The 116,955-nt window shown below is 40.6% G+C and overlaps 1 protein-coding gene across 2 annotated transcripts; it reads left to right on the plus strand.

Moving 5' to 3' along the window:
- Nucleotides 1-19,005: 19,005 nt before the first annotated feature.
- COL2A1 (collagen type II alpha 1 chain) lies at nt 19,006-82,562 on the plus strand. Of its 2 annotated transcripts, XM_077297882.1 has the most exons (54): nt 19,006-19,354; nt 22,124-22,333; nt 23,549-23,565; nt 23,875-23,907; nt 24,849-24,881; nt 24,980-25,033; nt 25,479-25,580; nt 28,630-28,707; nt 29,907-29,951; nt 30,033-30,086; nt 30,911-30,964; nt 31,222-31,275; nt 32,194-32,247; nt 32,404-32,457; nt 32,854-32,898; nt 33,408-33,461; nt 37,772-37,816; nt 38,174-38,227; nt 46,099-46,197; nt 47,815-47,859; nt 48,073-48,171; nt 49,395-49,448; nt 50,012-50,119; nt 52,176-52,229; nt 52,589-52,687; nt 56,114-56,167; nt 56,372-56,470; nt 58,011-58,064; nt 61,080-61,133; nt 62,767-62,820; nt 62,935-62,988; nt 63,792-63,836; nt 64,107-64,205; nt 64,312-64,419; nt 64,714-64,767; nt 65,336-65,389; nt 67,049-67,102; nt 67,313-67,366; nt 68,907-69,014; nt 69,394-69,447; nt 70,959-71,012; nt 71,160-71,321; nt 73,392-73,499; nt 74,990-75,097; nt 75,527-75,580; nt 75,934-76,041; nt 77,228-77,281; nt 77,941-78,048; nt 78,623-78,676; nt 78,770-78,877; nt 78,974-79,262; nt 80,108-80,295; nt 80,469-80,711; nt 81,982-82,562. In XM_077297882.1, the coding sequence occupies exons 1-54, from the start codon at nt 19,261-19,263 to the stop codon at nt 82,126-82,128; spliced, it is 4,476 nt and encodes a 1,491-aa protein (XP_077153997.1). In that variant the 5' UTR covers nt 19,006-19,260; the 3' UTR covers nt 82,129-82,562. The 2 variants fall into 2 exon arrangements, with proteins under 2 accessions (XP_077153997.1, XP_077153998.1); XM_077297883.1 differs by lacking the exon at nt 22,124-22,333 and having other exon boundaries at nt 19,109-19,354.
- Nucleotides 82,563-116,955: the final 34,393 nt, after the last annotated feature.

Consider the following 116,955-nt stretch of genomic DNA (forward strand, 5'->3'; position numbering starts at 1 on the left):
CCCAGAGGGATACATTAGAGAGCTGCAGGTGCCTAGACAGCTACTGTGCTAGATCTGTCATTGGGTAACAGGAAAAATAAAAAAATATATATTAGGACACCGCGCTAACTAGATATGAACACAATCAGAGGAGTGGGTGAACATAAGACTGGAATAGAAGATAACCAACAGTGGACACAGCCTAAAAAGGGATGGCCGTGACCACCAGCAGAAAAATCAACAGTAAAGGGGCACATTCTGCCTACTTTTTGCACAGTGTACTATTTTCTATACATTGAGCCACCCATGTATTCTCCCTATTCACATTTATGCATTCTGTAATCAGCATTGCAGTTCTCCAAATGGAGGTGTGGTTTGTGCGTTTTTTCTGGAGCATCAGTGGCTATATAAGGAGCATGAGACTGCCGGGACCTTCAGCCCTGACGAAGAAGGTCCGGAGACCTTTGAAACGCGTAGGCAATTCGGTCCTGTGCGGCATCTGTCCTTTGCTCCTTACCTCTCTATCTAGGTGACATCACCCAGAATAGGCCGCTCCCCTTTTCCTTCACCGCTCTTTTCTGGCCCACGTGCGCCGGTCAGCGGCGCTTCAGGCGCGCGGCGGTTGAGCACCTACCAGGGAGGACGCTCCCTACATCATCAGGTGTCTCTGCCGCCCTACGCTGCCTTTTTCGGACTGCATACCCTTGGATACCCGGACCGCTGGTGATCCCGCTCTGATCTAGCTCAGCACAGCGCCAGTACCTCCACTGCAATCACACCATTACCAGTAAGTGTGCGGTCTGCTAATTATATTTATTTATACACCTGCCACACATTCATATATCCCCTTTGAGACTTCTGTCTTATTTGTAATATTGCGGCAATAGGAGGTATTGTGCTGGCTTTGTGAACACCTATTTATGAGCATTTATTAGCATTTATTAACATTTGTGACACCCTCATTGTGCTACGCCCTTTTACTGTTGATTTTTCTGCTGGTGGTCACGGCCATCCCTTTTTAGGCTGTGTCCGCTGTTGGTTATCTTCTATTCCAGTCTTATGTTCACCCACTCCTCTGATTGTGTTCATATCTAGTTAGCGCGGTGTCCTAATATATATTTTTTTAATCTATTAAGCAGCCTGTTACAGATTGCTTCATCCCTGTCAAGACAAGAACAGGAAGTTATAAGTATGCATTTTCTTTCTTGAGAAACTAATGTACCACAGCATACTACACCTACATTTTCGATTGGCATAATTGCTGGATGCTAGTGTGGCCCAGACAAGACAAGTTTCAGTTTAGGGTTATAGTTTGGATATTGAATGCTAAAAATGGTGCACTCATCCACTGATTCACTATTGGCACTATTGGAGGGGAAGAGGGTGCTGTCGCCCCAAGCAACATGCTCAGAGGGGCCAACCCGGAGCTACGCTACTATTAACTGTATAGGCTTGACCGCAGGTCGCTTTATGCCTATGTAGGGGGTTGCAGTGTCAGATGCACCGGCACTTTGAAAACGGCTTTTCAGGATTGTGGATTAGGTGAGTAAATGATGTTTTTTATTTAAATTAAAATGTTTGGTGTGACTGTGGGGGCATCGTTAAGTATGGGGACCCTCATACATTGCAAGAGCTAGTGTGGGGGGTCCTAATACAGTGTGGAGACTGCTGTTTGAGGGCTCACAAAGTGTGGGGGACATTATACTTCCTGAGTGCAAATCTGGAGGCCATTACACAGCATGGATGCCGATGTGGGGGCCATTATACAGCATGGGTGTGTAGCGCCCCCACTGCCGCAGGGCCGAGGGGTACCCGGTACCGGGCCTCTGAGTCTCTGCTCTGGGGTTGTCACGGTGGCTAGACCCGGTCCGTGACCCTGCTGAGGGGCGTACAGTAATAGATGTGGATAGTGGTGGTGGTGCGGTGCAGTAAATAACGAGGACACTAGGTTGCAGTCTCTTTACCTCTTTACTGAAGGTCTCTGAGTCCTCAGTCCGGAATACGGTTCACCAGGCTGCGCAAGTCTGGCCGGTCCAATGGCACCTCCAGAGTTCTCTTTGCAGGTGGAAATCTGTGCCTTCCTGCTAGCGCTATGTGTTGTGGTCCTCCCCTGCTGTGCTTACGGGAAAGTACCCCACAACTGTTGTGTCTGTTTCTCGTGTTCCCTCACAACTCGATTAGATGATCTTCTGCTAATCTTCCGTCCCTCCCAGGTGTTATGGTTGGGACGCACCCGTCTGACAGGTAGGCTCGGAGCTCTTCTAGAGTCGCCCCTCTCCAAAGGTTGCCCCCTATGTCTGCGTAGGTGATTTAGGTGAGACAGCCCACCTGTGACTGACTGTCCTGCCGTTGGTTTGAAGTATGGCTTAGAGCTCTGTACCTCCTCGGCGTTCCGGCCGCCGGTTGTTTACGCCTCAGTAAGATGTTGCCTCGATCTTACAGCACGACTCCTACTGGTATTCTCCTTCTTGCTTTGATCTCGTTTCTCACTCAGCACAATAAATCTCGCTTCTTGTCCTTTCTTAGGGCACCGCCGCTATGAAGTGCAGGCGCGGTCCCGTAGCTTTCTCTCTGTTTGCCAGGCCTCTGTCAGGATCCCACCCCTGACAGGGACCCTACCGAATCTTTCCCTACAACACCCTCTGCCACAAGGTGTTGCCTGGTTCCAACCCAGTCAGCGTTCTTTTTAACTTCCTGCCTGACCCCCAGTTTTACCAGTATGTGAGGAGTGGCCTAGTGAATAGTACCCTTAGCTCCCCCTGGAGGCCCGACTGTGAAATGTATTGGTGTATGTGATACCTGGTCAGATGAAATCCTTCAGTGCCATCGAACGTACCATAGCCCCCCTTAGCGGCGGAGCCACAGTACTGCAACGACCAGGACTCTGGGGCGCTGCAGGTGCAAATGTGGGGTCATTATACAGTGTGGGTGCAAGTTTGGGGGCCATTATACAGCATGGGTACAAATGTGGGGAGCATTAGACAGTGCAGGGACAATTATACAGCATGGGTGTAAATGTGAAGGCTATTATACAGTGTGGGTGCGTCATACAGCATGTGTGCAAATGTCGGGACCATCATATGGTTTTGGGACCATTATCTAGTGTGTGAGCTAATATGAGGGCCATCATACAGTGTGGGAGCTACTGTGGGGTTCATCATACAGTGTGAGGGGCCATTATAGAATATTGTACTTAATGTGCAGGCCATTATATATTTTGGGGGCTTCTCTAAAGGCCATCTTAAAGTGTAGGGACCCTCATAAAATTTAAGGACTAATGAGAGGTTCCTCATAGTGTGGAGCCTACTGTAGGGGACATTATACAGTGTGGAGACTACTGTGGGGGTCATTATACTGAGTTTTGGGGGGAGCAATGAGGACATCTTACTGTGTATAGGGGAGCTATGGACCCGTCATGTTTTGCCTTATTTTGAAACATACTATTAACCAGAACTATGCTATTTATATAAAGCAAATTTATTTAGACATCTGAGGTGTCTCTTATTAGGAGTGATGGTTGCTCTGTGTTCTTTAATGACTTAATTCACTGAGTTGCTGGTAAGACGGCTCTTTTATAGAGCCCCCCCATAATCAGTATGATAACCCCCATTGTCTCCATATTGTATAATTGCCCCATACTCAGTATAGAAAGTGCACTTACCCAAAAAACAGTAAGGGACCCCCCAGGGGCAAAGGGGGAAGATCCAGCTTTTATTGCTATTTGTTTAGTTGGTGAGGTAGACCAGCCACCTCTAATACAGACAATACAATGGATACAAAGAATCCAAACACACCACTGAAAAAATATATAAGTTAAAATATAATTTTCATTGTAAATATTTAAAATTCAAAATATCAAAAGACATAAAGACATGCAATATCTGAGGATATGATCAAAAAAGGATAGTACCCAAGTACAGACAATGGCAAGACACTCCCCTTGATAAAGCAAAACTGTGAAACGAGCGTCGGGGCGTGTGTGGCATTTTGGACTGGCACTTTTGCACCATACTATGGGTAAGCTATAAATTTTACTTCCATTTAATTGTTGTTACTGTGACCATTAGAGTCGGCACTATATGCACATTACTATCAGCCTGAGAATCTAGAGTCTATGTTTTGGGCCTATTGCTGGTCTTTCTAACTAGCTACCATATAGCCTGTTATTATTTCATCATGTCATTGTCTGTACTTGGGTACTATCCTTTTTTGATCATATCCTCAGATATTCCATGTCTTTATGCCTTGATATATTGAATTTTAAATATTTACAATGAAAATTATATTTTAATTTATATATTTTTTCAGTGGTGTGTTTGGATACTTTGTATCCGTTTTATTGAATGTATAGCTATAACACACCCATCTCTTCCAATATGATGGGATTAGTGTCTTTCCTTATTTAAGGTCCCTTATATACTTTTTGATATGTTTATGGACATTGTGTTTGTCACCTGTAATACAGAGTATCACCATTGTTAAAATAGTATGGCTTGCCACCACAGAGGGAAACATAGAGACTTTTTTTCTGTGATTGAACCATGCATGCACCACAGAGGTTTGCCACCATAGAGATTGCTAGGAGATTGGTGTCTGTAGGTGCCATTGCTGGAAAGGATGCCAGAACGCTGTGTAATGTGATCAAGGTTAATGTTTATGGCACTCACCTAAATCAGTTCCAACTTCTGATTCTGGAACGCCCGCCAGGGCCGTGGGGTACTCGGACCAGGTCCGGTCTTAAAGGGGATGTCACTGTGGCTGCGACCCGATCCGTGACCCTGGGCGCCCAATTAAAGGAAAAGTCTTTTAAGGGGTATTGTGAATAAAGTCTATTGTTCGTGACGCCACCTGTGGTTTTCGGTCAGTAGGGACCGACGCTGCTTAAAGGGGTCCTCTGGGGTGATGTTATGCAGCAAGATGGTGACCCTTCCCACAGGTGAAGCGGGGTCCCCAGGGCTTCCCAACTGTAAGGCACCGATGGTGTGGTGGATGGTGTGGCAAAGAACGAGGACACAGGTTTGCAGTCTTTACCTGGTTTACTGATGGTAGCAGTCCTCAGTCCAGGGTACAAGTGCAGGGTAGCTGTGGTCCGGCCAGCTTGGAGGCAATAGGAGATCCTTTAGTTGGCGAGGTATCTGCCGCATGAAGCTTAGTTGCAAAGTCCCCTCTCTCCTGTCCTAAGACAGATGTCTGTACGATAGGCAGTGCCAGCCTGTTTATAGGAAGGAAAACGGATTAGCTGTCTCTGGGGAGTGCTGAAAAAGAGGCCAGAGGGGTCAAATGGATTTAGATAAGCGATAAGTCCGTAGCAGCTCCTGCTGTGAGCCCTCTGAGAGGGAAGAATAATGACAAGTACTGAAGATCGCGGTCAAAGGAGCGCTGAGAATTATCGCAGGGGGTTAATCCTTTATTCCACTATGCGTTTCGACGGTTACAACCGTCTTCATCAGGTAGCAATTGCCTGTTTATAGGGTCTCTTTCATGACCCGGGCTCTCAAGTTACTGCTTCACCTCAGACTTGGTGCAGGCAATTGACATACAGTCCTATGCCCTCCGGTTCCATCGCGTGTCCCGGAGAACAACACGACCTCGGGCTCCCGGTACTCGGCTTCTGCGCTCCGGCTCCTAGGGTGTCCTTCCGCTGTTCCCTTCCTGAGCCTCTTCTCCTCTGTGCTCCTTTCCTCTAAGCTCCTCCACTATTCAACTCCTCACGATATCATTCTTTCCAGGGGTTGCAGCTCCTTCGTGGCTGCTCGGCCCCTACATCTGCTCCAGACGTCCTACTCCTCTCCTCTCTCAGACTGGCTGACTCCTCCTCCAGACCAGGATACATAAAGTCTAAGGAAGCTCCCCCAAATCGGGTTCCTGAGCTCCCCCTCCTGGCCTAGATTCAGATGGGTTGAATGTGAGTTCCTTACCTGATAGAATGAATCTCCCTTGCCTCCAAGCGTAACATCACTCTCCCCGAAAGGAAGGCAACATCATTGCAACAACCGGTTACCTGGGGTGTTGCAATTATATTTTGCAACCACCAAGAACTTTGTAACCAAGACTGAAACCATCAAGCTCATTCCCTCTGCATGAGTAAAGGTGTCCAGAACTGTCTACTGTACATACCTGCATTCCTTTAATCATTTCTGGGTACACAAACCCCCTTAATAATAATAATAATAATATTTATTTCTATAACGCCAACATATTCCCCAGCGCTTTACAATTATAGAGGGGATTTGTACAGACTATAGGCATTACAACATAACAATAAACACAGATCAAAACAGATACCAAGAGGAGTGAGGGCCCTGTTCACAAGCTTACTATCTACGAATAAAAAGGGGAGACATGAGAGGTGGATGGTAACAATTACTTTCGTTGTTCGGACCAGCCATAGTGTAAGGATCGGGTGTTCATGTAAAGCTGCATGAACCAGTTAACAGCTTAAATATGTAAAAATACAGACACAGAGGGCTATTAAAGAACATGATGTTAGGAACCTGATTATGTTTGAAGTTTTTAGAATAGGCCACACAGGGATAGTTAGGTTAATGCGTTGAGGTGGTAGGCCAGTCTGAACAAATGCGTTTTAGGCCATGCTTAAAACTGTGGGGATTGGGGATTAATCGTATTAACCTGGGAAGTGCATTCCAAAGAATTGGCGCAGCACGTGAAAAGTCTTGGAGACGGGAGTGGGAGGTTCTGATTAATGAGAATACACTAAGTACAATATTTTGCAAGGGTCACACCAACACACAATCACCTTATACATGCCTGCAACATTTCATACATTAGATACATTTTATGCAATTTGTATCTTCAAAAAAGGAAATATGTAGTGTTGAGCGATACCGTCCGATACTTGAAAGTATCGGTATTGGATAGCATCGGCCGATACCCGAAAAGTATCGGATATCGCCGATACCGATACCCGATACCAATACAAGTCAATGGGACACCAAGTATCGGAAGGTATCCTGTATGGTTCCCAGGGTCTGAAGGAGAGGAAACTCTCCTTCAGGCCCTGGGATCCATATTAATGTGTAAAATAAAGAATAAAAATAAAAAATATTGATATACTCACCTCTCCGACGCAGCCTGGACCTTACCGATGTAACCGGCAGCTTCCGTTCCTAAGAATGAGCGCTTGAAAGACCTTAGATGACGTCGCGGCCTGTGATTGGTCGTGTGAGCGGTCACGTGACCGCCACGCGACCAATCACAAGCCGCGACGTCATCTAAGGTCTTTCAAGCGCTTGAAAGACCTTAGATGACGTCGCGGCTTGTGATTGGTCGCGTGGCGGTCACGTGACCGCTCACACGACCAATCACAGGCCGCGACGTCATCTAAGGTCTTTCAAGCGCTCATTCTTAGGAACGGAAGCTGCCGGTTACATCGGTAAGGTCCAGGCTGCGTCGGAGAGGTGAGTATATCAATATTTTTTATTTTTATTCTTTATTTTACACATTTATATCGATCCCGATACCGATTCCCGATATCACAAAAGTATCGGATCTCGGTATCGGAATTCCGATACAGCAAATATCAGCCGATACCCGATACTTGCGGTATCGGAATGCTCAACACTAGAAATATGTAATTATGATATGCTTTAATGTATGAATAGAGGATGTAATGAGAAGAATAAGACCTGGAACTGTGTCAAGAGTTTCTAGTTACAGGCTGATGCTAAGTGGTTGAAAGCTTTGCACCTGTCAGCCATAAATGTTTTCACTTGATAAACTCTTTTGCCCCAGGAATTGTTTAGTACTTTGACTGTTTTTCCCTGCAAGACACAAGTACATGGAAAGGTGTTTGTCAAACTGTACTTATGTATCATAACAGAATCAATGTTATTTCTTGTAATATGTAAATGTCCAGTTATGTTTTCAGCTCTCTGTTTTGCTGTGAGTACAGTGTGTTAATGCTAGGATATTAAAACTGAAGGCAGAAATAGGGAGATAAGATTTAAAGGGAACCATCCACACGAAGCAAGCAGGGGATGGCAATCGTAAGAAGATGGGAGGCACCGGACCAAGAAGAGCGACACCGCTCAGGTCGGACCGTCCAACAGGTGAGTATAAGAAAAGTTATTTTTCTTCTCTTTCAGGTCGGGTTGGGGGCGGATATACAGGATTATAGAATGCTTTATACAACCCCTGGCAAAAATTATGGAATCACAGGTCTTGGAGGATGTTCATTCAGTTGTTTAATTTTGTAGAATAAAAGCAGATCACAGACATGGCACAAAACTAAAGTCATTTCAAATGGCAAATTTCTGGCTTTAAGAAACACTAAAAGAAATCAAGAGCAAAAAATGTGGAAGTTAGTAATGGTTACTTTTTTTAACCAAGCATAGGGGAAAAATTATGGAGTCACACATTTATTTTTTAGGGAACTATCAATGTTTCAAGTGACATTAGGGGTCTCATATATTGGGAAACCCTCAAACGTGATGCCATTTTAAAAACAGCACCCCCTGACATATTGAAAACTGCTTTCAGGTAGTTTATTAACCCTTCAGGTGCTTTACAGGATTTAATGCAATGTGGTATCACTTAAATGAAAATGTGTATTTTTACCACCTAAATAGCAAATAGATCAATGGCTGCACTCAACTGTACTAAAGCAAGGAAATGTGCGATACATGAAATGTGAATAGCATAATGGCTTGTGAAATCACAGCATGGTGAAGGGCGGAGCGTTCAAGTCAGAAAAAATAATACATAGTAAATATAGGTAAACTGACTGAACAGCAATCTAGTCTGAACAGGTGCATAACCAAAAAAGACTTACATAGCAAATAGATCAATGGCTGCACTCAACTGTACTAAAGCAAGGAAATGTGCGATACATGAAATGTGAATAGCATAATGGCTTGTGAAATCTATGAAAAAACCCATGAGATGCTTAGCACAAGATTTGGCCAAAAGGTGTGAGCCCATCCACCAAACGTCAAGGTAATCTCAGATCGGATGGGTCCCTGACCTGACTGCCTAGTGTGAACACTTACCTATGACTAATAACATGGTAAAGCCTGCATTTATAGGAAGGTAGGAACCAACTGTGTTTGGATGTAATTAAAATCACAGCATGGTGAAGGGCAGGGCATTCAAGTCAGAAAAAAATAGTACATAGTAAATATAGGTAAACTGACTGAACAGCAATCTAGTCTGAACAGGTGCATAACCAAAAAAGACTTACATAGCAAATAGATCAATGGCTGCACTCAACTGTACTAAAGCAAGAAAATGTGCGATACATGAAATGTGAATAGCATAATGGCTTGTGAAATCTATGAAAAAACACATGAGATGCTTAGCACAAGATTTGGCCAAAAAATGTGAGCCCATCCACCAAACGTCAAGGTAATCTCAGATCGGATGGGTCCCTGACCTGACTGCCTAGTGTCAGTTGTTCAGTCAGTTTACCTATATTTAATATATTTACTATGTACTATTTTTTCTGACTTGAACGCCTTGCCCTTCACCATGCTGTGATTTTAATTACATCCAAACACAGTTGGTTCCGACCTTTCTATAAATGCAGGCTTTACCATGTTATTAGCCATAGATAAGTGTTCACACTAGGCAGTCAGGTCAGGGACCCATCTGATCTGAGATTACCTTGACGTTTGGTGGATGGGCTCACACCTTTTGGCCAAATCTTGTGCTAAGCATCTCATGTGTTTTTTCATAGATTTCACAAGCCATTATGCTATTCACATTTCATGTATCGCACATTTCCTTGCTTTAGTACAGTTGAGTGCAGCCATTGATTTATTTGCTATGTAAGTCTTTTTTGGTTATGCACCTGTTCAGACTAGATTGCTGTTCAGTCAGTTTACCTATATTTACTATTTACCACCTAAATGTCGGTAACTTCTGAACAGGTTTGTTATGACCCCAATGGCGAGGGTCTCAGAGGAACAAGTAAGTCTGCGAAGTACAAAAATCCAGCTCATAGGGCAGTGGTAACTGGGTTGACCATATATCTACTCCTAACGCCAGCACTAGAAGTAGCCGGGGAACATGCCTACGTTGGTCGCTAGATGTCTCGCGCCAGCCGGAGGACTAACTACCCCTAGAAGAGGAAAACAAAGACCTCTCTTGCCTCCAGAGAATAGACCCCAAAAGTTGGATACAAGCCCCCCACAAATAATAACGGTGAGGTAAGAGGAAATGACAAACAAAGAGATGAACTAGGTTTAGCAAAGAGAGGCCCACTTACTAATAGCAGAATGTAGTAAGATAACTTATATGGTCAACAAAAACCCTATCAAAAATCCACACTGGAAATTCAAGAACCCCCGAACCGTCTAACGGCCCGGGGGGAGAACTCCAGCCTCCCTAGAGCTTCCAGCAAGGTAAGGATACAGGTTATGTACAAGCTGGACAAAAATGCAAACAAAAACAAATAGCAAAAAGCAAGAAAGCAGACTTAGCTTAATCTAGCAGGAACCAGGATCAGTAGACAAGAGCACAACAGATTAGCTCTGATTACAACGTTGTCAGGCATTGAACTGAAGGTCCAGGGAGCTTATATAGCAACACCCCTGACCTAACGACCCAGGTGAGCATACAAGGGATGGCAGACATTCCCAGAGTCAAATCACTAGTAACCACTAGAGGGAGCCAAAAAGGTAAATTCACAACACAGGTTACAACAGCCGACAGACTCTAAGGCCGCTATTTGGTTGTGAATTGCCATCGCAAACATCAGGACCACAAAATCATGATCTGAGGGCACCAATTGGGATAAAGAGGGAGCCCCCACACTCTGTTAACCATTTATTATGCTGTAGTCACTATTGACAGCAGCATCTAAGGGGTTAAACAGATATGTACGGTGCCAACACTGATCATGGCTGATACAGCAAGTTGTCAGCTATAATGTCCAGCTGACAGATGCTGGATTGTCACCTGTATGGGGATACTATTCTCTTATATCTCAGGTCAGTTAAAAGACGTATTGGCTGTCATTAAGGGGTTAAATCATTACAGTATATGAGCCAATCATAATATAGTGTAACAAAAAGTGCAGATCACTGACATCAAATGTATCATACAGAATGCACTATATTTGCTGCTTTTTGAAAGGATACATTTTATGACAATATTGATAAAACTCCTCCCTCTTTACAGTTGTGCTCAAAAGTTTACATACCCTGGCCGAATTGTTGCTTTTTTTGCCTTTTTTTCAGAGAATATGAATGATAACACCAAAACTTTTTCTCCACTCATGGTTAGTGATTGGGTGAAGCCATTTATTGTGAAAGTACCGTGTTTTCTCTTTTTAAATCATAGTGACAACCCAAAACATCCAAATGACCCTGATCAAAAGTTCACATACCCTGGTGATTTTGGCCTGACAACATGCACAGAAGTTGACACAATTGGGTTTGAATGGCTACTAAAGGTAACATACTCACCTGTGACTTGTTTGCTTGTAATCAGTGTGTGCATAAAAGCTGAGTGAGTTTCTGGGATCCAGACAGACGCTTGCATCTATCATCCAGCCACTGACATTTCTGGATTGTGAGTCATGGGAAAAGCAAAAGAATTGTCAACGAATCTACGGGAAAAGGTAGTTGAACTGTATAAAACAGGAAAGGGATACAAAAAGATATCCAAGGAATTGATAATGCCAGTTAGCAGTGTTCAAACTGTGATTAACAAATGGTAAATCAGGGACTCAGGGGAGACCAACAAAAATGTCATCCACAACTGCCAGGAAAATTGTTCGAGATGCAAAGAAAAACCCACAAATAACATCAGCTGAAATACAGAGCTCTCTGAAATCTAGCGGTGTGGATATTTCAAGATGCACCATAAGGAGGCACTTGAAGAAAAATAGGCTGCATGGTTGAGTCGCCAGAAGAAAGCCATTACTGCGCAAATGCCACAAAGTATCTGGCCTACAATACACAAAACAGCACAGAGACAAGCCTCAAAATTTCTGGAATAAGGTAACTTGGAGTGATGAGACCAAAATTGAACTTTTTGGCCACAACCATAAACGTTACATTTGGAAAGAGTTCAACAGGGCCTATGATGAAAGGAACAACATTCCTACTGTAAAGCACGGAGGTGGATCGCTGATGTCATATTCTCTGAAAAAACTGTATTTTGTTTTCATCCTTATCCATTGGAACTTTTTTGCAATTTTATGCTGTAACATAAGGTTTTTGATTTATCATTTGTATATTTAAAAAAATATATAATGAGTTCCAAGACCTTGCGGTTGCTGTAAGATTCTCCTAGATTTTCTGTACTGGTCAGTAAAACATTTTGCATTCTTTCTTTGTCAAACATGTAGCATTTTAAAGGCTCACTCACACAAGTGTAAATTTTTCATGTGAAAGAATCAGATCGACTATGTTAATGACATTCTGGTCAAACACTGATCTCCCTTTGATCAGATTGTCAGCTTAGCCTGATCAGATTCTCTTGGATGAGAGAATCGTACTACAGGCGAGGAGAAGTTGGAGAACAAAATTTCTCCATCTTCTCAATTTTGTGAATATGTGGAAATCAGACAGCACTTGTTTGTCATCCGAGTGCAGTGCAATGATTCCACACACCCATAGACTTGAATGGGTGAGCCTCATCTGATTTGCTCTTTAAATCGCAGGATGTTGCAATTTTTTTTCTCATGCTGAATCAGTCTGAGACAAAAATGCTGATCAGCACTGCTCCATAGAATAACATTGGTCCTAGTGCTATGCAATAATACATCGGATGGCACGTGTTGGATGTATAACCTGGTGTGAGTAGGCCCTTAATGGCATTTTCTTTATGCAATTTACTTTTTTTAGTAATGTGAAAAAAAAAGAATTACAGACTGTGAGACTTGGTGGCATGTTTTAGGTAAGTTGCAGTTTTCTTACAAGGGGTTATCCAGGAGTTTTAATGTTTTTTGGATATGGGGCAAAGAACTAACAGGAAGGTAGTTAACTATCTGCCTGTTCCGCATGGGGACAATCTCTGCTTGCTCAGCCCGTGATTTGCCTGTTTCATTCACCCCTCATCAACCGTCAGCAGAGCTGAACCTTCTCTCCTGCTCTGCTCTGTTGATGGGGCATCACTGCAGACATCTTGCTGATTGACAGCCAACTCGTCTCAGTTAGGCAGCAGGAAGTCAGTTATCAATCAGCATGACATCAGCAGAGACGCCCCGTCAACAGAGCAGAGCAGAAGAGAAGGCACTGCCCTGACGATGTGACGCCAGCAGAAATCTTAGAATTGACAGCAGGAGTGGTCCAAGTTAGCAATTACCTGCCTGTTAGTTCTTGGCCCCATACGCAAAAATATTACAAGTCCTGATTAACCTCTTTAAATGCTTTGGTTATGGTGTTTATATACGTGTTGTTCCTGTAAATTCCTGTAATTATTTTAACTGTTTGTTAAAAAATCTTTCATTTTTTTTACAAGAGTTTAAAAACACTGAAAACAAAATGAAGGAACGCTAAAAGTAAAAGCAGAGTCACATACAAGATATCCAAATATACAACAGACGCCACACATTGCTGTTCATATGCTATTTTTTCTGATTCCATTGAAAATTTGAAACATAAAAACAAGCTGAAAACATACAAATTGATACCTCACCCTTTTAGAATGTTACATTTGCTCGTTTAGTTCTGTAACCGCGATCAATACAAATATCTACCTAAAAGGTTACTCTGCTGTGCTTGGTAGAGGTAGATCCTGAAATGTCAAGGCAATTATCGTGCTGTTAATTGATCACAACATCACAAAACATGTCAGTTCTCTAACAAAGACGTATTGTGCTATACAGAGCGCCTATGGAAAGAGATAACTTGACATTTCTTCTTTTTATATAAAATACATCGCAGTGGAAATCAAAATGTGTTATAGGTCATTTGTTGTACATGGAAAATGACATAGCCACAATGACATAACCATTGTTCTAGCACAAGGCCCCCACTATGTGTGCTGCTTCTGTCCTCTGGTGACCATTGGTGGAGGTACACAATACAGCGAATTGTTTCCAAAGCACTGACCTGGTGAAGGAAAAATGGAGTGGGCACTGGGCATTATTCAACTGACCCTGGCTTTGACCAATCTGAATACTTTTATTTTGTCTAGTATCCTATAATAATAATACAAGCATAAAAAATGCAACAAATGTCTTCAAAGTGAAAATAGGACATCTTCTTTAAAAAAATCTATATTTGATCATGTTCATATGCCAGTTTATAAACCATTTGGGTTTATTTGTGATAATTACTACATAGGGTAAGACCAGTATAAGGCCCATCTGTATCACACATCCTAAACATGGCCTCTACAATATGGCCCCTATAGACGTGGAGGCCCAGTACTGTACCTTCATGTGCGCACATTCATTTTTACATAGGGAATTTAGTGTGCCACATCAAGGAGTGCCTGATACAAAAATGCAACTTTTGTCCTAGTCATTACCCATACACCCGTATGTTGTCAGAGAGGTTTTATACTATTTGTAATGTCCATAGATGGGATAGATATATGTAACATATATATGGAAAACAAGACAAATATTATAAATATGCAAATATATCAAATCTAAACTTTTAACTCTAATATAAACTACTCAGTGGCACAAAGACTAAACTGACGAGTCCAACCTGATGTGCAGGACTAATAAACAATTACCAGAAATGTTTAGGTGCAGTTATTGCTACACAAAGGGGTCACAGGTAAATTTATACAGAAATATGGAACATCAGAAAGGTTCACAAACTTTCAAACATCCCTGTATGCTAAAAGACAATATAGTAGGTTTTATATGTATGGTTACACATGGCCAAATAGGGTTTTTTGACAATACTAAAAACACTTTTCAAAATTTTCTTTGAACACAGCATGTCGAGGGTTTTTTGATATCTCCATGAAGTTTAGAACCGAACAGTATTTACACACACTCCCCTGATGAATCTTGTATGAAGAAACATGTCGAGAGTCTCCTCTATACCCAGGGATACCGAGAGATGGTGGATCTGTGACCCCTCTTGTACCACCATATGAAGGTCATTTAGGGAAAAACTACTGATGTCCGCACAGATCCGGTGAGCCTGTTCTTTTTAATGAATCTCCATGTTTTCTATGTTATCCTTACTATTGCCTGAACACCATTTGAGATACCAGCCAGGTTGCATGGTGTTGGGGTGCGGCATTGTTCGGGGGGCATTTTGATATTTTATAGCACTTTTTTTATATTGATACTGTGTACAGTTTTGTCACTTTTTGTCATAGTTTTATTGTCTGGTTGTTGGCAATGGATCCGTGAAGACCAGGTTTTTTATTTTATCTGTACCATATAAAGGTAGTGTTTTATAAATTCCCACTAATTGTTATATACCACGTCGAGGGTGTTGCTGCTTTCTATATAGCTGTACAACATTTTTTCTCAATTGTTAAATTCGGTATTTTTATTATGGACCCTATGATTGACAGGACAGATACCGTATAGAATGTGCACATTTAGGTGTTTCCCAATCTGTTTTTAAACTACAACTCCCAGCATGTCATGACAACTTGTGACTATGAGGGCATGCTCATAGTTGTAGTTTTACAACATCTGGAAGACCATAGGAACAGAAACCATGGAATTATATTACACAAAACATTTATTATAAGCCCTGTGTCACTGTAATTAATATGGTGCACATGTTAGTCCAAATTATGATAATTAGTATAACATAAAACATTGATGTTGAAAGTTGCCCCAGTGTGTATTTTTTAGATAGTAGATCAGATGAGAACAGTTTTTCATACTTTTAGTAAAAACACTTAGTCCATTGATGTCACTGCTGAATGCTGCTGCTAGTGCGAAGCCTGCTGGAGGTTGGCTCCTGGGATCAGATGAGCACAGTGCTGCATTGTTGGGCACATTCCTGGAAGAGTGCGCCAGACTGTAGCTTGTAGGAAGTGGTATGTGACATCATGCCATCATATTGCATCAATAGCCAATTGGATTCCACCTATTTAATGTAGCCATGACTAGACTGAAAGGTTGATCATACATTCTTAGGTGTAGCCACAGCCTACTGATGGATCAATGCAGAAACCTTTGGTGTTCTCATTCATTCATTCATCAAACTCCATGTCTATATCTATAGAGCTGGATAATCTTCCCAGGCTCCTGGATGGAAAATGATCCCATTATTGGCTTCACCATCTTGTTGTTAGGCATATTTGCTCTTTAGGAGTGAGGGGAAATTGGATTAGTCCATGGCTTGTTCTCTTTCAAAGTTAAAGAGAACCTGACACCATGAAAGGCAGTCCAATCTGCTGGCACCACGTTATAGAGCAGGGAGAGCTGAGAAGATGAATTTATAGTTCTGTGAGAAAAGATTTGGAATAACCTGTGTTTTTATCATTTAATCCTTTGCTCTTTTTGGGGCTTTCAGTCCATTGGGCGGTCCTAGCAGTGATTGACAGCTTTCTTTGTATAAGTAGGCATAAGAGTGAGCTGTCAATCACTGATAGGACCGCCCACCGGACTGAAGACCCCAGAAAAAGCAGAGGATTAAATGACGAAAACACAGGTTATACTGAATCTTTTCTCACAGAACGATTTATAAATCTACTCAGCTGCCCGTACTGTATAACATGGTGCCTGCAGAGGGGATTGTATTTTCATGGTGACAGACAGGATCCCTTTAAAACCACTAATGGTCAATAATACAGCTCATATATGAATTGTAACCCGGCCAGCTTGGCAATGCTGTCTTGATATTCAAACGTCTGTGACAACTCTCCAACTGTAACACAAATCATAATAGTTGTTGTAACCCAGCATTCCCTGATTAAGATATGACTGCTATAAATCTGAAAAAATATATACTTACTAGTGGTTTTTTTTAATTATAGCTGGAATCACTTTAACCAGGATTTGGAAAATATCCAATTCATGTAAACACAAAAAATCTATATTTACACATATTACGATTACCATGTGGGAGTAAAACAGGTCTAATAAAAAAACATCTTTTGATAATTTTTTTGTTTTTCAATAAACAAGAGCAAAATCATCAAGTACTTTCCAAATTACTTAAGATTTGAATTTTTAAAAGTCTCATGACTTGAAAGTGCCATTATCTACGTAATGACAGATGCCATAAATTGGGTGGACAGATCCTATTGTAATTGGTTCCTCTTGGGCAACACCCTTGAGACCTGCTTCATCCAATGAAATGTGTCAAGGAAATAAATTACTATTGGTCACATATACCACCCGGATGGTATCCGATATGCTAATGTCCTTCTTAACTAAAACTCCTCCTTCACATCTAAATGATTACTTTTTTTTGGGGGGGAAAGGATATCTAAACTAGAGATTGTTGGTGATTAGCCAATGCTTACATTTAGCACATACATATCCTTATTAATAATATTTAATGAGATCAGACATATATAATAGATGGATACATACATAGATAGATAAATAGATAGATATTGATATGTAAGTATATATGTTTAAATGACTATTAATGTAATTATAAGGAAAATAATTGAAAGAAACAACAAATTCAGTAAATGGTTTATGAGCAGATAGGAATTTAATGAGAAGTGAAGTCTGATTTGCTCTGGCAAACATTCAGTATGTACAGTACACAGAGCTCACAGTTGAAATCTGTAGGATCTATTGGTTGATGAAATAATAATATCGATTAGTTGCCTAATTCAGGACAGTAACCAATAAATAAGCTCCGGTATTCTCTGCTGAAACATCTGACCTTAAACTGGAACATAAAGTTCAATTACTGACCCTCCCTTATAACACTTAGAGCCCAAAAGGGACAAGCAGACAAACATAGCTCCCATTCAGCAGGACCACCTGGCCAGCACCAGCATCCCACTGAAAACCAGTTCCCTGCCTTAGAATGTGTAGGATGTAATAGAAAGATCATTCATGATTCAGTTCCACTCCTGTGATCCCACTAAAAGCATTCTGTGCAGCAGTGATACAATGTCATATCCATAGGGAGAAGACAAGATGATACAATGAAGCATCTATGTGAAGAGGTGAGTATCAAATGAGGATGACAGGAGTATCGCAGCCAGGGATACAATGTCATATTCATGTCAAGAGTCAAATGAGGGTGAGACAAGCTAAGCGTACAATGTACCAATGGGGAGAAATACATCCAGTGTAGCATAAATCTAAGGAGCCCGATGACCTGTGCAGCACTGATACAATGTAACATTTATGTAAACACATAAAAGTCAAATAAACATGAAAAGAAGTGAAAGAGGAGAATCAAACAACATGCAGACAATACAAAAAAGTGAAATTAAACTTTACAGCAGTGCATGCAAAATCAAGTATTGTAGGAACTCTAGACAGACAGATCTACAGAAATCTAGATACACTGCCTGATAGATAATTACAAAATTTGTGTTAAAACAATTAATCCTAATTTTTTTTTTTTTAGAATTATACAACAGACAATACCTGTGAATATAAATTGTTGGAAGAGCATTGATAGATACATCTCAAAGATTCTAGCAAGCATCTCAGGAAAAAAAATAAGTGCAGTGAAGAAGCAGAGAGAATCCTAAATGTCCCATGCATTGCCCTAAACCTGCCAGACGTGCTGCACCCCAGTGCCACCTGACCGAGCAGGAACCATCCTCAGCCTCACAATCTCAAGAACCGTAAGAACCTGGCAGACCTCCCCAGATCACCTCTCACACAACTAAAGCTTCTCCTGCACCAGGACTCCCCAGCAAACTTTTCAGCAAACTCAGGACAGGAGACCTGTTTTAGTAAACTGAGATTTTTTTTTCCTCCACTTCTTTCTAAATAGTGGTACTTTTTTTTTTCCTTGACAGAGGAATGAAAGAGTGTAGGTGATGGGGGGGAGGCAGGACACAGGGAAGGGGAGGCTGAGACACTGAGAGGGGAGGGAGATAGGGGGACAGAGTGTGGCAAGTCTAGCAAAGGGACCCTGCAGGAGAAGGAGGGGTCTGGTGGGATAGGGAGAGGGCAGAGAGGAGTGGAGGGGCTCAGATTTCAGCACTGCTGGGGGCAGGGGAGGACTAAGATGTGGGCATATACGTTGTCTTCAAGGCAGTCAGGACTATAATTTCAGTACCTTGGCCCAGAGCAGATAGTACTAAGTTTCTGCTGGGGCCTGGTACTGGATTCTCCTTCTTTTCCCAAGAAATCGGCTGCATGAAGACAAGATAACTTTTGGGGACAGTCAGCCTCCTCTCCTCCCCTTCTCTTCTTCATTTCTTCCCACAAAGCTTTTGCATGTCTAACATTTAGACATGTTTAACTTTGTGGATTCAAGGACACTAGTGCTGTTCGCAGCCATACAAGTGATATTATTAGCAGTTGTAAGATGCCAAGATCAAGACATCCGTAAGTGACCAACTGTTTTATTTTTTTTAATCGTTCTTTTTTTTTTCCTTAGAATATATAATGCTGTATTTAGACTTAAAATTGCCCTTACGAGGCGACCTGAAAGTAGCTTTGACGTTGACTGCCACTTCTCATTCCAGCAGGTTGAGCGTTAATCTAATCTCACCTGTAAATCTGTCAGGGTTTCATGGTAGCTCAACCAAGTGCAGGGTGTAAATGTAATCTCAAGGTGATTGCATCCTTCCTAGACACAACATCCAGACTTCTGTCCCTACCTGGCAATGGCAGAACAGATCATTACTGGCGCATTGTATAAATATGCAATGAATTCCCAATATATGGGGCTAAGTAGCAGTTTTGGATTATTGTGGTGTAAAGTTGCTAGTTATAAAATTGTTTAATTCTTGCAAAGTATTATTATTATTATGCGTTACTTATATAGCGCCATCATATTCCGCTTTACAGACATTATCATTAAATATTCCTATCCTGTATCCCCAAATATTAAGATTATACTGAGAAGATCTGAAGTAGCCATAGATGACAAATTGCTGGACAGTGACATTCCTGTGCTTCCATCCAGGGCTGCAAATATTAACCTTGATTTGATGGTAAAATCCTAAAAAATGAAGTGACACAACTTTAAAGAATATGAGAGGGAATTGCTTAACTAGCAATTCCCAATAGAAAATGTTAATAAGTGATATAGATCATCAATCTGACTTCTAGTTTCTAAGCAAGGTGTTAGTCCTGAGCGCAGAAGGCACAAAAGCTGCATTCTTTCCACCAACTGATCTCTCCCAGTATTTAAGGATCACAAAAAAAAGGGAACGTTCCCTTAAGAGGCCGTGTGAACGCTGAAAGGCATTCCTGCCAGACACATCTCATTCCAAAAGAACCTTAAAATAGTTTTACTAAGCCATTGTGTGATGCCAGACCAACGTCCCACAAACTATTGTGACGGTACCTAATATTCCATTATCTAAACATAACATCCAATCGCATTAATAAAACGCAGAATTATAGTTTGCAGCCAAAAAATAACCGAGCGATAGATTTTACTCAGATATTGTTAAAACTGGCCAAAAAAAAATGAAGGAATATATGAGAAAACACCTGGCTAATACGCAGACTGGGCAATTCTTCTAGAAAAAGCTTGAAGCTTTATTTCTTAGGAGAAATTTTTTAACTTGCTTGGGCAGGTCCCCAATGGTACAAAAAAAAAAAAATCCTTTACGAGTCTTTGCATACTACAGATTGTAAATCCATTGCACTGCTAGTATGGAAAAGGCACGCTCCCTTGACTTTTTGCCATTTTATTCCGTTGGAATCATTCTTCCATTCCTTAAAGAAAGTTTCTTTTTTTTCTGTATCTGACATCTGCAAAAGGGGAAATATGTGCATGAAATATTGAAGTAGCCAGACAGAAATATTCTATAATTTCCAGTAAAAAAAAAGTACATAGATAAATCATTTAAGACTGGGTCAACTATTTAGACTTGCCTAGGATTTGGTATATTGGCCTTCTAGATAGTTGTTTCATTTTTTTTAACCCTTTGGATATGTGAAGGCCCAAACGTGGCTGGTTTCGGAGGTAAAAATCAAATATTTAAATGGAAAGGGTCATGCTAATACCTGTTACGGGAATCTAAAAAACGGGATGCTATCTTTTATATGTATGTGGATGAGCTTTTAAGATATGACCTGATTTGAAGACCCCAATAGACTATTGTGATAGTTTGTTTGCACTAGGAGGACTGGCAGCAATGGTTTCCAGATGGAGTTGAAATGCTGCCCATATTTATTTAAACTGGTCCCTGACAGTGAAATGTGAATTGAAACCTCTGTGTATTTTACAGAAAGGCCCATTCATACAAGGTCCTGTGGGCTACCCAAGCCCAGGCATGGCACCCAAAGGGAGGTCGCCTGAGCATAATGGCGCACAGATCAGAAGCACCAGTGGGCTCATGCTATATCCCCCTGTCATTTTATATTGTTTATAGCTATTTTATTTGCTTTTATTATCAGTTATATAAATACGCTTCTATTTCCTTAGGACTTCAGATTATATTACATTTTATTGACCCGATCATCACATATATGTCTATGTTCTATACTGTATACATAATGTATGCCACTGAATAATGCACTTTACTTGCAGCTTAAATCCAAAGATAATGACATTTTGTAAAATATTATTAACAAAAAACTCTATGGAAACAACTTTCCACTAAATGACCTCAAAGAAACCTGCAGTTAACAACAAGCCGCCATAGTTCGTGTTGTAACATTATATTACAACTTCCTATATCAGAAGCCAGAAAACTTTGCATTAGGGCAATCTCCTCCCTCTTACCCCAAGCAGCCCCATTATTTTCTGAACTTAGATCACCTCCATCTGTCTGGCTCAACACTGCCCCCATCTGGTAATATTTAACATTACATCTCTGATTACTAATATACTGAATATTTATCATTATACCATGAAAAGTAGAAAAATATTTTATACTAATTTTACAGCAAGTTTATGAAGCAAAGTGAATAATTTAGCAAATATCAAAATCGGGCTCTCCCAATATGTCATATATCTATATATACATAAACGCCCCATGTATATATAAATGTTTGTGCATCTGAACTCATTGCAATATATGACATTTGTATATATGAATATTGTGTGATGTTTTGCTTTTTTTTTTTCTTTAAATTTCTGCTTCCTCTCTTTTTGCTGCCTCTTCCTTGGCTTATGCTTACTCCCCTCTGGCACAGTGGATGCAGGGAGCTGCGTACAGGATGGGCAGACATATAGTGACAAAGATGTGTGGAAACCAGAACCCTGCCAAATCTGTGTCTGTGACACCGGGACTATTCTGTGCGACGAGATAATCTGCGAGGAAAATAAAGACTGCCCCAATGCTGAGATCCCCTTTGGAGAGTGTTGTCCCATTTGCCCAACTGAGCAGTCCTCCACCACCAGTGGTCGTAATTTATTTATTTGTGTTTTATAAATAAATTACTTGTGCAAACCTATGGCTAACACCCCATTCCCTAACAGAATGGGCAACCATAGGTCCCTGCTGTAGTTAAAAAGGGCCCCTCCTGTTCAGACTTCTGCCTTTAAAATATATGTATGTGCAAAATATATATATATATATATATACCCCAAGGGAAAATAGTATATAAGATGTCTAACAGTGCAGTAATGCCCATGAGATCAAAGCCTGGATACAACTAAATTACAGAGATCACAAGGAGGAGCGGCTCTGTGGCCTTTTTTCTGCCTTGAGTTGAAGCCACAGGTCTACACTCCTGCGGTTTCGTTTGGCAGGCAATGTGGAAGCTCCCGCTGAACCGACCACGTGCATCCCTAAGCATAAGGCACTTATTAACCTGTTCATGCTCCTCGTAAAAGATGGAACCCAAACAATCATTTTACGTTCAGAGGCAGAGGTTAAAACATGACGGAGGTCCCCTTTTTAACGACCGGTCCTGCATTATTAGCAATGCGATTGTTAGCAGTATCTCTGCTTGATTACAAGCTCTTGTGGCCAGTGAGGTCCGTCCTCAGTGGTATCAGGCAGGCTGGGAGATTTGCAGTGCTATGTGCAGTCATCATTAATGTGTGCTAATCCTTGTCCGTAATTAGGTTTTCCCGTAACTAATCATTTATTTTAGCTCCCTCTATTTTTACTACTCAAGTAGAACCTCTTTCCACATTTGCTAACCAGCTTCCCGAATAAGGCTTTATTCACACATTACTATTTTTGATCAGTATTTCTATGCCAAAACCAGAAGTGTCAGTCTTTCAATTATAGTTTTTCTCTGTAAGTTCGACTCCTGATGCAAAATGCTGACCAAATCCTGAGTGTGAATAAGCCCTTAGAGCTCTCCCCATAGACGTGTAACCATCTTTCACCGAGGATAGCGGCAGTAGGATCGTGCAGTCTTCTAATAGATCCACCGGAGACAAGTGAGGGAATCAGAATTAGAGGAAGCTCGATGTCGGGATTTAACACATAACTTCTTCCTGGGAAGAAGGCCTTAACGTGTCTTATGTTAGCCTGTTCTATGGTCTGTGCACATTTATAGTCCGTTTTATGTACTTTATGTTTTTCTTATGTCCCGAAATCATCCAATGAATTTCTACCAGCTGACTTTTATCCCCTTTTTCTTTATCTTTCCTCCAATAAATAGGGCAAAGAGGAATTAAGGTAATACTATTTCTTACGAGAATAACCACAAACATCATAGAATACGACTACAGAGTACACTAATGTACAGCACTTAACATTAATGACAGCTGCCACCAGCGACATAGAAGATCTATTGCCGAATTGTTCCACATCCACTCTAAGTATTATACATGGCTAGTACAATAGTGTAATTATAGCAAGTAATCATATATATATACAGATATAGCATAGGCATATAGAAACTCAATATATCAATATATAACTCACATAACATATAAAGCGGGCATCTAGTAGCTTTACAGTATTTTCTCTGTTTTCTTTCTCTAGGGTCAAAAAGGCGAACCTGGTGATATTAAAGATGTAAGTGCATCATTTTATTTTTATCTATCATCTATCTATCTATCTATCATCTATCTATCTGTCTATCTATCTGTCTATCTGTCTATCTGTCTGTCTGTCTGTCTATTTATATCTGTGTAGCGCTGACAGAAGGGAGCCCATAAACAAGAACAGTATAAGGCCCCCTTACAGTCCAATAGTTCATCATAATGCACCACTTTATTTGCCTATGAGGTGGGAGTGGGCCTCAAATTATCTTGGGTCCCAATGTGGCTGCACAGGATGGACAATGATACAATAATCTATCTATCTATCTATCTATCTATCTATCTATCTATCTATCTATCTATCTATCTATCTCATATCTAGCTATCTATTATCTATCTATCTATCTATTATCTATCTATCTATCTATCTATCTATCTCATATCTATCTATCTAATAGATACCTATCTATTCCATTTATCTATCTATATCTGTCTAGGGGAGGACGCAGACATAAGGGGGCCCATGAACAAGAACAGTACATGGGTCCTTTGCAGTCCAATAGTTTGTCATAATGCACCAGTTTATGTGCCTGTGACAGAAGCTTCTTGCTGCTTTGTAGGTGGTAATGGGCCCCATTTTATTTTGGGTATCGATGTGGTAGAACAGAATATATCGATGACCAATGATATGTCCGCCCCAATATCTATCTATCTATCTATCTATCTATCTATCTATCTATCTATCTATCTATCTATCTATCTATTATCTATCTATCTATCTATCTATCTATCTATCAATCACATATCTATCTATCTATCTATCTATAGATCTATCTGTCTGTCTAGCTATTTCTTTTGGGTATTTTTATCTCAGAGTTTAGTTACCAGCTTAGATTTACTATATTTGTATATTTATAACATTTGCTGATTTTACATGACATAATATTGGATTCTCTACATATTTTTATACAATAGGTATTAGGACCAAGAGGACCTCCAGGACCACAGGTATAGAAAATCTATTCAAAATAATTGATTGATCCTTTGAATCTAATATCAAATACTTGAATCAGATTGATATTAACATATTTTCTGACCTTTTTCAGGGACCTTCTGGTGAACAAGGGCTAAGAGGTGACCGTGGTGATAAAGGTGAACAAGTAAGTGAGAAACACTTTAAAAATTGTTTTGTAGGGAACTATGAGGGTTTAATATAAGTTGTAAATGGCATAAATAGTTGAAATAAGCAATGGAATGAATAAAAAGTAATGCAGGTAACTGCAACTAGATTCAGGTGGAAATAAGCCAAACGCAGAAAGTGCGATACCAGCCAAAACCCTACGTATGGTCAATCCAATAAGAATCTAGTTCATGAATAAGTCTAATATGTTGTTACTAGCCCATCCTCATGAATGCCCCCTACTGTATCCACCATATGGCTGGGAAACTTTCCACCTTATGTACCTAGAAAGTTTCCATTGTCTGAATCTGGCAGATAATGTGCCCACCTTGTCTATCTAGAGACTATCTTGTATCATTCGAAATCAATGTCCCCATTTTATAAACCTGAGTGAGTAATGTGCCCATCATGTGTCTCTATTTTAGGGTGCCCCCGGCCCCCGTGGAAGAGATGGCGAACCCGGTACTCCTGGAAACCCAGGACCCCCTGGCCCAGCTGGATCTCCCGGACCCCCTGGCCTTGGCGGAGTAAGTAGGCTTGACACTGACGCCCAATCTTTGTCACAGGTCTGTAAAGTTCACATCCACTCAGCACATTTGCTCTACATCTCTAAATGAAGCTGACAGCATTGAAAGGCTCCACTGTTACCACGTACCTCATACACAGCCACTCTTTGTAATCCCTCAGTTTGTTTGCATTCCTCTGACACAAAATATCTTCTCTGCCCAGAACGTTTTTTTTCCCCCTATTTTGCTGGACACTGTACAAGTAGATGATTGTCCGACATCAGAGACATGCAAACGAGATGCCCTCATACTATCCCGCGGGTACAACCTGAACACATCCAGCTATGCTGCAAATTAAAATTGCATCCATATTTAAAGAAACAGATTTGGACTTTTTTTTTTTTTTTTTTTTTTACTTCTGCACTATTTTTAACATGGTTGTCTGCAATGGCATTTTTTATCCTAATCTAGAAGACGTAACAGAAAACAGAAATCTATCTCCAATCTACAAGGAAGAGATAATTACACAGATTTTTAAATCATTGCTAAGATGTAATCTCACGCAGAAATACAGAAGCAAATAAAAAGTGACCTCAAAGACTGATCCTATTTAACCTTTTACAATCCATAAAGAAAGCAATTCCTATAGATCATATTGTAGAAGAATACATTATAAAACATCCAATCTCCAATAGATTGAGATCCCGTCCGCTAGTTTCTCTGGATGTGCTTTATCCCGGTCAATGGATCAGCGCCTTATCTAGGTTATAAATTCAGTTTCTTCTGGATGTCACATATAGGAAACATTCTGATGGAAGACACCAGTAAAAATAGTTTTTATAGCTGCTAAAAAACCATATAGAGACCTGTTTAATAACCATTATATACAGTATGATGTTCTGTGTTTTCTCATTATACCTAGCACCACATGGAAATTCATCAATCTCTTGTGGTTTTGATACCCCATTGTCCTTATTATGAATATGCAGTGATGTTACCTCTTCAGTATTTTCCATTTTGAATACACTGTCATTGTATAGGGAAAGTTTTATCGGTTTTCACTTGGATAGATTGGACCTTATATTTTGTATATTATTATTTACGAACAATGCGATATATTCTGCTTACTACTAGAACTGAAAAACAAAACATAATATAAAATACTTAATAAATACAGATAAATGAGAACCTTATATGAGGGGTTGCCGGGTTCATGCGCAGTTTTGATTGTACTGAGCAATCATTATAAAAATGTAATAAGAAATATGTTCATTACGCTGAGTAATTATGAAGCTTCCTCTATGGACAAGTTAGGCTGCCGTCACACTAGCAGTATTTGGTCAGTATTTTACATCAGTATTTGTAAGCCAAAACCAGGAGTGGAACAATCAGAGGAAAAGTATAATAAAACAAACATATGCACCACTTCTGCATTTATCACTCACTCCTGGTTTTGGCTTACAAATACTGAGGTAAAATACTGACCAAATACTGCTAGTGCGACGGCAGCCTAAGGGTATGTGCACATCCCTGCTTTAGGATGACACCAAGATTTTCCTAGGCAAAGCCACTTTAGGAAGAAGCCGGCGGTCTATTTCTTGAAGCAGATACCCTGGCGACTTTGCCATTGTTTTCGCTGTGCCTTTTTTCAGTAAATTAAACTATAACTTCCTGATGAAAGTCACCCGTAAGATGATCATGCGACTTCTTTTTATCACTTCAGGGTTTCTGGGCCCTGATGTGGTTCAAAGAAGTAACAAAAGTCTGAACTCGTGCACAGCAATGTCATTTTTGCATTGCTGTGCCTTATGTTCACTTTTTGTGGTGCTTTTTCAGGAGGGCGTTCCAGGCAGAATCCACCTGAAAAAGCTGCAGTGTGCACAAACCCTTAGTTTCATTGAACTCTATGCCATTTTTTTCTTTGTGTTGCCTTTTAAGCATGCGACGAGTACATGGTGTATAGTGTTTTTAGATTGTCCCAAGAGTAAGTTACATGAGTAAGCATGTGTGTGGCAAAATTGGGATTAATACCAAATTGGAGAGCAGATTTTTTGCTTTAGTAATTGGTAAAATGATTTAAGGAGTTACCGCTGTCTTAATGTATACTTCATCAATCAATGGTTCATATGAAAATAAGCAAATGTGTAATATATCGCATCAGAGAAATCTGCTTTCTATTCTCAATTCTGAGGTAAAATCTGTATTCAGTGAAGAAAGACTGTCCCATTACTGATAGAGGAGATGGCGGCTGCTGCTGCTGAGATTATACGTAGACGGCAGGAAGAGGAGGAGCTTTGCCTCTAGCTCCTCCCTCCTCCCATCTACATAAAATCTTATCAAAACCAACCGCCATCTCCTCTCTCAGTAATGGGACAGTTTGTCTTCACTGAATACAGATTTTACCTCAGAATTGAGAATTTTGGTAATCACTGATCAATTCTGGCACAGAAAGAAGCAGATTTCTCTGATGCGATATATTACACAGTTGCTTAGTTTCATGTGAACCATTGATTGATGAGGTATAAAATTAAGACGACGATTACTGTTTAATATTTAGTTATTTTTATTGTAGACAACCCTTTAACTAGGTGTTAACTGACAATATTAAGTCTCCATTATAAGGAACATCATGAACAAGAAGACAAACTTGTACTGCGGCTTGTCTCAAAAATATCATTTGCTATAACTACACTCAACTATACTCGCACAAGACGCACGGATTTTAGTTTTGTAAGAAAACCTTTCCCTACAATTTGTGGTTTCTTTTCAGTATCTCAATATAGAAATTTTGGTTAAATATCAAAATAAATTCTGGAAACGAGTTTACAATCTTTCGAAAAATAAAAATATAATTAAAAAAAACATTGTAGTTTGCCATAGTAAAGTGAACTACAAAAAATATACGCGACCAAATGGAAGACAGTATTATTTTATATATTAGACCTGACCATAACATTATTTTAGGGAAAGTAAAGGTCCGAGAAAGACGTTATGTTATTCTGTGGCCTTTTTATTGCTCTTCATATCGCAGTTTGCAATGAAATACTAATAACATGCTCTGATTCCACAGAACTTTGCTGCTCAGATGACAGGAGGTTTTGATGAGAAAGCTGGAGGCGCACAGATGGGTGTTATGCAAGGACCAATGGTAAGAAAGACTCCTCCGCTCTAGTACTTGTAGTAATTTGCATCACCACCTAGAGGGCAGTATAAGCAAGATGCACAAACCTTACTGCAACCAAAGAGAGATTGGATCAGGGCTGAATGGACAACGTATGTCATCTGCTACACAGTGTGATAATAGAAGAATTGTTACACAGCACATAGTATTAAATATCTATATCATACTATTATTATATATATATACATATTTATGTGATGTATTATATATATATATATATATATATATATATATGTATATATATATATATATATATATATATATATATATATATATATATATATATATAAAAGTGCCTCTGGTAAAGAACAATACATGGGCCCCTAGCAGTATGATAGTGCTGTCTATAAGAGAAGCTGCTTGCTGATTTGGAGGTGGTAGTGGTCCCCCTTACCTCTTGGACCCCCATCCACCCCTGATATTATCTTATATATTAAATAAAAGATAAATACAAATATATTAAGTATTTGACATCTTAAATAGGACTTATTAAACATATTATATATTAAATATATTATATATATATTATTGTATAAGGTGTTGGGGCAACTGAATTGGAAACTATGCTTCAAAAACTGTATGTGCCTTCAGGCTCTAGCCTGGAATCAATGCCTACAGGTATAACGCCACCTAGTGGACAGATTTAGAGGAATAAAAAAATCTTCTTCTGAATTCAATCCCGCTTGAATCTGTTAGCACCTCAGGCCGCACTGTATAGTACCGATACAGCTGTAGCAGGAGATATTACATAGAATTTCTGGGACATATTTCCATTCCTAACTTCAGCTTGCAAGAAAATATATATAATGAATCCCGTACACATAGCACCATGATTGTTTCGACTTTGCTCAGTGGTGGACTGGAAGTCTTAACCATGCAGACAACAGCTACTGCTTTATAAAATCCCCAATGAATTCCTTCAGGAAACGTCTGCTCTCCAGCCCCTCTTGGCAGGCAATAAATGAATTCTGGAGCTGGTAAACATGGCTGCCTTCCAGCTCGAAGCCTCTGAGAAGCCGCTTTAAATAAATATCGATGTGTTACTTAGTACACACAAGAAGCATACAGTTCCATACTATTCTGCTTTACAGAAGGCCATTGATTGCCTCTACAGGGGTTTTTCACTATCTAATTTAGATTTTACTCATGTTTTTTTCATATCACAGGGCCCTATGGGACCTAGAGGACCTCCCGGACCAACTGGCTCTCCTGTAAGTGTCTGTTATTATGTGTCTCATTGATCAGAATCTCATTAACTTCTTTTAATTAACTTTAATTGGTTTTAAATTTAGGGACCTCAAGGTTTCCAAGGAAATCCCGGTGAACCTGGTGAACCCGGTGCTGCTGTAAGTAAAGTGCCTTTATTTGTATGTTGTTACTAGTCAGTAGCCATCCTCAGCAGGAGATCCTCCTTCATTGTATGTGACGTAATGTTATGTCTATGGCAGGGAAATGGGGCATACACAGAACACTGGAGGAGTTATGTCTTCTCGATCTGTGATTATAGTAGATGTCCCCTTTCCATTCATGGTACATTTAAATTACCAATAGCGAATGGTTCTGCCCATAAACAGACATCTTAGTTAGATAAAAGAATGTCTGTGTCTATAAAATACGGGTGTGGGCGTACAGACTAAACGATAAAGCGAGACAGTGTCAATGACTGCTTTGGTCTTTATGTGAATCCCTCAGAGAAACAGGGATAGCTCAGGCTTAGTTATTAGTCCTTTAAGTGATTTCCATTATTATTAGCAACATTAGGCAAAGGTTAAAAGTGATACCTTGGGTTTCAAGAAGACCTCTTTGTGCTTTACATTTACAATTATATGTTGGGTTTGATGGGCCAATGTCTTTTTCTAACCTTATCAACTACCGTGATAGTACCGTGGTTAGTACTGTTCCTTTGCAGTGTTGAGGTCTTGAGTTCAAATCCCACCAAGGACAACATCTGCAAGGAGTTTCAATGTTCTCCCCGTGTTTGTGTGGGTTTCCTTCCGGTACTCAACTTTCCTCCCACACTCCAAAGACTAAATAAATTATAATAATAATACACTCTTTTGAATATAAAACCATTATTTGAGGGAGGAAGTTTACCCTCAAAAAAAGTTTTCTTCTTGTGTTCAAGTTTGTTTCAGACCATCATTAATTCCGATTTTGCTTTGTTTTTTAGGGCCCTATGGGTCCCCGTGGCCCTCCTGGCCCATCTGGAAAGCCTGGTGATGATGTAAGAATCAGATTTTTAAATATATATAACATGTAGCAGTGGAAAGAAAATATTATCTTCTCAAATTTTAGAAATATCATGTGAGATTATGCTAAATAACTCGTGTAGCAAAATATGCATAATAAAAGTGTAGTAATACAAGTATATAAGCATAGAAAACATATTTTTAACAAGTGTGGGATTATATACATTCACTAATTGTTAGGCACAAAATTGAGTAGACTCTTCAGTATTTAACTAAGGTTTTCTCTCGTTAGGGTGAAGCTGGAAAACCTGGTAAATCTGGTGAGCGTGGACCCCCAGGACCACAGGTAAGAGCTTTTTGACAATTATCACATTAAATTACACAGTACCATGTAGAGTGTCATCACAACTTAACAAATAAATGGTATACAGATAATATATATAGTAAGACAATAACATATCGCTCCTAGAGGGCGATACAAGGGTCTACATCTTAATGTGCTACACTTCTCCTTCACATGGCCCACACGCTGAGGACATTGGCTGTACAGGTGGAACACTGGCTTCATCATCCATTATACTGGTAGTAGAAGATTGCTAATCTCACACCGAATTCTAGTTATGGAATATGTCAAGATGCAATGCTTGGATTGTGGATACTACTATTGTAAACCTTCTCGGTATAATAATGGAAGTTTTGGTGGAGTGTTGATATGGTTAATGGAAAACCCACAATCCTGCTGCATGAACAATGGCAATTTTTATGAAAAGCAACACCTACAACTAGTGGAATATTCCTACAAATATTGGAAACCATCATACACCACTGTTGGAACATTGACACCAATACTGGAGAACACCACGTGTGAAATTACTATTTGGAGCCAAGCCATTTTATTGGAAGATTCATACAATGATTGTTGGGCGTCACATCCGGCTGGTGGCACAGTAACGGTGTTTATGGGACACATCGTGATGACCTTCTTGTGAGATACAAAATAAAGGACACCATATCTTGCTGCTGGATTGAAAGTGTTCTATCCCTGGAACACAGACAGACGTTACTGTTGGAGGATATCACGCTGTATGTGGATGGAGATATTATTATAAGACCTTACTTACAATCTTTATACACAATAGGGACCATGACTTAGTCCTAATTACATTTGCCCTATCCAATTATAGCAAACAAAACTACGACACGTCACTTATTGTCTCACTCTAGACTTTTGGAAATTGTGCTAATCCCAATATTATTTTTATAGGGTGCTCGCGGATTTCCCGGAACACCAGGACTTCCTGGAGTAAAAGGACACAGAGTATGTACTGAACTATGTACCATAGTCAACACTTAACTTTATAAAATGTAGAATACACCATAAAACATGGAGTGCCGCTACCTATAAGACTGCAGTAGTTACTCACTGTCTAATTTGTGCATATTACACATTGATATAATTTATTTCTCCTTATAGGGTTACCCTGGTCTGGATGGCACAAAGGGAGAGTCTGGTGCTGCTGGTGCCAAGGTAATGTCCTGATTGAAAAAGAATGCTGAGGGTCCACCTTATCCAGAAGGGATAGTTTCTACTCTTATATGGGCTCTGTTGCAACACCATAAGACTACAACCCATATAGTAGATTGTTAGTGGCTTTTTATAGAACATATAGAATTTGTGAATTCCCATTATAGGCATTTATGGCATATCTGGAGTATATGCCACAAACGTCTGATAGATGCAAGTATTCCTTATGGAACTGGCACCTATCTAAAAAATGGTCGCTGCAGAAAGATGGCGGCGTGTGCATCGTGCTCTCCACGCACTTCTATAAAAATTATACCATGACTACTGTGATACTTGAGATACTTATAAAGTCACTGGCATTTACTGACTCACCTTGACATTTGCTTTGTACTCCTGTAGGGTGAAGGTGGTGCTCCTGGTGAGGCTGGTGCTCCTGGCCCAATGGTAAGTAGCCTTTTTTTTAGCAGAGAATGTTGTAGATTGTTCCTTTTCCAGCAGAAAGATTCACTGCAGGATAAAATTTAAAGCCAGTGTATATTTTCATTACTAAGACAGGCCATATATTTCCTTTTTAAGGACCCTTCATTAATTATCACTCGGAGGGTTCTAATACTGTCAGCGTGTAAATCTTGAGCATATGTAGAAATCCTCCATGGGAGCAGTAGGATTAGTCCAAACTATGCTTCCTCTGGCAGCGAGAAAATTGTCAGAAAATTCCATGAAATAGCCTAAGTCATCTGCACCTATATAGTCTATAACCCCATGGCATATATGATTAGGATATAAGTATATAATAATATAGAGGTCTCCTGCCATAGTAGATCATGTCAATTTTGATAGAAGTTGTTTTTTTCTTTTGCTTTCAAAAAAGGACATAGGATCAGGTAGTGTAACCAAAGAGTTCTTCATGTTCTTCATATTGTCAGATGGTTGACTTCCATCTTCATTTATAGGGTCCACGTGGTCTCCCTGGTGAGAGAGGACGTCCTGGAGCTTCTGGTGCTGCTGTAAGTATTAAACACCGTTAAATCTAAAAATAATACATTCATTTTTGAGGATATTCATGTATTTTAATGATTTTGAAGATTGAGAACCAATTAGCAGGAGTCACTTCTTGTAGCCATCACCATGGGCTCTTCACACATCAACGACCAGAGTTATAGAGATTCACATAAGATTAGATTGAAGTGATTGTCTAAGATTTTAGGTAACAGAAAGAAATAAAAAATATCAAATACTCACCAATAACCTCTAGTTCATACCCCCTGATATTTTGGTGATTTCACCCCCTCTCTTTTTTTAATGCAATGATGTGTCCTACATAACCATTACCGCTGCAGCCAGTGACTGGCCTCGGTAAGATGCAAGCACGTGTTGCAACAGATTGAGGCAAGTGATTGGCTGCAGTGGTCATGTGACTACACGTGACATCATCGCTGAGGGGAAGTAAATAAAGCCTGTGGGGGATTCAATTTTGATTAATGGTTTTTTTTGTGTTAGCAACTTTCTTGCTCTATTTGACAATTTTTAGGCTTTTTTTACATCCCCTTTATGAGCGTCTGGAACCTACACGGAGTTGACTTCCTATTTGGCCCCTTACCCAGGTTTTCTCCAGACCATATACCCCGCAGTGTAGCGGCTATAATTGCAGTCAGGATGTCTCCGATAACTCTGGCATCTCTCCTTAGATTACAAGTTCTTGTATCTTTGAAGTGACGTCGGTCAGAGAAACCTGACATGACTTGCATAGTGAAAACAATTAGGAGTGCGAATAAGGATTACGTTGTCATCCAGTCCACCGCTTACATGTACAGACTGGCAGCTCGTCATTCACACCAGAGCATGAATTTATAACAAAAAATCAATGTAAACTTCCGAACTAAATGCAGGATTGATACAACTCGTGCGGGCTTAAGGATATTCACAGCAAAACCGCATTTGTGTGATGAGGATTACTACATGAAGGCACTAGATAAAGGAAACTGGTGTGATCAGTGTCTGTCCTTAATCCCCTGCAGTGAGAGCACACCATGCCGGTGTATCTGTGGATGGCCTCTGTTTAGGCTTGTTTCCAACATTCCTCCTCCATAGCTTCCCATGGCTCACAGCTGCCCGGTCACAGCCCTGGGAGTTCTCGCTGGATTTTATAGTCACCTAAAGCTTCTTTTTCTCTACCTGCCTACAGTCCAATCACACAATTTGGGATGAAGCTACGAGGCTGAATCATGTCTGATTAGTCCCGATCATCATAATCTGATCAAATAAACAAGTGCAGGGCTTTAAAAGATTGTCCTATTAGGTTGCGTTCACACGCACAGGGCATGATCACTACTGAAAATTTAGGCCCAATTTTTAAACCCAAAATTGAGGTCGTCAAACTCTTCCTCCTAAAATCCCTTAATGCAAGAAAACCACTATTTTAACCTCAAAATCGGTACAGTCGGCCGCACAGTTTATTGGATAAATAAACAAATTAATTGATTCTAAATCAAGCAATTGAAACACCACAGAGGTGAGGCCCACTGCAGTTTTCATCTGCGACCACTAGAGAAACTTTTCTGATGTTTCCCCCCAGAAATAGCACCAGACATGTACATAGGCTGGTATTTTAGCTCAACTCTATGAATATTAATGGAGATGATCCGCAATACCCCACACGAACTGTGTATGGGGTCGCATTATGGCTGACACCCTCTAGATATGCAGACAAACCCTTTAAGGCCCCTATACACATTACAATATAGTCAGCCCGACCTGCTGGTTGATGATCTAAAGCAGGGGTGGGGAATCTTTTTTTCTGCGAAGAGCCATTTGGATATTTCTACCATCCTTCAGGGGCCGTACAAACTTCGCCCACAAAGTACATCCTGACTCTGGCACTGGTATCAGGACGTAATCTTTCATTGCATGCCCTTCAATGTTCAGTAGTGAACACTGCATGTGTGTGCTAACAGAGCAAGAAGAAATTAATGAGCTTGTGGCAATCAAAATAAACCTCCCTGCCCAAGAATGCGGTCCCTGAGAATCTGGTCGGGGGCCTGATAAAAGGTCATAAATGACCCTGGGGCCTGAGGTTCCCCACCCCTGATCTAAAGTGTATGGGGGATTGCCAACTCTAATTGATGGTCAGGCAAAAGAATAAGGCCCCATTCACATAGCGCTCTTCCCCATGTTCAGTGGTCCCGACAGGAATTACGTCCGAACAAAAAGGGATTTGGGCATACGTGCTGACGGGGCCATTGACTATAATGGTGTAGACAGTCACTGTGTGCTAAGATGTGCATCATTTTCGGGTTTATACACACATTGGCGCAGTCTACTATGTCTGAGTGTCTGCCTCCATTAGGCATATACTCCCATATCCCGTTCTGCATGGGGTTTGGACATAAGCCTTGATGAATCCCCCGAACGTAGGAGAAAGTGCAGTGTGAAAGGACCCTAATTACGGCATGTTGATTTTTGTCCTGGAGGTTTGTGCCCATGGCCCACTCTTGTCTTATTAGTGAAAACACACGTACATGCAACCAAGCCAAGCCTGCATGTATATAGTGGGTCCAGGAGGAATATCCGCTCACCAATCAATTTTAGGCACCTTTTATTTAGGTGACATTTTGATTCTTGCCAAGCATTTGGAGATACTCCCTATTACAAACAGATGAATAATTTGCTATGTAATGGCCCAATCTCTAAGGTTGCATTCACACATTGCAGGCACAATGCGTGTTTTTTTTTAAATGCTATGGTTTGGCTCAATTTTCCAAAGCATTGGGAAAATGCTATCGGAGCCTAAAACTGCAATGCAGCCTAAGGAAAAGCAACCATTGTAACGTTGCATATACGTGTATTATATAGTAACAAATGACACAGATGGGTCTGAACAATGATATATAATACAGTGATAGGGGCAATTGTGAACTTAGCTGCCATCATTTACTGTCCATCTAGTACATAAAAGGCACCAGGCTGCCAGGAATTTATGTCCTTATTTTACTTGGTTAGTTCTGCTGATAAAAACACAAATGTTGCAAAGAATGATGAATTAATTAAAATTAAATCAAGAGCGGGGCCGGTAATGGGAGAATTACAAAAATAAGAAGGTTTATCAATATTATAATTGGATTTGAAATTGGCCTGGCATCCCTATGGCAGCAATGTCCAACGTAAATCTATAATGATCTATATGACCTCCACATTCTTTCCACTCCCCTGAATGCCTGTATATAAATGCAGGTGTTCGGAAACATGCGCAATGTCACATTTCATCCACCTGGTGGCAGTATAGAGGCATTAGCTCTCATCAAATACTACTACCGAGACAAGACAAATGGATGCATTGTAAGACTATTGCCGCTAAGTGGCGCCATTGAGTCAGTTTAAACTTGTAGCTATTCATGATGTTATTGATTCAATTATTGACCAATTATTTATCTTAATAATTCCCAACCTTTCATCATAAAAAAAAAACTGATTTGTAAAGTATTTTTAATGCTCAGGGTAAATCCATCAATCAATGTATATTGCGGAACACTTAAACGTTTTATTACCCGTGCTATGGAAAAAAAATAATAATTTCTCAACTGCAACATTGTCAATGTCAGCAAAAAAATGCAAAATATGCAGTGCAACATATTATCCAGCAGGTATCAATGTAGATGGACTATCAATAGCTACAATTACAATCTAGGAGTTCAAAGCTTAAACTTACATTATGTCATCTGATAATGCATGATTTATTGAGGTTGAGGTATGTTTTTTCTAAGACTCTGTAGACCACAGGATTGAGTGACCTCCTTCAGAGACGGGGGCTCATAAAAGAGACATCATGCAAACATTGCTACAGAATATGTTGGAGCGATAACCATTAATGCTCTATATTCAGAAGTCCCGCGCTCCCGGCGGGCGGTTTCCTTCTCTGCCAGGGCCGGTACTGTTCTGAAGATTGACTTTTTGGACCAGCAGCATGGTCATGTCGCTTCTCCAAATTGTGCTGTCCCCCAGACTCCTAGAGTAGACAGCATTGCCTCTGCAACGTGGGGGAAGTGGTCAGACCCAGCCGGCTTCCCAGCATAGCGAGTAGCCACTAAGGCATAGAGTCTGCAAGCAGCAAACTGACTTCTCTAACACTGCGGGGTGCAATGAGCTGCAAACTATAACATTAACAATCCCTCCTTTCTGAAGGACTTTTAAGAGGGCATAAATTGTAAACTTACTAGAAATGTTGAGTTTTACCTATTTAAGAACATGAGACAACCTCTTTAACACCTATGAAATACAATCTATGATTATCACTTACTATGTAATGATATTTCTCTTTCAGGGTGCTCGTGGTAATGACGGTCTGCCCGGTCCCGCTGGCCCACCTGTAAGTTATCTAATCAAGTTTTCGATACGTTTGATTTTTATTAAATGATACAATTTAACCTCCTGAGACATAATTCTGAAGCAGCTGGAATCAGGACTGTTTTCCGTTTTATGATTCTGTAAATCCCTTCAGTAATGTGATATTATACTTTAGGATATTCAGCAATTACAATTTAATCAGTTGCTGATGGGAACCCTATGGACTGATAGTGAAGTTGCCCCTTGTAATTGTCTGTTTAGATAGAATGTATACTGTGCTAGTCCGGCTCTCATTTCCTCCGCAGCTGTCAAAATACTTAGGGCTAAACTGAGACATTTCACTGCCTTTAAATCACTCACGGTCTCATTATGTTTACAGGGACCTGTTGGCCCAGCTGGAGCTCCTGGTTTCCCCGGTGCCCCTGGCTCTAAGGTATGTGTCAACTTACAGCAATTTGTCAAGAGGTCGAGTCAATCAGGCTTGTTAGAAAGCAGACACGTTCACAGGCCTGACAGGATCAGTGGACTCCGGCTACATAAGCAGCAACCATTGACATTAACAACACATGGTGACACATAAGGCAGAGAAAAATGACGCCAATGATTATTACATCACTGTAATTTATTGGCTAGAAAAATGTTAGAGATTTGGAAACCCTCAGCTAAATTTGGGGTATTTAAAGACTTCAAACCAAACATTAGATACAAAACATTAAAAAAACACACTACGGCATTAAAGAACTTGTGTATCAGACTGTCTATGTCAGAAAATAAACAGCAAGGGCATGTGTCCACGTTCAGGATTGCTTCAGGATTTGGTCAGGATTTTATGCAGGTAAAATCCTGACCAAATCTGCACCTGAGGTCACTGGCAGGTCACCTGCGTTGTCCTTGAGTTTTTTCTGCAATGTAAGGACATGCTGCGTTCTTAAAAGACGCGCCGCATGTGAGTTTTCTCGGGTGTGCCGCATGCGTCTTTTACTGCATAGTGGAGACAGGATTTCATGAGATCCCCTCCACTATGCTGTAACATCTGGACACTGCGTTTTTTATGCATGCTGCTCAACGCTGCGTCAAAAACTCAGCGTTTCCTGAACGTGGACACATACCCCAAGAGACTTTGTTTCTGCAGTGTAAAGTTCATATACGGGACACATGCAGCAACATATACCGTGGAGCGCTCATCTACAGGGCATCTAGTGCACAGGTGGCGGTGCTCAGCACAAAAATAGATGAATACCCATAAACCTAGAGAAGGAAGTAGCGGCATTCACTCCTTTTTTTTAATTTTATACCAATAACATATAGACTGCGCCGTTTCGTCTGAACACATGCTCCCTCAAGGGGTCGGAAGAAAAAAAAAACATGTTTCAAAGAGCAACTGCGGCCACATTCATCTCTAGGTCTATTAGGGTATGTGTCCACGTTCAGGAAACGCAGAGCCGCAGCGTCAAACACGCAGCGTCCAGATGTTACAGCATAGTGGAGGGGATTTTATGAAATCCCGTCTCCACTATGCGTGGTAACACGCATCCGTCGTCCCTGCGACTCCGGACATGCTGCGCGTCTTTTAAGATCGCAGCATGTCCGTTTACCTTGCGGCGCCGCTGCGTCGTCGCAAGGTAAATCACAGGACCCTATGTGTGGGGTGTGATGATGCCGGATGTGTGCAATGAACACATTCGGCATCATCGCGTCACAGAAGGGGGTGGGGCTTAGGGCGGAGCGGGTTTGCCACTCCGTCCAAACCGCCGGCCATCCTGAAATTGGACACGTACCCTTACAGAACATGCCACCAAATTAATAGAAATGTTAGGGTATGTTTCCACGTTCAGGAAACGCTGCGTTTTTGACGCAGCGTAGAGCCGCAGCGTCAAACATGCAGCGTCCAGATGTTACAGCACAGTGGAGGGGATTTCATGAAATCCCGTCTCCACTATGCAGTAAAAGACGCATGCGGCACACCCGCGGAAACGGACATGGGGCGCGTCTTTTAAGAACGCAGCATGTCCTTACATTGCAGAAAAAACTCAAGGACAACGCAGGTGACCTGCCAGTGACCTCAGGTGCAGATTTGGTCAGGATTTTACCTGCATAAAATCCTGACCAAATCCTGATGCAATCCTGAACGTGGACACATACACTTAGAAGTCGAAACAGTCAGACATCCGTTTTTACTTTTTATTTGTGAAAAATTAACCAATTTCCATTAATGTGATCAAATTTAGGGCTATTCAGATATCAGTGATTTTTCTCATGGACAAAAATTAAACTGATTTCCATCAGTGTTTGGTCAATGTATCAGTTTTTACCATCAAAATTTTATCAGGTTTTTTTTTGAGTGCAAGAAGTTTTTTAAAACTTCTATCAAACAAACATGAAAATGGGATAGCATACGGATGGCACAGGGATGGCATCTGAGTGCTGTGCTACTGGAGTGCCCCACGCAAGGGCAATGGGGTACTCGGTACCGGGTCTTTCGGTTCGGGGGATGTCACGGTGGCCTGACCCGGTCCGTGGACCTATGAGTGGCGTCCAATTAAAGGTCTTGGTGAGAGTTTGTCAAGTGTTCGTGACGCCACCTGTGGTATTCGGTCAGGGTGACCGACGCTGCTAGGGGTCCGCTGGGGTGATGGAATGGCAGCTAGATGGTGTAACTTCCCACAGGTGAAGTATGTCCCCAGGGCTTCCCTTGATGAGTAGATGGTAATGGTGTAGGTCGCAGTAAATAACGAGGACACAGGGTTGCAGTCTCTTTACTTCTTTACTGAAGGCTTCGGCATCCACAATCCAGAGCACTGCTAACAGGGCTGGCTGAGACCGGCCGGTCCGAAGGCACATCCAGAGTTCCCTTTGCAGGTGGAAATCAGTAGCCTTCCTACTAGCGCCTGTGTGTTGTAGTACTTCCCTGCTGAGCATCACGGGATAGTCCTCACAACTGTCGGGTATGTTTCTGTTCTTTCTCTCCGTCCCCCAGATGATATGGATAGGACGCACCCGTATGATGGAGTAGGCCTGGAGTTATTTTATAGGGACCCTAGAGATGCCCCTCTCCCACAATTGCCTCCGTTGTCTTCATTAGGTGTAAAGGTGAGGCAGCCAACCTAAACTTAACTGCCCTGCCGTTGGTTCAAAGTAATGCATAGAGCCTATTACTTCCTCGGCGTTCCGGCCACCGGCTACGCGCCTCAGTAGGATGTTGCCGATCTCGGGGCACGACTCCTACTGGTTCTATCGCATTTGTGCTGCGATCTCGTTTCTCACTTCTCCACAATATACTTTGCTTCGTGTCCTTTCTTAGGATGCCACCGCAATGAGGTGCAGGCACGGCTCCGTAACGATCTGTCTTGTGCTAGGCCTCTGCCAGGATCCCACCCCTGACAGGGATCCCCCTGAATCTTCCTAAGCAACGCTCTCACTAGATGTTACCTGGGCAAAACCCAGTCAGCTTCTCTCTAACTTCCTATCCAGCCCCCAGTTTTACCAGAGTGTGAGGAGTGGCCTAATACATAGAACCCTTTGCTCCCCCTGGTGGCCGGAGTGTGAAGTGTAGTGTGTGACTGTGATACCTGGTCAGGTGAACTCCTTTAGTGCCATCAGACGTAACATCACTCCCCTTAGTGGCAGAGCGACATTACTGCAACGACCAGGACTCTGGGGCGCTGCACTACGTTTTTACAGATCTGTAGGCTTGAATGGGATTGGATTGATCTGTGATTTTGATCAAAATTGGATCTCCGTATATTGGTGCAGACCAGTCACACTTGGTCCACAAAAAAGCACAACCATGTGAACAGCCGCATAGACTATTCACGAATGCTGCCTGTGAAAAGCACTGATGGAACTTGTACATGAAAATCTACGTGAGCCCTTATATCAGTGTTTCATCAGTGTATTAGTTTTTGCTATCAGAGTTTCATCAGGTTTTTTTTTTGTACAGAAAAACTAAAATTCTGCAGGTTACTGAAACTTCTATTAAACAGTTGGTGAGAAGCAGACAACACTAAGATGCAACTAAGACACCATCAGTGAGCTGTCCGAACCTTTTCACATACCCATAGACTTTCATAGAGGAGGTTGATCCAGGACTCATATTAAAAATTAACATTTTTGTATGGACATACAGTCTTCAAAAAAACATTTAGGTGTGAACAGTGATATAGATTAAAATGGGTACTTGAAAAGCACAGAACACGTGCGTGAAAAATGGACGTCTGGATATTGCCTTATATTAATTTTTGTCATTTTCTTTTTTCTCCCAAAATAAAAATAGAGGAGCGCAGCTTATGCTACATTTTTTTGTGGAACATAATGGCATACACATACAATAAGATAGACCAGATACATTGGTCTCAATGGTGTTGTGCTTTAAGGGTATGTGTCCACGTTCAGGTTTGCTTCAGGCTTTGGTCAGGATTTTATGCAGGTAAAATCCTGACCAAAAATGCACCTGAGGTCACTGGCAGGTCACCTGCGGTGTTCCTGCGTGTTTTGCTCATTGTAGCAACATGCTGCATTCTGAAAAAACGTAACGCATGTGCGTTTTTGCAGGAAAAACGCATGCGTTTTTTAATGCACAGTGGAGACGGGAATTTCATTAAATCCCCTCCACTATGCTGTAATATCTGGACGCTGCGTTTCTGACGCTGCGGCTCAGCGCTGCATCAAAAACGCAGCGTTTCCTGAACGTGGACACATACCCTAAGTGCTTTGTGTCACTCCATCCACATATTATGACTAATAAAAGCTAAAAGAAGTGAAACGTGTTATCATAAAACATTCACTTTTACACTATTGGTTTTTTATATAATAGAAACTAATATACAGATAAAAAGTAAAAATAAAAAATGTGCACCTTAGACACTGAAAGCAATAGCTCGTAATACAAGATTTCACCACCAGGGTTTAAACATTTCTATTACAATATCACAGGTTGTGGACTATAGTCTTTTACCAGTATCTTTTTTTTGTAGTTTCCAGTATTTTATACTATTACTTATTGATAAACTATAGAATAATACTTGGAAAAAAGTATAATAAAAAAATGTGTACCTTAAACACTGAACACATGAGCACGTACTGCAAGTTTTTGCCACTGGGGTCCTAAAGATTTGTATTACAATATCAACAGGTTTTGGACTATATTCTTTAATCAATATTTTTTTTGTAGTTTCTTCTATTTTATACTATTATTTTTTGATAAAATAAAGAAATAACTGTAATACACCGAAAAAAAGTAAAATAAAAAAATTTGCACCTTAGACACTGAATACATTAGCATGTAACGCTAGTATTCACCACTAGGGGTTCTAATGATTTATATTACAATATCAACAGGTTTTGGACCATAGACTTTTAAGAGTATCTTTTTTTTATAGTTTCTAGCATTTTATACTATTAATTATTGATAAGACAGAGACTAATAAATGGAAAAAAGTTAAATAAAACAATGTGCACCATAAACACTGAATACATTAGCATGTAACGCTAGTATTCACCACCGGGGGTTCTAATGATTTATATTACAATAGCAACAGGTGTTGGACTATAGACTTTTAACTATACTTTTGTTGTAGTTTCTAGTAATTTCTGCTATTAGTTATTGATATAATAGAGGCTAACCCACAGAAAAAAAGTGAAAAAAGTATGTGCGCCTTAAAAACTGAACACATTAGCAGGTGACATAAGTTTTCACCACCAGGGGTCCTAATGATTTACATTACAATATCAGCAGGTGTTGGATTAGAGACTTTTATCAGTATGTAGTTTCTCGTATTTTATACTATAAGATTAGAGAATTTTATCAGTATCTTTTTCTGTAGTTTCTCGTATTTTATACTATAAGATTAGAGACTTTTATCAGTATCTTTTTTGTAGTTTCTAGTATTTTATACTATAAGATTAGACTTTTATCAGTATCTTTTTCTGTAGTTTCTCATATTTTATACTATAAGATTAGAGAATTTTATCAGTATCTTTTTCTGTAGTTTCTCGTATTTTATACTATAAGATTAGAGACTTTCATCAGTATCTTTTTTTGTAGTTTCTCGTATTTTATACTATAAGATTAGAGACTTTCATCAGTATCTTTTTTTGTAGTTTCTCGTATTTTATACTATAAGATTAGAGGCTTTCATCAGTATCTTTTTTTGTAGTTTCTCGTATTTTATACTATAAGATTAGAGGCTTTCATCAGTATCTTTTTTTGTAGTTTCTAGTATTTTATGCTACAAGTTATTGATAAAATTGAGAATAACAAACCGAAAAAGTAAAATAAAAAAATGTGCTCCTTGAGCACTGAATCCATTAGAGTGTAATTTTGGTTTTCACCACTGGGGGTGGATATATGCCTGATTATACAGGTTCATTAATAAGTGTGCCTTCACCCTACTTTTTGCTGGTTTTGTGTCTCGTTTCTAAGCATTTAAAGGGACTAGAGCAGAGAAGTTCAATCTAAGAACAAGATGAGAGAACTATGAGGAGGCTGAGTGCACTTTTATATGAGCCCCCTCCAGGTTTGGAGGAAAACTCAGTAAGAAGCTTCGGTATTTCTATTCCCAGGAGTTCTAATTGCAGCAGTTGCCTTGGTAACTGGAATGCACAGGGGTCCAGCCCGGAATTTGGATATACAAGGCCCTTTTGTGAAAAAGAGACAGAAAAGAATGCATTAGAGCATGAATAACACAATGACCTGACATGCCGGATACCGAAATATGCAGATAGGCACAATGCTATGGCTCGGATACGCTCTGCTTCATACTGACTATCCACATTAAGTTTAGATGTTGTTCCCATAAGCTAATGACCTTCATCTGAAAAACTGCAATTTGTCCCACAGGCCTAAAAAAGACTAAATAGATTTGTTGGAAAAGTTATTTTTTAAAGAAAAGTGGCCACAAGAACCCCTTACCATTAAGAAAAACTGCTTAACTGCCATCTAGATCCCGCAGATCTAGGTTATTATAATGGCTGCGACATCTCTTAGCCATATTAGTCATAACAAAAAAATCAATATGTAATGCAACCCTCCCCCCACAACATCACAAATCCCCCACAATAAAGAGAATCGCCCATATGGGACATGGTATCTGAGGGTATATTGCAGGAGGAGTGGAGCACCTTGATAAGTTTTATGGGAAAATATTCAATATAACTTGTATAAGAGTCCAGTAGGCGGTGCTAATCACTGACTGACAGTCACCCCTGTGTGACACTGCATGCAGAAATAGTTACCGAGTAGAACCGCCCACCGGACTCATTTAAATGATAAAATACAGGTTATACGGAATCTCTTCCTACAATACTACACGTCAATAGGCTCAGCTCCTCCTGACTATGACATGACGCGGCTGCCCACAGATAGGTCTGTGTGTATAATGTGACCATACATTTTTTTTAGTGTAAAACATTCATCCAGCCACTAGGTGGCGTAGTGAAATAATGCTCAGACATTCCGTCATTTTGTCCTAGATTCCTGCCATCCAGCGTTATGGCTCAGCCACACCCAAGAGGACCAGATGTGTTATAATGGAAGAGAACAAAATACCAATATTAATAGAAACATTATATTTTACATTATTGTAAAACATGGCATTATATTCTCTTTAGAACTACATGTAAGAAGCATCACACACTTTTTTTCAGTTCATAATATGTTATTATATTTCCAAAATATCAAAAGCAGTAAAGCTTCAATAAATATTATCGTAGTATACTTCATATATTATAAAAATAAAGTGAAGAACTGTAATAGGAATACATTAATTAGCAAAATAAATACTCTCAAAACAAATAAAAAGCAAATACTATCTGCCTTTAGGGCCTGTGCACACGTTGCAGATTTGTCTAGTTTTTTTTCACGTTTATTTCTGCTCAGATTTGTCCTAAAACCTGAAGGGTTTCCTGATGCCAGCAAAGTGAATGAGAATCCTGAAGTCTCATGCACACGTTGCTTATTTGTGACTGGCAGATTTAAATCCGCGACATGTCAATTCTTTCAGCGTTTTTGCTGCAGATTTCATCCTGTGGGGAAAAATCAAGCACCAAAAACACAAGTAAAAAATGCATAAAAAATGTGTCTATTTTACATTGTGTTTTCCTGCCAAGAGATGCCGAAATGTCTGCACCAAATACCTAACGTGTACACATACCCACACTTTTGGTGAAGCTTAAGAGGGTCTTCTTATTGGGTGGTTCACATTACGACAATAATAACATGATGATTGTCATCATCTTCATCATCACCACCATCATCGTCGCCATATAATGAGGATATCTATTTAACCACTTATCTCATTTTGTCAGGGTGAAGCTGGTCCCACTGGTGCCCGTGGTCCTGAGGGTGCCCAAGGTCCCCGGGGAGAGTCTGGAACACCTGGATCACCTGGACCCTCTGGCTCTCCTGTAAGTTTCTTAAAGGATCTATTTTTAATTGCGAAATTGACAACTCAAGTATCAAGATTGGCCAATTCAGAAAGATTCAGATAGTTTCCGTGTAGGTCACCAACGATTGGCCAACCTTTTATATGGTACAAGCAGTGCAGAGGGAGTGAATATGGAAGAAAAGTGCTCAGTCTTAAGAAATATTATCTTGCAAATGTATAAAAGTAAATACTTCAGTGGGAATCTGTCGTCAGCTGCAGTGTAAATCCCTCGAATCTTAGGCTAGGTTCACAATTTATACAGTGGATTCCACGGGACGTATAAAACTTGTACTTAGATGTATCTGGAAGCATTAACTAAACTAAAATGGGCTAGAGGGAGTAGAAAAAAATTATTTTGACTACGTTTTGTCAGGTTTACGCTATATTGTGGGTTTTTTATCAGGCTTTTGTTCCCAAATATTCTAGCCTTAACTTTTCTCTAAAGGTACCGTCACATTAAGCGACGCTGCAGCGATAGCGACAACGATGCCGATCGCTGCAGCGTCGCTGTTTGATCGCTGGAGAGCTGTCACACAGACCGCTCTCCAGCGACCAACTATGCCGAGGTCCCCGGGTAACCAGGGTAAACATCGGGTTGCTAAGCGCAGGGCCGCGCTTAGTAACCCGATGTTTACCCTGGTTACCAGCGTAAAAGTAAAAAAAACAAACAGTACATGCTCACCTGCACGTCCCCCAGCGTCTGCTTCCTGACACTGACTGAGCTCCGGCCCTAACAGCAGAGCGGTGACGTCACCGCTGTGCTTTCACTTTCACTTTTTAGGGCCGGCGCTCAGTCAGTGTCAGGAAGCAGACGCTGGGGGAGGTATGACGCTGGGGGAGGTATGACGCTGGGTGAGTATGTACCGTTTGTTTTTTTTACTTTTACGCTGGTAACCAGGGTAAACATCGGGTTACTAAGCGCGGCCCTGCGCTTGGTAACCCGATGTTTACCCTGGTTACCAGTGTAAAACATCGCTGGTATCGTTGCTTTTGGTGTCAAACACAACGATACACAGCGATCGGACGACCAAATAAAGTTCTGGACTTTATTCAGCGACCAGCGACATCACAGCAGGATCCTGATCGCTGCTGTGTGTCAAACTAAACGATATCGCTAGCCAGGACGCTGCAACGTCACGGATCGCTAGCGATATCGTTTAGTGTGACGGTACCTTAAGTCATTAGTCAAAGCTCTACCAATTACTAAAAGGGTTTATTCGACCTACTGGACATGAGTGGTACTGCAGCTACATGTACTACATGACCCACAAGTAATATAGATATTTACTAGAGATTACATAATGTGATATTATCAGAAGGTAAAATAACGTATCCCGTTCCCTGTATAATAATCTACATTTACTCCATTCTATTCTCTATTCATTCACTAACGTTTTATTCTGTTTCTCTTAATGATTTTTCACAATCATTAGAATTTAAATATTTAGCTTATGTCACCCCCAAATCATAAACTTGCTACCATCATCTCACCTAAGTAACACATGAAGCTGTGTCCATCTGGAATTGCAGAATTATAGCCATACCTACCACTATATAATGTATTGTATTAACTCTTTGTTTTCTTCCATTATTCTAGGGTAACCCTGGTACTGATGGTATTCCCGGAGCTAAAGGTTCAACTGTAAGTAACTAGTCTACAATTATTCTAGAACTTTCTTATAATAACATATCAGATCCTTCTCCCCTAATACAGTATATGCTTCTTGTTAGAAAGACCCATTAATACAATAATTAATAAACATTTCTGAAAGTTACACAATATATTTTAGATGTTATCAATTATGTATCAATTGTATTCAGATAATACAATTTCTTCGTTTGCGTCATTCTGCAGGGTGGTCCTGGTATTGCTGGTGCTCCTGGTTTCCCTGGCCCACGTGGTCCACCCGGGCCACAGGGTGCCACTGGCCCTCTTGGTCCAAAAGGTCAACAGGTGAGTGATCTCTACTTGCTTTGTTCTCTTTGGATGCTGTTAGTGACTAATAATATGAATATGGAAGATCTTTAGACCATCTTTAGACCATACCAATAACTTTGCAGTAGACTTTTGATGAATAACTCATGAAAATTAAATGGACAGAAAGAATATCTGTTAGTATGAGTGGAGGTGATGATGAATAATTGGCATAGCAAATGAGCTTGTTGGACTAGTAAATATTGAGAATCCATGCTCTATATGGCTTTGGGTTCCTTCCATTAATTGTACGCTACATATTATATGCGGGTGAGTAAGTTGAAGGTCACTGCTATCTATTATTGAAGAGACTTTGGGGCCAAGTCATCAAAACGTTTACTCCAGAAAAGTGTTGCAAAAGCTTTTAAATAGTCACAAAATTTCTGTGTTGGTCAAAAACTATATGGGTTTTGGAGTTTTCAGTTTGAATTAACTCTTCCTAAATGGGCACTCCTGGGCGGGCCGGGGGTCGGTCATTCAATTCATTAAAAGTGCCAGCACTTTGTATGGCAGAAATGCTACTCCAGTCACTAACTGGAATAACATTTCTGTTGAGGTGCAGGTCACTCAGATTTCATTATGTGCCTAAATGACTTCTGCACCTTGTACTCAAACAACACTGGTGTAGCAGGAGCGTGCACTAGGCCAGTCTTGATGATTTGGCCTCTATGGCTTTGACTCATCAAGCAGTCTTTGCCAGTTTTCAAGTGTAAAATGGCTTGAAATGTCCCCAAATTTTTGCTCAATTCGTAAGTCAGTTCGGGCCAACAACTTATAGAAAAGCGTGGCATTTAGTATACTGTGATAAATTTATCCCAACTTACACCCAAAAAGTGAACTAAATTACAACAAAAGTGAAAATTGTACTCCAATCAAAAAATGGAGTACAACTCTTCTGGTGGCTCACGGTGACTGAAAGTTGCAACAAATTAATTTCAATGAATCTTCCTTCAAAGCACTTTTCACCAGACAGTGCTCCATGGGGAAAATATGCAAATTAATTCATATTAGCCATATCTGGAGAGAGCACTGTTTCAGGGTTCTTGCCCATCATCAGTACAGAGTAGGATAATGTTTGGCTAAACATAAAAATAAGAAGAGGTTAAGTGTTAGTAAGGCTATGCAGCAGGAATTGAGCACCTGCACCACTTGTAGTACAATAAGACAATTAATGACTAATATGTTACCTCTTTTTATTGTAGGGTGACCCTGGTATTGCAGGATTTAAGGGTGAACAAGGTCCAAAGGGTGAACTGGTAAGTATTGAAATGCCTTCCTTGTACACCTATAGCCCCTTACAGTGAACACAATAATGGCCAAAATACATGTAAGATGTCATTTCCTCAATAATACTATCTATAATCCAGTAATGGGGCTCCACAAAGAAGTGACATTAAATGATGCTATTTTTGATTCACGATAGTTGCCATTATATACAGTATTTGCACTTACCTGTCTAAGAGATAAGTTGAAAATTGAGCCTCTTTTGGTAGCTGAAGTGGAAATACATGGAAACATGATTCATTGACTGATATTAGTAGATCACTAGCAACCCTCATATATAGAGCCAGTCCAGATAATTGTGTTACTCATAGATCAGACATTTCCACAGACTTGTTATCAGTTGGGTAGTGGGCAAAGACATTCATCCTAAAATGGTAGAAACGAAAGCATATTACTCATATAATCATGTATCCATTTTTCTTTTAGCTGGTAAGTTGCATAGCTCTGGAAAAACAAACACAGCTAAGAAATAAGATTTATCTTGTGACTAAGCTTCCATGCTCAATACTGATGTAGATTTCATCATGTTTTATAGGGACCATCAGGTCCTCAGGGTGCTCCTGGTCCAGCTGGTGAAGAAGGCAAAAGAGGCGCCCGGGGTGAGCCTGGCGCTGCTGGCCCACTGGGTCCACCTGGTGAAAGAGTAAGTGTCAAACTTCAAATTGTGGAATTACCAACACATCTAACATGTCTATCAGCATCAAAAGAGCAGATAGAGTACTGTACTTACAATCTAAAAAAACCTATAAGGTAGGATTAGACTACACTACTGCGTATGCAGGGTGGGTAACACTTTCGTATAATTCGCCTTCTAAGGGTAACGTTCAAGAAACGCTGCGTGTTTGACGCTGCGTAGAGCTGCAGCGTCAAACACTCAGCGTCCAGATGTTACAGCATAGTGGAGGGGATCTCATGAAATCCCGTCTCCACTATGCAGTAAAAGACGCATGCGGCACACCCGCGGAAACGGACATGCGGCGCGTCTTTTAAGAACGCAGCATGTCCTTACATTGAGCAAAACACGCAAGAACAACGCAGGTGACCTGCCAGTGACCTCAGGTGCAGATTTGGTCAGGATTTTACCTGCATAAAATCCTGACCAAATCCTGATGCAATCCTGAACGTGGACACATACCCTAATACAAATCATAAGTTTAGTATTCTTCTACCAATAGCAAGTGAGGCACCCAGCATACTGTATGGTGTCGCCTTTCTACTCCTAAAATATGACTCCAAAAGGAGTCTCATATATTATAAAGTCTCATTATTATAGAGTCTCATTATATTATGAATGACTATATACATTCACTCATCTCACTTGTTACTTACTTTAACCTTACTGACTCAAGTTATTGGAAGAATATCACCCCTAATACAGCACATAAATTACATAATGTATAGATAATAATTATCTACCACCCCCTTCCTATACTAATGAGACATATTCAGATATCACAAATTCATACCAGAGCAAAAATAGTAACTAGTAATATAATAACTAGTCAGTGTGGATAAATACGAGAATACAAATGTGAAATATTGGGGTAGTATTTTTTTTAGATATGGCACTGACATATTGGCACCTATGATGCTTTACATTATGTTCTCTTGCAAATAAACATTATACTTATGTGTATATTACTCCACTATGCATATGATGATACATATAGGGGCAATTCTGTGGGTTTGCACCTAAACTTAATGTACACAGGCTTCTTATTAAGTTATCGCCCTAGAAACAATACTCAGTTATACTGGCACACGTCCTCATTTGCAGACTCAAGGTCTTTTAATTACCCTAGTGACATTTCTGCAGCATGTCTTGACATTTAACATGAAATTGTGTTTCCTCCCTCTACTAACCTCCCTATATCTGTATTGCAATTGCCTTGTGTGGTTCAACCGTAGCTTCCAAGCAGTCTGCTCGCTTTCTTGGGGTCATATTTGATTCAGAACATTCCTTTACTCCCTATATCCAATTCCTTGCTTGTTCATGTTGTCTGCATCTTAAAGACACCTCCAGAATCCGACATTTTCTCACCTTTGAAAATGCAAAAACTCTTTCTGTTGCTTTGATTCATTTTTGTCTGGATGACTGCAACTATCATCTAGTTGGTCTCCCTCTTACTAAACTTTCTCATCTTCAATCCATCCTGAATGCAACACCCAGGGTCATATTTCTGTCCAGCCGCTACACCGATGCCTCCACCTTGTGCCAGTCATTGCACTGGTTACCCATCTGCTACAGAGTTCAATATAAGCTTATTTCCCTCACTCACAAAGCTCTCCACAGTTCTGCACCACCCTTCATCTCTCTCATCTCTGTCTATCACCCTACCTGTGCTCTTCATTCTGCAACTGATTAAAGATTAACAATCTCAATAAGCCAAACTTCCAACTTCCATCTGCAAGACTTCTCTCATGCTATTTATTACAATGATGGCTGGACCGTGCATGACAGAGCACGTTTTATCTTTGTGTCCAGCCCCCCATCTCCTTATAGATTGTAAGCTTGCAAGCAGGACCCTCACTCTTCCTGTAATGGTGGAACTATGTGTTACTTGGTAATGTCTTTATTGTGTATACATGTCTCTGCTCATTTGTAAAGTATTGTGGAATATGTTGGCGCTATAGAAATAAAATGACCATTATTAGATATAAAGTAAAAACAATCCGTGTGTGTTTCTGTCTCTTATCAGGGTGCTCCTGGCAATCGTGGTTTCCCTGGTCAAGATGGTCTTGCTGGTCCAAAGGTTTGTGGAAATAGATATAATATTAAATATATTATAATTAATATTATTATAATAATATTAGATATTATTAATACGTAATATCTCACCACCTTATGTGTAAATTATGGTTCTGTTATTATTATTATTTAGTATGTCATTACCCAATATGTAAATTATAAACTAGATATTATCTAAAGAAAATCCAAATCATTTTGTCTATTGAAATAAAAACTCTCTCATTGGAAGTGGTGTATTATATTAACTGGTAATGCTATCAAGAGAATCTAAATATATAAATGACCGCACAATAGTTATTATATAAAAAATACTATAATGGTTTTTTAAACCAATATCTTAACATCATTACCTTTTCCTTTTAGGGTGCTCCTGGTGATCGTGGTGTCCCTGGTCTTGGTGGTCCAAAAGGAGGTAATGGAGACCCTGGCCGTCCTGGTGAACCTGGTCTCCCTGGTGCTAGAGTAAGTGACATAAAATAGAACATTTGGTCTCTGTGGTCTCTGTTTGTTCTCTGTAAAATAGAGCTTGGTCTTTACATACAGTAAACATAGGTCAAAATACTACATACACTATAATACTACACACCCTATACATTCTTCATACCCTATAAATACTACATATCCTATAAATACTGCATATCCTATAAATATTACGTAACCTATAAACTCTACATACTCCATTACATTCCCCATAAATACTATATTAGCTATTATTACTACATGCACTATAAATACTACATACCCTATAGATACTACATAATCTATAAATATTACATACCCTATAGATACTACATGATCTATAAATACTAAATAATCTATAGATACTACATGATCTATAAATACTACATACCCCATAGATACTACACGATCTATAAATACTACATACCCTATAGATGCTACATGATCTATAAATACTACATACCCTATAGATGCTACATGATCTATAAATACTACATACTCTATAGATGCTACACAATCTATAAATATTACATACCCTATAGATACTACATGATCTATAAATACTACATACTCTATAGATACCACATGATCTATAAATACTACATACCCTATAGATGCTACATGATCTATAAATACTACATGCTTTATAGATACTACATGATCTATAAATACGATACTACATGATCTATAAATACTACATACTCTATAGATACTACATGATCTATAAATACTACATACTCTATAGATACTTCATGATCTATAAATACTACATACTCTATAGATACTACATGATCTATAAATACTACATACTCTATAGATACTACATGATCTATCAATACTACATACCCTATAGATACTACATGATCTATAAATACTACATACTCTATGGATACTACATGATCTATAAATGCTACATACTCTATAGATGCTACATGATCTATAAATACTACATACTCTATAGATACTACATGATCTATAAATACTACATACTCTATAAATACTACATGATCTATAAATACTAAATAATCTATAGATACTACATGATCTATAAATACTACATACCCTATAGATGCTACATGATCTATAAATACTACATACTCTATAGATACCACATGATCTATAAATACTACATACCCTATAGATACTACATGATCTATAAATACTACATACCCTATTAATGCAACATGATCTATAAATACTACTTACTCTATAGATACTACATGATCTATAAATACTACATACTCTATAGATACCACATGATCTATAAATACTACATACCCTATAGATACTACATGATCTATAAATACTACATACCCTATTAATGCAACATGATCTATAAATACTACTTACTCTATAGATACTACATGATCTATAAATACTACATACTCTATAGATACTACATGATCTATAAATACTACATACCCTATAGATACTACATGATCTATAAATACTACATACCCTATAGATACTACATGATCTATAAATACTACTTACTCTATAGATACTACATGATCTATAAATACTACATACCCTATAGATACTACATGATCTATAAATACTACATACTCTATAGATACTACATGATCTATAAATACTACATACCCTATTAATGCAACATGATCTATAAATACTACTTACTCTATAGATACTACATGATCTATAAATACTACATACTCTATAGATACTACATGATCTATAAATACTACATACCCTATTAATGCAACATGATCTATAAATACTACATACCCTATAAATACTACATGATCTATAAATACTAAATAATCTATAGATACTACATGATCTATAAATACTACATACTCTATAGATACTACATGATCTATAAATACTACATACTCTATAGATACTACATGATCTATAAATACTACGTACCCTATAGATACTACATGATCTATAAATACTACATACCCTATAGATACTACATGATCTATAAATACTACATACTCTATAGATACTACATGATCTATAAATACTACATACCCTATAGATACTACATGATCTATAAATACTACATACCCTATAGGCTACATGATCTATAAATACTACATACCCTATAGGCTACATGATCTATAAATACTACATACCCTATAGATGCTACATGATCTATAAATACTGCATAACATATAAATACTACATTCCCTACACATACTACATAACTTATATACTACATACCCTATAAATACTACATACCCTACAAGTATTACATACTGTTTTAATACTACATACCCTATAGCTACTACATAATCTATAAATACTACATACCCTACAGATGCTACAAACCATGAAAATTTTGCATACCCTATAAATACTACGTACTCTATAAAAACGAAATATCTAAAAGTACTACATACCCTATAAATACCATATAACTTATAACTACTACATTCCCTATAACTACTTCATAACCTATAAGTCCTAGATACCCTATTAGTACTATATAACCCATCAATACTATATAACCTATAAAAACAACATAACCTAAAGGTAATATATACCCTATAATATTGGATACGGTAACTAATAAATACTATATATGCTGCACATACTATATATCCTATACAAACGGCACAATCTGTCAATACTACATACCCTATGAATACTACATAGCCCATAAATATTACATACACTATAAGTATTACATACCCTATAAATACTACATACTGTATTCAGAAGAGGTTTTTGAAGCCATTTATAGAACTGAATAAGGAAATTTATTTTACATACTATTGTCCATTTTTATATATATAGAACCTAATCGTCACCTTGTCCTATTATTTATATGAAGAATATTTTTACTCTTCTTGTCACAGCTGTGGTATATTTTATATCTAGCCATGATCAGTTGACGTGGAGGGCGATGTCATTTCATGTTTTGCTTTGGGATAGACTTCACCACTGACCTGTATACATATGTGTAGGTTACATTCTGGAGACATAAAACCTAAATCATAAAAAGCAAAACAAGGTCCTGAACCGTCATTGTGCCTAATAAACATTGGCCCACATTTACAAAAGTGGTCTAATGCAGTAATTAGTCATCAGTCAAGCCAGAAAAATGTACCAAATGAATCGCGGTGGCGTACACTGTGACAAATTTGGTTCATTTTGCCCGTAGCTAGACAATTTATCTTCCTTTACACCATTAATTTAAAACGAAAAATTGTCACATGCCAATAATAAATCTGGCACATTTTTGGACTCACCAAATCACTTCTCTTTTTCTCTGCACCAGTATGGTGAGGCAGCACATGTCTGTTCTTTTTGGTGAAAATCAATATTATAATTGCCAAAAAGAAGGCGCAGTTTATGCCTTCCCAAATAGTAAATGTCAGCCATTGTCGTCATGAATTTTATACCAGTCGAATGTGAAAATGATTCAAGTTCACCAACAAATATCTTTTTTCCCCACAGGGTCTCACTGGTCGCCCCGGAGATGCCGGTCCTCAAGGAAAAGTTGGTGCAACGGTCAGTTTATTTAATATTATATTTGCTGTTATGATTTATTTACATCTGTTTTATCCATTGTGGATGTATTACAAATCACATACAATGTTGGGATCATCGATACGATCCTAAACGTTGCGGATAAAGACGAAGCTTAAAGTAGTAATTAACTAAACGTTATTTATATTATGGTACAAAAATAAAGACTTGTTTCTATCCCTTCAGGGTGCCTCTGGTGAAGATGGTCGTCCTGGACCTCCTGGCCCTCAGGGTGCCCGTGGTCAGCCTGGTGTTATGGGTTTCCCAGGACCCAAGGGTGCCAATGTAAGACTCTATTTACCTGCTATATCTACCAATTTTCCATCCTGTAATATTCATAAAATGTATATCTCGTTCGTCCCTAAAAAGTTGTGATACAAACAATATCTCGAAGAATTGCTAGAGATGAATCTTCTCATAGCGGATTGATATTCAGATTTTGTATAGTCTTATAGGGAAAGATATGGAGAAAATATATAATACGGGTCATGAGAAGATTCAAGCCCTAAAATCTGTACGTTATGTGAAATTCCCAAGCAGTTCCCCTCTCCACAATTACAGCATGTGAAGGGAAATTGCCGGATCGTAATGGTGGCTCAAATGGCATGAGCCAATACTGACAATAACGTTCATTAAGGTTTTTACCTACGTCATCTTCTCAGCTCCATCATGGATAAAGATCCAGAATAATATCATAGAACATAGTTACATATATGTTAGATACCCCCCAATACTATGTACTCTTCAAAATTATACAAATTCTTTTATATATGTGTGTATATATATATATATATACACTCACTGGCCACTTTATTAGGTACACCTGTCCAACTTCTTGTTAACACTTAATTTCTAATCAGCCAATCATATGGCGGCAACTCAGTGCATTTAGGCATGTAGACATGGTCAAGACAATCTCCTGCAGTTCAAACCGAGCATCAGTATGGGGAAGAAAGGTGATTTGAGTGCCTTTGAACGTGGCATGGTTGTTGGTGCCAGAAGGGCTGGTCTGAGTATTTCAGAAACTGCTGATCTACTGGGATTTTCGCGCACAACCATCTCTAGGGTTTACAGAGAATGGTCCGAAAAAGAAAAAAAATCCAGTGAGCGGCAGTTCTGTGGGCGGAAATGCCTTGTTGATGCCAGAGGTCAGAGGAGAATGGGCAGACTGGTTCGAGCTGATAGAAAGGCAACAGTGACTCAAATCGCCACCCGTTACAACCAAGGTAGGCCTAAGAGCATCTCTGAATGCACAGTGCGTCGAACTTTGAGGCAGATGGGCTACAGCAGCAGAAGACCACACCGGGTACCACTCCTTTCAGCTAAGAACAGGAAACTGAGGCTACAATTTGTACAAGCTCATCGAAATTGGACAGTAGAAGATTGGAAAAACGTTGCTTGGTCTGATGAGTCTCGATTTCTGCTGCGACATTCGGATGGTAGGGTCAGAATTTGGCGTAAACAACATGAAAGCATGGATCCATCCTGCCTTGTATGGAGCATCTTTGGGATGTGCAGCCGACAAATCTGCGGCAACTGTGTGATGCCATCATGTCAATATGGACCAAAATCTCTGAGGAATGCTTCCAGCACCTTGTTGAATCTATGCCACGAAGAATTGAGGCAGTTCTGAAGGCAAAAGGGGGTCCAACCCGTTACTAGCATGGTGTACCTAATAAAGTGGCCGGTGAGTGTATATGTATAAGTTCCATATAATTTTTAGAACAAATGTCTTTGGCGACCCATTTCATGATTATATTATACTGACTTGCTTTCACAATATACCGCTATCCATTAACTATAACACATTTTTCCTTCATTTTAGGGTGAAGCTGGCAAGCCTGGTGAGAAAGGATTGGGCGGTGCTCCTGGTCTAAGAGTAAGCATTTTACTTTGCTTGTAATACACTTTAAAACACAATGTTTCTTTAATAATTCCTAGAATTCTATTCATTTATATTCACTTTAGAAGACCTGGTATAGAACCATAGACTATTTTCACTTACTTGATAAGGTGTATATCACGCTATCTGTAACTTGAAATGGAGCCGACCGTTAAGAAAAAAAAATACAGATAAAAATAAATAAAAAAATTAAAGGCAGTCTGTCAGCTCTAAAATCCTTATCAAAGTTACTCTTGTGGGAATCTTGCTCTAGGAGGAGGCATACATTTTATTTCAAGATCCGCTGGATAGTTTTTTAGAAAATATTCTTTATGTTTATTTGCAAATTAGATGTTCAGCTCCTTGTGGGCAGGGCCACATAGCGCAGAGCACTCCCATCGCCACTCTATGTTGGTGTACGGGTGCCCTGGATCTTCTGAACCTACATATGATGCACTGAGCATCTCATTTGTAGTTTTCTCTAAAAAATACTTTCCAGTGGATATTGATACTTAAAGGCATGACTCTTTCCAGCACGAGAGCCTCTACAAGGACCTGTGATTACTCTCATACGGAATTTGGAGCTGGTAGACTGCTTTTAAATTAACCATTCCTATTGAGCCTGTGTGTAAATAGATATTAGCCATGATAGAGCAGAGCAATCGGCATATTTTCTCCAAACAGCCACAAATAGAGGTGGAATACTATCCTATGAAGTGAGAGACATAATAAATAGACCAAACAATTTAAGAAAGAATCATATAAATGAAGCACACACCTGTATACATGCTAAGGGTAAGTTCTAATTTTCAGCTGCTTTTTACAGTACCAGCAAAGCCTATGAAATTTCAGATATCTCATGCACACACATTGTTTTTTTGTGTGATCAGTATTTTGTGCTTTGCTGCGTATTTTGGACATAGGGCATGTCACTTCTTTCAGCGTTTTTGCTGTTTTTTCAGCGTTTTTCACCCATTGACTTGAGTGGGTGTTGAAAAAACGTAGCAAAAACACAGGTATCATTATTTGCTGCGTTTTGCGGCTGAAAATTCAAGGACATTAGCATAGACAAATAGAGAAAAAAACGCACCAAATATGCAACAAAAAACTCAACAAAAACGCAACAAAACCTGTGTTTTTGACGCAGCTTCTTTCCTGCCAAGAATATCAGGCTTTGCTGCAGAAAAAAAAGCAGCAAAAACGCCCTGTGTGAACTTACCCAAATACAAACTGTATACATAATAATTTACTTATCCAAACTATCCAAACTGTTTCCTCCTGTTTGTACAAAATGTTTGTACACTAGCCAATGGCGATAGATAAACTTTTGAGGTAATTTAATTGTCTGTTTAGACAAGCAAACCGCACTTGCCATAAGCACAGAAAGATCAGTAAAAGATCATTCTTTGTGCATAAAACATCATGTTATCGGCAGCTCATTACTTGTTAGACAGAGCAATGTGCTGCCGAGAACAATATTTTTTAAACAAGCTACCAAAACGTTCTTCCTGATTTTTCATATTTAACTGACACTTGAATTGCCTGCAGATCAGATGCATTTCATGTCCTGAGACCCCCAGCAATCAAGTAATAGACTTTTGGTCAGACATGATATATGCATTCCTATCTGCTAAGCTGTGCACTTCTCGGGAGTCTATTGTGAGATTCATAGGGGTCTCATGACCTGGACCCCCACTGATCAGCAAGAAATTCAAGAGGCTGCTAAATAAGGAAACTAAGGAAGAAAGTTTAGTTACTCTTTAAAGGGAATCTGTCAGCAGGATTTTGCTATGTAATCTGAGGACAACATGAAATGGGGGTTAAAACGCAAATTTCAGCAATGCCTATCCATGCTTGTTTTTTTCTTACAATGACTGTTTTAGCACCAGTAGCTTATCATTGCTGGGACACAGCAGCACTTGTATTCTAGTCTGACATTCCCCCTCCTGTGATAAGCACCTCACTGTCTATGGACTTTGTACATGGAGATCATGGTGTGGGGGAGGGGTTAGCTTCCTCAGCTCTGCTTGATGCTAAATCTAAGAACTCTGTGTCAGAATGGCTGCACCCAGTAAACATCATTGCATTCAGCTTCTCTTTGTCTGCATTGGGCGGTTCTCAGATGAGGTAGCAAAAACCTGCAGACAGATACCCTTTTAAATAACTTAAAATATCTGACAAATGAGTGTGATAACTGGTGGTTATTTTTGTGGCTGACATTAATATGTAGTTAGTATTAGGCAAATCTATGGTACTATGAAACTAAAACTAAACACAGGGTAGTTCCTGCCACAAAAGTATTTCCCTACCTATTAAATAGTATCAGCTCATACAGTAGTGTAATTCTTTTGATCCTTCACTTCCGTCACCTCCTTCTGTTCCCTTTTCCTGATTCTTTTCTCCCCATCCTTCTTTAAGTCTCTCTATCCATCTGCCTGTTTCCTTCACTCGCTGCTCATTTTCTCTTTGGTTCTCTCTGGATCCGCCACTTTATCTATTCTCTATTTTTCTCCTTCCCTCCTCTGGCTTCTGGGAGGAGATTCAAAGCAGAGAGTGGTGTGATGGGAAGAGCCCGAGGGGGCATGGTTAACACACATTGGAGGGGAGCGGAGCCCGGCAGGTCTCCTCCCCTCACTCACTCACTAGCCCAAGCACTGGTGGAACAGTGGATCCTCCCTTGTGATGTGGAGGCAGGCGGAGCCCATGTTTAAGCTCCCTTTCACTTGTTAGACTGGACATGCCGCCCTCTCAGATGCAGCCCTTGGTGGACAGCTTTTTGTGAATTTACACAGCTATGACTTTCATAGTGCATAAAACTCTACAATGCCTGATTTACTGTTATAATCTTGCTATTATGTATCGTGAAACCCCCTCACATTTCTATATAACCCAGTACATCTAAAGTGAATAATTGTAAAAATACAAACAGAATTTTTTTTAATACTTCCCCTGTTATATTTAAATGCAGATACAAAAATTTAAAACTGATAAAACAATATCTCTCTGTTTTAGGGTCTGCCCGGAAAAGATGGTGAAACTGGTTCTCAAGGTCCAAATGGTCCAGCTGTAAGTAAAGATTTACGTCTGCCTTGTTTTCAAACACATAATTTGCTGTGGATTCTGGGTTCTCAACCTGTGGTACATGTACGGCACCCGGCATGTCTCCAGGGTGTGCATACTGCACTCACGCTGTGCTTTTAATACGGAGGACAGTGTGAATTATAGCTTTGAGGGAACATTGGTGTAATATTTTGGAAAAGAGGAGACTTGGCTTAGAAACACTGGGGAGGATTTCATAACTTTGCCCTATAGTTAGACAGTGGCACCTTAGCGTAGACAGTCTGGAAATGTGCTTGATAAATCACAGTGGATGATAAATATAGCGCATCTTAAGACACTCCTCGATTACCTTACTTTGTGTCTCCACTTTGAACCTACATTTTATTGAAATTTGTCTCTCACCTTTACGATAAATCCACGCCTCTTCTTCATGAAACCAGACCCCATTTCAATGTTTATATATATACTTATTATTTAAAACACATAATAAATAGTCCTAAAACTTGAAGCATTTCATTCCTAGACACAATCACATTAGTAAGTTTGCTATTCTAAACCATGGGACATGCTGTATTAAGAAGTCTGCTCAAGTGATTGATCATGTGTTACATTTGCACATGCTCATTGCTAAGTATCAGTCACTTCATCCATTGGTCAAATTAGCTGTGAACATTGGAATAACATTTGTGCCCATCATTCTTATAACTTCACAACTATATGCTAAAATCATAAGACATGAATTTGGAGTCCTCATGCTTGATACTCGTATATAGGGAGCAATATGTCTTTATATCAAAATGCAAGTTCTGGTGAATAGATACTATAATATTAAGTCATATAACCAAATAACAAATGGATAATGGAGCAGTATTAAAAATGAAATATTCAAATTTATTACATAAATAAATAATACATAGAATACAAAATATAAAAAGGCAAAAAGTACCATTAAAATTTAAATTTCAAATGGCGGTTGGTTGGTACACAAGTCTATAACTGTCTATTCAGAGTCAATATATGAAAAAGGAGCATAGAGATAAGAAAATTGTGTATCAAATTGTATAAAGTGCTTAGTGCATTCATTTTTACATGGTCAGCAGACCTACAAAGCATATGTGAAATTATACAAATATCAGTTAATCAGTGCTCCCATACTTAGAATATAACTACTAAGCCAGATATCAATCCATAGTGGATAGCAAAAGACCCTAACCTGTAAAAGCCAAAGTGGCTAATTAAACATATGGAGACACAATGAGACCAACCTGTACTGGGACGAGGGAGAGTGGACCCCAACGCGCGTTTCACGATGTGCTTCTTCGGGGGGCGTCCTCATGCTTGATACTCGTATATAGGGAGCAATATGTCTTTATATCAAAATGCAAGTTTTCGTGAATAGATACTATAATATTAAGTCAGTCTATAGAAATATACCTGTGACTTGTTGTACCTAAAAATGCCTTCCGAGTTCTATGACCAGATTATTGGTAGTGTTGCTAGTAGTACATTATATTCTATTATAAACTATGTTCCACAACTTTTGACAGGTAAAGTCAATTACTGCCTATATTGCCTGCATATTGCTGACTTACTGTATGCCTTCAATTTATTTCTTTTTATTTATTTGTTTCTTTTACAGGGGCCTGCTGGTGAGAGAGGCGAACAAGGTCCTCCTGGCCCATCTGGCTTCCAGGTATGGTAGTCCAATATGGCATTGTCCGTGCTGTAATATTAATGTGTGTTCCTCAGTAGACTTTTCCTTGTGTAATGCAATGCTAAAATATCATTTATTTCTCTTATTTACCAGGGTCTTCCAGGTCCCCCAGGTCCTCCTGGTGAGGGTGGCAAACCAGGTGATCAGGTGAGCAAAATGTGTATTTCTGAAGCCAAATGTCTATTGCTTCACAGAAGTGTATTATAGTTGTAAACTGTTAAAGTCGTAGTCGAAACAAAACAGCAAAGTAAAGATGATGACGTAAAAAAAACTGTTATGACCACAGCTAATAATCTCTTGGTATTTTAAGAATCAAGTCAAGGTGAAAACAATTATCATGTAGTCGAGAATATCATTAGCGGGCCCTTTCCTTATGTATCATTATTTTTGCACTGTGTTTGGCTTAGAATAAAAGTCCACATATACAGTGTGGTGCTTAGAATCTACCGTAATTCATATGAGATCAAAGTAAGACAGTGGCAGATGCAATATTATCATAACAATATTCATCAATACAGGTGAACTTTTTCATATATATTGGTTATGGCAAGTATAACTGAGGCAGATATAGTCACATTATTTAATATTTTGGTAAAAATAGTCCAATAAACTATGTAGTTTTTCCCAGCTAAATAAAGGGATTTGTTCAATTTCTAGCTATTTATGCAGCTTCCTTTTATGCTCAGGCGCTGTTTTCACTGTGCTGAATTATTACATAATTTAATTAAGCAAATAGTCTTTTAATAGAGGAAAATAATGGGATTCTAGCGCCACCTATTGGATATAGCAATCCTAAAAGTCAATGTTGACTTGGTTGGTAAAATTAATAATTTGTCTTTGCGGAGAGCGCCAAGTTGGATAAAGGGGACTTATAGCATATGTAGTGTTCTCCAAGGAAATTATATCTCAACATTAAAAAACTTATTATCACTTTCTTTCTCCTTTTTTAGGGTGTTCCAGGAGAAGGTGGTGCCCCAGGTCTTGTTGGTCCCAGAGTAAGTATTGATGCCATCTCTCTACTTCATTTTACTTCAGAATATTATGTAATTTAGAAATAAACATATGCATACATTTACGTTAAATCTATAGGTAAAAATACATGGATACTTTTAAAACGCATATATCTATAACTAATTGCAAAAACTTACAATAATAAAAAATAAATGCAAAATAAACCGTAAAGATCATCCACTAGTAGTTTTTGCACTTGTGCGTAATTTAAAATTATTGTCAATCAGTTGATCATTTTTACCACTTTACTTTAGGGTGAACGTGGTTTCCCAGGAGAACGTGGCTCCTCAGGTCCTCAAGGTCTTCAAGGTCCTCGTGGTATTCCTGGTACTCCTGGTACTGATGGTCCTAAGGTAGGATGAATTTAAAATATACATCCACATTTCTAGAGATGGCAGTATACATGGCCTAACAACATGTTTGAACTTTTTGGTTATGTGTCATGTATATGCCTTGTAGGGTGCTGGTGGCCCAACTGGTCCAAATGGCGCTCAAGGTCCACCTGGTCTTCAAGGTATGCCTGGAGAAAGAGGAACATCTGGTATTTCAGGAGCTAAAGGTGACAGAGTAAGTGAAGTTATTTAATTTTCCACTCCACTTGTAGCTTTTAAGATTATATCTAACATAATTTACCAATAGCCAAATTTATGATGTTGCAATTGGCTGAAAAGTTTTCTGAACCGATCATAAACCAATAGTCTTTTCATATATGAACATACACTTGGATAACATTATCAGGCCACCATTCCAAGCTCTTTGTGAAATGCGTAATTTCTAGATCTAACATTGATTATCTTATCTGATAAGATCAAAGAGCCAATATTCTTAAGATATTCATAATTATGCTTTCTTTTCAAATAGGGTGACACTGGTGAAAAGGGTCCAGAAGGCGCTCCCGGAAAAGATGGTTCTAGAGTATGTATAAAATATCACTACAATCTGTTTATGATAAAAATCCTCTCAAAGCCAACATTGTCTTATGTATAAAAATTGTAAAGGGCATGGGACTATATCAGGCTCATGTGTTGTGGTTGGGTTCTGTTTAGTTAGAGAACGATCTACATTTCTAAACTGTAGAAGGCCGCATAATTAAGACTTACTTGTCCAATGGTAAGGTCATTTTTAGTAAGTGTAGGGTTCAGTGGTTAGATAACTGAGTGGAGAGGGTTAGTTGTCTACAGCCATGTATAGCAGAGCTTAACTGAACGTTTAGCACTCATTTCATGATACATGTAGACTCTTATGTCTATATTAAGTGTAAAATAATGATAACAATTACCACAAAAGCAGTAGTAAAGGGTATTGGATATCATTATATCTCATTGTGCTGGGATGTCCTTGTATATATACAGTTATATACTGACTCTCTTATGATTATAATCAGCCATCTTATACAACATTAGGAGGTTCATAATTCGAGTTGGTATAGGAAGAAGGTCTAGAACTTTCCAATTCAACCATTCTAATTTTGATTTCTTTGCAGGGTTTGACTGGTCCAATTGGTCCACCTGGTCCTTCTGGTCCTAATGGTGAGAAGGTATGTACCATTTTATCTGTACAATAGCTATATTTATTTTTTCCAGACTGTTCGACCAACAACTCAACAATATTGAATATCCCACACTAATAGAAAACATTGGAGAAATACTTATGAAGTCTTATTGGTAATGCATGAGAGCTTTCTTATAGATAATAAATGGCCAAAGTATCCTAAATGATAAAATAACCAAAGGGTGTCCCATTGCTGGAAACGCTACCAATTAGATGGAAGCTGTGGAGGAAGTCATAGCAAATTCAATTCCCCTGTAACACCATCTCAGGGCAAATTAGACATTATAGTTCTCATTGAAATGAATGTGATGTTCAGGGGTGTAACTATATTAGGTGCAGGGGTTGCAAATGCAACAGGGCCTTTGAGTCTAGGGGGCCCAAAAGGTCCCTTTGGCCCAAATGAAAAGATCATTGCTGTTGAAGATTTGCAATAGGTGAGGGCCCTGTTAGAGCTTTTGCATTGAGGCCCATAAACTTCAAGTTACGCCACTCTGGATGTTCATATAGTACATTAGTGTGTTTGGTCGCCTATTGCATGAGATGAGAGTCTTACATAGAGGACAGGTATTTTGTTTCAGAATTCGCTAATCAAAAATTATTATTTTTGTATTCTGTATTCTGAAAAACAATATTTTCTGTAAATCGTTAACTTGTCTTGTAAGTAAAATAGTAAAGCTGGTATTACCAGGTCCTGTTGGCTCTATAACTAGCCAGGCCTATTCACAAAGAAGCAAATCTTTCTTTATAATCAGAAAGAATATATAAAAATATATAGAGTAGAAAAAGCATGGTATTTAGTTGCCTTAAAAGAATATATCCTCAGATATATATATATATATATATATATATATATATATATATATATATATATATATATATATATATATGTAAGAACTATATATAGACAACCTAAGATCTTCCATTCAAAATAGGTGAGATGTTCAGAGCTCACCTCTCTGTATAATGATCTCTGCGCAGATCACTGAGCATGCCTAGAAAGCTTTCCCCAAAAAATCAAGAAATGCCCCAGAATATTGCTGGTTATGGTTCACGTAGTTGATATAAAGCATCTGTAAATGCTGGTAACAGAAGCAAAGCACAAGCAATAATAATAATAATAATAATAATAATTTTATTTATATAGCGCCAACATATTCCGCAGCGCTTTACAACTTATAGAGGGGACTTGTACAGACAATAGACATTACAGCATAACAGAAATCACAGTTCAAAACAGATACCAGTAGGAATGAGGGCCCTGCTCGCAAGCTTACAATCTATGAAGATGATGACCCCCAAAATCACATAGAGAGAATATATACAAAAACTGTACAATCACAAAATAAAAAAATATTAGAAAAAAGGGATTTGTGTTCATTTCTGATGTACACTCCTTTTAAGCACAGTCATTTGTCACTTATATTATAACCAATGCATTATAAAGTATGTGAACCTTATCACCGAGTCCATATACAGTCCATCAGACTCTTCTATGAAACAGAAATGATGGAACATAAATATTAGAAAACCAAAGCAAACTAAAACAAAAGCAAAACATAGTATACATAATACTGAACGTATTATTACTTTTTTTGTAGATTTTGAGGACTGAAGAAATCAATTGTTGTTTCTTTATCTGTTACAGGGAGAATCTGGTCCTCCAGGCGCAGTTGGTATCGTTGGCGCCCGTGGTGCTCCTGTAAGTACATTTTGCTTTTAGAATATTTTATTATTAGTATTCTGGTGCTTTCTTTATAGAAAGGATAGTATCACAATTACAAGTCAGCCAATTGTTCTGTTATTATTTGGTATTAGAAAACAGGTTAACAATAAAGTTGATTCTTTTTGGATTGTTTATATGTCAACCTTACTCTTTGAATAGCAGCTAACATGATTTTCTCTTCTCTAGGGTGATCGTGGAGAGACTGGTCCACCTGGCCCTGCTGGTTTTGCTGGTCCACCTGTAAGTAAAATGACATTTAGTACATTAATCCCTTGAGGACCAGGGATATTTCCATTTTTGCGTTTCCATATTTTGCTCCCCTTTTTGCCAGAGCCATAACTTTTTTATTTTTCCATCAGTATGGCCATGTAAGGGCTTGTTTTTGCAGGACAAGTTTTACTTTTGAGCAACACCATTTTCTCATATCATGTGCTGGGAACTGGGAAGAAAATTCTAAGTGCGTTGAAATTGCAAAAAAGTGCAATTCCACAATTTTTTTTTTTACCATGTTAGCTAAATGCTAAAACTGACCTGCCATTATGATTCTCCAGGTCATTATGAGTTTGTAGACACCAAACATGTATAGGTTCTGTTTTATTTAAGTGGTAAAAAAAAATCAAAAGTTTGTACAAAAATAAATGGCGCCATTTACCGATATCCGTAGCGTCTCCATTTTTCATTACCTTGGGCTGGGTGAGGGCTTATTTTTTGCACGTTGAGCTGGCGTTTTTATTGATACCATTTTGGGATAGATATACAATGTTTTGATCGCCTGTTATTGCATTTTATTGCAATGTTGCAGCGACCAAGGAAACATAATTTTGACAATTTAATTATTTTCTCATTATGCCGTTTACCAATCGGATTTTTTTTATATATATTGATAGATTGGGCATTTCTGAACATAGCAATACCAAATATGTGTATTTTTTATTGTTTTATTTTGAATGGGGCAAAAGGGGGGATTTTGAATGGGGCAAAAAGGGGGTGATTTGAACTTTTATATTTTTTAATTTTTTAAAATATTTTTTAAAACTTTTTTTTTTTACTTTTTAATTGCTTCAATAGTCTCCATGGGAGAGTAGAAGCTGCGATCATCTGATCGCTTGTGTTACACATAAAATGCTCATCTGCTATGAACGACAGCCACTGCTAACTCATCGGAGCCCCGCAATCATGTGACACCTAAGATGCGCACCTTGTTTGCGCAGGTTAAGCATTTAACTAGTTAACAGCAGTGGGTGGATCGCAATTCAACCTGCGGCTGTTAGGGGCACATGACAGCTGATCAAATCAGCTGTCATGTGCCGAAACAGGTGCAGGCTCAGCGCCAGTGCCCGCATAAAAGAGGGGAAGACGACCTATGATGTACATATAACGTCATAGGTCATTAAGAGGTTAAATGCTGTACAGAATAAATGATAACTTCATCTATTAATTGGAAATTGTATTGCAATCAAGGAGGGCATCAAGTCAATATCTTTACTTATGTTGATGCTGCAGTTTTTTAGTATAGTTTAAGTGGCATATATGAATATATCCATTATCCATTCACATGCGTAAGGAGGAGTAAAATGGCATTGAACAAGTAGCTCAATACTCTTGACATTGCCATTGTTTGGTTAGAGATTCAACACTCCTTCTTCTTGGAATCCACTCATGGAACTCATATTTGTAAGGATTACTTACTGATTTGAAGAGATTAACAGGAATTTTAGTTTCCATAATTTTTTTGTCTTCCTACTGTCTGTTCTGAGATGTTTTCTCCATTGCATTATAGGGTTCTGATGGTCAAGCTGGTATCAAGGGTGAGCAGGGAGAATCTGGTCAGAAGGGCGACGCTGGTGCTCCTGGTCCACAAGGCCCATCTGGCGCTCCGGGTCCACAGGTTTGCGCTTTATTTCTAAAATGAATAACTAGTAAAATCTGAAAACTAAATACAGTAATATAAACATCAGAATACGCACACCAATGACATATTGTACCTGTAAATGCTTCCATTTTACTAGTAGATATTTAGAACAATCACCATCTCCTGACTTCAACTCGGCAGTCTCTTAAGTCAGTTTCTATAAGAGGCTGCCGAGAAGACCCGTTCCCAGTCTGTACATTGCGGTCTGTGCATCACAGATGCGTGAAACTGGGCTGAATTGTATATTCCTACACCAATTCTCTGGTCTATTAAGCATTCAAGATGGAAAATGATTGTTTGCAGCAAAATGTCACATCAAATATGTAACATGTTCAATGGGCTTTTGTTATTTTAGGGTCCAACTGGTGTTAATGGTCCTAAAGGAGCTCGTGGTGCCCAAGGTCCATCTGTAAGTATATTATTTTTTTATTGGCAATATTAAACTACTAACTCCAGAACACATTCCTTCTAACATCTACAATTAGAAAAATAGGAATGTGTGTAGACCTTCACTCAAACAATGATACTTGGATTCGGCCTAAAAACTATTGTCTTTAATCACATGGACACTGCAAGTGGCTCTTCTGATTGTTTCATAAGATACATTTTACATAAGTATGGCTTTAGTGCAGAAACTTTTCATGGGTCAATGTAGCAACTAAAAACGTGTGGTTGTGACCTGATAAACCTTATGCACTAAGGTATTCTGTTGGGGATTTTCTGTTGGAAAATCCAGACGCAAACTCAGGTTCCTCTGTGCGCACCGTATTTTTTAACTTTACAGCCACTGGAATGTAGAGGCAGAGACTCTGATTCCAGTGATCTGTCTTTTACTGGGCCACTTGCTGTAGTTTTGATAAACATGAGATTGTCACTAGAGCACTAGTAAACCTGCTGCCATGTAATCCTCCATATTCATGAACTCTATATAATCCAACCCCTTCCACTGATTGGCAACTTTCTGCCTATGCATGGCATACACAAAAAGCTGCCAATCAGTGATGTGGGCGGGATTATACACAGCTCAGCATTCAGACAACTGCTAGTTTTGCAACAGAAACAAAAAATGATTCTCTCAAAACTACAGCAAGCAGTTAAGTAAGTGATACATCACTGGTATCGGGGTCTCTGCCCCTACATTATGCTGCCATCAGATGTGGTAGCAAAAACCTGGTGACAAATTCCCTTAAAGGCCCTTTCACATGGCACAGTGTTCAGCACAATGATTGTTCGTATAAATGATAGTTTGCATGATTTCTCCCGATCACAATGTAAACCTGTTCAGCAATCAAATGACAAGAGACAAAAAGTCATTGACTGCTTCTTTTATGATAACAAAGAATATCATTGGTCGTCGGTGCCCCATGTCCTTTATACAGGAAATGTGCTTCTGTCATTAATTAAAGTGAAGGATAACGAATAATTACATCAATGCTGATTCCTATGAACCTTTCATCTCTATTGCAGTTATCTGTGGGCAGCTCTATAGGGAGGTTTACTGGGCAGCAAAAAAGATTAAAAATGTATTTAAGCTGATACATTACATATTCAGTTGCCCAAACAAAATAATACAGTGTCTCTTTAAGAAAAGATATACCAAACAAGCCATTATCACTTACTCTTAATAACGAGCCTTCGTTTCATTAATATTTATTGCTCTATTGCTTTATATTGTTGTAAGTTGAGAAAATAGGTCACATGTGAATTTAGACCATCATCGCTGCATAATAATAATGGTGATACAAGACACAAATTTACCAGTTCATACAAGGAGATAGATATAACAGATATGATAAATATATTCTTTGGGACATGGATAATTAGTTGTCTTACAATAGAGTACAGTTTTCCTTTTAGCTATATGGTACGTGAAATAGTGTATAGAATGGTTGTGATTAAATCATATTATCTTCTTTTTAGGGTGCTACTGGATTCCCAGGTGCCGCAGGCAGAGTTGGTCCCCCTGGCGCAAATGTAAGAAACTTGATTTCATTTATAAATACATAAGTACTTATTAATATCACAAGGCTTATATATTCCTATCACGTACCCAGGCACAAATGATATGCTACCTGCCATATTTACCGATACCTAAATATTAAAAAACTTATATTTTCACAGGGAAACCCCGGTCCCCCTGGTCCACCTGGTGGTTCTGGAAAAGATGGGCCTAAGGGTGCCCGTGGTGATGGTGGTCCACCTGGCCGTGCTGGTGATCCAGGTCTTCAGGGTCCTGCTGGAGCTCCTGGTGAGAAGGGAGAGCCTGGTGAAGATGGTCCTAATGTGAGTATTCACACACACTCATTGTGATACTAATGCAATTTTCCGATGGAGGCAAGAATCAGCACTTGACTGTATGTCTGAAAGACTTAAGGAAGCCATAAACAATAGCTATCAGCCAAACCCTCGTTTGTCCAACAGCTATTCTTCCTGATCTTTCGATATGCATGTAGTCTTGGTTATGAGAGTGACTGTGATTTCCATGAGAAAAGTGAGAAGTAATCCACTACCTTACCACAACTCTTTTGATAGTGGCTTATTGATCATAGTAAGAAAAAAAAAGATTGGGCATTGAAGTTCAGCCTGATCCTTTTTATGTCCGTCATATCTTGTTGGGAAAAAGTTAGGATCCCCCATACACATTATTTTGTTCCCCAAAATGTTGGGCGGCCCCTGTACACAATAGATGGTCAGTCAAAGCTGGTGCGTTCGACTGACGCTAAAGGGGTTTTACCGAGAACAAAGTACATTTTATATATAAAAATATATATAAAGTGATCAAGGTATAATTCGCACACTCCAATAATTCAGTGCTTCAGAGGAAAACATAAAGTCAATGTTGTAGAGCAACCTCAAGCACTCAATTGATGAAGAAAAACTTATCATGAAAAATAAAAAAATCTTTTTGTGAGGAAAAGTGTTTCCCTGCCTTTTCCTCGCAAAAATAATCAGGTGTGACCCCATGCTGTCCTGACTGTATACTTTCGTTTGCTTCCTCTCCTGCCCAGGAGCTGTGGTATGATCAGATCTTGTTCCTGTACGGTGAGACACGGCCATTACACAGTACACAGCAGGGGCACATTTATAAGATTATCTCAGTACAGGAACATTATTTTATACACATCCAATTGTGGAAGCTATTATTCCAAGATCTATTGATCCATTGAACATGGTCTGATGGTCTGGGCAGGGGGAAGCAAAAGGGAGTATACAGACAGGACAGCACGGGATCACAGCTGATTCTTTTTGTGAGATAAAACATTTCCCTGCCTGCTTTTAATAAATATTTTACCTCAAAGAAAGAATCATTTGCGATCCTGTGCTGTAATGTCTATACACTTTTTTGCTTACCCCCCCCCCCGCCCGAAACCTGTCGTATGATCAGACCATGTTCCTGCACAGTCAGACACGGCCATTACACAGTACACAGCAGGGGGACATTCATTAGATTATCTCCTCACAGGAACATTTTTTTTAACACATTCCAATTTGGGGATATTATTATTATTATAAAATCTTTTGATTAAAATGAACTTTGCTCATGATAAAAGCCCTTTAAGGACACACATATTTGCTTATATTGAGTGAACGGGCCTTTTTTGTATGTATAACATATGTCCCGGAAGCTTTCAAAGAGCAGATGCCATGTGAATCTGTGATCATTGCAAACGCAGTTTAATTCAGCCTCATTTTTCTGTTTTTAGCATAAACCAGCTTTATTTAGCAGAATTAGCAGTGTTGGCTATTACTTTCTCGCTGTTAGGCTACTTTCACACATCAGGTTTTTTGCATCAGGCACAATCCGGCGAATGTTGGTAAAACCGGATCCGACGCAGATTGTGAAAAACTGATGTGACGGATCTGTTTTTTCGACGGATCCGGCTAGCATATCTAGATTATTGAATAAGAAAAAATTTGGAGCATGCTCAGTTTAAAAAAACGGAATTCGGCGCCGGAATCCGTCATTTTCCAGATCCGGCACCTTCCAGCTCCCATAGGCTTCCATTCTAGCAAACAGCCGGAAGCGCCGGATGCGGCGCTTCTGGCTTTTTCGCCGCAGACAAAAAACATTGTTATAGATGTTTTTTCCAGAAACCGGAAAAGGCAGATTTTCCGGATCTGGCAAAAAATGGACGAAACGCAATGTCATCCGGCACTAATACAAGTCTATGGGGAAAAAACTGGATCCGGCGGCAACATTTGTCGGATCCGTTTTTTTTAAATTTAGCCACATTGACCCTGACAGCGAAAACCTGATGTGTGAAAGTAGCCTTAGTGAGCTGCTTGTTGCTACTGTACCAATACAGAATATATAAGAGATATTCTAACTTTAAACATGATTCTTGTTTTTAGGGTCCTGATGGTCCTCCTGGTCCTCAAGGTTTGGCTGGACAGCGTGGTATTGTTGGTTTGCCTGGTCAGCGCGGTGAGAGAGGTTTCCCTGGTCTTCCTGGACCATCTGTAAGTTTGTGCAACATATAATTGTTTTTATGTATTTTATGCAATGACCTTGTAAATACTCTTGCATAAAAGTAGTAATACAAATTTCCTTTGTATTTTAAAAGTTTCTTTTTTTTTATCATGCAATATAAAAACACTTTACACTTGAGCATTATAGGTATGTTATATGTATATACATGTAGCTCAAAACTTTATTTAGGATAACTTCTACAATATAGAGTAAGACATGTAACAAGCTCATTCCACAAATTTACGTACTTGACAAAACAGGGATTTAAACAAAAATTAGCAAAATCAAAATTAATGCTAAAGATTTTGTTTTAACAATATGTAGAGAGACATATATCCTACAAGCAGGTACAATATGATAAAAAACGCCATTTTTTTTATCAGAAACATCTAAAAAAGTTTTATAGACATAGGGGAGTCAAAAAAATACATGTACAGACATCAAAATTAGTACCATAATCTTGCAAAAAGGATATACATAAATTTGTTGTATAAATCTGCCATAAAGTATTTTGTATAAGTCATGTATAAGAACTAACACACTTGGCATAAATAGATAGTGATAGTGTATAAGAGTCTTCAATATTCCAATATCCAACCGATAATTCCCAACCTCTAAATGGATGGCCACACCCTAACGCACGTTTCACCTTATGCTTTGTCACGGGGATCGTGTAGAGACAATTATAGATGGTTTCCAAATCCAACTTATAATCACAATTTATAGATCAGTTTTCACTATTGTATCTCTCTGAGGGAATTGGCATGAGAAAATAACAGCAGATCTGAGCTGCCCCATTGTATAAAAATGGACCCAGTGCTATCCGATAAAACATCAGAGAGCCCTCGGCCTCTGTTATACACTAGTGTGAGCGAGCCCTACCACTGCACAGAGGATTACTGCTGACTTTAATTTTTAATAATCAAGTCTTTTCATGGATCCACTGGAGTCAAGACAGCCATAGTAAATTAAACTCAATTTCTAATCTTAACTCATAAAGTCAGTTCTTGATCTGTAGGGGCTTGTTCACATGATGCAGATTTGCTGCAGATGTTCTGTCCAGATTTGTATAAAAAAAAAAATACACACTGGATTAAAGTAGCAACAGAGATTAAAAATTTCATCCACACAGTCCGGAAAATTTCCATACGGTAATTCACCTGACCTACAGATTTTAAAACGTGCAGTCTATCAATTATTTCCGTGAATTTTCCCCACTGATTTAACGTCTGTAACACATGTGGATTTTGGTGCATAATCTTCAATTTTTTTTGTCATATCTGAACATAAAACAATACATATTAATATCCGTGTCCATGATGATGTATTGCACTTATTTTATTTTTTTTATTTCTTAGTTTCACAACACATAATATAATACGTTTGTAAAATTGTGAACCCTGTTAAGCTGTTCATTGACTGTCTGTGAATGTGTGTGATTATATTCTGAATATTCTGATATTAATCAAATGTTTTTTAGGGTGAGCCTGGAAAACAAGGAAGCTCAGGAGGTGCTGGTGACCGTGGACCCCCTGGCCCTGTTGGCCCACCTGGTTTGACTGGACCTTCTGGAGAGCCTGGACGTGAAGTAAGTAGAAAATTTAGACGCATAATATTAGGTATTAACCAAATAATAGAAATCAATCATGTTATGCAATGAGTTTCATAACCATGTAACAAATGTCTGACTCAGTATTTTCTGGTTACATTTGTGCAAAAAGTTTAGAACCATTATTTTTACACATTACTGATTTATAAAGTGTCATGCTGACATACCCAGGAAGCACAAACTACATGGAGAAAAAAAATAATCCCAGGTATACCATCACATGTTCTTCATGGTCTCATGGACTGTAACACCTTCTTAGGTTTTTCTAGAGACATCACTTCATAACACTGTGGTATAAATATCCATTAATCCAGACCAAATGGTGGTTAATTTAAAAAGCTATAAAATTGTATGGAAATATAAATCTGATCTCAAAGAAAAGGATTCAAAACTATTATTTTTCCTTAGGGTAACCCTGGATCTGATGGTCCTCCTGGCCGTGATGGTTCTGTTGGTATAAAGGTAAGATTGATTAGTACATATGGTAATCTCTTTAAGAGACATCACAACCACTTTAATTTGCAATTTCATTAAGTACCGTAGATATGTAGTTTTACATTATAGTAATTTTGATCAGATACTATAGATACTAAACTGATACATGCATAGCATATTCCTAATAAACCAGATTTTTGTCACATTGATTAATTTTTCTATCTGGTGTAAAATAATGATAATAATGATAATCCAAACATTGCACTTTAGCCACATTGTTGATTTTGTACACACAGAAGATAATATTAGACATTAATAGCCATTCCATGATGTTCTCCATTTCTGATAATCCTCCATGATTTTTTTCCTGATTCCTTCAGGGTGACCGTGGTGAGACTGGCCCTCTTGGCGCTCCTGGTGCTCCCGGTTCCCCTGGTGCTCCTGGCCCTGTTGGCCCAACTGGAAAACAGGGAGACAGAGGAGAATCTGTAAGTATCTTATTCATTTGGCATAGGAACAATGACCTGGAAAATTGATTGTGTTAATTGATGTCCGTGGGTGCAATGTATTAGGCAGCAAGAGAACAGTCAATTATTAAATTTAATGTGTTAGAAGCTGAAAAATTTGGCAAGCATAAAGATCTGAGCCCTTGAGAAGCTACACCTATGGTCTGATCCCACAAAAGAGGTACTGTAGCACAAATTGGTAGAAAAGTGTCAGCACACAGAGCATTGCAACTTGTTGAATATGGGGCCGTTTAGCCGCAGACCAGTGAAGAGCGCTCATGCTATTCTTGTCTATTGACAAAGGTGCCTACAATGGGCAAGTGAGCATCGGAAATGTACCAAGGTGCCCTGGTCTGATGGGTCATGTCTTCCTTTACATCATCTGGTTGGTCTAATGTTTCTGCATCACTTGCCTCGAGAAGAGATGGCAACTAATTGCTCTATAAGAAGAAGAATGTATAGCGGAAACCTTTGGGCCCTACCTTTTTGTGAATGTTACATTGACACTGACCATCCACTTAGACATTGTACAGACCACGTTATATCCCTTCATAGGAACAGTATGCTCTATTGGCTATGGACATTCTCAATAGGATAATTCCCTCTATCGCACTGCAAAATATGTTCAGGAATGGATTAAGGAACATGACTTGACCCCCAAGGCCAAGGTTTTGATTTGGCTTCTAAATTTCCCAGACGTCTATCTGATCGATCATCTGTGGGATGTTCTGGTCATAAGACGTTTGTAAATGACTTAATGGTTTTTACAATATATATGACTCTTGAGAGAGTATTTTTACATACATTTACAGTTTATTTAATGCATCTTAATCTCATACTGTACTTTTTTATTGTAAAGTGGTCGTGCCTCTCACTGTAAATTAATAATTATACCTACTACTATCATTATGGCCACTTAACCACACTACCTCCTTCAGAATTTTTATGGAGAAATTTTATTAATAATGACCAGTAACAATGATGAATAACATAAGAAATATACATAGCTATTTTGCCCCTTTTTCTATTTTCCTTAGATGTCTTCAACCGTAGGTATACTCATTGTTTGTAAAATTATTCATATAACAAATGACATTTAGGCAACCAAAACTATATAACAACACCTTATAACAATATATTTACCATTTTGTTTTTTTTCTTTTTTTAGGGTAATCAAGGTCCTTTGGGTCCATCTGGTCCCGCTGGAGCTCGTGGTCTGCCTGTAAGTACAGTTGTTTACATGTATTAATGCCACAATAATGCTATAAAATAACTAATAGGCATAGTGACAGAAAAAATTAGGCTGCATTCACACATTCAGTTTTTCAATCTAAGAGCCAGAAGTGGATTCAGGAGAAAGAGAAATCTCAGTCTTTTCTTTCCAGGTGTCTTCCACTTATGATGCGTTTTTAGTTCTTACTTCAAAAACTGCACAAAAAAAACTGAAAATTGGAAACCTAGCCTTAAAAGTGATGTTGGGTGTTTTCAAGACAATTCTGTTATGCTTTGCTTATATAGCACCATCATATTCCACAGCACTTCACAGACGTTATGGGCACTGTTCCCATTGGGGCTCCAAATCTAGATTCCCTATCAGGATGTCTTTGGAGTGGGGGGGGAAATCGGAGAACCCGGAGGAAACCCACACAAACACGGGGAGAATATACAAACTCCATGCAAATGCTGCTTAGAGAATCTAGTGGGGTCCATACTTTACATGGGTGCCTCAATTTATTTCAATATTGTTAAAATAGAAAGGTTTCTGTGTCATGGAAATACATTAGAAATGGCATCAAATGTAAAATCTTCGGTGTGAAAGTAAAAATTTATCAGGTCATACACTTTTTATTTATAATTTGTTAACACTCATCTCTATTTTAGGGTCCTCAAGGTCCTCGTGGTGACAAGGGTGAGGGTGGTGAAGCTGGAGAGAGAGGACAAAAGGGACACAGAGGATTCACTGGTCTTCAGGGTCTTCCCGGACCTCCAGTAAGTAGAACTGGAAAAACATATTTACGATATGTGGTGCCTATAGCAAGGCTGATAAAAACTAGAATATCAATCTAGTATGTATTTGTAGTGCTGGAGATATATGGACTGTCCTCACTGATATATAGTATTGTGTGCCAGTCTGCTATAATAACTCTAGTGCTGGTATATAGGTGATATCACTGTTCTATAGGGTAAATTCACTGATGTTTGTCTTGTGCTACATACAACTCTGTCAAATACTCTATGACAACAGACTATAAACCATCTATCAATGTAAGCTGACCATTTCCATGTTGACAAGTATCACAATTCTAAATATTACGAATTTAAAAAACGGTATTAAAAGGTAAAATAAAGTTTAGGTATTGGCAAACTTATACACTAAAGCACCACAGTCAATACTTAAAGGTTATTGAGCTACTGTTTTAATCAATCTGTAACTTATTTTACATATAGATGTTGAATGTCGTTTGATCCAATGACATTTCTTGAATTAAATCACAAGTATTGCCATCATACATAGGGCTCACAATATAAGTGCCATATATTTTATTTAATATTTTACTTTTAGGGTACTGCTGGTGATCAAGGTGCTACTGGTCCTGCTGGTCCTTCTGGTCCAAGAGTAAGTTTTGAATATATCCAAAAGCAAAATAATATTAGACAAAAAGGTCATATTGATAAATATCACTAATATATCTTATTTTAACCAATTTAGGGTACTCCTGGCCCTGTTGGTCCTTCTGGAAAAGACGGTTCTAATGGTTTGCCTGGTCCAATTGGTCCACCTGGTCCCCGTGGTCGTGGTGGTGAAACTGGCCCTGCTGTAAGTATAGACAATGTGATGTTTACTTGAATCATTTACAATAATTAAGTATAATTTGATAGTGATAAAATCCCTCTTTTGTGGTTATTTTAATAGGGTCCTCCTGGTCAACCTGGTCCACCTGGTCCTCCTGGTCCTCCCGGCCCTGGCATTGACATGTCTGCTTTTGCTGGCCTATCTCAACCTGAGAAAGGACCTGATCCTCTCCGTTACATGCGTGCTGACCAGGCCTCTAGTAATCTTCGCCAGCATGATGTTGAGGTTGATGCCACTCTTAAATCACTGAACAACCAAATCGAGAGCATTCGTAGCCCAGATGGTAGCAAGAAGAACCCAGCTCGTACTTGCCGTGACCTGAAACTGTGCCATCCTGACTGGAAGAGTGGTATGTATAAAACAATCATAAATATGGATCTCTGTCTTCTTAAATTTCCATATAATCATTCCAACTCAAAAACACTTTCTGAAAAACTAAAAGAGGTTGTCCAGGACTTCTATATTGATGAACCATTCCTAGGATAGGTCATTAACACAGATTGACTGGGGTTCAACATTCAGAAACCCCACTAATCAGCTGTTTGCAACCTCCACTATGGCCAGATCACTGGCGAACACAGACACAAAAGGGCCCCTGTGCAAGAACAATATATGGGCCCTTTGCAGCCCAAGAGCTGCTAAAAATGCAAAATTGCACTTGTTTTGGAGGTAGAAATGGGCCCCCGTGCGACTGTACAGGCTGCACCAATTATATGTCCGCCCCTGGGCCAGATGTATACAATGTACATTGCCGTAACAGCATTGCATTTCAGGCTCAGCTACAGGACTCAGATACTGCAACTCAGCTCCCATTCACTTCAATAAGAGCTGAGCTGCCATGCCTGAGAATAGCCATTGCACATTGATCAGCTCTGTACACTGAAATTGATGACTTTTCCTAAGGATATAAATCCTGGTCAACCACTTTAAGTTAAGAAAATAGAATATGAGAGGCTATTTTTATTTAATTCATGGAATGATATAAAGTGCTTTTTCCACAGTACCAGATACATTGTATGTGTGGCCTTGAGTAGACACCCACGTTACCTATATGATAAATTCAGTCTGTATTTGAGTTTAGGTTTTTAGATCAAGATTGTAGAATTTCATGTAAAAAAATAATGTCGAAATAATGGGACACCTAAAGCAGAAAAGTGAAGACTCTCTTTTAAATATCACGATCATTCTTTGCAGGTGACTACTGGATTGATCCCAACCAGGGTTGCACTGTGGATGCCATTAAAGTGTACTGTAACATGGAAACTGGAGAAACATGTGTTTACCCCAACCCAACCAAAATACCCAAGAAGAACTGGTGGACAAGCAAGACCAAGGACAAGAAGCACATCTGGTTTGGAGAGACCATCAATGGTGGATTCCAAGTAAGTTCTTTTCTATCTTCCTATTTTCATATAATCTACAGCTGTAAACAAATGTACTAAATTACCGTAATACAAGTTTAATGGATAATAAAATCTGCACCATTGTTAATGTTGCATTTCTTATTTCTTCATTGGTCACCAACTTACATTTATTATTATCTCTGTAACTGCAGTTCAGCTATGGTGAAGACAGCTCTGCACCCAATACTGCCAGTATCCAGATGACCTTCCTGCGCCTGCTGTCTACTGATGCATCACAGAACATCACCTACCACTGCAAGAACAGCATAGCTTTCATGGAAGAGGCCTCAGGCAATCTGAAAAAGGCTCTCCTGCTCCAGGGATCCAATGATGTCGAGATCAGAGCTGAGGGCAACAGCAGATTTACATACACCGCCTTGGAAGATGGCTGCAAGGTAAATAAAAATCTAGAAATACTCAAGAAAATATATTAAATAGAGTATAAGCCATGAGGGTCATATAAATGCATATTAAAGGGAATCTATCACCTCATTTTGGCCCTATAAACTGTGGCCACCACCATTAGGGGCTTATCTACAGCATTCTGTAATGCTGTAGATAAGCCCCCGATGTAACCTGAAAGAGAAGAAAAAAAAGTTATATTATACTCACCCGGGGCGGTCCCGGTTCGGGTCCGATGGGCGTTGCAGGTCCGGGTCCGGCGCCTCCCATCTTCACACGATGTCGTCATCCTCCTTTCTTCTGTTGTGGCTCCTGCGCAGGCGTACTGATTTGCCCTGTTGAGGGCAGCGTAAAGTACTGCAATGCGCAGGCACCGGGCCTCTCTGACCTTTCCTGGCGCCTGCGCACTGCAGTACTTTGCTCAACAGGGCAAATCAGTATGCCTGCGCGGGAGCCGCGACAGGAAGCAAAGAAGAGGACGACATCGCATGAAGATGGGAGGCGCCGGACCCGGACCTGCGACGCCCATCGGACCAGACCGCACCGGACTGCCCCTGGGTGAGTATAATCTAACTTGTTTTTCCTCTCTTTCAGGTTACATCGGGGGCTTATCTACAGCATTACAGAATGCTGTACATAAGCCCCTGATGGCGGTGGACGCAGTTTATAAGGCCAAAATGAGGTGACAGATTCCCTTTAAGTAAAAGCAAAAATATGTCTTAGGCTACGTTCACATTAGCGTTGTGCGGCGCAGCGTCGGGCGCAGCCGCGGCGACGCATGCATCATGCGCCCCTATATTTAACATGGGGGGCGCATGGACATGCGTTGTCTTGCGTTTTGTGACGCATGCGTCATTTTGGCGCAACTGTCAGGGCGCAGAGGACGCTGCATGATGCAGTTTTTTCTGCGCCAAAAATCATGCAAAAACTGAACGCATGCGTCACAAAACGCTGCGTTGTGCATGCGTTTTGCATGCGTTGTGCGTTGCATCGCCGACGCTGCGCCGCACAACGCAAATGTGAATGTAGCCTTATTCTAGTCTGTGTAAAGTACACCATATTGTATAGAAGCTATATTCCACCAAAAGTTTCCCATTTTAGTAGAGTTTGGGTCGGGGATGAAACTGCAGGGCTAAATGGCAATAATGAGTAGGAAATTTCAGGAATACCTCTCTGCATCCCAGTATATCGAGTCTGTTTTAAGGACAATCAGTTGATGTATATTTTATTTTTCAACTAACCATTGTTTCCTATTTATTTCAGAAACACACTGGCAAATGGGGCAAGACAGTTATAGAATACAGGACACAGAAAACTTCCCGCCTGCCCATTGTAGACATTGCACCTATGGATATTGGTGGAGCTGATCAGGAATTTGGCGTTGACATTGGCCCAGTTTGCTTCTTGTAAAAACCAAAAAAAAGTAAATAAAAATAAATAAAAACCCTAAGGACCTGAGTACTTTCCAATCACTTTTAGGACTTCTGCACTGAATGGCTGAACCGACCCCAAATTTCCATTCATCCACGCGCTTACATTTTGGACATTTTATTTTGTATTGCAAGGCCAGAACTGGGCAGACTACGGAATAAAATCATGGTATTATTTATTTATTGTCTTCCTGTAAGACCTATGGGTCAGGTGAAGGTGTGACACTAACTGGCATGATTGAAGGCCCCCTCCTAACCGATGTACGAAGTGCAGTTTAAAGCGACCCTCCCCCCCTCACAGTGTATTCCAGCAGAAGTACTGTGTGTCATTGAATGAAATGGTGCTATTGTTGTAAAAAAGTTTGTATTTTGTAACATCAACTGATATAAAAATAACTTTTTTGGAAAGTACAAGTTGATCTGAGCTTTGTTCTTTTTGCTTTTTTTTTATTATACTGTAGATAGCAAAACAAAAAAGTTCCAGGATTTCAAGTTTGCCTGCCCTTTGTTTTTTTTTCCAATAAAGGAATGAAGGAAGTTTAGCACAAATTCTAAAACTTTCCAGGTTTAAGCTACCTCACACTAACTAAACAACTATAAAGACACAAGTTTAATCTTGAAGCTGAACTAAACAGACAGTAAATGCTCTAGACATGGATGGAGAGATCATGGCTTGTTTCATCAAGATAAGGTGCCTCCCTTATGCGTCTGGGTTTAGTAGAAGACTAAAAGATGGATCAAAGATCAAGGATCATGAGGAATCAGTGGAATAGAAAATGGTGACTTAAATGTTGCTATTTTATGGTGGAACGTGGACAATGCCAAAGTTTAGCAGCTAGAGTCAATAAAATCAGTATTGTAGTGGGCAAGTGGATGATTTATATTATTTAGGTCAAAGCCATTCAAAATTATATCCTTGTTGTTTTCCCAATTATGTATGTAAATTGTTGATCCCTGAATTTTTATCCTAAAATTATAAGTATTTCTGACTTTAAGGGACAAACAGGTAGACATTTTTGGCCAGAGGGGGTTGGGGGGAAGCAAGACCGTAACGGATTAAATAAAAATATGTACTATTTTGTATATGTAAAATAGATATTTTTTTTTATTTTGCAATACTGATTTTCAGCATGGTAGGCTAGTAAACATGTTCAACACCAACACTAATCTTTCTTGTGAAATAATTGTCTTACTGTACCTTTTTTTTTCCTCTTCTCATTTTCTCGTCCCTTCTGTTCTTCCGCAATAAAGATAGAAAGCTTTTTCTATAAAAAATAAAACCCGTTTTGTTTGATTTTTTTATTTGTATTAAATTCCATCCTATGATGTAATCTTTGTTGAATGATGTTAATCTTATCTGGGATATTTCATGACAGAACGAAACAACACAAATAAAAATTTTAATTAAAAAAATAATTCACAAGGCTTTTTATTTTTTATTTGTTTTTTTGTTCTGCCCCTATGTATAGAAACCTGGGATATATACTAGTAACCTAAGAGAATACTAAATCTCTTAAATATGTTTACTACAAGAACGTGAACCCTGTACCTTCATATGATATAATGCAGCTAATTTAACCCTAGAATTGTGGTAATGAAAGCTTGTAGCCAGGCAATTAGCTGATCACTGTGGGTCCAGCATTGCAAAGCCATGGCGATCAGATGACATTGCCAAAGGATAAGCCATTGCCGGCACACACCAGCTGCTAATATGTGGCCATGTAATGCATAGACAGGCTAAGTTGGCAAAAACTGGAGGTGCCCGAAGAGGCTTTCCAATCTGGCACATATGGTAGTGGTAAGGGTGTCATCACAACTCTTTTCCTCCAGATCTTTTAAAAGGAAGTCAGAAGGAAAAATTGCTAATATGGTTTGTAAAATGACTTTTAAGATGGGTGACTCTTATTTTTGTTTATCCTGTTTCATTATCTGATCACATCCAAAAGTAGAAATAAGTAGAGGTCAACATGTAGGATTTGTAAATATGAGAAAAGGCTAAGGCTTGATGCTTTCATTTTTTTATTACAATCAACATATTTTTTTAACAGTCTCACCACTCCCTATGTCTTTTTGTTCTTAATTCAAGGTGTGTATATATATATATATATATATATATATATATATATATATATATATATATATACATATATATATATATTGCTTTCCTGGCCTGTTTTCAGAGAATATGAAAGATAACACCAAAACTTTTTCTCAACTCATGGTTAGTGGTTGGGTGAAGCTATTTATTGTCAAACTACTGTGTTTTCTCTTTTTAAATCATAATGACAACCCAAAACATCCAAATGACCCTGATCAAAAGTTCACATACCCCATTTCTTAATACCGTGTATTGCCCCCTCTAACATCAATGCCAGCTTGAAGTTTTTTGTGGTAGTTGTGTATGAGGTTTCTTATTTTCTCAGATGGTAAAGCTGACAACTCTTCTTGGCAAAAAGCCTCCAGTTCCTGTAAATTCCTGGGCTGTCTAGCATGAACTGCATGCTTGAGATCTCCTCAGCGTGGTTCAATGATATTGAGGTCAGGAGACTGAGATGGCCACCCCCGAATCTTCACTTTGTTATGTTGTAGCCAATGACAGGTTGACTTGGCCTTGTGTTTTGGATCGTTGTCATGTTGGAACGTCCAAGTACATCCCATGCGCAGCTTCAGGGCTGATGAGTGCAAATTTGCCTCCAGTATTTTCTGATAATGTGCTGCATTTATCTTGCCTTCAACTTTGACTAAGTTTCCTGTGCCTTTGTAGCTCACACATCCCCAAAACATCAGCGATCCACCTCCGTGCTTTACAGTAGGAATGGTGCTCCTTTTATCATAGGCCTTGTTGACCTCTCTCCAAATGTAATGTTTATGGTTGTGACCAAAAAGTTCAATTTTGTTAAAGACGTTTTGAGGCTTGTCTCTGTGCTGTTTTGCGTATTGTAGGCGAGATACTTTGTGGCATTTGCACAGTATATGGCTTTCTTCTGGCGACTCGACCATGCAGCCCATTTTTCTTCAAGTGCCTCCTTATTGTGCATTTTGAAACAGCCACACCGCTAGTTTTCAGAGTCCTGTATTTCAGCTGATGTTATTTGTGGGTTTTTCTCTGCATCCTGAACAATTTCCCTGGCAGTTGTGGACAATATTTTTGTTGGTCTACCTGACCGTGGTTTTGCTTTTACAGAGCCCTTGATTTTCCATTTGTTAATCACAGTTTGAATGCTGCTGACTGGCATTATCAATTCCTTGGATATCTTTTACATATCCTGTTTTTACAGTTAAACTGCCTTTTCCCGTAGAGCCGTTGACAATTCTTTTGCTTTCCCCATGACTCACAATACAGAAACGTCAGTTGCTGGATGAAAGATGTAAAAGAGTCTGTTTGGATCACAGAAATTCACTCAGCTTTTATGCACACACACACTGATTACAAGCAAACAGGTCACAGGTGAGGATGTTACCTTTAGCTGCCATTCAAACCCATTTGTGTCAATTTCTTTGCATGTTATCAGGCCAAAATCACCAGGGTATGTGAATTTTTGATCAGGGTCAATTGGATGTCTTGGGTTGTCATAATGATTTAAAAAGAGAAAACACAGCAGTTTGACAATAAATGGCTTTACCCAACCACTAACCATGTGTGGACAAAAAGTTTTGGTGTTATCATTCATATTCTCTGAAAAAAGGCCAAGAAAGCAAATATTCTGCCAGGATATGTAAACTTTTGAGCACAACTGTAGACGTAAATTTGACAGCTGTGCAAAAAAACAAACAAAAATTGCTAGCGAGATACACACTATATGAGGTAGACAGTCACTTTAACTCATGGATTTAACAAGATGTGCAAAAACTCAGTACATTAGCTTGTGCCTAACAAGTACAATGTCTCTGACTGACACTGATTTCAGATTTTTCTGAAATAATTTTGTGCTGCCTTGCTGCTGCTTTCTAGTGCATTAAGAATGAAGAAAAAAAATGGATATTTGCAATTCAAATCCAGCAGGAAAAAATTCCAGTTACACTATATCACTGATCAATCACACAGTGTCTGGCACTAGCATCTATCCTATCTCTCTCCCTATCATATAAATCTTTGCATTATTTTTGCATTATCTTTGCTACTACACTCATCTTTTTCACTGCTGCAGTTAAACAAAGCATCAGTGTCTGGAATGTTTGTCCAGTTTTTTAGGACTTTCTCTTCCTATCTCTATTACTAAGCTCTGCAGTATTCTCACTAATCACCCTAAAATGGTTGCTGCATTCCCTCCTTAGACTTTTATAACGACTTTGAAAGTCACCCCTGATTGCCTTTGTTAGTTCATGAAAAATTACAGTAAAAAAGAAGGTACTTCAAGCAATACATGTGAGTGCAACAGCCAACATCAAGGTGTCCTTCACTGTTGGGTCCTTGTCCTGATATGAGACCTGTCCTTGGCAAGAAGCCTATAATTTATGAGGCAGGAAGGCACCAGTTACTTAAAATCACCTCAGGCTGATGGGAGTAGGAGTGCACATGTCAAAAAAGGCTTGCTACAAATGGAAAAAAATGAACAGCCCATCCAAACTAGTGTGAACAGGTGGCAACTAAAAAAATATAACTATAGAAAAAGATTAAGGGGTCTCTCTCAGACCAGCTGAAAGATGCCATAATGGGGACATCACAATACACTTAGCAGTTATTACAAGAAGTAGAGCTAGAGAGTACAAGTTTCATCATTGCACAAGATGGAAAGGTTTCAAAAAGTAAAAAACATTACCCCGTGGGGTATACATAGATGAACACTAAGTACTTGTTGCAGAAACAGGGGGAGGAGGAGCAGGTGATTTCCTGGACAAAATGGTTTTGGATGGTAAGAGATGGATGTTAAGACAACTTCCCCCAAAAAAATTTGGCCTGCATTTACGTAACATTGCTGTCATTCGTAGGGATTACAAAGTTGAAGGAAATCCAGCCCTTGTTCAATTTTAGAAGAGTCAGCCTGGTTAACTTCTCCCTCCTCATCATTGTTACACCCGCAGATAGCCCTTCTTGATGGAACGGTTTCATGAAAATGGCCCAGTTGGTGGACATCTCCCCCCTGAGTTGTACCTGGTGTTCGTGGCCCTCCCCTGTAATCCTTGTAGGTGAAAATAGCTGGTACCTCTGCCACTAGCGTTGTCTGAGGGTAATCTTTTTAGCAAGTCTTCCACTATGGCCCTCTGGCATGCATGCACTGAAAATATCACATCTGCCTCCGACATTAGAGAAACAAATTTCTCCTTGCACCGTGGGTCAAGAAAGGTGCGCAGCCAGTATTTCATAGTGGACCAAATGTCTTTCACGCAAGGATCTTGGGAAAGGCATCTGGACATGAACTCTGCCATGCGTGGCAGACTACAAAGAGTCAAACGTTAAGTGTCCTTACCAGGAAGAACACTAATCATCCTCTCCTCCTCACGATGCATAGCCTCCTCCTCCTTTTCAGGCCACCATGCTGGACAGGCATGAACCTGGGATTGGGAGTCCCCTCTGTAGCACAGAGCAAACACTTCTGTTCCTCCTCTTCCTGTTCCTCATCATCATCCAATGTGGCCTGAGAATATTGTGTGAGGCTGAGCTATGTGGTATTAATTTTGCTCCATAGCCACCTGCTCTGCATTCAAAGCTTAATCTTTGAGATTCTGCAGCAAATGTTTTAATAGGCAGAGCAGTGGGATGGTTACGCTCATAATAGAGTCATCAGTGCTCACCATCTTGGTGCAGTACTCAAAGATTTGAAGAACCTCACCAATCCACACCCACTCGACAGTTATTTTGTGTGGGGGCTGAGTGTTACTCTGATGGGCATTGAGAAGCTGGAATTTCAGAGGCTGCCCTCTGTTGCTCACTAAGCCTTGCCAACATTTGGAAGGTCCAATTCCAGCATGTGGGCAGGTCGCAAATCAGTAGGCAAATTAAAGTGCTGCCACAGCGAAGCTAGATCGGCGAAAGCCTGAGATGACTTTCGTAAATGTGTGCTGACACGGCAAACCTAGGCAAGTAGGCCAGACAAGTCAGGGTATGTTTTTAAAAACCACTGTACAACCAAGTTCAGCATGTGGGCCATGCATGGAATGTGTTCAAGCTTGCCAAGCTTTAAAGCTGCCACTAAGTTACACCCATTATCGCACACAACCAGACCTGGTTAGAGGTCCAGTGGGGAGAGCCACTGATCGGTCTTTTAATGCGGGGATGGCATACTGGTAAAAATAGTGTTGGCTGGGAATCGAGTAACGTGGGGCTGCCACCACCAAGAGGTCGCAGAAAGATTCAGTTCCCACAAGTCGAAACAGCAACATTTCCAGGGTTAGCAATCTGGGTGTTTATCGTTTGGGCCTGACGGTGGGTGGCTGGATATTTCTGTTTTCTGGTAAATGTCTGGGGCATGGACAACTGAATACTGCACTGGGACAATGAACTGGACACAGTTGCTGACTGTTGTGTGCAACTGCTGGTTGTGGGCAGGAGGCATCAGAGCCTGCTTCATGGTCAGCTGATTGGGATGGCCGTAACACAGGGGAAGGGGCAGTGGTTTGACCCTCAGATGTGGATTTTGTACCCAGGCATTCTGCCCACTTACTGGGTGCTTGGCTGGCATGTGCTTTTGCATGCTGGTGGTGCTCAGGCTGGCAGTGTTTTTGCCTCTTCTTAGCTTGATTTGGCAGATGCTGCAAATTTCAGTTGTTTTATCTGATGGACTTTCAGAAAAAAAACTGCTATACAGGGGAACAACGCACCCTTGACCTGTGATCTATGCGAGTTGGGGGGCTCTGTGGAACAGTTGACCGAGTTCTCCCTCTGGTCAAACCACAATCTCTTCTAGCCTGTTTCCATCCCTCTCTGCATGCCTGTGCCTGCTATTCATGAAACCGTGCCAGGTTGGATCAGTGGCCTCATCATCGACCATGTAGTCTTCCAATTCCTCAAACTGATCCTCCTTCTGAGTTGTGATTTGAGGCTGACCTAATGGCAACTGTGCGTCATGATTATCCTCCACATTTTTTAGACATGAATTGCTCAAATATTTGGGCATCACTGCACTCCACCTCCTCATGATCGTCTTTAATGGTGAATGTTGACAGGCCTGAAAAATTACAAGGGAAAGTAAACAGTTCCTCAGAGCGGCCAGCATTAGAGTCACATGTCTCCTGGGTCTCTTGATGGTGGGAGGAAGGAGGACCAGGTTGAGGATTCAGAGGCCCAGCCTCTTGGCTACTGAAACTGGACGGTGTGGAAGACTTCATTGTGCTGCTTGTCAATACACTGGAGACTATGTCTGACATCTTCGCACTTGTCTGGGTTCACTAGTGGTGTAGCGCGCTGACTGGTAGCTAGAATAAGATACCGTCACCTTCGGATCTGTCACACGTTCCTTAACGTCACCCTTTCTAATCTTGAATGCGTTAAGCTTATGGAACCAAAAAATACTGGCTTTATTTTTTACAAGTACCCTCACAAAGGTCTTACGTACAAATTCACTGTATCTAGTAATGTGTGGCTATATTTTTGGAAATCGCAGCTTGATTACACATGGAAACAGCAGACTGACGTAAATTACAGGTAAATAGTCACATTTGCGCACTCTGCAGGCTTTACACCAGTCACACAACTGCTAGATAAAGATACGCTTTTTTTTTTTTTTTTTATAAATCGCCTTGCAGACACATTCCAAATGCAGAGTAAGATTATCTCTACCCGGATTGCGCCAGTCGCACAACTGCTAGAAAATAGAAAAAAAAGACAATAGAAAATTATGATTTTTTATTTCGATCGCCTTGCTGACACACTAAATTGTCATGAAAGATTATCTCTACCGGGATTGCACCAGTTGCCCAACTGCTAGATATAGATATGACATTTTTTTTTAAATAAATATATTTTGGGGGGGATTTTTTTGCATCGCTTTTATGAGATACGCCAACAGAAGACTCAGAGAAGTTAATGGTAAACAATTACACTTACCTTCCTGGCGCTCCCTTGCAGCATCTTGTTCCGATGCCAGCAGCTGATTTATGCTTGTAAGCAGCACATGATAGGGACGTCATGCGCTGCTTGCAAGACGAAAGGGCAGCTGTCGGAATACTACTGCACTGCACGCCGGGACTGTGCACGCAGAGAGCAGTCAGTATTCATTGCCCTTCAGTAGCACGCACAGTGTCAGCCGCCGGCTTCCTGCTGCTGCCGGTGGTCACGTGTGCTGCTACTTAAGAGAAACGAATATTCACCCCTCTCCACACCCAGAGAGGTGAATATTCATTTCTCTTAAGTAGCCGCCCAGCAGCTGCAGGAAGGCTCTGGCTGACACTGTGAAGAGGAGTGAATACTCACCACTCTCTGCGCACGCAGTCCCTGTGTGCAGAGCAGTAGTATTCTGGCAGCTGCCATTTGGCTTGCAAGCAGCTCATGATGTCCCTATCATGCGTTGCTTATAAGCATAAAGCAGCTATTGCATCGGACCAAGATGCTGTGAGGGAGCGCTGGGAAGGTAAGTGCATGTGTGCAAAGAAAGTAGTGGGCACCACAAGGTTAAGTAAGCCAGGGATCAACCATGTGCATATATAGAAGACAATTGAAAAATCAAGCAAGAAGAAAGATATGCACATCAATGGGATCAACCTTCAAACAATATATAACTTTATTTATACAAAAGGCACAGCAAGACATACATTTAAAAACATCTAAAAACTAAAAAACGGCACATGGCTGATAAGCTACATGCAACCCCCCAGACAGTTGGAAACAAATAACACAAAGCACAATTTAGAGTATATCAGTAGGCAAAATGCATATACATGGACATATACGCCAATAAATACCCGTCTGCTACCAGCTATACTCTGCAGGCATAAGACAATATCTTACAAGAGACCATAGGAATTAATAAGGCTAAAGCTCCGCATCCCAGACCTGTTTTGCCATATGTGAAAATCACAAGTTTATAAGAGATGCTACCCAAAACCCTGGGAGCAAAATGAGCGCATATTTACCAAGTTGTGTCATGCAGGAATACGAACCACAGGGTTACACAGAATTATGTCACCTAGGGAACTGGGAGCAAAGCAGATAATGTGCTCCAAAAAGCCTAAACCTGCAAAGGAGCCAAGTAGCAATGTGGTTGTCAAATATAAGATGCTAGTGCTGGGGGGGACTAAAAGCCCCACGCGTATCGACGTTCTAGAAGCGTCTTCATCAGGGGAAGTGTAGGAAAAGTAGCTTGAGCTTGCTCTGATATAGCCACATAATCAAGAAAAAATAAACATCACCTGTGAGAATGCGACGGCGTGCAGTTTCCTGATGGCTTGCGCAGACCGGAAATTGCTTCCGGTTCGATAGGTTAGCCCCACCGCGCGTGCGCAGTAGGTTACTCCTGCTACATTGCAGAGACTGTGTAGTAACAGGCGCAGTCCCGGCACGAGAGTGGCCATGGTTACAGTGACGCTGGATGGATCGAAAGCTGCGCCTGCGCAAATGTATCAAAAGGAGACTCCTATAAATAAAGAATCCCAACAATAAGAGCCTGCGCAGTACGGCGAACTAGCTGGAAAAGTATATATGAGAGCACACACACTATAGGCAAAAGTCAACGGTAGTATATCAGAAAAAAGGGGGGGAGTTACAGCGATCAGACAAACCAATTGCGAGCGCCCATACAGTGCGACGACCTAGCTGAACAAGTATATACATGGGTCAGTATGATCAAATTATAAACGCAAGGATCACCAGAAATACCAAACTAGGTAAGCATACCCAGTCAAGGGTGGATACCAAAAAAGAGGCACACACACTATAGGCGAGGGTCAAAGGAGTAATAATAATAATCTTTATTTTTATATAGCGCTAACATATTATGCAGCTTGCACACATTTGCAGTTTTATGCAGTTTGCACACATTATCATCGCTGTCCCCGATGGGGCTCACAATCTAAATTCCCTATCAGTATGTCTTTGGAATGTGGGAGGAAACCGGAGTGCCCGGAGGAAACCCACGCAAACACGGAGAGAACATACAAACTCTTTGCAGATGTTGTCCAAGGTGGGATTAGAACCCAGGACTCCAGCGCTGCAAGGTTGCTGTGCTAACCACTGAGCCACCGTGCTGCCCAAGGGGGACCTTAAATTATCAAAGGGCCAGATAGTAAGCACTTGCACAGTGCGGCAACCTGACTAAAAAGATATATATACACGGGTCAGTATGTACGAAACATTGGCATAAGGAATCGTCGAAAGCATCAGAATAAATTGGCATCCCTAATCGAAAGTTGGTATCAAAAGAGGAGCACACAATCTATAGGTGAAGGTACACTCATCAGATAAAAAGATTTAATTTTACATCTCAGAAATGGACATGTTGGTAAGTCCCAATATGCCCGCACCATCGGTTAATCACAATAGACTACCAGGGTTGAAAAAGAATATGTGCACCCCCGGTACCCCGGGGCACCCAATATACCACTAATGAACAATAAAAAACAATGATGCCCAGTACAAAGCATAGCCGGTAGCAGACACAGAATATCAGAAAACAGGATGAACAAAAAATCAAAACAAGAACATGAACGTAGCCGATGAGCCGGGGAGCCGAAGAGCCAACAGTCCTGGAGTGGTCCATGATGCTGCTTCATGTTGTAACTAAAGGAGGATCAAGAAAAAGTGAACAAGTCCACAGGATCTAAAATGAGACACAGAGAGCACATAAGTAAGTACAAATGAGCAAAGGGAAAGAGAAAAGGGGAAACAAACCAAGAGGAGACCGGTTTCTCATGTTTGCTTATAGAAGCCAGTATATAAAAGTTCCTCATTCATACCCTCCCCATCCATTTAGATTCCTTCCTTAGGGGCTCAGGCACTATACTCCCACCCCTAATATCAGTTTTCACCCCCTCCAAACCCATGACCCTCAGCCCCCTTGATGACCCCCCATGGTGGTATAGGAAGTGCGCGGCCACCGAAGAAAGCTTCTTACCTTTATCAAGGTCTTTCTGGGCCGTGTTGATGCTAGAAAGATGCTGCTGTGTCCGGCGCCTAAGTTCCTGCGTAGTATAGCCAATATAGAGCTTCGGACAGCTACAGATTAAAGCATAGACAAGGTTCCTAGTGCGGTAATTAAAATATCCAGATACCTGGATCCTCCATGGGCTATGTGGAAGGTATACCCTACTATCAGCAGTCACGTAGCTACAAACATTACACCTACCACAGGGATAGGATCCATGGATATTGCCACCTGTCCCCGTCCTAGTGATGGCACGTCTGAAATGGCTCGACACAAGCTCATCCCTCAGATTACGAGACCTCCTGGCTACCATCTTGGGGGTATTAGGGAGCCACGGCAAAAGTTTGGGTTCCGTCAACAGAATGTCCCAATTCTTTTTAAGGATAGCATACACATCATTCCACTGGTTGTGGTAAGTCGTGACAAAGTTAATGGTCCGTTACGGGGTCCTATTCTTAGGCTGCAATACTTCCTCCCTCGTCACCCGCTGGGAATGTTGGTACGCCTGGGATATAATTTTTTGAGGATACCCTCTGGCCCGAAACCTCCCCAAGAGTTTTTGTGATTCTTCCTAGAAGTCAGACAGGGTGGTGCAGTTCCTCCTTACTCTAAGGAATTGGCCTTTCGGTATGCTATTTCGTAAGTGAGCCGGATGGGCACTTGTGTCGTGAAGCAGACTATTTGTAGCCATTTTCTTGCGATGCAAGCTTGCAATCAGACCATGTCCCCTAATAGAAATCTTCAGATTCAGGAAGTCCACCAAGGTAGTAGAAATGTTCGAACTCAATTTGATCCCCAAAGGATTATCGTTGAGCTGGGCGATAAAAAGATTACAGTCATCAAGGGTACCGGTCCAAAAGAACAGGACATCGTCTATGAATCTATACCATTTAGGTATAAACTCCTGAAAGGGCCGAAGTTTGTAAACATGTTCCTCCTCCCACCACCCCATAAACAAGTTTGCATACGCGGGCGCACATTTTGCGCCCATTGCAGTACCCGCCGCTTGTCTATAATAGGTGCGGTCAAAGACAAAATAATTTTTCTCAAGTACCAACTTCAAAAGGTCCAGGAGGAAGGAGTCATGGTCCCTATCCCTGCTAGATTCACGATCCAGAAAGAACGCCACTGCTCCAATCCCCAAAGGATGCTCAATGCTGGTATAAAGAGATTCGACGTCCAGCGTCACAATGTAGGTATCCACCGGTATTTCAAGATTGCTGATTTGCTCGATGAGATGCATGGAATCCCTGATGTAAGAACCTAGAGAATAAACGAGGGGTTGCAAAAAGAAGTCAACGTAAGTGGAAGGCCTTTCAAAAAGTCCCCCTATTCCCGATATAATTGGTCTACCTGGGGGTTGTCTAGGCGCTTATGCACCTTAGGGAGCATATAGAAGGTCGGTACTCTGGGCATATCAGTTGTTTAAAATCCCTTCTCTTTCTTGTTTATGATCCCCAAATCAAATGCAGTCCGAATTAAGCGATCCAATTGCCCCTTGAAAACATCCGATGGATCCGACGGGAGGACCTGGTAATGAGAGTTGTTAGAAAGTTGGCGCTTAGCCTCCAATACGTAAAGCTCTTTCAGCCAGAAGCCAGATCACCACATTTCCCCCTTTGTCAGCTTCTTTAATAACAAAGGAGTCCTGCTTCTTAAGATGTTGAAGACAGTGTCTTTCCTCCCTTGTGAGATTATGTAACCCCCCCCCCTCCTCAATCTAAGATTACATATATCCTTACTGACGGTGTCAAAAAATATCTGAACCACCGGGAAGAGGGAGAAAGACGGAGTGGCTTGTGAGGGTATGCGCCCTGTAAACCTTTTTAACTCACCAGGTCCCCTTTCGTTCTTCTCCAGAAGCTCCAAAAGGTCACGGAACGTCTGCCTGTCATCGTCCGGCAGTGTGTCTATTACTGATGGCTTATGATAGAGCAATTTAAAGGTTAACTGCCTACAAAAGAGATATAGGTCCTTAGTGAGTTCGAATTTGTTCAAGGGATTAGTAGGTGAAAAAGAGAGCCCCTTAGAGAGCACAGAAACCTCCCCAGGTGACAGGGAATAGGAGGACAGGTTAACAATTTGCAACTTACCCGACTCCATGGCCATATTTCGCTCCATCTCAGGCTCTAATACCTCCGGTTGTTCCTCCTGGGGTACCTCCTGCGACCCGGAGACCAATCCTGATTGTTCCGTGCCTTGGGTCTCACATTTACATGGCTTGCGCCTACCCCTCCTGTGGCACCTTCCTGGTCGCTTATGTTAGATGATAAAAAACCATCACTTGATACAGGATCCACCTGTTCAGTCCGTGCCCGTTTCACCGTTGTGACCACAGGCATCCTTCTAGCATTACCACGATGTGTCCACCTGTATGCCCTCTGGTTATCAAAATCAGATTTGTCACGTTGGAATTTACGCCAACTGAAGACTCAGAAAAGTTAATGGCAAACCATTACACTTACCTTCCTGGCGCCTACCCCTCCTGTGGCACCTTCCTGGTCGCTTATGTCAGATGATAAAAAACCATCACTTGATACAGGATCCACCTGTTCAGTCCGTGCCCGTTCCACCGATGTGACCACAGGCATCCTTCTAGCATTACCACGATGTGTCCACCTGTATGCCCTCTGGTTATCAAAATCAGATTTGTTTGGAATTTACGCCAACTGAAGACTCAGAAAAGTTAATGGCAAACCATTACACTTACCTTCCTGGCGCTCCCTTGCAGCATCTTGTTCTGATGCCAGCAGCTGTTAATGCTTGGAACAGCACATGGCAGGGACGTCATGCGCTGCTTGCAAGCCGAAAGGGCAGCTGCCAGAATACTACTGCACTGCACGCCGGGACTGTGTGCGCAGAGAGCAGTCAGTATTCATTGCTCTTCAGTAGCACGCAGTGTCAGCCGCCGGCTTCCTGCTGCTGCCGGTGGTCACGTGTGCTGCTACTTAAGAGAAATGAATATTCACCTCTCTGGGTGTGGAGAGGGGTGAATATTCGTTTCTCTTAAGTAGCCGCCCAGCAGCTGCAGGAAGGCTCTGGCTGACACTGTGAAGAGGAGTGAATACTCACCACTCTCTGCGCACGCAGTTCCTGTGTGCAGAGCAATAGCATTCTGGCAGCTGCCATTTGGCTTGCAAGCAGCGCATGACGTCCCGATCATGCGTTGCTTATAAGCATAAAGCAGCTATTGGCATCGGAACAAGATGCTGTGAGGGAGCGCCGGGAAGGTAAGTGTAATGGTTTTTTTCTGATGGGGCCATACATACCAGGATGGGGGTGGGGCCAATTATAAGGATGGGACCAATCATACCAGAATAGGGATGGGGCCATGCATACTAGGACGAGATGTTGGCCTTGCATACCAGGATAGGGATGGAGCCATGCATATTTGGACGAGTTGGGGGCCATGCATACTAGGATACGGATGAGGGGGCATGCATACCAGGGTATGGATGAGGGGGGTCATGTGTATCAGGATGGGAATGAGGGGACCACATATATCAGGATAAGGGATATTAAGTACAGAATTAAGCACATTTTTTGCTTCAATTTTTTTTCCTAATTTCCTCCTCTAAAACCTAGGTGCGTCTTATGGTCCGGTGCATATACTAGTCCGAAAAATACAGTATATAATTTTTTATTACTTTACAGAAAATAAAAAATGAATATTGGGCTGTTCTAAAAAGTTGCAGTGTCTGCAGTTGTCTTTACAAACTCACAATATGTATATTTTCTTTGTGGATTTAGCATTCCTATGAATCACTAACCTAATATTTAGTTGCATCCCCACAGTTTTTTAGAACTGCCTCACATCTATGTTGCATAGAGTCAACCAACTTCTGGCATCTGTCAACTGTTATTTCAGCCCAGGATGCTTGGACTACATCCCACCATTTTTTGGCATTTGTTAGCTTTGCCTAAGAAACTGAATTTTTAACCCCTTTCTGACATCTGACGTACTATCCCGTCGAGGTGTATGACCACCGATGGGATAGTACGTCATACGCGATCGGGTGTCAGCTGCATATCGCAGCTGACATCCGGCACTATTTGCCAGGAGTGGTCACGGACCGCCCCCGGCACATTAACCCCCGGCACACCACGATCAAACATGATCGCGGTGTACCGGCGGTATAGGGAAGCATCGCGCAGGGAGTGGGCTCCCTGCGGGCTTCCCTGAGACCCCCGCAGCAACGCGATGTGATCGCGTTGCTCCGAGGGTCTCCTACCTCCCTCCTCGCCGCAGGTCCCGGATCCAAGATGGCCGCAGCATCCGGGTCCTGCAGGGAGGGAGGTGGCTTACCGAGTGCCTGCTCAGAGCAGGCGCTGGTAAGCCTGCAGCCCTGCACAGCAGATCGCAGATCTGACAGAGTGCTGTGCACACTGTCAGATCAACGATCTGTGATGTCCCCCCCTGGGACAAAGTAAAAATGTAAAAAAAATTTTTTTCCACATGTGTAAAAACATAAATAAAAAATAAATTCCTAAATAAAGAAAAAAAAAAAATATTATTCCCATAAATACATTTCTTTATCTAAATAAAAAAAACAAAACAATAAAAGTACACATATTTAGTATCGCCGCGTCTGTAACGACCCAACCTATAAAACTATATCACTAGTTAACCCCTTCAGTAAACACCGTAAGAAAAAAAAACAAAAAACGAGGCAAAGAACTACGCTTTATTACCATACCGCCGAACAAGAAGTGGAATAACACACGATCAAAAAGACAGATATAAATAACCATGGTACCGCTAAAAACGTCATCTTGTCCCGCAAAAAACGAGCCACCATACAGCATCATCAGCAAAAAAATAAAAAAGTTATAGTCCTGAGAATAAAGCGATACCAAAATAATTATTTTTTCTATAAAATAGCTTTTATCGTATAAAAGTGCCAAAACATAAAAAAATGATATAAATGAGATATCGCTGTAATCGTACTGACCCAACGAATAAAACTGCTTTATCAATTTTACCAAACGCGGAACGGTATAAACGCCTCCCCCAAAAGAAATTCATGAATAGCTGGTTTTTGGTCATTCTGCCTCACAAAAATCGGAATAAAAAGTGATCAAAAAATGTCATGTGCCCGAAAATGTTACCAATAAATACGTCAACTCGTCCCGCAAAAAACAAGACCTCACATGACTCTGTGGACTCAAATATGGAAAAATTATTGCTCTCAAAATGTGGTAACGCAAAAAATATTTTTTGCAATAAAAAGCGTCTTTCAGTGTGTGATGGCTGCCAATCATAAAAATCCGCTAAATAACCCACTATAAAAGTAAATCAAACCCCCCTTCATCATCCCCTTAGTTAGGGAAAAATAAAAAAATAAAAAAAATGTATTTATTTCCATTTTCCCATTAGGGTTAGGGCTAGGGCTAGGGTTAGGGTTAGGGCTAGGGTTGGGGTTAGGGCTAGGGTTAGGGCTAGGGTTATTGCTAGGGTTATTGCTAGGGTTAGGGCTAGGGTTAGGGTTATTGCTAGGGTTAGGGCTAGGGTTGGGGCTAGGGTTAAGGCTACAGTTAGGGTTGGGGCTAAAGTTAGGGTTAGGGTTTGGACTACATTTACGGTTGGGAATAGGGTTGGGATTAGGGTTAGGGGTGTGTCAGGGTTAGGGGTGTGGTTAGGGTTACCGTTGGGATTAGGGTAAGGGGTGTGTTTGGATTAGGGTTTCAGTTATAATTGGGGGGTTTCCACTGTTTAGGCACATCAGGGGCTCTCCAAATGGGACATGGCATCCGATCTCAATTCCAGACAATTCTGCGTTGAAAAAGTAAAACAGTGCTCCTTCCCTTCAGAGCTCTCCCGTGTACCCAAACAGTGGTTTACCCCAACATATGGGGTATCAGCGTACTCAGGACAAATTGGACAACATCTTTTGGGGTCCAATTTCTCCTGTTACCCTTGGGAAAATACAAAACTGGGGGCTAAAAAATAAGTTTTGTGGGAAAAAAAGGATTTTTTATTTTCACGGCTCTGCGTTGTAAACTGTAGTGAAACACTTGGGGGTTCAAAGTTTTCACAACACATCTAGATAAGTTCCTTGGGGGGTCTAATTTCCAATATGGGGTCACTTGTGGGGGGTTTCTACTGTTTAGGTACATCAGGGGCTCTGCAAATGCAACGTGACGCCTGCAGACCAATCCATCTAAGTCTGCATTCCAAATGGCGCTCCTTCCCTTCCGAGCTCTGCCATGCGCCCAAACAGTGGTTTACCCCCACATATGGGGTATCAGCGTACACAGGACAAATTGGACAACAACTTTTGGGGTCCAATTTATCCTGTTACCCTTGTGAAAATACAAAACGGGGGGCTAAAAAATCATTTTTGTGAAAAAAAAAATAATTTTTATTTTCACGGCTCTGCGTTATAAACTGTAGTGAAACACTTGGGGGTTCAAAGTTCTCACAACACATCTAGATAAGTTCCTTGGGAGGTCTAGTTTCCAATTTGGGGTCACTTGTGGGGGGTTTCTACTGTTTGGGTACATCAGGGGCTCTGCAAATGCAACGTGACGCCTGCAGACCAATCCATTTAAGTCTGCATTCCAAATGGCGCTCCTTCCCTTCCGAGCTCTGCCATGCGCCCAAACAGTGGTTCCCCCCCACATATGGGGTATCAGCGTACTCAGGACAAATTGGACAACAACTTTTGGGGTCCAATTTATTATGTTACCCTTGTAAAAATACAAAGCTGGGGGCTAAAAAATCATCTCTGTGAAAAAAAAGAGGAATTTTTATTTTCACGGCTCTGCGTTATAAACTGTAGTGAAACACTTGGGGGTTCAAAGTTCTCACAACACATCTAGATAAGTTCCTTAGGGGGTCTACTTTCCAAAATGATGTCACTTGTGGGGGGTTTTAATGTTTAGGCACATCAGGGGCTCTCCAAACGCAACATGGCGTCCCATCTTAATTCCAGTCAATTTTGCATTGAAAAGTAAAATAGCGCTCCTTCCCTTCAGAGCTCTGCTATGCGCCCAAACAGTGGTATACCCCCACATATGGGGTATCGTCGTACTCAGGACAAATTGCACAACAACTTTTGTGGTCTAATTTCTTTTCTTACCCTTGGGAAAATAAAAAAATGGGGGCGAAAAGATCATTTTTGTGAAAAAATATGATTTTTTATTTTTACGGCTCTGCTTCATAAACTTCTGTGAAGCACTTGTTGGGTCAAAGTGCTCAACACACATCTAGATAAGTTCCTTAAGGGGTCTACTTTCCAAAATGGTGTCACTTGTGGGGGGTTTCAATGTTTAGGCACATCAGGGGCTCTCCAAACGCAACATGGCGTCCCATCTTAATTCCAGTCAATTTTTCATTGAAAAGTCAAATGGCGCTCCTTCCCTTCCGAGCTCTGCCCTGCGCCCAAACAATGGTTTACACCCACATATGGGGTATCGTCGTACTCAGGACAAATTGCACAACAACTTTTGTGGTCTAATTTCTTCTCTTACCCTTGGGAAAATAAAAAAATGGGGGCGAAAAGATCATTTTTGTGAAAAAATATGATTTTTTATTTTTACGGCTCTGCATTATAAACTTCTGTGAAGCACTTGTTGGGTCAAAGTGCTCACCACACATCTAGATAAGTTCCTTAGGGGGTCTACTTTCCAAAATGGTGTCACTTGTGGGGGGTTTCAATGTTTAGGCACATCAGGGGCTCTCCAAACGCAACATGGCGTCCCATGTCAATTCCAGTCAATTTTGCATTGAAAAGTCAAATGGCGCTCCTTTCCTTCTGAGCTCTGCCATGCGCCCAAACAGTGGTTTACCCCCACATATGGGGTATCAGCGTACTCAGGACAAATTGTACAACAACTTTTGGGGTCCATTTTCTCCTGTTACCCTTGGTAAAATAAAACAAATTGGAGCTGAAATAAATTTTGTGTGAAAAAAAGTTAAATGTTCATTTTTATTTAAACATTCCAAAAATTCCTGTGAAACACCTGAAGGGTTAATAAATTTCTTGAATGTGGTTTTGAGCACCTTGAGGGGTGCAGTTTTTAGAATGGTGTCACATTTCAGTATTTTCTGTCATATAGACTCCTCAAAATGACTTCAAATGAGATGTGGTCCCTAAAAAAAAATGGTGTTGTAAAAATGAGAAATTTCTGGTCAACTTTTAACCCTTATAACTCCCTAACAAAAAGTGTGCTAATGTAAAGTAGACATGTGGGAAATGTTACTTATTAAGTATTTTGCGTGACATATGTCTGTGATTTAAGGGCATAAAAATTCAAAGTTGGAAAATCGCGAAATTTTCAAAATTTTCGCCAAATATCCATTTTTTTCACAAATAAACGCAAGTTATATCGAAGAAATTTTACCACTATCATGAAGTACAATATGTCATGAGAAAACATTGTCAGAATCGCCCAGATCCGTTGAAGCGTTCCAGAGTTATAACCTCATAAAGGGACAGTGGTCTGAATTGTAAAAATTGGCCTGGTCATTAACGTGCAAACCACCCTTGGGGGTGAAGGGGTTAATGTCACCCACAAGTGTTCTATCAGATTAAGGTTTGGGGATTGGGCTGGCCACGCCATAACCTCAATTTTTTTGGACTGGAACCAAGATTTTGCTCGTTTACTGGTGTTTAGGGTCGTTGTCTTGTTGAAACACCTATTTCAAGGGCATATCCTCTTCAGCATAAGGCAACATGACCTCTTCAAGTATTTTAATATATGCAAACTGGTCCGTCCATGATCCCTGGAATGCGGTAAATAGGTCTGGCACCATAGTAAGAGAAACATGCCCATATCATGATGCTTGCTCCACCATGCTTCACTGTCTTCAGAGTGTACTGTGGCTTGAATGCAGAGTTTGGGGGTCATCTGACGAACAGTCTGAGACCCTTGGACCCAAAAAGAACCATTTTACTTTCATCAGTCCACAAAATGTTTCTCCATGTCTCTCTAGGCAAGTTGATGTGTTCTGGGGCAAATTGTATCCACGTCAGTGTTTTTTTTTTTTTTTTAAACAGTGGGATTTCATGGGGACTTCTTGCAAAGAGATTAGCATCACAAAGGCGTCTAAAGGCCCCGTCACACACAGCGACGCTGCAGCGATACAGACAACGATGCTGATCGCTGCAGCGTCGCTGTTTTGTCGCTGTGTGGTCGCTGGGGAGCTGTCACACAGACCGCTCTCCAGCGACCAACGATGCCGAGGTCCCCGGGTAACCAGGGTAAACATCGGGTTACTAAGCGCAGGGCCGCGCTTAGTAACCCGATGTTTACCGTGGTTACCAGCGTAAAAGTAAAAAAAAAAAAACCGTACATACTCACATTCCGGTGTCCTTCAGGTCCCTTGCCGTCTGCTTCCCGCTCTGACTGACTGCCGGCCGGAAAGTAAGAGCAGATCACAGCGGTGACGTCACCGCTGTGCTCTGTACTGCCTTACGGCCGGATCTCAGTCAGAGCGGGAAGCAGACTGCAAGGGACCTGAAGGACACCGGAATGTGAGTATGTACGGTTTGTTTTTTTTTACTTTTACGCTGGTAACCACGGTAAACATCGGGTTACTAAGCGCGGCCCTGCGCTTAGTAACCCGATGTTTACCCTGGTTACCAGTGAAGACATCGCTGAATCCGTGTCACACACACCTGTAAGAAATGTCCTTGCTGAGAGCTAGAAGAGCCGGGAAAAATATGTAGACAATCCTCTTTTCAAGCAGAGACTGTGGTTTATTCAGAGATTCGCAGCAAAACAGTACATAGAAGTTAAAGAGATGAAGCATGCAGGCACAAACGGGGGTCCAGACAGGCAGAGTAACGCTGGGACATCTGGCGGTGGTCTGGCCCTAGCCTGGCCAGGGTGTGGCACAGCGGCAGAATGGCAATGGAATGGCCATGTTGTGGCACGGCAGCAGGTTGGCGATGTAATGGCCCCGAACAACAGTAACAGGGGCTTTTTATACATTGTTGAGACAATGCTGCACCTTGCAGCAAAAGGGCGTATACATGATAACCTCATATTGCAGAGAGAAACATGTGTTTTAGAACAAAGAATACAATGACACAATATGACAACATTAATTAACGTTTCCCCAACAACATTAAAAATCATAAATCTCCATGTCCCTCTTAACTAACCTTATTATTCACATAATGCTTTTACCATGCTGCTATAGCTCTTCATACACTGACAGCTCTTGATTCTGGTTTCTATCTTAACTCAATATATATACTATTCACTACCATATAATACCACTTATTTCTATCACAGTGCCCTGCAGCTGTTCCAATTAGTCTCCCTGGACTCCATCCATTCTTACTAATGGCACTGAGGTCATTTTATACCTTTATTCTGGGGAGAGCCTCAGTTATTTTAGCAAAGTTAGTTGACTAGAGTTTGTCCAAGATGGCTGCTAGAGCCAACATGGATGCTCGGTATATTATGGTTGACCATTCTCTTACAAGTCCCCCTCTTGTACTCTATCCAGAGTACAACATACAGTGCTGTAATATTCATGGGTGAATTATTGAAAATAAGATTATTGAGGCAATTTATCACTTTATGCACTTTTGTGTGTGTGCATAAGGGTAAAAATTCCTAAAAAAGCGAAAAAAAACACAATTAAAGTCATTAATTATTAGTCCCAAAAAAATGAGTTGCATAATAGTTAAGTCCGTGTTTTGTCTTTTTCTTTTCATTCTTTGGCTTCCGGATTTTCCCAATCTTCTCCCCCTCTCACGCTATCAGAGTCCCAATGTATAGTGTGATACACCTTCTCCCGATCATCCAGTAGGTTCATGGTCCCAGGAGTCGAATATGAAAATCTTCGGCTGACCTGGGGAGAAGAAAAAAAGTGGAGTATCAGTCCTTACCAGAAATCTCAGTAAGCTAATTAAGAAGTGTTCACTGATCAATAGGAAGAATTTTAACACCTTTGAAGCTTGATTTGTTAACACTGCACACTCCTAAGGGTACCGTCACACAGTGAAATTTCCATCGCTGCGACGGCACGATTCGTGACGTCGCAGCGTCGTATGAATATCGCTCCAGCGTCGTAGACTGCGGTCACACTTTGCAATCACGGCGCTGGAGAGATGCCGAGGTTCGCTGGTAACCAGGGTAAACATCGGGTTACTAAGCGCAGGGCCGCGCTTAGTAACCCGATGTTTACCGTGGTTACCAGCGTAAAAGTAAAAAAAAACAAACCGTACATACTCACCATGTGATGTCCGTCAGGTCCCTTGCCGTCTGCTTCCTGCTCTGACTGAGTGCAGCCGTACAGTGAGAGGCGCAGAGCGCAGCACCGCTGCGCTCTGCTCTCACTTTCCGGCCGGCACTCAGAGCAGGAAGCAGACGGCAAGGGACCTGAAGGACACCGACGGGTGAGTATGTACGGTTTGTTTTTTTACGTTTACGCTTGTAACCAGGGTAAACATCGGGTTACTAAGCGCGGCCCTGCGCTTAGTTACCCGATGTTTACCCTGGTTACAAGCAAAGACATCGCTGGATCGCTGTCACACACAACGATCCAGCGATGTCAGCGGGTGATCAAGCGACGAAAGAAAGTTCAAAACGATCTGCTACGACGTACGATTCTCAGCAGGGTGTCTGATCGCAGTAGCGTGTCAGACACTGCGATATCGTAACGATATCGCTAGAACGTCACGAATCGTAACGTCGTAGCGATGGAAATTTCAATGTGTGACAGTACCCTAAAGCTGTGGGACTTTCAGTGGGGTCTCTAAAATGATGGCAGCAAATTCCACTATGTTTTACTTGATTCAGTCTAGTGTTTGCTCAGTAGGTGCTTCATGCACAAAGTAAATCCTTTCTCCATGGGAGTGAGCAACCTAGAGTAGTAGCCTAGAGCATACAGCTGACTGGACACTTGGGGCTATCTTTGGGCCATTGTTGTAAAAGCACTGAGGAAATGGATATATCACTGGTGTGAACTTGGATGTAAAAGGGTTGGGAAGGATCAGGGTTAACCAATGCAGTGGCCGCCATAAGGGCGCGCTTCAAACCTTCAAAAGCCTGCAAGACTTCTCCCTCAACAATGACAGGAGCGAAATCATTATCAACATCTTTTAGTAAATCACACAGTGGTTCAGCCAGATGAGCAAAATCTTCAATAAATTCTCTGGAAAAATTAATAAGATCCAAAAATTTTCTAAGCTCCGTAATATTAGTTGGTATGGGGACAGCTTGAATAGCTTTAACCCTATTATACATGGGCTTCTTTCCTTCTGCTGAGACAGACACACCCAGGAATTTAACCTCTGACTTCATCAATTGTACTTTGTCTAGACTCATTTTGAGTCCTGCATCCTGTAAGGTCTGACAAACATTTTCAAGGACCTCTTTGTGTTCACATTCATCAACAGTTTGAATCAGTAAATCATCAACATATTGTAGGACTTTGTCTCCGTAACCAAGGGGCTCTAGCACCTGAGCCAAGGCCTGATGGAAATACACAGGGGAACTGTGAAATCCCATGGGCAACCGCGTGAACAAATATTGCACATTCTCAAAAGTGAATGCAAAGCGGAGGGCAGATTCAGGTGTTAGGGGTACTGAGAAAAAGCCATTTGCAATGTCCAAACAAGAAAACACTTTACAATCACTCCTCAGCTGTGACATAACTTCAGGGACAGATGCAACAAGGTGAGCTACTGAGGGAGTGTACTTATTTACAAGTCTCAAGTCTACAACCATTCGAAAGCTGCCATCTTCCTTTTTTACAGGTAAAATGGGACTGTTACATGGTGAGTTACCTTTCACAACAACACCCTGTTTTTCCAGTTCGCTGACCGCAACCCTTATGTAAGGGATTGCGTCTTCAGGAATACGATACTGGCACTGGAGAGGTGGCAGATTTTCACCTTCAATTTTACCTTGAGTTTGCATCAACCCACAATCAGTTTTCTTTGAGATCCACAACTCAGGGAACCTTTGCGTCAATTCATTTTTTAAAACATCATTGTCAACATTTTCAACATTTTCATTGGTACATAAGCCTAGACTGGCAACGGGTAATTTATGACTCTCCTCTTCCTCCTCCACAGGTACAATTACGGAACAAATAGTCGCTCCTTTGTTTCTCCACAAGACCTGTTACATAAATCAACAACAATTCCCATTGCTCCTAAAACATCAGTACCCAAAATAGTGGACCGTAATTGTGGATTTACCCAAAAAGCACATCGAAGACCCCTTTGCTTCGATCCCCCTGTGCCCTGAAATCTCAGGTTTACTGGACAACTTTTTTCTGCTTGAACACAGGAGCCCTCAAATGCTACCAAAGTGGTAGTTTCAGGCAGTCCAGGGGGTAACTGCAATTTGTGTCCTGTTATAGAAACTGAGGCTCCTGTATCGATGAGGATGTCTTCCCACGGCAGCCCCTCTATTCTCCCTCTGACGTAAGGTCGTCCATCCCTGCCCATGGAAAGGGGGGCAAGGAAGGCAAGGGGAACAGGGGGGCACTCCATCAGTCATGGGTTCCTGCGGTGGGAAGCCCAAAAAATCCATCATCCCCATCTGGACATGGCTTCCGTCCCATATCTCCAACCTCTGCTCCAAAGAGATCCTCAGAGAGGGTCTGGTCCTCATGTTCCCACAACTCCCTTATCAATGGAGCATAGGGACAAGAAGGAGTGACCTCTCCCTGAATGGCATGGATCTCCGGGCATGAATGATTGGGAGCTACTGGGGAGGGAGCAGGAGCAGAAGGCTCCTGAGAGACCGCATTAACCATTTGGAGACCGTTATACTGCTGATACTGCCTAGGGTAATTCAACACTGGATACGGAGGTCTAACTCCGGAAAGAAGGTTTGGAGAACTCCCGGGGCTGCTGGGTGTTAAATGGCACCCCAGGTTCTCGGGGTTCAGTCCCTGGCACAAAATTGGGACAAAAAAGTCTAACATGCCCAAGCTGCCCACAAAGGTAACGCACAGGAGGACCCCTTATGGGATTCCAGGGGGATCTGCTGAATAGGACCTGCCCATTCTTTGCAGTTGTACATACCCCCCAGGAATTCCTGATCTCCTTGAATCAGCAGATGCACCCCGCGGTGAATGGTATGCAAAAACATTGGACTCATCACCCTTCACCTCGGACTGCATTGTCCTAACATTGGCTAACATAGCCTCCACAACATCTTCTATAGATTCTGCATTCTGCAAAACTCTTGATTTAAAAACTCCTTTCAAATGGCACATTTTTCACAAATTGTTTCTAAGTTCTTATCAAACCCCATTTTTTTTTATTTTTTTTTTTAACAAATTTAAGATAGACCAGGGACATTTGGCCGGGAGCTGTTCTAGGGGCAGAAGCTGCATTAAACTTAAACTCCATCTGGGATGAATCATCTCTTTCCTCATCATCTGCAAAATCTTTCCTCAACACTATCTGCATAGGCTGGAGCTGTTGGGACACTATATCTTGTTTTCTTATGTACTACTTCACCCATTCTCCTAACTCTTCTCCAGTGTATAACTGTATCTACATCAGCACCATGTCTCGAATATGCAGTGTCTATCTGTGACATAACTGCTCTCAGCTGCTGCAGCTCTCACCCCCCTTCTTTGCTGCTTCTGATAGCTTCAGTGTCTCATTCAGCTTTTCTAATCTCTCCAGATATGCTGCCCCTCCCCGGGTGATCATGTTAACACATTATTGTGCAGGCTGCCTATCAATAGCCTGATAGAAGGCTATGACTGTCTTACACAAAGCCGCTACTCGGCTACTAGCTTTCCCTAGCTACTTTTTCTTGTCCAGTTCCCTGTTTTCTTCTGAGAACCAACGCATACAATTTAGCCACGTGGTTTCAACATTAACCCCCTCCAGCTGGGGTGTGCCCGCATGCTTCTCCGCCTGCTTCCGTAACCACTCCATAGTATAGTGGCCTACAAGGACGAGTAGTCTCTGTTCTGGTATCAACAAATGCAATTTAAGCAGAGTTAAATACTCACACCTCTCAACCGGAAGACCTTCTGCAGACGTGGGTCGACCTAAAGAGGTGCGGCTGCGATTCCAGCCTCACTCGTTACGCTTGCCAGGCGCCTCCCTCCGCCTTTTAAAGCCTCTTGCTACCAGGCACAAAACTTCACAAAACTCTTCACGTCCTTGTAGTTGACTCACGTAGAGGTAGATTTCTTAGTTGCCTTTACATATATATATAAAAAAAAATCTGGCAGACTTGGAGCGATGCACGAGTGGTTCTCCTTCTTCAGGCTGGCTTACTTTGATCGGTTTAACGCATGGCCACGCGCAGTTTTTTTATTATTTTTTTTTTTTTCTTCACCCTTCCAGCCTCAAGCCCTCATCCACAAATCCTTCCAGTGGTTCTTCTGGAGGCAGCTCTCCGGAGCCGCTCCTCCTGGCTCAGGCTTCGCCACTTTGTAAGAAATGTCCTTGCTGAGAGCTGGAAGAGCCGGGAAAAATATGTAGACAATCCTCTTTTCAAGCAGAGACTGTGGTTTATTCAGAGATTCGCAGCAAAACAGTACATAAAAGTTAAAGAGATGAAGCATGCAGGCACAAACGGGGGTCCAGACAGGCAGAGTAACGCTGGGACATCTGGCGGTGGTCTGGCCCTAGCCTGGCCAGGGTGTGGCACAGCGGCAGAATGGCAATGGAATGGCCATGTTGTGGCACGGCAGCAGGTTGGCGATGTAATGGCCCCGAACAACAGTAACAGGGGCTTTTTATACATTGTTGAGACAATGCTGCACCTTGCAGCAAAGGGCGTATACATGATAACCTCATATTGCAGAGAGAAACATGTGTTTTAGAACAAAGAATACAATGACACAATATGACAACATTAATTAACGTTTCCCCAACAACATTAAAAATCATAAATCTCCATGTCCCTCTTAACTAACCTTATTATTCACATAATGCTTTTACCATGCTGCTATAGCTCTTCATACACTGACAGCTCTTGATTCTGGTTTCTATCTTAACTCAATATATATACTATTCACTACCATATAATACCACTTATTTCTATCACAGTGCCCTGCAGCTGTTCCAATTAGTCTCCCTGGACTCCATCCATTCTTACTAATGGCACTGAGGTCATTTTATACCTTTATTCTGGGGAGAGTCTCAGTTATTTTAGCAAAGTTAGTTGACTAGAGTTTGTCCAAGATGGCTGCTAGAGCCAACATGGATGCTCGGTATATTATGGTTGACCATTCTCTTACAACACCGATTCAGCGATGTCAGCGGGACCTCAACGACCAAAAAAAGGTCCAGGCCATTCCGACACGACCAGCGATCTCGCAGCAGGGGCCGGGTCGCTGGTACGTGTCAAACATAGCGAGATCGCTACTGAGGTCGCTGTTGCGTCACAAAACTTGTGACTCAGCAGCGATCTCGCTATGTGAGACGGGGCCTTAACTGTCACAGTCCTCACAGGTAACTTGAGACGGTCTTTGATCATCCTGGAGCAGTTTATTAGCTGAGCCTTTGCCATTCTGGCTACTCTTCCATCCAATCGAATGGTAGTCTTCCGTTTTCTTCCACGTCTCTCTGGTTTGGCTTTCCATTTTATAGCATTGGAGATCATTTTAGCTGAAAAGCCCATCACTGTCTGCACTTTTTATAAGTTTTATCCTCTCCAATCAACTTTTTAATAAAAGTACACTGTTCTTCTGAACAATGTCTCGAACGACCCATATTTCTCAGGCTTTCAAGGAGAAATGCATGTACAACATGTACTGGCTTCACCCTTAAATAAGGGCCACCTGATTCACAACTGTTTCTTCACAGAATGATCGACCTTATTAATTGAACTCCACACTGCTATTATTATTTTTAACACCCCCCTTTCAATTAATTATTCTGATACACAGACTCAAAAACATGCAGATCATGAATGCAGAGTCATTTATACCAAAAACAATAATTATTCAGGTTAGTCACATTGGACTGCTATTATTTTGAACACAATTAGACCACACTGCCGAGATATATCAGCACTGATATCTATAGTTTGGAATTAGCGTTTGAATATAGTGTTTAGAAAAACCTGTGAAAAGAAGGTCCTCATTAATACCCCATGGGAAAACACAATCAAGTTTATAAGTCCAACTGGACTCCCAACGCAACAATGCTAGGACAATGTCACCACCTCTGATGTTTGAGGAGGCAGCATCTAGGCTGACAACCCTGGTGTCCCCAATTCTATATTTATGCTGTAGCATACAGTGTGAGGCTTCTGTAAAGAGCATCTTGTCCTGTTTATCGTGTTTGTCAGGTAGGGCAATATTAGAAAAGTGTTGCTGCAGCCTCTTTCGTAATTCCTGTGTGTTTTGGCCAACATACAGCAGTGACAAATGGGGACATAGATGACATTTTTATACTGACAGTTAATATACTTAGAGTGGCTATTCATGCTGATCACTGGGGTTAGTGAAAGTATGCCTAGAAGACATAAAGGGACAGACTGAGTAATTTCCACATGCATGTGAGCCTTTGAAAGAGAAGACTATTAAGGCTAGTAGGTGGTCATACAAATTGACATTTAGTGAGATTGTCCCTTAAATTCTTAGCCCTTCTAGCCATTAGGAGTGTTCCTGAAGAAATAATGTACCTCAATTTTGGTTCCGCCAGTAGGATACTTCAATTTTAATTGAGCAATTTGTGGAGATCTTGCCACTAGTTATTGAAGGAGGTGACCAGCCGGATGGAATTGTCACACGGTTTAGTCCTAGGATGTAACAAGTCGGTCCTATTTTGTTGAACACAATGAAGGGCTCCATTAATCACTCGTTTAGGGTACTCTCTGGTCCTAAACCTTTGAGCAAGTTCTCCAACCTGCAAGTTAAAGGGAACCTGTCAGGTCCCCCATGGCCTTCAATCCAACAGCATACAGCTATGTATGATTAAATTTCTTTCCTATCCATCACTGCATAACACAACTCAGTTAAATAAATGCTTTAAAAAAAAAAAAGAAGGGTTTATAACTTCCGCTTTCCTTATGCTAATGAGGGCTTTTACTAGTCGAAGGGGCCTTAGCTTTCCATGTTAGCAGACGTCATGCAAATCTGTGCACACGAGCCGCTCATTCAGGTAGCGACATGGCGTCTCTGAAGCCGGGTCTATGCTTCCTGGCTTCAGAGGCATGCACTGTGAATGACCGGAAACCATCTTCTCAACTTCCAGTCATGCACAGTGCGCCTCTGAAGCTGGGTGTACGCTCTCCAGCTTCAGATGCGCGCTCTGTGCATGTTTGGCTTGTGCAAATGATGGAAACATGGAAAGAGAGTAGACTAGTCTGGGGAAATAACGCCCCATTGACTAGTCAAAGCCCTCATTAGCATAGGAAAACCATAAGATCTAAATAAATGCTTTAAAAAAGCATTTAATGGTATAATGCTATATAGGCCTGGTTAGGGAGGGAGTTTAATCATATATTGCTGAATGCTGCTGAATTGGAGGGCACGGGGACCTGACAGGTTCTCTTAAAACTCAGATGTCACTAGAGTTGCGTTTAGACCTGATGAATTGACCGAAAGGAATGGCTTTCTTAAGGTGTGAAGGATGAAAGATAGAGAAGTGAAGATAGCTGTTTGTAGAAGTAACTTTACGAAAAAGAGTCGTGGTCACCCTTGTAACACAGTTCTAGCTTCTACTTTGGCCACCAGCTTGAATTTTCTGGAAGTGTAGCTTTCAACACAGGAGCTACACATGATTTTATTGAGAGCTACACATCCAGAAAATTCCAACTGGTGGCCATAGTCAAGGCTAGAACTTTGTTACAAGAGTTAAGAGTTCAGGGTGGAAATGAACTTGGAACACAATTCTGAAGCGCCAGTCCAAAAGAAGAGGACATCATCGAGGTACTTCTACCACTTCAATACATGACGTCTAAAGAGGTCCAGGGGGTACACGTTTGTCACCTCCCACCACCCCATTCCTGTGTGATTGACAGGTTGGACCAGAGGCATTATTGCGTTGCTGGCCTGAACTGTGAGCGCTTCAGCATCAGAGAGTGCAAGGACACTGAAGCTGGGAGGATCCAGAGACCTGACCAGCTTCACAGCAGCACTTACCAGCTCTGTAGCAAAAAGCTCCAAGTGCACGCTCCTTGCCTAGGTAACCGTCCACCTCCGATACTTGTAACCTAGGTAGCGAGTTGCAAAGCATCAAATTAAAAATCACTTCGCTCTTTGAACAGAGAGGATTTTTAATGAGCAGTAAATTGCTTATTTTTACAGGCACTTTGCAATTTACACTTCTTATGTAAAAGATACCATTTTACGGTACAGAAGAGCAGAACTACTTGTAAGAGAATGAGTCACATCCACAGTCTCTTGTCCATATCACAACCACATTTTACCAACCGTGATGATTTTTAATCTGAGAATATAAAATAAATACAAAAAATAAGTTCTCTAAAATAACATAAAAAATGTAGAAACACAAAGGTTATTGTAGGAGTTTATTTATTATTTATGTTATTGCATGAGAAGAACATCTAATGGACCCAGGCTTATTATTGCACGAGAACATCTAATGAACATACATGGAGGCAAACAATACATAAAAAACATCATTTTATTAACGTGATGGTTTTTAATCCCATTTGTACCACTGAAATTAAACTAGTAAATCTAGGTCTATGTGCAGTAATAAAGAGTTTGCGCTTAGTGATGTTGCCAAAGCAACAATTAAATAGAAATATGTCCTATTTTCTCATAAAGGACACAGAGAAATGCAAATAATAAGACTATAATATATGAGTAAACGCTGGCGAGCATGGTGTAACGAACGGAAATCAGAAAACTATAGATCCCCAAAACACGGACATTTTATCCTAATCATAGAAAATAATGACCTCTACAGTTTTAGAATTATACACTAAAGGGGTTTCCAGGATTAGAATAAATGACCTGAGAATCGGCAGCACAAATAATCGGCAGCACAGACAATGCAAAACTCCTGTTCATGGGTTAGGTTTAGTACTGAACGCTCCAATTTAAGTAAATTAGGCCGAGCTAAAATACCAAACAACTCTTGAACAAAAGTTTAATCTGGGGGACAAAAAAAAAGCAGACCATCAGTTCTATCCCTGCAAACCTCTTAAAGGGGATGTGCACAAGTAACATAATACCGACTTGTCATTAGGATTGCAGTATCAGGCATCCCACAGATCAGCTGTGTGGCTGGATGTAGACAGCTCATACACCTGGAGCACTACAGAGTCAGTACACACCTAGTGGCTGTTCTGGGGTACTGCAGCTCAGCTCTGATTGAAGAGAATAGGAGCTGAACTGCAGTACCCAAGAGCGACCACTACACAGTGTATCGAGCTGTGGTGCTTGGTTCTGGCCACCCTGGGACATGCAAGCAACTGATCGATGGAGATGCCAGGTGTACAGCCTCCACTGATGTGATAGCGATGACCTATCCTAAGCATAGGTTGTCAATATCTAAATCCTGGACATTCGCTTTCCATTTAAATATAGTAAAATCAGAGAGGTCACCAATGTCCATAATCAAGATAAGAATGCAAAGCGATCCCACTTCATGAAGTTGAACCATCAAAACATGAAGTCTAAAGTATTCCAAGTATTGACAACACACGACTGACCTTTAATAATTAACACCAACATGTCAGACAAGTGACATCAAAACTAAAATGAGGTAAAACCAAACAGACAGCGAGGTATAATATGTAATGCTCTGTGGAATGTTACAGGGGGTCTGTCCGCACAAAGTGACTCTGCAAACCAAGGGCATCCCGCAGAAAGGGGTCACATAATAAATATCATACTCAATGTCCAAAATTGTTGCTGCGTTTTTCAGAAATAATTTTTTCTACAAATACTCTAATGTGCTCAGTGCACCACCAACATGTTTTCCACCTCTCTCTGCCTTGCTCTCAGCCAGAGCTGTCAATCAACGGTTCGGACAGACTCCAATTAACCCTTGGTGACCTTACTTCAGGCCTTAGACTGTTATACCAACTGGTGAGATTCTATTTTTTTCTTTATACATTTTAAATATAAAAACAACAGAATTGACATTTGCAGCAGTCAGTATAATGGTTAATAGCAGGACAAGTCATCTATATCAGATAGGTGAGGGGTCCAGCACTTTGCCAATCAGCTGTTATCTGCCCCAGCGATTCGTAGATATAAGCAAAGTATCGAGCAGAACAGCACAGCTCCGTACATTGTTTAGTGGTCTGTCCCACATTCTGCACTTTATCTCCTATTGATAGAATTGCCTTGTAATGTTTTCATTTCCTGTTTTGCCCAGATGTCACCGTATCCCAGAATTTCAAGCGGCGGAAGTTCACCGACCGCCACATTGGGACACCCAAGTGATGGGTGTCTCAATATGGAAGCTGCTGCTGGTACCAACCTATGGCACGGTATAACCAGCGGAACACCGCCGCCCCACACACACACACACTCACGCAGCCTCTTGTGCAGTACCGCCAGTGGAACACCGTTGCGAACACGCCGCCGCCGGGATCAGCTTTCAGATTCTCTGACTGCCGCTATCTTTGTACAGGAGGAGCGCATGTGCAGTTTTAATGTGACCGCCACGGTCTGTCTGCACAAAGATGGCGGTGGTCTTATTTACTGTGCCTGCGTGAATCATTCGTCTGATCCTGGCGGTAGATGTGCGACGTGTCTACAGGCAGAGGAAGCAGGTCACATTAAAGGGGTTTTCCCATGAACGAAAGTCCATTTTAAAAATTGACCGTGTCAGACCATGTATGGAGCATACCACATCTCCTGGGCAGGGGAGGAAGCAAAAGACAATACTGACATTACAGCAGGGGATCACAGTGGATTTATTTTGCGAGGTCAAATATTTAAATGAATGGTTTTAAAAAATATTTTACCTCACAAAATGTATCCTCTGCGATCTCCTGCTGTAATGTCAGTATTGTCTTTTGCTTCCTCCCCTGCCCAGGAGCTGTGGCATGTTCGGTACACGGTCAGACAGACAATATTTAAAATGAACTTTTGTTTGTGGGAAAACCCCTTTAAAAAAGCAAATATAAACGCCAACATGGCTCCTCATAAAAAGTATGCCAATGACAATGAAAGGAAAGCAGCAAAGGCACATTGTCGAAGACAACAAAGGGCAAATGAGACTCTTGAAGAGCAACAGCATCGCTGGGACAAAAACAATGCATATAAGCTTAGGTGTCAAGCACATGAGTCCCCGATGCAAATGTCCTGCCTCCATCTAGTGTACTTAATAATAGCAAAGCTGCAGTACCCAAGAACAACCACTATATAATGTGCAGGGCTGCGGTGTTCCACCCTGTACATTGCTTCTATCAGCAACCGCTGGAGCAGATAACAGCTGATCGGTGGGGGTGACAAGTATCGGGCCCCCATCAATGGGATATCAATTACCTACCCTACAGATAGGTCCTCAATATACAAGTCCTGTACAACCCCTTTAATTCTTTATTTACAAGAGATACGTTTAAAGGGAACCTGTCACCCCTTTTTTCCGTATGAGATAAAAATACTGTTAAATAGGGCCTGAGCTGTGCTGGACAATAGTGTATTTTGTGGACCCCGATTCCCCACCTATGCTGCCGAAATACGTTACCAAAGTAGCAGTTTTCGCCTGTCAATCAGGCTGGTCTGGTCAGATGGGCGTGGTCTTCCCCCAGATCTTGCTTAGTTTTCCGCTGGTGGCGTAGTGGTGTGCGCATGCCCAAGGACCCGAATCCACTGCACAGGGGAGGGAAAAGAGCACGATCTGCGCTATTCCCCTGGTGATCGGTGGGGGCGGCCATCTTCCTGTGGCCGCGCGTGCGCAGATCGAGCGCTCTGCTGCCCGGGGCTTCAGGAAAATGGCCGCGGGATGCCGCGCGTGCGCAGATGGCGATCGCGGCGGCCATTTTCCTGAAGCAGAGTTCGCATCCTGGCTTCAGGAAAATGGCCGCCGCGATCTCCATCTGCGCATGCGCGGCATCCCGCGGCCATTTTCCTGAAGCCCCGGGCAGCAGAGCGCTCGATCTGCGCACGCGCGGCCACAGGAAGATGGCCGCCCCCACGATCACCAGGGGAATAGCGAAGATCGCGCTCTTTTCCCTCCCCTGTGCAGTGGATTCTGGACTTGGGCATGCGCACACCACTACGCCACCAACGGAAAACTAAGCAAGATCTGGGGGAAGACCACGCCCATCTGACCAGACCAGCCTGATTGACAGGCGAAAACGACTACTTTGGTAACGTATTTCGGTAGCATTGGTGGGGAATCGGGGTACACAAAATACACTATTGTAATGCACAGCTCAGGCCCTATTTAACAGTATTTTTATCTCATATGGAAAAAACGGGGTGACAGGTTCCCTTTAAGCTTTCTCGGAGAGGCAGTGTTCACATTAAGCTTTTTGAGATGTTCAAAAAACCATGTGTTTTTCAAAAAGAAAGTGTTTCATGAATTGAGAAAGTTTTTCTTTTCTTAAAGCAGTTTTGGAAGAGTTTTTTTCCCCTGAAGTACTGACTGCAGCTGTTTGATTGGACAGTGCCTAGATTGAAGAGATTCCTGTCAGGATTTGCTTCAAAGAAGTGACATGTACTAGGTCAGTGTTTGCAGTGAGTGACCATGGGCATTTTCTATCAAAACTATTTGCAAAATTTATTTTTATGATAAAATGGAGCAATAAGGAGAGTGGATACAGAGAAGATGGCGACAGAGAAGGTGGCGACAGAGAAGGTGGCGAGAGTCTGCAAATACTGTGGTGATAGTGCTTAATCTAAAAGAACTAGGCCCCTTAAAACACTATACTGGCTGCCACTATTTGACATATACACAATCTTA

The sequence above is a fragment of the Ranitomeya variabilis genome, chromosome 3 (genome assembly GCF_051348905.1).
Source record: "Ranitomeya variabilis isolate aRanVar5 chromosome 3, aRanVar5.hap1, whole genome shotgun sequence".
NCBI classification, from domain to species: domain Eukaryota; kingdom Metazoa; phylum Chordata; class Amphibia; order Anura; family Dendrobatidae; genus Ranitomeya; species Ranitomeya variabilis.

Coding starts and splice junctions, on each gene's coding strand:
- COL2A1 (XM_077297882.1), top strand. CDS start 19,261: ATGTTTAACTTTGTGGATTCAAGGACACTAGTGCTGTTCGCAGCCATA. Junction 64,206..64,311: donor CTGGTACTGATGGTCCTAAG/GTAGGATGAATT, acceptor TATGCCTTGTAG/GGTGCTGGTGGCCCAACTGG. Junction 75,581..75,933: donor ATGGTTCTGTTGGTATAAAG/GTAAGATTGATT, acceptor TGATTCCTTCAG/GGTGACCGTGGTGAGACTGG.